General features: G+C 44.1%; 2 protein-coding genes across 7 annotated transcripts in view; both read right to left on the bottom strand.

The window, feature by feature from the left end:
• B3GALNT2 (beta-1,3-N-acetylgalactosaminyltransferase 2) overlaps positions 1-41,927 on the bottom strand; it is a 51,415-nt gene extending 9,488 nt beyond the window's left edge. The window contains exons 1-8 of one of the 4 annotated variants that reach the window (XM_082423134.1): positions 41,560-41,927; positions 29,973-30,120; positions 24,485-24,585; positions 20,375-20,568; positions 14,628-14,723; positions 4,709-4,819; positions 2,271-2,349; positions 1-4 (exon numbers count right to left, since the gene is read on the bottom strand). The exon at positions 1-4 is cut by the window's left edge and continues 341 nt beyond it. In XM_082423134.1, the coding sequence (XP_082279260.1) occupies positions 1-4; positions 2,271-2,349; positions 4,709-4,819; positions 14,628-14,723; positions 20,375-20,568; positions 24,485-24,585; positions 29,973-30,120; positions 41,560-41,671 (845 nt within the window). In that variant the 5' untranslated portion in view covers positions 41,672-41,927. The remainder of the gene's footprint in view (positions 5-2,270; positions 2,350-4,708; positions 4,820-14,627; positions 14,724-20,374; positions 20,569-24,484; positions 24,586-29,972; positions 30,121-41,559) is intronic. The other 3 variants (XM_082423133.1, XM_082423131.1, XM_082423132.1) reach the window with 3 other exon arrangements.
• A 29,002-nt stretch (positions 41,928-70,929) lies between these two features.
• On the bottom strand, positions 70,930-141,562 carry GNG4 (G protein subunit gamma 4). Of its 3 annotated transcripts, XM_082423161.1 has the most exons (5): positions 141,078-141,562; positions 140,846-140,928; positions 111,042-111,152; positions 104,610-104,718; positions 70,930-74,501 (listed from the first exon to the last, which is right to left on the bottom strand). In XM_082423161.1, exons 4-5 carry the CDS (start codon positions 104,706-104,708, stop codon positions 74,373-74,375), a joined length of 228 nt encoding a protein of 75 aa, XP_082279287.1. In that variant the 5' UTR covers positions 104,709-104,718; positions 111,042-111,152; positions 140,846-140,928; positions 141,078-141,562; the 3' UTR covers positions 70,930-74,372. The 3 variants fall into 3 exon arrangements, with proteins under 3 accessions (XP_082279287.1, XP_082279286.1, XP_082279288.1); XM_082423160.1 differs by lacking the exon at positions 140,846-140,928; XM_082423162.1 differs by lacking the exons at positions 140,846-140,928; positions 141,078-141,562 and adding an exon at positions 134,032-134,230.
• Positions 141,563-144,179: the final 2,617 nt, after the last annotated feature.

Here is a 144,179-nt window from a genome sequence, read left to right as displayed (position 1 = left end):
TCATCTGTAAAAGGAGGAGTTGGACTAAGTCTGTGGTTCTCAGGAATGCCTACTGAAATACAGGTTCCTAGGCCCCAAGCCTAAAGATCCAGCGGGTCTGGGGTAGAGCCCAGGAATCTGTATTTCTAACCTGTGACTTCCTGTAACTTTGATGCAGGTGGACCACAAACAACCCTTTGAAAAACACAGGCCTAAATGACCTCGGGTCCCTTTCAACTCTTACGCTCTCCTCTAACGTCCTTTCACTTTAAAGATAAGGATAAATATACACAATTTAACACTTGAACGAAAGTGAAAGTGTTATAAAATTGCAGCAATAGGAATGGATGATAACAAGATAAGAGCAGAAGTACAGGCTTTTTCATTAACAAATTGTACATGTTGGTTTATTCTGCATATATCTGAAAAATACGAGTATAAAGTAATAAAGTAATATATCTGTGTGTGTGTTGGGTTTTTTTTGGCTGTGTCGGGTCTTCCATTGCTGCGCGGGCTTTCTCTAGTTGTGGCGAGCAGGGGCTACTCTTCATTGCAGTGCGCAGGCTTCTAATTGCGGTGGCTTCTCTTGTTGCGGAGCACGGGCTCTAGGTGCGTGGGCTTCAATACCTGTGGCACGTGGGCTCAGAAGTTGTGGCGCACGGGCTCTAGAGTGCAGGCTCAGTAGTTGTGGCGCACAGGCTTAGTTGCTCTGCGGCATGTGGGATCTTCCCGGACCAGGGCTCGAACCTGTGTCCCCTGCACTGGCAGGCGGATTCTTAACCACTGCACCACCAGGGAAGTCCCTCTGTGTTTTAAATCTGATCATCTGTCTAGGTGCCATTTACAAGAATCATGTGGTTTACGGCCTCTCAGACTTTGGAGGCATCAAACCCATCTAGGGAGCTTATTAAAATACAGGTATCTGAGCTCCAATCCTGAAGATTTTTAACTCTGTAGGCTTGAGGTAGGGCCCAGCCAGAGATGCTAATGCCCAACAAAATTTGAGAATTTGTGTACCATGTGATTCTTCTGAACAGCACGTAGATCCTCAGATTTTAAAAAATTATAGTCACATTTTCAGATATATCCAGTACATGAGAAGAAAAATCTATTATTTTAATTCCTTTAGCCTAACACTTGAGTTATTATTTCTCTCTTGTTTGAAAGGAATTTTCCTCACCCAAACCTTAATCCTTTAGCCTCAGTGAGAGAAAACTTAAGACAAACAGTTGTTTAGGGTACAGTAGTTGCTCCCTGTAGAACAGTTTAGTGCCAGAAGTCTCAAGGGCCCCTCAAGTTTTTAAAGACTCTTGATGGTACATACATGAATTAACTGGCAAAAGAAAGGAAGTCGCTAGACATGAAGTCAGATGGTGTGTAACACCTGTACCCGGCCCCCCAGTGTGAGCTGTTTTATGAAACTGGCCTGACCTCCCAATCCGAGTCCTCCCCCGGGCTGAGCCATTAGCCTCTGTGAGCTAATAAGTCCATACCTTCCCTAGCAGAGTGGTCTCACAGTTTGATGAAAAATCTCTGGACTAAAATTAAGGATCTGTAAATTTTAAATCTCTATTTTTAATGGCAGGTTTGTGGGTAAAACCTATGTACCTATTCCAGCCTACCCTTAGGGGTGATGTAAGAACAGAAATGCTTCTATGAGGAAACACTGTATAAATGAAGATGCGAGAAATTGAAAAAAGCCACAGCCCATTCACATCTTCAAACTACCTGTAGTGGCCTCAAACAGAGGGGTCTGCCCCATCCTCAACCCTGCACTATTAAGGGAGACCCCTGAAGACCTGCCTCTCAGAATACGGCCTCTGCTCTCCCCAAGTCACTGTGTGCCTTCAGGGAAGCTGTGTCCTAATTCTTTTATAGGAATCCATGATCTGCAGAGCTTTGAGAAGCCAGATGATGCACTACTGGGCACCTTTGCTCCGTAAGTGATGATCAGGACAAGTGACCAAGAGCAACCGCATCAACAATAGCTTTGCTTAGAGATCACTGATACAGGAATTCACTGATGTGGATATTTTCAGGAGCATCACTCAAGAAGACAAACACAGCCACTTCTTTTTGGGGTGATGGAGAGGGTTGCAGAACTCGGAATATACTGAAAGCCATTGAATCAAATACTTTAAAAGGGTAAAGTATATGGTATGTGAATTATGTAGCAATAGAGCTACTATCTTTAATGACCAAAAAAAAAAAAATTACCTTTGATGTCAAAAGTATGAAGATGAGGTAGGCGAGATTCAGTATGTTTTTCAACTTTTAACCAGTTGACTTACCCTGAATAGTATAAAGAAAGCCACCTGCAACTCCCTCCACACCTTCCATGAATTCATGAGGCAAGGCACCCTCCCCAGCCTGAAAGAAACCAGAATAGAAGTGCTTGGTGTTTTATTACTAAGAATACATTTCTTATATTTGAAAACTGATTTGGCACAATTCATAATGGGACGCCACAGCACATAAATCCATCTAAGATGCTGGTGCACTAGACTTAACGCTATCAGGATGACATCAGCATTCTAGTTTTGAGGTCTAATTCCAATGTCCAAGATCAGGTACACACAGTAATCTACGGATTAGTGTTCACAATTCCAGCCTACATAGAATCACGTATTCTTGAACTTGCTACCAACACTATTACCAAGACCAATTTTATTTTACATCCGAACTCCACCACTTAAAAAAAATTATAACCACGTCTGATTTCGTGGAAATTGAAAATGCCCGTGAGTGCAAATACACCCGAGCACATTTCAAAGTGACAGCTGCCACGCAGAGACAAGCCCTCTAAGCAAACAGTTCAGCCCGAGCCATACTGACGACTGATGTTGCTGAAGGTGCCCACTGCACCAACAGCCAACGACAGTCCCCTCTGCCACTAAGGTGTGGAGCATCTTTGGTTATTACGAGATTTACCTCTTCTACCTCACAGGTTACCCCAGGCCCTTACTCAAAGTGAGGGCCTCACCTCTGTGTGTTCCACCCCAACTTAACACCCTACCAGCGATCCAGCTGCTGCGGGCTGGATGGGACTGTCACAGCCACGCCTCAGCATGTTTACAGCGTTTCTTCTTGATGGGTGGTCAAGAGGGCTTACTGCCTGGCTAGTCCTCTTTGAACAGATCCTTCTAGCAGAGCTGTCCCTGTACAAAGCAATGTTTTAATAAGGCCAGTAGAGAGTGTCCTGCAGTGATGGTGGGAAAATCGCCATTCAATTCAGAATATGGTGTGTAGCTGAATGTGGAGGAAATCTCTAAAGGTGAGCGCTACAGATTCCAACCTTGTACGTCTACAAAAGATTGCACACTCTTTTTTTTAAATTGTACAATCTATACTGTTTTGGCTTGTTTAGTACTTAACAGTACTTTATGTTTATTAACTTCTGTCTAAAAGGTCACAGCTTGGCTTTTATTTTGTCTTTAAAATTTTTCTGACATGTTTACTTGCTGGCAAGGCAGCAAGACTTAGGAAAACTTCCAGCTCTACACGGGTTTCTTAGAATAGGCTACTAAGTTATCTGACTTTTTTTTAGGTTAGCTGAGTGTTTAAGCCATCAATGCCCTCCACAACCATATTCACCCCCAGAGCAGATCACTTGAGTCTTTACATTTAAATCTAGCCCTCAATTCAGAAGTAAACTGATTTCCTTTTGTGCAACCAACTGAGCAGTACAGAATTCTGGCACGTTTTGGATATTTTTAAGTTTCATACACAGAAAAGGAGGCAAGATATTAAAAGCACTTGCTTTGAAAATAAGGAAAGAAAAAAAACTATAAATCCGTAAAACGCTGTATCTTAAATAAAGGACTTTTCAGAATCAAGGATGAAATCTGATACATGGCCTACAAGGCTAAGGTTGTAATTACACATGAATTTGTGGGTCTATCTGTCTAGTGTCTATTCCCCTCACTGGACTATAAATTCCACTGTGGGCCAGTAATGGGCCTATTTTGCCCATGACTGTGCCTGGCTCACAACTGTGCAGTAAATGGTTTCTGAAAGTGTAACAACAAACCACATGATTTTCATTTCAAATTCAGGGATTAATTTACGTGAATAAGGTTAATATTTAATGGAATGTACTAAGCTTGTGACCTTAAATGCCAAGTGCTTTCCTAATCATTAGATCAGAGCATCAAGGAGAACAATTCTGACATCAGCACATATACCACTTATTTACTTAAAGTTCACCATTTTAAGTTTGCCTACACCTTCTTTTTCATCCTACACTTACTTTGAGAAATTTATTGTCAAACTTTCAAATTTTAAGAAAATTTGGTAAATGAAAAAAGTCACAAATCCCAACAACATAAATGAAAGTGAATACTCAACCTTACTTTCTAATACTTTTATCTATAGTATTGTAACTGACATCTTACTATCAAAGTGAGATAGTGAATATTCTGAATACTATAGAGTAAGTGAACTTAAAAGAACGTTAACTTAAAAACTATGAAGAAATAAACATCTCACTTTCTAAAATGCACTAGACTTAAGGCAAAACTATATATTTACTAAAGTTGAAGTTACAAAATCATAGAACATTTGAGTTTTTCATCTTTACTATGGTGACTCAACATTTTCTAGTGTATATGTTCTAAAATAATAAGATTCATTGTTCCATGAGTTAATGTAAAAGTAAACTTAAAAACACTTTTACATATTAAAAAATGCTAAGGTGTGCTAAACAACCTTTAAAAAATGAATGACTTACTGTTATGACTCTGAGAACTCCTCCCCCATCATTGACTGTCACTTTGTGGAGATTTCTTGACACAAGGCCTTGGAGGTCTTGGCTCTCCCACACGATTGTACCTTCAAAGCTCTTTTGTGGAAAGATGAACAGTGAGTCGGTTTCTTTATTGCTGTCATTTAAGTTTTAAGTAAGTTTCTAGAGAAGAGTTTATTTCTTCTAAGACACATTGGTTAAAACTTTTACTGCCCACTAAGACACCAATGCTAACATTTTGGTGTATATCTTAGAGCACATCTAAAACAACAGTTACAAAGACCTTATAGACAGTTTTACATGCTGCTGTCATTTCCCATTGCATCAAAGGCATTTCCTTATGCGACTGCCGCTGTTACAACTGCTCTTTTTCAAGTACTTGTAGCAATACTGCTGAGTGAATGCATCCTGATTCACTCAGACATCTCCCTACCGTTGGACATCTGGATACTACCAAATAGCTACTAAAATAATGTGAGGCGTGTTTTGGTGTAAATGTTTATTTTTCCCCAATACTTTGTTTTTTATTTAAAATAAATTCCCAGAGGTGAAATTACTGGGACAGGAATACAGATACTTTATATGGATTTTGGTACACACTGCCAAACTGCTTTTCAAAAACAAATTCTAGGGCTTCCTTGGTGGCGCAGTGGTTAAGAATCCGCCTGCCAATGCAGGGGACACGGGTTCGAGCCCTGGTCCAGGAAGATCCCACATGCCGCAGAGCAACTAAGCCCGTGCGCCACAACTACTGAGCCTGCGCTCTAGAGCCCGTGAGCCACAACTACTGAGCCCATGTGCCACAACTACTGAAGCCCACGTGCCTAGAGCCCGTGCTCCGCGACAAGAGAAACCACCGCAAGGAGAAGCCCACACACCACAATGAAGAGTAGCCCCTGCTCGCCGCAACAAGAGAAAGCCCGTGCGCAGCAACAAAGACCCAGTGCAGCCAAAAATAAATAAATAAAATAAATTAATTAAATTAAAAAAAAATTCTACCTGTAGGGTCATTAGCAGTTTATGAGAATGCCAGTTGCATTGTCCTCTTCCCAGTATGGGATATTAGTAAAAGAAGTTAAGCTAATTTAGTAGATTTAAAGAAACGGTTCCTCATTTAATTGGTGTTTCTTTTGATTTCTAATGATGTTTATGAATTATAGTCTCTTCTGGGAATTGCCTTGTCATGCTTCTTTGCCATTTAGCTACTGAGTTTTATATTTTTCTTATTAATCTGTGTAAGCTTTTAATAAATTATCTTAATACTGTATATTTTATATACTAAGAATGTTCTTTCAGAATTTTTTTAAATTTAATTTTATTTATTTTTAACATCTTTATTGGAGTATAAGTGCTTTACAATGGTGTGTTAGTTTCTGCTTTATAACAAAGTGAATCAGCTACACATATACATATATCACCCTATCTCCTCCCTCTTGCGTCTCCCTCCCACCCTCCCTATCCCACCCTCTAGGTGGACACAAAGCACCGAGCTGATCTCCCTGTGCTATTGGCTGCTTCCCACTAGCTATCTATTTTACATTTGGTAGTATATATAAGTCCATGCCACTCTCTCACTTCGTCCCAGCTTACCCTTCCCCCTCCCTGTGTCCTCAAGTCCATTCTCTGTCTGCATCTTTATTCCTGTCCTGTCCCTAGGTCCTTCAAAACCTTTTTTTCTTTAGATTCCATATATATATGTTATCATACAGTATTTGTTTTTCTCTTTCTGACTTACTTCACTCTGTATGACAGATTCTAGGTCCATCCACCTCACTACAAATAACTCAATTTTGTTTCTTTTTATGGCTGATTAATATTCCATTATATATATGTGCCACATCTTCTTTATCCATTCACAAATAAATGGAAAGATATTCCATGATCATGGATTGGAAGAATTAAAACTTGTTAAAATGTCCATATTACACAAAGCAATCTACAGATTCAGTGCAATCCCTATCAAAATACCAATGGCATTTCTCACGGAAATAGAACAAACAATCCTAAAATTTGTATGGAATCATTAAAGATCCCAAATAGCCAAAGCAATCTAGAGAGAGAAGAACAAAGTGGGAAGCATCATGCTTCCTGATTTCAAACTATATTACAAAGCTATAGTAATCAAAACAATATGGTGTTGGCAAAAAAACACACACATAGATCAGTGGAACAGAAGCCCCGAAATAAACCCATGCATATGTGGTCAATTAATTCACAACAAAGGGGCCAAGAATATACAACAGGGAAAGGACAGTCTCTTCCACAAATGGTGTTGGGAAAACTGGACAGCCACGTGCTTAACATGAACGAAACTGGACCACTAAATTATGCCACACACAAAAATCAACTCAAACGTGTTAAAAAACTTGAACATAAGACCTGACACCAGGAAACTCCTGTAAGAAAACATAGGTGGTAAGATACTTGACATCCGTCTCGGGGTATGATATTTTGGATTTGATACCAAAAGCAAAGGCAACAAAAGCAAAACTAAACAAGTAGGACTACAGCAAACAAGGGAAACTATCAACAAAATGAAAAGGCAACCTACTAAAAGAGAGAATATATTTGCAAAATCATGTATCTGATAAAGAGTTAATATCCAAAATATATAAAGAACTCAAACAACTTAACAGCAAAAAGCCAAAGAAGCTGGTTTTAAAAAATGGGCAGAGTATCTGAATAGACATTTTCCTAAGGAAGACATACAGGTGGTGAACAGGTACATGAAAAGATGCTCAACATCACTAATCATAAGGGAAATGCAAATCAAAACCACAATGAGATACTGCCTCATATATGTTAGAAGAGCTAGTACTGAAAAGACAAGAAATAACAAGTGTTGGCGAGGATGTGTAGAAAAGGGAATTCTTGTGCACTGTTGATGAGAATGTAAACTGAGGCAGCCACTATAGAAAAAAGTTTGGAGGTTCCTCAAAAAATTAAAAACAGAACTAGCATATGATCCAGCAATTCCACTTCTGGGTACTCATCCAAAGGAAATGAAAACACTAACTCGAAGAGATATATGCATGCTCCCTGCAGCATTATTTACAATAGCCAAGACATGTAAGCAACCTAAGCGTCCATCAATGAATGAATGGATAAAGAAAATATGGTATCTATATACAATGGAATATTACTAGCCATTAAAAAGAATGAAATCTTGACATTTGTGACAACACGAATGAACCCCAAGGGCATTACACTAAGTGAAATAAGTCAGACAGAAAAAGACAAATACCATAAGGATCTCACTTATCTAAAATAAACAAAAAGAACTGAATTCATAGATACAGAGAACAGATGGGTGGTTGCTAGAGGTGGGTGGTGGGAGGTGGCTAAAACGAGTGAAGGTGATCGAAAGGTGCAAACTTCCACTTACAAAAAAATAAGTCTTGGGGATGTAATGTACAGCCTGGTGACTGTAGTTAATAATACTGTATTGTATATTTGAAAGTTGCTAAGAGAGTAGATTTTTCTTTTTTAATAAATTTATTTATATTTTTATTTTTGGCTACATTGGGTCTTCATTGCTGCACGCGGGTTTTCTCTAGTTGTGGTGAGAGGGGGGCTACTCTTCTTTGCGGTGTGCAGGCTTCTCATTGCAGTGGCTTCTCCTGTTGCGGAGCGGGCTTCAGTAGTTGTGGCACGTGGGCTTCAGTACTTGTGGCACGTGGGATCAGTAGTTGTGGCTCGTGGGCTCAGCTGCTCCGTGGCATGTGGGATCTTCCCGGACCAGGGCTCGAACCCGTGTCCCCTGCACTGGCAGGCGGATTCTTAACCACTGCGCCATCAGGGAAGCCCCTAAGAGAGTAGATCTTAAAAGTTCTCATCATAAGAAAGATTTGTAACTATGTCTGGTGATGGATATTAACTAGACTTGTGTTGATCATTTTGCAACAAATACATATATTGAATCATTTTATTGTATACCTGAAGCTAATATAATGTTGTATGTCAATTATATCTCAATTAAATAAATAAATAAATTTAAAGAGACTGCCCTCTGAGTTGAACTAATTAAATTCTTATAGTAAAAGAAACAATGGGGCTTCCCTGGTGGTGCAGTGGTTGAGAATCTGCCTGCCAACGCAGGGGACACGGGTTCGAGCCCTGGTCTGGGAAGATCCCACATGCCGCGGAACAACTAGGCCCGCGAGCCACAACTACTGAGCCTGCGCGTCTGGAGCCCGTGCTCCGCAACAAGAGAGGCCGCTATAGTGAGAGGCCCGCGCACCGCGATGAAGAGTGGCCCCTGCTTGCCGCAACTAGAGAAAGCCCTTGCACAGAAACGAAGACCCAACACAGCCAAAAATAAATAAATAAATAAATAATAAAAATAAAGGAATTCCTTTAAAAAAAAACAAAAACAAAAAACAATGTTTCCAATAACTGGGAAGAGCTCTAAGGTTGAAGCTTAATTAGTAAAACCAATCCCTTAAAACACTATAGGAAAGCTGGTCTAAGAGAGAATTTTGGCAACAAGTAGCAATGTCTAAGGGGAGACAGAATAATTGGAAGATATAAAGCACTCTGGTCACATCCTACCTGAATGAGACAGCTCTCAAAAACACCCACCTCCCACTGCTGTAATCAAATTCAATGCCCAAACCAAGTACAGTTCAGATTGTTTTTTAGGTGCCTTGAAATATCAGGAAGGAGGTTCCTAGCTATTGGCCGCAAGAATTCAAACCACTCTAATGAGCTAACACCCATCGAACATGAATCAATAGACATTCTGGTTTATACACTCCGCAAGGTCAGCATTAGGACCCGAAAGCTAAGTCCTAGACCCTTGACTGTGTGAGGCTGCTTTGGGTTAATCATGTGTCTTTCTCCTGGCAACAAGGACCTCTTCCCCTTGGGATACTTTACTTTCTTCTAAAACTTTAATAGTGATAAAGTTTGGAAGGACTGATACCAAATAAGTTTAGGAGAATTGATAGGACTTAGTGAGTGCTTGCATATGAGAATTGAGGATTAAAGCCCACGATTCTGGTTTGGGTGCCTGAGAAAAAGGAGATACTATGACCCAACACTGAAAATACAGGAGGAGATGAGAATGGGTGGGCTGGAGATGCTATCGCCATAGAACACCCAGGGGACATTCCAAGTGGAGGAGTTCAGTAGGTGGCTGAAGTGTGTATGGAGTTCATAAGAAATCTGGGCTGCAGTAAACAGGTGGTAATAGATGAAACTGTCTAGGAAGAATGAGTAAAATAAACAGAAGTTTGGGTTTCAGATCCTAATGATTAACGTTTAAGGGGAAAACAGAAGAGGAGATAATGAAGTTATGTACTGGGAAGAAGGACTGAGCCACATTAAGCTGAACCAGAAGAATGCATATCATATAAGCTAAGAGAAAACTGCAGTCAACTAGGGTCAGGACTCCAGGTAAGTGTCCCCTGGAGGTGGCAGTTAGGTCACTGGGAATCTTTGCAATTATAGTTCCAAAGGGACCACACCAAAGTAAAAGCTATAGTGACCGCAAAAAAGCTTCACTTTGAAACTACAAATCTGGCAAATATGATGACAAATCAAGTAATTCTCTGTCCAGTCCATTCAACTGACACTTGGCACCTGACTCTGCCCGGCACCCAACTCCATTTTGTTTGACTGGGTTGTGATATAACATCAACAATGTTGACTAAACTGAGTAATTACCAGAAAAACTCATTGGCCCAAAAAGTGATCCTGCTTTTTTATTCACTCAACTGATAACCAGTTGTTTTGCTTTGAGAGGAGGGAGGAGCTCTACCTTCTCCACCTCCCCGTACCTGCTCCATGTCACAGTTAAATTTCTATTCCCCACTTCTCTCACATGCCTACTTTCTACTCTCATACAAAGTAATCACAAAGCTAGGAATCTCTGCAGATGCGAAACAGCTTGTTTATGGCAAGTCCCTGCTAAAATCATAAAACCAAATTAAAAGGCAGGAAAGAACAGCACGGTATAGGTTGGAAAAATGAGCTCTCAGAAGTCCTCTCACCCATAACGTAAGTGAGCTATATGTGCGACCCATGCTGTCCATTCTCCTGTGTCCTATTTCTAACTCGTCATCCAAACCACCAGAGTTAGCTTACACATACACAGTACTTTCGTGCCTGTAACTGTTAACGATTTCTTGTGGATTGGAGAAATGACTACCTCTAAAGAATTTCAACTTTCATAAAAAATAAGTGTATAAATACCCATGATGCTAACAATACTGTCTCTAGTGACTCGGGTTGAATGAAAATAGTCTTTTTATTGAAATTAGTTTCAGGTTTCAGGTGCACTAAGAGAAATACGAAATTAGAGAAGTAAATATTTTAAAAGAAACACACAGCAGTCTCCATTTAAATTTGTGACCCCCAGTGAGATTTATGCTTTAGTGAGTCACACGACGAAAACAGTGCAAGAGCCCTGCCTAGCTGACAAGCCATACTGCTGACGTTACTCTAGCCGACTGTGAAGTGTGGAAGGAATACGATGATGAACAAATCAACCACTTCTCCCCCGCAGCTGGGATCCACGATCTGTTTTTCTTCGGGCATTCTCTGCTGATGATAGGCAGGCAAACCCATTCATCACTATCATTTTTTCTGTGCAAATAAGCCCAATTAGGCTTGAGGCAGCAAAAATGAGTATCTATATAAAATTAAACAGGTTTTCAACAAAAATAGGATTTTGTGTAAAAGGAAAGAATATGTTATCTTTAAAAGTTTATTTTTTCTTTTAATAAAAGCTAATATATATTTATTTCAGAACATTTAGAAAATAGATACACAGAAAGAAGAAAATAAAAATCATCCATAATCCTACTCCCCCAGATGCAGACACTATTAAATAACTGCGTGTTTATAAAAGGAAAAAAGGTTATTCAGATGTAATGAAAAACCAAAAGCCAGTTTAGCTGAAAGCGTCAAGGGAAATAAAGATCACAAGGCTTTTGCCAGTAGAAGTCTTAATAACTAAAACGGCCACTACCTGACTTGGCTAAGTCCTTCCCATCCTGAGTACCTACTGCCATACATACCATCCTGAACACTGGCAAGGAAGGCAGCTCCTTGCCCCAACCTCATTTTTATTCTGAAAAGCTTCAAACCTACAGAAGTTGAAATTACTACCCAAATCCCCTAGACTCACCAACCGTTAACATTTGGCCACATGTGCCTTTTTTTTTTTTTTTTTTTTAACTTTTTGGCCATGCCGCACAGCAGGTGGGGTCTTAGTTCCCCGACCAGGGATCAAACCTGCACCCCCTGCAGTGGCAGCGTGGCGCCTTAACCACTGGGCCGCCAGGGAAGTCCCTGGCCACATGTGCTTTATCTGTCTCTAGACACACATACTTTTCTGTTGTTCTTTGTTGTTGAATCACTTGAAAAATACATTTCACCTTGACTTCAGCATGTATCTCCTAAGGACAAGGACATTCTAAGGGAAAGTAATGGTTTTTTGTGTACTCATCAAAAACTGTAATTCTTTCTACGAGGCTGACCAAGACAATGGAGCAGGCCCCATAAGACTGTGATGAGCCTGAAGTTAATATCACAGCCTATCTTCTTTCTCCTTGCCCCACGCTGTGACTCCCTCCTCTTAGAGTTTCTCTACCTGCGCACCGCTGACATCTGGGGCCAGATAACTCTCTGCTGTGGGGACGTGTCCTGTACGATGTGGGATGTTCGGACATCCCTGGCCTCTGCCCACAAGATGCGGCGCTGCCCCACACCGGGCTGTCTCCAGACACTGCTAAGTGTGCCCTGGGGCCAAACGGCCCGGGGGAGAGACACCGCTTTTGAAGAACAGGAACCCCAAGTCCAGAGGAGGACCAGCAGTGAAGAGGCCAGCACACACTGATTCACCGAACGCTCACCGTGGGGCGGCATGTTCTAAACGCTCTCCATCTGGGAAACCATTTATGCCCTAGCGTAACCCTCTGAACTGCGTGCCTCTTACAAAGGAGGGAAGAGACGCAGTGAGGCGAAGGCGCTTGCTCCAGGTCACAGAGCCACCGAGAGGCAGCGCAGGGACTCAACTCACGCACAGGCGGCTGCTCAGGCACCTGCCCCCGAACGTGCCGCCCCACGCTGCCTTCCAGGCGCGGCAGCCTTTCCCTTCCTATTCGTGCCAACCCGCGTGAGCCGTCTGTGAAAATCAATCCTCCAGCAGGCTCCAGACCTCTCTGGAGAGCGCCTAACACAATGCTAGTGCTCCTGGTCCCCTCAGAACCCCACTCCTCGCCCCTGGGAGTCACAAAGTCTGAGTGACGTTCCGCCCATGCTGGTTCTCAGTAGAAAGGCAGGACTCTCATTGATGCCTTGCTTCAATCCTAAAGGAGCGGACCAATCAGTGCAGGAAATCTGCTTACAGCTGTGCCTGGGACACAGCAAGTTAAGCAGAACATCAGTGCTGGCTCTTCTAGCCTCACTTGGACATAAGCTGCTTTAAGGGCAGGGATCTGTGTACTATGTCTCAAACAGCCCCAGTGCTTGGCATATACTAAGTTCTCAATAAATATTTTCTGAGTCAATGAGTAAACAAACCAAAGAGTAGCTTCCTTCAAAAACTGAGATCCAACACTTGGCCAATACTACTTAGTTGAGCCACTACTTTTAATTAAGAGTAAGAGATACCTTTGATGGTACATACTTCATTTAACAAGGAAAAAAGTTCATATATGAAATTTTAAAAGGTCATATAGGTAGGCATTCTCATATAATGTTGATGATTATTCAAATTGATACAAACTGCTAAACTGTCCTCCAGAAAGAAATTATCTGCCTCAAAAATGTGTAGAAATTTGAACCAACAATTCATCCTAAGAAAATAACCAGTTATGGACACAAAACAGAGTGTAAGGATGTTCACTACAGTCTTCTTTATAACACTGAGAAACTGGAAAATTTTTTCCAGTATGTTTTAGTTTTGCTTTTCTGTAAAATGCTTTTAAACAGAGGTTCCCATAGGTGAAATAAAGGAGCTCCCTTTGACAGTCACAGAATTAACATGCAAAGTTTAACTACCTGTACTCATCTCCAAAGATCCACAGCACCTTATAAGATGTGTGACTTTGCTGTTGCATAAGTGTGAACAGCAACCCACACGCCTGGTGGTAGGAAGATGTTTCCCGCTTAGCCAGCAGGGCTGGTCAATCATCGAGCTTCCACATCTTAGTTCAGCGTTCATGTCACCAGGGGAACCTGTCAACCAGAGCTCATCTAAAGTGACCGCCAGAGGTGACCGGGAAACTGACCCCTACACTGTGGTTCCAAAGCATGCCGTTCAGAAATGTACTCAGACAAGACTGCAATAGCCTGGAAAGGCTGAGGTTGATGGAGGAACAAACTGTTCATGTCCAACTGTGTAATACACAGTGTAATACAACCACATTTGGGCTTAACTCCAGGGCTGATGAGGGCACCTGGCAGCTGGGGTGGTCTCTACCTAAGAGTTATGTTTTCAAACATCTTCCACTACTTGGAGAAGTTTTATTTATCTTGGAAATGTGACCGATCTCTTTGCCATTATCTTGTCTGCACTTCCCTCCACCTCCCTATTCCTTAGATAAGCAAACTATTTGATTTACTCAAATGGTACCTGTGCCTGGTCTTCCTATCAACCACATCTGTTACTATCCTTTGTCACTAGAGCACTCATGCAGTTCTCTACTCCACTAAATAAACCATGGTAACATGCAACGCTTTTCAAAGTGCGGTTTGGAACCTTTGGGGCATGATGCAGCTCTCTGGAGGGAGGAATGCAGAGTGCTACAGCTTAGTACATCCCCGCTGGTAGCCTCATCCACCACTCTGGAGGGCTGTCCTGGCAGGAGAATATGCAGAGTCTGCCTCTGGAAGCACATACTCAGGCCGACAGCAGCCTGCACTGGGACCAGAGTCTCTTTACTACAGCCTGTACCTCTGGTAAGATGAACTGCTCCACAGGCTTGTACCACAGCTTGTTCACCTGCACACCACAGCTCGGAGGACTGAAGCGAGCAATGAAGAGGGCCTCCTACAGATCGGGGGGAAAAAGACAAGAAGAAATACCCTATGTCAGACACGGCACATGCAGCAAGTTTTCAAGTTACATGTTGGTCAGCTAAATTCTCAGTGGCCCCGACCACAGTCACTAACATTGTTCTACTGTGGCTTAGGCATCATTTGGGTTTTCTAGTGCAATCATGGTTATTAAATAAAGCCACTGAAGATAACCAAAGTTGTCATGAAGTTCTAAAACACTAAATATAATCCAGATAACCTTAAAAAAAACAAAAAGACACCTTGAAATGAGGAGCATTAGGGGAAGTGTAAGGTGTTAAATTAAGCCAACTTATTAGGCTTAGCCCCAAAGGGTTAAGAATAAACTGGGGCTTCCCTGGTGGCGCAGTGGTTGAGAATCTGCCTGCCAATGCAGCAGACACGGGTTCGAGCCCTGGTCTGGGAAGATCCCACATGCCGCGGAGCAACTAGGCCCATGAGTCACAACTACTGAGCCTGCGCGTCTGGAACTTGTACTCCGCAACAAGAGAGGCCGCGACAGTGAGAGGCCCACGCACCGCGATGAGGAGTGGCCCCCGCTTGCCGCAACTAGAGAAAGCCCTCGCACAGAAACAGAAAGACCCAACGCAGCCAAAAATAAATAAATAAATAAATAAATAAACTGAAAGATCACAGATTTCTACATAGAACAAAGGTACTCAGGAATCCCCCTTCAAAAAGAACCTTTAGAAGAACAAACAAAAACAAAAAAGGGAACATAAAAGAGAACTGATTCTCATTATGTCTATTGTTTGCTTTGGGCCCTTCTTGTTTTGGGCAAGAACACTTCCTTGTTCTCACACCTATTCTAGACACCCATTTGCCACAGGGGACGCTTCTGTTAAAGCCACCAAGACCATGCAGAAGTTCAGAATGAAGGGGGTTAATGAATTAGCGTAGTTCTTTCATTAACATCAGCTCTTGGCAATGCCGTGGTAATATTTTTTTACATCGTGACTACCTGTGAACCCATTATGATCCACCTGAGATTAGGCCTTCCTTGAAGACAAAGATTAACCTCTCCTTGAGTAAAAATATGGCAACTAAAAGTTAAATCAACATGATCAAAATATTGTACATCTGAATCAAACTCTTGAGTGACAACTCAAACATTATGAATAGTTTAAAAAAAGACTATATATACTAAGAAAATTAATTATCAAAAAAAATTCAAGATTGATCCTAATTTCTAGATAAGGTTGACAGTGGAATTCAGAGTACTGCTATTCCAGTTACCCATTTGAGCTTCGATATCAATGAAACCTTTAACCACGATAATATATGAACTCCTATACTTGAGTAACATGACAAAGCTTTTCTCACTGGAATCATAATGGCTGGAATCATCACTAAGATTTGTTCCCTCTCTTATATTTATATTTATGTCATTAAGCACATTTACAAACTACATAAATTCTTTTTTTTTTTTTTTGTCTTTGCTACTTTTCAATGGGGTGGAGAGATCTCTTATTTATTTATTTATTTATTTATTTATTTATTTATTTATTTTTGGCTGTGTTGGGTCTTCGTTTCTGTGCGACGGCTTTCTCTAGTTGTGGCAAGCGGGGGCCACTCTTCATCGTGGTGCACGGGCCTCTCACTATCGCGGCCTCTCTTGTTGCGGAGCACAGGCTCCAGACGCGCAGGCTCAGTAGTTGTGGCTCACGGGCCTAGCTGCTCCGCGGCATGTGGGATCTTCCCAGACCAGGGCTCGAACTTGTGTCCCCTGCATTGGCAGGCAGATTCTCAACCACTGCGCCACCAGGGAAGCCCTACATAAATTCTTTAGAGGACAAAGGAATAGGATAAATTGCAAACAAGAAATTTAATCTTCATTGATATTTGTGTTTATTGGTGACTCTAACACTGTACCTGTTAGTAACAATCAACATTAACAATAATACAGGGGCACTTCCCTGTGGTCCAGTGGTTAAGAATCCAACTTGCAATGCAGGGGACGCCGGTTCAATCTCTGGTCGGGGAACTAAGATCCCATATGCCACAGGGCAACTAAGCCCACATGCCGCAACTACTGAGCCCGTGCACCACAAGTAGAGAGCCTGTTCACAACTACAGAGCCCACACACCCTGGAGCCCGCACACTGCAACTACTGAGCCCACAGGCTCTGGAACCAGCATGCCACAACAAAGAGCCCGCATGCCGCAACTAAGACCCTGTGTGCCGCAGCTAAGACCCGACGCAGCCAAGAAATAAATACAAAAACATTTTAAAAGATGCCTAAAAAAAATGAACAGAGTTCTGCTTCCAGTGATATCAGACCAATTCTCCTATAGATAACAATTATGAACAATAGACAAAACATTAAAAAAAAAGAAAGAGCTGAAGGCACTGGAATGCACACAAAGCAGGCAGAAACTGGAGGAAAAGCAATACCAAGGAGATGAGAAAGACACTGGGTATGCTTCCCCCACTTTTTTTTTTTTAATGGCTCTTTGTCTGAGGCATACCTCAGGGGGCAACTAAAATTCTGAAATAAAAACTGCAGTCTTTCTGTTTGCAAATCAGAAGGCAGGGTGGAAACAAACACATCAGCTAACAAGTGAGGAAGAAAACCCCAGAAAGGAAAGGGTCACAGAGAGAATCCTCAATTCTTCACGTAAATTCTGTCCTAATCTGTGGCTGACTCACGAAGTACATATTCAAAGCAGAATCCAAGCAGCCCATCTAAATCCAAAAGAATAGACTAGAGATTTCAGCTGCTGCTCACTACAAGGAAGACAGAGTTTAGAGTCTGTGCCCAGCTAATTTAACTGACTGCTAAAAGAAACAAACAAAAAGTCAATACTCCTCAAAGAATATAATAGGATCCAGAGATCCTATAATGAATTATTCACAATATCTAGGATATAATCCAAAGTTACTCGATGTAAGATAAAACAGGAAAATGTTACCATGTGCAAGAGAAACAATGATAATCAATGAGGACAGGCCAAGATGACTCCAATTTAGAATAGCAGACACAGGATTTTAAAACTCTTATTACAAGTTAAGGTCAAGCCCAGAGAAAATATGCTCAAAATGAATTTAGAAAAATAGTAAATTTTAGAGAAATATAAATTACAAAAGAGAATTAAATGGAAATTCTAGAACTAGAGAGTACAATATCTAAAAAAAAAATTCACTGGCTAGGCTTAACAGATTTGATATGACAGAAGACTCAATAAATTTGAATACTGATTAACAGAAATTATCAAATTTAAAAAACAGAGAGAAAAAACTGAAAAAAACAAAAAACAAAAAAAAAACCAGTTTTGTGATCTGCAGGACAATACCAAAAGGTCTAACATACATGTAACTGGAATCCCAGAATGAGTAGAGAGAAATAGTGCTGGGAAAAAATTTCTGAAGAAATAAGAGCTGAAAGTTTCCCAAATTTGGTAAAAGACATAAATTTATGGATTGAAAAACTTGACAAACCTTGAGCAGAACAAAGAAAAACCACACCAAGGTACAACACAGCCAAACTGCTTAAAACCAAATACATATAAAGAGAAAAATCTTAAAATCAGCCAGGAAAAAAACAAAACAAAACAAAACCCATATTACATACATCATACATGGGAACAATATGAAGGAAGGCTGACTTCTCACCAGAAAAAATGGAGGCCAGAAAACACTGGAATGACATCTTCAAAATATTGAAAAGAAAAAAAGTCAACCCAGAATTTCAATATCCAGAAAATATCCCACAAAAATAAAGGAGGGGAAGAATAAAGGCAAATTAAAAATATTTCTAAGCAAAATTACCAGTCAACCTGCACTATAAAAACTGGTAAAGGATTTGATTTGGGCTAAAGGAGACATTCAGGAGGAATGAAGAGCACCAGAAATGGTAAGTAAGTGGGCAAATATAAAAGGCTTTTTCCTCTAAATTACTTTAATACAGTTAGCTGTTTAAAGCAAAAATTGTAACACTGTGTTGTGGGATTTATAGCACATATAGATATAAGGCATATGACAACTAGAGCAAAGAAGACAGGGGATGGTAAATGGAATTTATAGTGGCAAGGTTCTTATATTTTACATGAAGGGGTACAACGTTAACTTAAAGAAGACTGAAAAGTTCAGGATATATATTGTAATTCTTGTGTCAACCAAGCTCCCACAAAATAGTAGTACAAATAGCTGTAGCTAAAAGAACAACAGAAAAATTAAAATGGAATTGTAAAAAATACTCTTTTAACCCGAAAGCAGGCAGGAAACGGAGGAAAAGAGAAACAAATAAAAAAAGTAGAACAGAAAACAAATAGCAAAATGAAAAACTGAAATCCAACCACTTTAATAAATGCATTAAATATAAATGGAATAACCCTCCATGTAAAAAGCAGAGACTCCCAGACTGGATTAAAAGGAAGACCCAACTACATGCCATGCACAAGAAACACAATTTCCAGCAATATATAAAGAATAATATGTTGTGATCAAGAGGAATAGGAAATTGATTTAACACTGCAAAGTTAATAAATGTAATTCATCACAGTAACAGAATAAAGGAGGAAAAACCTTGGAAACATTCCAGATGCCCATCAACAGAACACATAAACATCATATATTGTTGGAATACAACTTCGCAATTAAAAGAAGGAAAAGGAAAAATTCACTGATACACACAATGACATGGATGAGTTTCAAAACCATTATGCTGGGTGAAATAAGCCTTACCCAGGAGAGTGCTTAGTGTATGATTCTATTTATACATGAAATCCTACAACAGGCAAAACTAGTCCATGTAAAAAAAAAAAAAAGAAAATAGAACAGTGGTTGCCTCTAGGTAATGGGGTAGGGTAATAGGAGTTTGGATTACACAGGTTTACACAGTTTAAAAAACTGAATGCACCTTACACTGTGTAAATTTTTTTAAACCATAAACAAATATTAAAGTCTAGTTAATTATATGCACACTAAAATGTTTAGGGTTGAAGGCTACTGATGCCTGTAAGTTAATCTAAAATACATTTTTAAAAAAAGATAGATCAATGAATGACTATAGATGTCATAAAGCAAACACAGCAAAATATTGTAGAATTTAGGTGGCGGATATACGGCTGCTCATTGTATAATTCTTTCAAGATTTCTGCAGTTTAAAACCCAGGGACAGATCTTTCCAAATACAATTCCTTGCTACACTCCTTCAGATACACTCTGTGAACAAACTAGGTTTTCTCAAATATCAGAAACAGTAACTCTAGTTGTTTTAAACTTTTATTCCCTCTACACCCTTATTACAAAAAAGATTTAAAGCAGCTGTTAGCCTGTATTATGGTGATAGACTTTTAGGGTTGGAAGAAAGAGGCAATAAGACTTGCTTATATCTGTAAGCCCCAAACTTTAAATATTCGTTATTAACTTTTGAAATTCCTTAGGATTTAGGGGATTTTAGGCTGGAAATTTCTAATCTGGTCCAACTCCTCCTTTCCTAGGTATAACACATTTATTCATTGGAATTCTCTCCTCAAACTAGCACTGTAATACATTACACTATAATGTGTCTAATCAGTAAGGGAAGAAAGGTGGAAGTCTCCCAACCTACTCATTGCCATGAGGAAAAGCTGATGATTTTGAAAGAGAAAAGTGGCGAAAAGCACGTACGAAGCAGTGCATACCTCCTGTTCTGCTTGATAAAGCTTGACGGTGATGTTCCTCTGGAAACCCACATCATTGGCATCATAAAACACCCCGAGGCTGGTAATAACGATTGGATAGAGAACTCGGAAGCTCACGCTGACAATTCGGTCCTCAGAGAGCCCTGATGAAGTGTCTTCCAAAAGACTGAACGCCTCAATTTCCTGATTCAAAACTAAGGAAGTAATGAGAAAAGGAGTTTTACATAATCAAACGAAAACAACCTTTTATTTTACTAATATGAAGTGGGCTTGATAGCAAAATCTAGATAATTATGTTATATAATTCTTTCACAAATGGCAATAAATTTTTAAAGTGCTTCAGAAATATGGCTGCTTCCAGAAAAAAAAAACCTCATTTTGAAATTTAAGAATGAAGTTTTCAACCACATCTAAGTAAAATATTTAATTATAAGAACTACTTTAATAAACTTTTCTACACACGTGTGCGTCTGTATGTATAAACGCTACAGGGGAATATTAAATTTAAAGGCATCTATTAGGAAAGGTTGGATAAATGGGGATAATAAAAACAGTACTAATTGCAGTCATAAATAATGAGTAAATTTAGTCTTGCTCTGCAAATTCCAAAAATCCTACGTCTTGTTGAGCAAGTTTTGTGATGTCGGGCAATTATCACAGTATGAAAGTAACTGAAATCACTTCAAATAACACTGAAAAACTCTTTACAGCGCTATACAGTACTGATAAAAGATGATAAGCATATCACTTTCTCCTGACTTAAAAAAAAAAAGACAAGCACATCAAACACAGTAAGCATTTCTGACCACCTACTATGTGCCATCTCCCATCATATTTAATCTTTACAACTACTCTATGTGGTTGTGACATTATCTCCAGTTTACAGATTAAGAAAATGAGGCCCAGAGATGCATCTGATTAAGGTCACAGAAAGTGGCAGAGCCAGGAATCAAACCCAGGTTTATTGACTTCGAATTCAGTGCTTTTTCTATCCCCCCAGAGCTGTCTAATCAAAGCCAAACACAGTCCTTTTTGGAAAATTTTCTCAATTACCATAAATGAATCAGGATAGATTACATGAAGCAGCTAATATGGCTGAGAATATCAGTGTCACCTTGAGAAATAACATAACAACTTATTTTAAAAGATTATTCTATCAAAGTTCTTTATATTTTTTAGAGCTGTGGTTTTCCAACTTTACAGATCACACAACTCAATCAGTTAAAAACATTTGTACACATATTAATGTCATATTTATGTACAAAATATACACATATTAATGTCAGTTAATATATTCAATATTAATAAAGATTACATTTTATTTTCAGATAAAAAGAAATCCTGTTTTCTTCCCATACTCCAGCAGATCATTTGGAACCCTACTTTAGAGTTCCTAGAACGCTATTTTACACTTAGAAGATGCTCAATAACATGTGACTAAATGGAATTGATGGCTCCTTCCCAATTACACACATGAGCAGGAGGGAGAAAAGGAGGATACAGATTTTGTCATGGGCTGGGGCAAGCACTGGCCGGAGAGTCTAGACTCCAAATATAGTGAATAATAACAAAAGTTATTCTCTTTAATATACTCAGTAAATAGGATATCCAAAGTGAAGCATGTCCATTAAAGGCAGTAGGTTAAGCACATTATAACACAACTATTTTCTGTCTAAAACAAATGTACCTTGAACTTCAAGCTACCTGGACACAAGATAGCCTGCTGCTTTGATAATGCTATTAATCAAACTTCTATACATCCAAGAGTATCATGATGATTAATGTTCACGGCGACCTTAAGGTATTTAAATAAATCTAAATGCCATTTAAATTATCAAAGAGATAAAATTAGGTTCAATGGTAATTTAGTTATATCTATTTTTAAAAATTGGTAACCTAGGTATTATATATATGAAAATTTTCTATTAGTGAAAAACTCCACTCCTTTACTATTAATGAATAATAGCGCTTAAAATAGTAAAAGTCTGGTTAATCTAAAGGTAAGGTTTCTTAAAATTTGGTTTGGCTTGGTTTTGGATTTCAAACATAATTTGTTCTAGGCTACTCTTACATCATCAGTGATACAATATTTTATTAGGTTCATGGTCCCTTTGGGACCCCAGTGAAAGCTAAAGCACCCTCTCCCCAGAAAAAAACAATCATACACAAAATTTTGCTTACACTGTTAACAAATTCATAGACATCCTAAGTAAGAAACCTCTGCTTTACAATGCAGACCTGAAAATATGGTCAAATTTATTAAAAAAGCTGATTGCAACCCAATTTTATAAAAAGGCAGGTCCTTTAAAAATAACAATATTAAATACTGAACATGTCCCAGGAACTATTCTAAATATTTCTTATGTATCAATGTATTTCATCCTCAAGTCAGTCCCTATGAGGTAAGTACTTTTTACCCCCAGTTTACGGATGACGAAACTGAGGCACAGAGTAGTAAATAACTGTTCGAAGGTCATATAGCTAGAAAATGACGCAGCCTAGATTTAAAGCCAGGAGGCCTGACTCCAGAACCCACACTCTTAACCATTACACTACAGCTGTCTACAAAGGCAAGGTGCACATAATTATAGAGGTGTGACAAATCTTAAAACACCTGAAGTCATAATCAGTACATTTAAGATTTGGGAAAGTTTCATCTCCCTTAGAACCACAGCTGAACATAATGGGAAATGCTAATAAATAAAGATATACAGGTATAGAGTTATCAACTTTCTAAAATTGGTTCCCTGGTAACACGGAGGACCTAATTAGGATCACCTTTCTTCATCCTCATCAGAACTACCACAAAATTTTAACTGTAAGGAATAAAAAAATATTACTTGTGTTTTTAATTTTTTTTACTATTTGTTTCTTTTGCAGAAGCTTAGGCAATAATTCTTAGAGAAAGTTGAGTCACAATATTTGTATCAAGGCTATTATAACTCAGCAGGCTGGTGAAATCAGCAGTTTTCCTTAAGTTTATACTTCAGTAACTCAGGATTTGTCTATGCTTAAGGAATTTCCAGATGCGTTTGAATCATACTGAAAAATAAACTCTCCTGGATCCTAAAATTACATATCTATCTATGAAGAATCTTCACAGATGCCCAGAGTGGTTAGTCTGTCAGGAAGGATGAAAGCTACATTTTGAGGCAAGTTTGATTTTAGTCCGCTAAAAGCAGACCACGGTACTATTCAGCTCAACAACTCTTCCTCAACATCAAACCTGTGCAGTAATCCCCCCTCCCCCACCTGCCATCTGCGGTTTTCCTTTTCAGTTACCCACAGTTAACTGTGGTCCAAAAATATTAAATGGAAAATTCCAGAAATAATTCCTAAGTTTTGAACTGCATGCTGTCCTGAGCAGCATGATGAAATTTCATGCCATCCATCGCCGTCCTGCCTGGGATGTGACTCATCCCTTTGTCCAGCACGTCCCACCCGTGAGTCACTTAGTAGCCACCTCAGTTGTCAGATCGACCTTCGAGGCATCACAGTGCTTGTGTTCACGTCACCCTTATTTTACTTAAATAAGGCCCCAAAGCGCAAGAGTGGTGGTGCTGGCAATTCAGATATGCTAAAGAGAAGCCATGAAGTGCTTCCTTCAAGTGAACGGGTAAAAGTTCTCCACTTAATAAGGAGAAAAAAATCATATGCTGACATTGCTAAGATCTACCGCAAGAACAAATATTCTATCTGTGAAATTGTAAACAAGGAAAAAGAAATTTGTGCTAATTTTGCTGTCACACTTCAAACGGCCAAAGTTATGACTACATGCGGGAAAAGTGCTTAGTTAAATGGAAAAGGCATTAAATTTGTACAGTAAGATATTTTGAGAGAGAGAGACCATATTCACATAAATTTTAGTATAGTATGTTGTTGTAATTGTCTTATCTTATTATTACTTACTGTTATTAATCTCTTACTGTGCCTAATTTATAAATTAAACTTTATCATCGGTACGATTGAACAGGAAAAAACACGGTATACACAGGGCTTGGTTCTAGCAGGATTTCAGGCATCCACGGGGGGTCTTGGAATGTATCCCGCGTGGGTAAGGGAAGACCAGTGTATACAGCAGTCGTAAGGCTGAGGAAAAAGAAGACTTACCTGGATTCGTGATGTTGAGTAGTTTGCAGGAATAAGGATCTTCCCTGTCTTCCACAGGCACCTCACAGCCATGAGCACCTATTATGAACTTCACAAGCACACTGAGAGATGTGTTGGCATTAACATCAGTTACTGATCTTCACCTTGCACATGCACGTTTCCTCATGCCCATTGCAGAGCTTTTACTTTGAGACACAAGTATTTATTAGGATTAATACTAACTTAATTCTTCTAGTCTAGCAAAAAGGGGGAACAGGAAAACTAGGAGTCACTAACTACCAAGTGACTTATGTGTAAGCCCTCTACTGCAGGACTACATTAAAGCAAGCGTGAGTACGTTCGGCCTGGCCACCAGCGAATGCTCATGCCATTTAACAGCAAACTACGGTAAAGTCAACTTCTCATGCCCACACCTAAAAACACATCTATACCTGCAATCTCCTTCACTCGCTTTCTTCTATTTCACAGAGTGTTCCTTTTGCTTGAGTAGTCTTTCTATCCCAGAAGAGGACTTCTCCTCTTCTAGACCTTGCTTCACTAGCCACCTGTAACCCATGGCTCCTTCCCTACACATTATAAATACAATGAAGCCTGACATTAATTTCTACCCACCTACTATCCGTCCTTGTCCCCATCATTTCCTTTACAGTGAAGTCCTACAAAGGAACATCTAAAATTGCAGCCTCTGGTTTCTCATTTCCCACACATTTTATAAAACAGAAATTTTAGCTTCAGTACCCACCACTTCCACCGAGACGTCTACCACCAATACAACTAGCAATCTGCTGTTCAGTCAACAGACACTCTTCAACCCTTCCCTACTTGGCTTCTCTGGGGCTCGACAATGCAGGTCTCCTTAGAAAGCTCTCTTCTTTCTCCACGTGGCCCTGCTCAGTGGGTTCCCTGGCTCTTCCTGCCCAGCTCATCCATTAGAGTGGATATCACCCCAGGGCTTTGCCCTGGGATCGCTTCTCACTCGACTCACTCTTTCACTTGCTCTCCCTGGACAATTTCTATCCACAAGGCTTCAACCAGCCTGGGAATGATTCCTGAATTAGCATCTCTAGTTTAGACCCAACTTCTAAGGAAAAGATCCATGAATTCATCGTACGTCTTCACCTAGACGGCCCACAGACAGCTGTGTGCTACAGCCTGCTCCTACTGGGTCATGAGGGCCAATTGCAAAATTTTCAAGAATTTTGTGAGCTGGTTATTAAGCACAGCTTTTATTAAAAATTAAATTTATAAACTTACAATTAAATACATTATATTAAAAACAAAGGAAATACATGCTCAAATTCATCATTTCTTACTTATTTCTCTATCATCTCTGAGGTTATATGTATCCATTGTATCTGTATAGTGGGGATATTATAATGGTGCACCACTGCCTTTCTTCCCCAACTCTGTGTTCAGAGACATCACATTAGTTGCTTGAAACTGGCCACGGTGGAAACACTTACAGCATGGAAACTGGCAAGCACTACAAGTAAGGGTTTGATTTATTCTTCTGTTGATTGTCTAGACTTACAAGTGATGGAGAAAATGTTAGTATTGCAGATCAAACTTAAAAATGTGACATGTTTGTGGCCATTCCATTGTGAATAGTACAAAAAATTGAGGAAATACTCTTCCACTGTTCAAAACCTATCATCGGATTCAGCAAGGAAGTCACTTCATTGACTAAGAGTAGAGTTCTGTCACATACCTTAGTTGTCACTTTAGTCTTAATCTTTAAAGGAAATATTCATGTCAGAACTACACTCTCATCAACAGCAGCCACAGGTTGGTTATAGATACAGAAGTCTGGCAAACAATGATGCATTCTGAGAATCAATATGGAAGTTATAATAGAGAGCATCATTATATACCTATTATCTGTCAATTATGTGCTCCAGTCTTTATATCAATAAAATTTATAATAAACATATACATACATATAAGCATGCTTTTCTTCAGAGAGCCAGTGAATAAACATTTACCAGCACAGGTACCTGCAGATACCTCAAACTCAACAAATCACAACTAAGCTCCTTCCCTAAGAAACCTGCTCTTCTCATCTAGTATCAATACATTTTGTCTTGATTGATGATTTCATTATTCTCCAAGTTAGAAAGCTAGCAACCATCCTAGAGTCCTCGTCCTCGTTCTACATGCCAATTACCGTATTTCCTTAAAAGGTCACCACTTTAGACAAGGACTGCTAAGGGGCTGAGCTAAATAGGTCTCACCGGCCCCCTGAACTCTCAACACGTTGTTCTGCACAATCTGGTCACTGCCTACCTCTAACAGTTGTAACAGTTATAAGCCCTCCCTTCTTTCCTTTTTATATGATAATCTTGCTCTCTCTGCCTCTCTTTCCTTCCCTAAGTGCTCTCTCTCACACTCACCCACAAACACATATACTCCCTACCCCATAATCTCTGCACTCCAGCTACACAGAACTGTATGGAATTTCCCAAACACTCCAACCTATTTTGTATCTATTTAATTCACAGCACATATAACATTTTATTACACTATTACATCTATTTCCTTCTACTAAACTCCAAGCCCCCATAAAGACTCAGGCTATAGGTATTTATCTATGTATTCTACTATACATAGTATATACTACCTGTATACAGAGAATACTTAATAAATAATTGTGAAATTGACAACTTACAGCTTCACTACAAAGGCTTTTAATTAAATAGCGTCCTTGAAATATATGTGGAGTCTGCCTCCAGTGAAATGCAAGACCTGAAAGTAAGCCATAACCACAGAAATGCAAATGCTTTCTTTTACGAATGGCCAATTAAGGCAGAATACCTTTTATAAACAACTAGCATTTAGAATTAAAGTATAAACAGAAATGAATAAATGTGTTAAATTATTGCAGATATTTACCAAATTTGCTTTTTTAAGCTATCTTCAATAGTTTTACTAGATCCACAAAATTACTCTGCCCCAGGAAGAAGTTTCTGGCTAATATCTATTTTTATATAGGTATCCCATCATTTTTATAAAACAAATCAACAAGCTTCTAAATTTAAAGTAAGAATACTATGATAACAAATAAATTACTGGTGAATGCCTGAATGTTAATTCTACTCGTTATATTTAGCTCTGAGTCATTCCCTCAATAGTTTTTGAGTGTCTTACTCTGTGCCAAGTTAGGTTCAAGGTGCTGGAAATACATCAATGAAAAAAGCTGAAGCCCCTATGATCATAAAACATAGTCAAGTGGGGAAAGACAAACAATTTATAAATATACAACTAAATATAATAAACATGCTAGTTGGTGATATGTATTACAAAGAAAAATAAAGTCAAGTAAGGGAAGACAGAGTTGGAATAGTGCTATGATATCTCAACAGAGACCTGAAGAAAGTGAGGAAGTGAGCCATGAGGACATGCAGTGGAGGAATGGTACAGGCAGGGGGAACAGCAAGTGCAAAGGCCCTGAGGCAGGAGCACATTTAGGGTACTGAAGCCCAGTGAGGTGGCCAGGGCAGGGAAGTAGATGTAGATAAGGTCAAAGACCACAGTAAAGACCTGGGATTTCACTCTGAGCAAGAAGAGAAGTCAGTGGAGGAGTATGAACAGAAAATTGACATGATTTGACTAATTTTAAAAGGATCACTCTGGCTACTGTATGGAAAATAAAACACAGGAGATCAAAGGTGGAAGCAGGAAATTCAGATATGGAGGCTTCTGCAATAGTCTAGGTGAGGGGTAATGGGGTCTAGACCAGGACGGTGGTTCTGATAGTTGTGGTAAAGGCGTTGAGAAGTTGGATTCTGGATACAATGTAAGGTAGTGCCGAGAAGATATGCTAATGGATCCGATGTGGCATATGCGACAAAGAAGGATCAAGATAACACTGTACTGTAAATTGTAAAAACCTCATATTTTCCTGACGCCTCAATATCCCCACAAACAGGCTGGAGCATCCCGCCCAGATGACCAGGTCCACTCGGGTGACAAGGCTGGTCCCTGCCACAAGTTCCCCTTCTTGCCCTCCCCTGACAGTGACCTCGTGACATTCAAACCCAACAATGAAATCCCTCATGCCTTTTGCTTGTACACTCCACCCTGACCCCAAGTAAAGACACCTGCCCACGGGTCGTCACTCTCTCTTGGCTCCCCGCCTGCTTCGGTGAGCCCGCTCCTTGGACCCTCTTCCCATTTGGCCCCCCGTGTGGTGTGCCAGGCCTCCATCTCTAGGACCTGTGAGTATGACAGATCCTTTCACTTCCGATGCTTCTCCCAGTGTAATTCCCATTGCCGTGCTGGAGCGACCCTTACAGACCCCACAAGGGGGACTCACTCCTCCACTCACAGCTCAGACACCAAAGTTTTCATCTGAGCAACTGCAAGAGATGGGTCATTATTTTCTGAGATGGGAAAGGCTAGAGGAAGTGCAGGTTTTCAAGGTGGTTCTGATGGCAGTGATGACTCCGGGGCCTTTTTTTCACTTGCTGGGTAATAGGTTCTATTATCACTGCGATCCTGAACTAGAGAAACCTGTCTTGAAAAGGAATGAAAGCTGCTATGAGTAAGATAGGAAATCTATAAATGTTCACTACTGGTGACAAGAAAATTCACAATTGCGATTCCCTCGTATAGCTACTCAGTCACAAGCGTGCCAGCTGAATGCAATCCTGAGGGCCTTCTCTGCTTATCAGTGACTTTGCATAAGCAGAGAAGAATCGTCACATCACTAGAAGTCCAAACTTCCATGCTTCGCTTCCACTAGCCCCTCACTATATAATCTTCAGAGGCTGCTTTCCCTGAGAAGACTAAGACCTTGGGTTCCTAACCAACAACCGAGCCATCTAATGTCAACATGTGACGTGCTACCGAAGCTCAGGCCTGGAAGGGTGGTCGGGAAAAAGAGTATGGCAAACTGTACAAACCGCAGATCACACACAACCAAATGATACAGAATTGAAAAAAATTAAGTATATCTCTTCTGGCTTAAAATCTTTGTTAAATTTACTTTTTGGGCTCAACTATGTGGAGGAAAAGCAAAATGAAATAGTCATTTCTCTGAGGAAAAGAGGTCACATATCTGAATTAACATCTCTGACTCTCCAAGAAGAGATTTTTCAGAACACTTATTCAATACGTCATGCAAGGTGTGAACCCAAGAAACCTACCGTTGGGGCTTCCCTGGTGGCGCACTGGTTAAGAATCTGCCTGCCAATGCAGGGGACACGGATTCGAGCCCTGGTCCGGGAAGATCCCACACGCCGCGGAGCAACTAAGCCCGTGCGCCACAACTACTGAGCCTGCGTGCCACAACTACTGAGCCCATGCACTGCAACTACTGAAGCCTGCACACCTGGAGCCCGTGCTCCGCAACAAGAGAAGCCACTGCAATGAGAAGCCTGCGCACTGCAACAAAGAGTAGCCCCCGCTCGCCACAACTGGAGAAAGCCCACGTGCAGCAATGAAGACCCAATGCAGCCAAAAAACAAAAAAACAAAAAAAAGAAACGTACCGTTGACTTAGTGCTGGGTGTTGTACTAAATGCTTCAGCCAGGTGCTTCTTATCACATTGCGAAGTTCATGGTTATTGCGGGCTGACAGCACACCAACTACCACATCATAATGACTAGATTTCCACTGGGGAAGTAAGGCCAACCAATCTAGAAATAAGCAATAGTAAATTAGAAATGTCATTTCTCAATTACTGTTAAGTTCAATATGTAACATAAAAATGTTTATTACAAGATAATATAAATATATGTTCATATTTGCAGAAAATACAAATAAATACAAAGAATAAAAAACCTAAAGCACTCATAAAATTCACCATCCAGAGATAACCACTACTAACATTTTGGTGCAGAGTCTTTTTGCTTCCACACCTATGTATGTATTCGTGCTCACCCAAGTATATATGTAAATTCTTCAATACAAGTAAGATGTTTCTGATAAGAATCAGTTTGGAAGGTCAATGTGGCATAAACCATACAACAGTAGGCAGTAAGAGCCAATTATAAAATGCTGGCTTTTTATTTTAGTTATAAAAGTTATTTAACTCCTTGAGCCTCAGTTTCCTCAAGTAGAAATGGGTGTAATAATACTTCTCATAGAGTTGTAAAAATTAAATGATATAATGTGTATAAAGGTTCTGGTTTGGTAGCAGGCAAAGAGTGGGCATTCAATGGCAACTAACAACAACAACAAATGTGCTGTCAAAGGCGAAGTCCTACATGAATATTAGTTATTAAGTTTGGGAGATAAAGCTGAAGGACTACCATGCTGGAAAGAATCAGAACTCTTATTCATGCCAATAAATTCTACAGCCAGCAAACATTTATCACTTGAATAGTGCAAAGGATGAAGGAGGGAAAACGTTTCTAGTTAAAAAAAAAAAAAAAAATCAAGGGACAAGTCATTTTTTACTATCATATTTAATGGACAGGATTACATTTTTAAAATATGTCCTTAGAGGGAGTTCCCTGGTGGCCCAGTGGTTAGAATTCCAGGCTTTCACTGCTGTGGCCCCGGTTCAATCCCTGGTCAGGGAACCAAGATCCCACAAGACGCACACCACCCCCACCCCAAAAAACTGTCCTTAGAGAAAGACAGAGGGAAAGATACTTTGTCCCTGTTTTTCATCACCAGTTTCAAAGCTTGGGAGCTACAAGCTAATATATAGCTCTCATTAGGGATCCCATTTCATCTCTTTCTTCATGGTCGAAACTGATCCCACAATGTTTCCAAAAATAAATTTCTGCAGGCCAGAGAGCTTTACTGTATTAAATGAAATGTTTTTATATGCCATAGAATCCAGGTATTCAAAAGACAACAAAGACATGTTGATATTTCTTCAAGGGAGAATAATTTAAATGCTTATGTAAAATTGGCAACGACAACCTAGTCCCTCCCCCTACTTTTTCACAGAGAAATATTAGCGGTAAGTACACTTTATAGACAGGAGTGAGGAAAATGCAGTAACCAGACATATCTGACATTGATTCTACAGCCAACATGCTGCACAGTATCAGTAAGAAGTTTCTTAAATCCTCGTGCCTCAGTTTCCTAATCAGAGAAAGCTGATACAGAAAACAGTCTTTAGATACTCTATTTCATCTGTTTCAAAATGTCTTCTCAAAAGATTAAAAAGCTTTAAAAGATTAGAAGAGCAAAAATTATATGCATCCGAAATGCCTCATTTATCTGACTTCATGAGAAAACAAGGTTGCTGCACAAAAGTAAAATTTCAAAATAACTGAAACATCCCTTTAAATGCCAAACATCACTACCTTATTTTTGACAGGTAATCAAAATAAATCTTTTAGAGATGGATTACATGAAACATCATTTAACCTTTTCTTGATGACAAAATCTTCTTAAAATTTTTCTCAAATTTCTCTCTTTATCATTAATTCTAGTCGCAGCTTCAGTTCAAATTCTTACCTTTCACCTGGACCTACAAGGCTATCCTAATAGTTTCTCCCAGACTTCTCCATGAGATTTTTCTAAAAATAAATACATAAATAGACACGAAGATAACCATGTGGTATGCGAAAACCTCATGGATTATCGCTGAAAAGTACTTTAATCTTATTCCACCTCTCTCTGCCACTGCCAATCCTCTCTGCTTCTCATCCACATCTTAGCTGCTTCTACTGAACTGTGTTACTTTTTACATGCACTTCTCTTTTTCTTGCAGAAGAGAAGTACATGGCAGATTCTGGCCTTTTAGAGAACTTCTACCTCCAGAAATATTGAAAAATAGGTTTTTAAAGACTTGACCAAAAAACTGTTAGAACTGATAAACAAATTCAGTAAAGTTACAGGATCCATAAACAATATACAAAAATCAGCTGTATTTCTACACAGTAATAAACAATCAGAAAGAGAAATTAATAAAACTCCCAATTTCAATCACATCAAAAAGAATAAATACCTAGGAATAAATTTAACCAAGGAGGTAAAAGACCTGTACACTGAAAAGTATAAGACATTGATGAAATAAATCGAAGAATACAGAAACAAAAGATATTCCACGCTTGCTGATCAGAAGAATTAATATTGTTAAAATGTCCATACTAGCTAAAGCAATCTACAGATACAGTGCAATCTCTATCAAAATTCCAATGGCATTTTTCAGAAATAGAAAAAAAAAAAATCCTAAAATTTGTATGGAACCACAAAGACCTCGAAAAGCCAAAGCAATCTAGAGAAAGAAGAACAAAGCTGGAAACACCATGCTTCCTGGTTTCAAACCATATTATGAAGCTACAGTACTGGCATTAAAACAGACAAACAGATCAACGAAACAGAATAGAGAGCCCAGAAATAAACCCACGCGTATATGGTCAATCCATTTACAACAAAGGAGCCAAGAATGTACAGCGGGGAAAGGACAATCTCTTAAATAAATGACGTTGGGAAAACTGGACAGCCACGTGCAAAAGCATGAAACTGAACCACTAACTTACGCCATATACAAAAATCAACTGAAAATGGATTAAAAACTTGAATGTAAGACCTGACACCATAAAACTCCTATAAGAAAACATAGGCAGTAAGTTCCTTGACATTGGTCTTGGCAATAATTTTTTTAGATTTGACACTGAAAGCAAAGGCAACAAAAGCAAAAATAAGTAAGTGAGACTACATCAAACTAAAAAGCTTCTGCACAGCAAAGGAAACCATCAACAAAATGAAAAGGCAACCTGCCAAATAGGAGAAGATATTTACAAATCATATATCTGATTAATATCCAAGATATATAAAGAACTCATACAACCCAATACCAAAAAACAAAGAATCCCATTTAAAATTGGGCAGAGGATCTGAATAGACATTTTTCCAAAGAAGACATGCAGACTGCCATCAGGTACGTGAAAAGGTGCTCAAAATCACTAATCATCAGGGAAATGCAAATCAAAACCACTATGAAGCATCACCACACCTCTTAGAATGCCTATTATGAAAAAGATAAGAAATAACAAGTGTTGGCAAGAAGGTGGAGAAAAGGCAACCCTCATGCACTGTTGGTGTGAAAGTAAATAGATGCAGCCACTAAAAAATGAAAAACAGTATGGAGGTTCCTCAAAAAATTAAAAATAGAACTACCATATGATCCAGCAAAACCACTTCTGGGTATTTACCTGAAGGAAATGAAAACATTCACTAGAAAAGACATATGAATGGGGATGATATGCATGATAGTGAACATGGGGGTGTTTGCTGCAGCACTATTTACAACAGCCAAGACATGGCAGTAACCTAAGTGTCCACTGATGGATGAATGAATAAAGAAAATGTGTTCTTTATACACAATGGAATATTATTCAGCCATAAAAAAGAAGGAAATCTTGCCATTTGCAACCACATGGACAGACCCTGAGGGCATTACGCTAAGCGAAATAAGTCACACAAAGACAGGCTGATACCATATGAACTCATTCATATGTGGAATCTAAAACAAAACACCAAACTCATAAATACAGAGAACACAGTGGTGTTTGCCAGAGGCTGGGTCTAGAGGGTAGGCATAATGGGTAAAAGGGGTCAAAAGGTACAAACTTCCAGTTATAAAATAAATAAGTCATGCGGATGTAACGTACAGCATGGTGACAATAGTTAACAATATGGTATTGCAGGGAATTCCCTGGCGGTCCAGTGGTTAGGATTCTGGGCTTTCACTGCCGTGGCCCGAGTTCAATCCCTGTTTGGGGAACTGAGATCCCGCAAGCTGCAAGGCATGACCCCCCCGCCAAAAAAAAAACCAAACAACTGTATTGTATTTAAATGTTGCTAAAGAGAGTGGGTCTTAAAAGTTCTCATCACAGGAAAAAAAAATTTGTAACTGTGTGTGGTGACAGATGTTAACTATACATACTGTGGTGATCATTAGAGAATACATACGTGTATCAAATCATTATGCTGCACACCTGAAACTAATGTAATTTGTCAATTATATCTCAATTTTTAAAAATACTTGTTTCTTCTGCCACATACCATCAATGTAAATCAGTCCAACAGACCTGTGAGTAGTGTGTCACACAGTACAAAACTCAAAGTGGGGAGTTCCCTGGTGGTCTAGTGGTTAGGATTCGCCGCTTTCACTGCTGTGGCCCAGGTTCGATCCCTGGTTGGGGAACCGTGATCCCGCAAGCCACGTGGCACAGCCAAGATTAAACAAACCAACAAACAAACCAACAAACAAAAACTCCTCAAAGTGGATGCTGTGTAAGAATGCTGCCCAGCTTTCCAGTTCCCCTGCTACACTTTCATCATCCTCTGCTCAATGTTGCAAGTACAGGGTACCTAGTTTGATTCTGGTGTCTGAAAACAGGAAACAAAAACAACAACAAAAAAACTAAGAAGTGAATATGAGACAAAGAACAAAGATAATTTACAGAAAAAGAAATGCAAATAGCCAACAAACCTATAAAAAACGGTTCAACTTCACTAGAAGTTTGAATTACAACAATAATAAGACACCAGTTTTCTCCTACATTCAAACTGACAAATATTTTCTTAAATGATAATACCCAAATGACTGATGTTTTGATAGAGGTAGTTATTTCAAGGAAATGGCTACTCTCCTATGCTGCTAAAAGGAATGTAATTTGGTATAGTATTCTGCAGGAAATTTTGCCAATATACATCAAATACCTCAGAATTGTATAACTTTTGTCCTTGGCTAAGAATATAGGCTAAGGAAATAATCAGTGATGCACTAAAAGATCTCTATTCATCACAGTGTCGTTTCTTAATAGTGAAAAACTGCAAAATACATGAATGCACAAATGAGGCATCAGTTACATAAATTATGGTGTATCTATATGCTAGAATACTATACAGCCATTAAAATTGTTTTAAACATTTCATTAAATGCTGTTCTACATCTTATTAAGTAAGATAAGCAGGTTGTAAGAACTATGTACATACTATTTGGTTCCATTTATATAAAGTACAAAGCAGGCAAATCTCTGCCACTAAAGATCAGGATCATGGGTACCACTTCTGGCAGCGATAAGAAGGGAGCATAAAGGAAGCTTCTAAGGTGTTGGTAGTTTTTCTGTTTTTAATTTGGGTGCTGATTAGCTGGGTGATTCAGTTTGTGAAACTACATCAAGCTCACATTTACGTGCACTTTTCTGAATGTACATTATATATCAAAAAAAATTTTTTAATACTAAATAATTCCCCCGACCATGTTTTATATGTATTGATACATTCAAAAATTGGCCAGTATAGATCATTTTTCTTTCCTTTTTAAAAAATAATTTCAAAGCTTTTCTATAAAAAATTTTACTTTTATAAGAAAAAAATGTAAATCATGGAATGTGAACGATCTATAGGTGACAAACTCATTCATACTTTCCCAGTTTTCTCCTCTTGATTCATTCCTTCAAGTAACTGAGCACCTCCGATGTTCACTGCTTTAGATGGCAAATATATAGCAATAAACAAATCTTCATACTGTCAAGAATAATTAAAACCCCACACAAGCTCCCTGAAGGCAATGACCATTTCTCTTCTTTAATACGTGGTAGATCCTGAGAGTCTGGCAACCTGCTAGACTCTGCACTGAAAGTGGACATCCAAAAGTTTATTAAAGACTCCAAAACTGACTGCTCAAAATAAGCCCAAAGATTCTTAAAAATCAGACTAAAATTTCCATTCTCATGTGCATGTCTCACATGACACCAACCACAAACAGGCAGGAATCTTGAAAATGAAGAAAACATGCAAGTTCACCACATATCTACTGATAAGGACAATCACTATACACACTACCAGCGTGCTCTCACCAATTTCAGATCCCTCCCCAAACACCTCACCAGCAAGGACATCAGCCACCTCCACACTACCATTCCTCTCTAAAGTTCAGAGTGCTCACGAGGAATCAGGCACTGTTCTGGGTGTTTCATTAACTGAATCTTCACAATAACCCCGTGAGGTCATCATTTTATAAATAAGGAAACTGAAGCACAGAGACCAGATTAGCATATAGCGATCATTTTGGACGAGGCAGCCCTAGGCGAAACTGCAAAGCAAGCTCAATTTGTCTTTGACCTTCTGCTTGCCCCATGTCGGTTTCCATTTAACAAACTGCCAGCACCTTGAGAGCAGGGACTCAATACCTACTGCTCCAAGCATTTGTTGAATGGATCCGTTTCTTTCCTTTCTCTTTGGTTTCCTTCTTTCAAAATATCCTAGAAAGAGAAGCCTCTTTTGGCACATCATTCTTCTAAATTAACTATTAAATAATTCCTGCTAAGGCATAACCCCAAATCAATACGTTATCATTGAGATATCCTGTATCTTTATTCCCTAGCCCAAATGGCTGTCTCCACCTCCATTTTCCTCTCCTCACCCCCTAGCTGCGCCGGATTTCACAACAGGAGATCTGCTGGCTCTTCACCAGCTGTTCTCCCTGACTGGGTTTCACCTGTTCAAGGTGAGCTACTACATTAGAATACTACCACGTACTAACACAACTGACACACTTCATTCATGCATTCAGGTTCCTGCCCAACTATGACCTCTTTAGAGCGGCCTCCCCTGACCTCTCTACTGATTTATTTATAAATTTATTTATTTTTGGCTCCGTTGGGTCTTTGTTGCTGCGCGCGGGCTTTCTCCAGCTGCAGCGAGCGGGGGCTACTCTTCCGTTGCGGTGCACAGGCTTCTCATTGCGGTGGCTTCTCTTGTTGCGGAGCTCGGGCTCTAGGTGTGTGGGCTCAGTAGCTGTGGCTCGCGGGCTCTAGAGCGCAGGCTCAGTAGTTGTGGCGCACGGGCTTAGTTGCTCCGCGGCATGTGGGATCTTCCCGGACCAGGGCTCAAACCCGTGTGCCCTGGACTGGCAGGTGGATTCTTAACCACTGCGCCACCAGGGAAGCCCCTGACCTCTCTATTTAAAACAGCAGCACATCATTCTCTATCCTCTTACACTGCTTTATTTTTGTCACCACACTTATCACTCTCCCCTATGATATTTAATAATTATTTTCTTATGTTCTGCCTTCCCTTTTGAACTGTAAACTGCATGAGGGCAGGGACTTTATCTTGATTACTGCTGTAATCCCACACCTACAACAGGAGTTGGCACAGAGGAGGCTCTCAAACATTTGTAGAATCAACTGCAAGTCAGAGGGCCTTTTTTAACATTCAGGGGAGGTAAATCTCCCTTTCGAAAAATACTGCCACGACTTAATGAGACTGAAAACAGACAAAGAGGCAGGAGAGAAAAGAGAACAAAAACAAAATTTTAAATGTAAATTCAAGGGAAGAATACTTAACAAAGTCTTAGGTTTTCTCTCTCACTCTAGGCTTAAGGGATAAGGGCTAAAATGTAAAAATGCTCCAATTTTTTGGTTTGAACTGGTGACAACACAATGAGAAAAGAATTTGTAGGAAATTTTAGCAATCAAGATGCTTCTACTGTTTTTAGTTTTGAAAGTACCAAAAGTGCAAAACAAAAGTTAGGACTCTGCAAGGTTTCACTTAGATTAAATACTCTATTTAATTTATTATTTGACTAGATGCACAATATCCATCTAAAGTCAAAGTTAATTTACACAACTAGTACTGATCTCCTCACCGATAGCCCTGCCCTTTCCAAGGTCTACTTCCTAGTTTCCTTAATCTAGCCTGGTCTCACAGGACAGCAGATACGGTATCACTGTATCACTGAAACACTAACGGAGGGGGAAAAACTTATCTCAAAAAGAAGAAACATTTTTTTTACCAAGTTACTTTTAATACTTTTAGGTGAGCCCCACAGGAATAAAAAACACTGGGAAGAGGTAACCCCCTCACCTCCAGGAGTGGCCCAGGGGAAGACTGGCTACCTGAGGGGAAGGAAGCACAAAAGAGACCCCGTGCAGACTCAGGGAAAGGGAATGTCACTGGGGCTGGGAGCTGTGAGCACTACAGGAGAAAATGTGAGCATGGTGGGACTGGCTCCAGGCACACAGGCAAAGGGCAAAAGGGTTGGACATGAAGCCACAAAGCTTCCAGAACTAGAACAAATAATTTTAAAATGTGTATGGAAACACAAAAGACCCCAAATAGACAAAACAATCTTGAGAAAGAAGAACAGAGCTAGAGGAATCAGGCTCCCTGACTTTAGACTATACTACAAAGCTACAGTAATCGAAATGGTATGGTACTGGCACAAAAACAGACACATACGTCAATGGAACAGAACAGAGAGCCCAGAAATAAACCCACACACTTATGGTCCATTAATCTATGACAAAGGAAGCAAGAATAGACAATGGGGAAAAGACAGTCTCTTCAATAAGTGCTGCTGGGAAAACTGCACTGCTACATGTAAAAAAATAAAATTAGAACATTCTCTAACACCATATACAAAAATAAACTCAAAATGGAGTAAAGATGTAAATGTAAAACTGGATACTATAAAATTCCTTGAGGAAAAAATTGGCAGAACACTCTTTGACATAAATCGCAGCAATACGCTTTTGGATCCATCTCCTAAGATAAAGGAAATAAAAGCAGAATTAAACAAATGGGACCTAATTAAACTTAAAAGCTTTTGCACAGCAAAGGAAACCACCAATAGAAACAGGAAGACAACCTGCCAAATGGGAGATATTTGCAAATGATATGACTGATGAGTGATTAACATCCAACATATATAAACAGCTCATACAACTCAACATCAAAAAAACAAACAACCCGATTAAAAAATGGGCAGAAGAAATGAACAGACACTTTTCCAAAGAGGAAATGCAGATGACCAACAGGCACATGAAAAGATGCTCAACATCCCTAGTCATCAGGGAAATGCAAATCAAAACCACAATGAGACATCACCTCACACCTGTCAGAATGGCCATGATCAAAAAGAACACAAATACTGGGGAGGATGTGGAGAAAAGGGAACCCTTGTACGCTGTTGGTAAGAATGTAAACTGGTGCAGCCACTGTGGAAAACAGTACGGAGATTCCTCAAAAAACTACCATATGGCCCAGCAATTCCACTCCCAGGTATATAACCTAAAAAAACCCAAAAACACTAATTCCAAAAGATACATGCACCCTAATGTTCACAGCAGCATTATTTACAATTACCAAGATATGGAAACAACCTAAGTGTCCATCAACAGATGAATGGATAAAGAAGATGTGATATATATACACACGATGAAATACTACTCAGCCTTAAAAAAGAAAGAAGTTTTGCCATTTGCAGCAACATGGATGGATTTGGAGGGCATTATGGTAAGTGAAATAAGTCAGAGAAGGACAAATCCTGTATGATCTCACTTACACGTGGAATCTAAAAGATATAACAAACCAGCGAATATAACAAAAAAGCAGCAGGCTCACAGATGTAAAGAACAAATTAGTGGTTACCAGTGGAGGGCGGAGGGGCAATATAGGGGTGGAGGAGTGAGAGGGACAAACTACTGGGTGTAAGATAGGCTCAAGGATGTGTTGTACAACACAGGGAACAGAGCCAATATTTTGTAATAACTGTAAATGGAAAGTAACCTTTTAAAATTGTATAAAAACATAAAAAATAAATCTAAAAAAACTAAGAAATTGTCAGGGAGGCCTACTAAGTTTTCTGCTTGAACGTACGGTTTTCGCTTGTTTATGGACCCTAAAAGATATTTAGGTCATAAATATCCTAAGTATGCTCTACAAGTAAATTCCAGTAGAGCTCACTCATCAGACAGAAAAGAAACTTGTGAAATGCAAAACCCAACAGGTGTTACAGAGCACTATATATCTATAGCACTTTCCTCAGCTCCATTTACAAGACTCTAAAAAACAAAACAAACAAAAAAAATCCTAACCTGTTAAGTTAAATGTCCTGTAACACTGCACTTTCATTAAATCATTTAAATAGTATCTTAATTCCATTCAGGTCACACAAACAGCCTTTTCAAAGAACTTGTGGCTTCTCTAATAGAAAAGGATTTTAAGAGACGGTTACCAGAATAAAGAACTCCAATTATAACAGTGAGATTGCTTTGAGGATTGCCAAATTAGTTTCTGTACTTTCTACTTCTAAGTTAAGGCAGAGAGCCATCTCAGAATTGCAAATATTCAACTCTAATTCTTAAAAATATTGCATAAGAAAACAACTGTCTTGGGGAGAAGTGGTAAGAAAAAAACTCCCAACGTAGTTAAAAACCAAAAACGACTATTACCTCATCTTTAAAACAGCCTTCTAGGCTTCATTACACGTCCTAGGGCAAGCCCTTAAAAAAGAAGACAAGAAAAAAAGGGAAACCTGAAGACGTCTTAAGAGCGGTGGAATTCATTAACAACAACAGAAAACCCCCTGGGCTGTGGGCACAGCATTCTATTTCTCAGGCTGTGATGTGAACATGAACAAAGGTTTCTTTCCCACGAGAGAATAACTTTTAGAGCAAATGGGGAAGACCATTAAAGAACTTGATATTTTCGTGTATATTTCACTCGCAGGCGTTTGCAAACCAAGTTCCCAGGAACAACTCCACTCGCAGCCATGCCTCGATCTGTTCAACCGACTTACATCATAGTTTTCAAGGAACACAAAGTACAGTATACTCTCAAAGCAAAGTTATTCCTTAAAAGAAAAACCCAGCCACCTTTTAAAACACGCACAAACGTGATCCACGGCCCGAAGACCTCAAAAGTCTTGACCGAATAAGACCAACACCTGGGGAGGAAGAAAGCAACCTGGTAGTCCGACCCCGGGCGTGAGCAGCTGCCGCTTGCGGCTGAAGGACACGCGGGGCTTTGCTCCCCGGGCAGGCGGGCAGGCGCCGGGAGACTCGGGCCAGGCCTGGGGACAGCCGGAAGGCTTGCAGTCGCGGGCACCGGCTTTGTGGCCATTAAGAAACGCGGGGAGGTGAGAAGCGGCCGAGACGCGAAACGAGAAAAGCGCCCTCAAGTTTGCCAGATATTAACGCCTCGAGGATGAAAAGGGCCGTTTGTTTCATCGGCGGACCGTCGTGTCGGGCCTCCCCCCGCCCGGGACTCCCGGCGGAGCTCCGCGAAGGAAGCCGCCGGGAGGCTCGGAGCCGACCTCCCCCCAGCTCGCGGCCGCCCGGCCCGCCCCGCCCCGCCCGGCCCCAGGACCTCACCTGCCCGGCCGGCCCCCGAGGCGCGGGCGGGCGGCGGGGAGCGCAGCCGCAGCCAGAGGTGCAGCGCGGCCCCGAGCACACACGGGCACAGCAGCACCAGCCAGTTTCGCATTGGCCGCCCCCGCCTGCTCCACCTCGCACCCCCGCCGCGCTCCGGGCTCTCCCGCGTCCCCGGAGGGAACCTGCAAGAAGGGAGGCCGAGTGCCGGCGGCCGACTCCCGCGCTACGACTCCGGGGACGCCCACCCTCGCGCCCGACGCCGTCCAGGTTCCTCTCGGCTTCGGGCCCCGCGCCTCGGCTTCCTCAGACCACCAGCGGCAGCGGCTCAGCCGGGCGGAGCCCCGCCCCCTCCCCTTGGCCTCCCCCCCGGCCCCGCCCACCTTTTCTCTCGCTCGCCCCGCCCCCTTCCCTCGCGTCCCCTCCCGCTCTCGTCGGCCAGCCGGGAGCTGAAGTCCCGCTCTGGGATCAAGCAGGGAGTGCCCCAGTGATCCAGTGACTGGAAAACCACACTTCCCATAACCGCACGCACTCGCCTCCGTCACTCGGCGGTTGCGGAGGCAGAGCGCGAGGCCCCACACAGAGCATGCGCAACCTTTTTCGACGTCTACTGCCCCCCGGCGGCCGAAAGGAGGTAGTGCCGGGCGACCCCGCGCTTCAGGGCCGCCCCCACCCGGGAGGGAAACACAGCTGAGATGGAAGGTGCTGATTGCCCAAGATTGAAAGGGAGATCTAAGGGAAGGCTTTTTAAAATCACGCAGGAGCTTCCTTATGCCGAATGCTAGCCTTGTGTGGGAGATGGGCTCTTGCGGACGCCGGAGATCGGGGCGAGGCAGCCCAGTTGCCTTCAGCTGTGAATCATCGAGTATATTAGTTCTGGTGCAGTGTGTACCCGGCTCTTTGCCCGGTCCTGTCCTCTAGCAACTCAGGATGAGTAAGACCGCGCCCAGGGGATCAAGCTGTGGAGTACCACAGCGACGGTCCAATCGAGGGTAAAATTTCACGTGCCCGGGTGTCCAACCAGCGCTGGAAAGTTGCGAGTAGAACGAGGCGCACGCACACCTGCTACAGGACGTGAGCCGGGAGGGCCGAGAGGACGCGGGCTCCGAAGCACCTGTGGGCAGGACCCCTGCAGCGCTCCTTAAGGATAAAGTACTGCCCACTGGCCCGAGGACTTGAACCCTCGCACCCGCCTGTGGCCAAACGCACGAGTGCCCTGGTTGAGGCCGTGTGGGTGAAGGGGCGAGACGGTCAAGGTACCGATGTTAAGACGGAGGAGAGGAGGAAAATGAGCGCCTGGCTTGTGGTGTTCCGTTTATTTGCTTTTTAAGTTTTCCCAAATTGTGGAAACAGAAGTTAACTAGATTGTTGGGGAAAGTCTTGGTTGAAAGCCACAGAAAATCCACTTCAAACAGGCTTAAGGAAAAAAGGGTAATTGGTTCAAGTCACTGAACAGTCCAGGAGGAGACGTCTTAGGCACCGTCATAGTCCCCTCGAGTGGCAATTTAATTTCAGCAAAAATTAAAATTACTTTTTATTTGATTGTTTTGTAATATGGCCTGTATTATATTTAATTTTAAAATTTCTTATACTTGTATAAAAGCTGTAAGCCTAAAGAGTTTATACTGTTCAAGTAAAATAATAAAAATAATTTAATTAATATGGGGTCAGAAGTAATTTTTCCCCTTTAAAGGGATTTGTATATTCATTGGTTATCTATTGCTACCTAACAAATTACTCCCAAACTCTTAAAACGACAATAATCATTTATTATGTCTCACAATTTCTGTGGGCCAGGAATTGGAGAGCTAAATTTTTGTTCAGGGTCTCCCATAAAGTTGCAGGCAGATGTCAGCTGGGGCTGTAGTCATCTGAAGTCTTGACTGGTGCTGGAGAATCCACTTCCTAAGTGGCTCACTTCCGTGGCTGGCAAGTTGGTACTGCCTTTCCGCCTCTTTAAGTTCCTCTCTAAGTAGGTCTCTCCAGTGAGCTGCTTTATTATTTTAAAAAATATGTATTATTTATTTATTTTGGCTGCAGCATGTAGGTCTTAGTTGCAGCATGTGGGATCTTTAGTTGTGGCATTCGGGCTTCTTAGTTGCAGCATGCGAACTCTGCGATGCAGCATGCATGCAGGATCTAGTTCCCCGACCAGGGATCGAACCCGGGCCCCCTGCATTGGGAGCTCAGAGTCCTACCCACTGGACCACTAGGGAAGTCCCTCCAATGAGCTGCTTTAGAGTCCCCACACCATGGCGACTTGCTTCCCCAAGAGGTGGAGACCCAAGAGACCGGCGGAGATGGTGCAATGCCTTTTATGATGAATGCTTGGAAGACACACACTGTCACTTCTGCAGTCAACACAGACCAGCCCTGATTCACTGTGGGAGGGACCACAGAAGGTTGTGAATACCAGGAGGCAAGGGTGATTGGGGGTCATCTTAGAGGCGGCTGTCGGCTGTGGCAGTATGTTATGCCAATATGAGAAACAATACTGTTTGTAAACAGTTTTGGGAGTCTTCAGGGCCCCTACGTATTCTCCATGGCCCCTGAATACCCTGAAGACAATGAAGAACAATTTGTCATTCTTGTGGGAAACATGGAATTAGTAGGCTGTGATCTTTGTGGCTCCTGAGCAAATGTCCCCAAGATCCGTGTGCCCTTTTCCCAGAATGCTTACATATTGCAATAAGGAAGAAGAATACGTAATGTCTACATACTCCCTGTTAGAAGTTCTTCTTTGTTTAGAAACTATGCTAACCTGCTTTCTACATTTCAAGTAAAGAAATTGTCAAGAAAGTAATTATTGGTTGTCACTAAGGGTGTCCTGTTTTTTATCCTCAAGAAAAGTATTAAAATGCCTCTCTTGAAATCCTAAAATTTTCATTTTGTGATTAAAGGTTTATAATGAGTTAACCCCAAAAGAGGAATAATCCCCAATTTAGGCAGATCTATTAATTCATCAGATACTTATGGAGCTCCTATTATGTGCCAGGCATTTTTGTAGGTGCTTGGGATAAATTGATGAACAAAACAAAGGTCCTTGTCCTGTGATGGTGGCAGCAGGGGCAGACTACAGACTATAGATATAATAAATACATTTTACTGGCACGTGGAAGATGGTAATTGCTACAGAAAATACGAAAAGTAGAGCAGGGTACGGGAATTGGGAATGTGGGACTGACATGGGGCAGGTTGCAGTATTAAATAGCAGTATTTAAACAACTGTTCAGAATTACAAGGAGCACTAAAGGGAGGAATAAAGAAAACCATCCTAATATATTAACTAATCACAATGTTCCTTCCAATTACCAAGACGATTTAACCTATGAAGGAAACTTCACTGGCACCTGACAGGCCTTTTTAGCATCTTCATCTCTCACCACAGTGGGAGCTGCCTGTATCAACTGTTGATAGGATCATCAGTCATCATTCCACCTACTTGTTATCTCTTACCACCTGAAAAACGTTAGTGGGTAAAGATCGCAATCCGTATAATGGAAAGAATAAAAAATGTAAAACCCAGAGATAATGTAAACAGTCTGTGGAGTGAACAAGTTAACAGAGAATTAGAATTAGGGAGAGGCAAACCAAGGGTGGTTGGTCACTCTGATTGCCATTAAGTGTGAGAAGGGCTATGAGAAAGGAATCACAGAGAAGGATGGCAGCACAAAGGAGGAGTTATCTGACCCACCCCACGGAGTGGCTGCCGGATTGAAATAAAAGGGACCAGAGGGTGGGAAGGGCATTCAAGAGCATCCTAGGCAAAAATAAATAAATAATAAAGACAACCCCGAGACAGTGATGACATGGCAGTTAGGGAAATGCAAGCAGTCTGGTAGGACCTTAAGAAAGTTAGGACTGGGGAATGGTGAGGAGGTGATCATCATGTGCTATGCTAAGGAATTTAGATTTTATCCTGCAGGCTCTGAGGAGGATTTTTTTTTTTTTCTGACTACAAAAGTAATACATAATTATAAACAGGAATTTGGAAAATTCAGAAGAATATAAAGAAGAAATTAAGTCACACCAAATACCAATCAAATATTGCTTTTTTCCATTAAAAAATATTTGCAATCAGACTGTAAATACAAATTTATATCCATTTATTTTCACCTAACATAGAACATAAGCATTTTCGCATTTAATTAGTAGTCTTAGAAAATATAACTTAACTGTACAATCATTTGTTCACACTATAATTTCTTACCTGTTCTCCTCTTACTGGATGTATAGGTTGTTTCCATTTTTCTACTATAATAAATAATACTGGCACTTCTGTGCATAATACTTTACCCCCACTTCAGATGATTTCCTTTTTAAATATTATTCTAAGGCTCTTTGTACATACTGGCATTGTATCAATGTGTATGTCTGCCTTTAACAAGTACATTTCTATCTCATCCTACCTACCTTAGCATTTTAAAAAAATTCTTTTCTAATTCAAGGGGCGAAACGTTTTTTCATTAGTGAGATTAAATATTTTTATGTTTATTAGGTGCTTCTGTTTCTTCTTCTGTAAATTATCTGTGTATTTTCCCTCTTACCTATTTGTAAGAGCCCTTTATATATTAAGGATATTAATCCATTATATTTGTTGAAAATATTTTTCTCATTTTTCTTGTCTTTTAATTTTATGACTTTTTGGACATAAAACATTTAAAATTTTTATGAATTCAAATAATCAATATTTTCATTTTTCCCATATTTTAGGATATTTCTAACCATGAGATCTGATCAATACAGGCATACCTCAGAGATGTTGTGGTTTCTCTTCCAGACCACTGCAGCAAATCAAGTATCGCAATAAAGCGAGTCCTATGAATTTTCTGGTTTCCCAGTGCATATAAAAGTTATGTTTACACTATACTGTAGCCTGTTAAGTGTGCAATAGCGTTATCCCTAAAAAAACAATATTCATTCCTTAATTAAAAAATACTTCGTTGCTAAAAAATGCTAACCATCATCTGACAACTCAGGGTTTGGATAAATACCCAGAAGTGGCATTGCTGGATCATATGATAGTTCTATTTTTAATTTTTTGAGGAATCTCTATACTGTTTTCCATAGTGGCTGCATCAATTTACATTCTCACCAACAGTGCACAAGGGTTCCCTTTTCTCCACGTCCTCGCCAACACTTGTTACTCCTTGTCTTTTTGATGAAAGCCATTCTAACAGGTATGAGGTGACATCCCATTGTGGTTTTGATTTGCATTTCCCTTATGATTAGTGATGTTGATCGCCTTTCCATGTACCTGTTGGCCATCTATATGCCTTCTTTGGAAAAATGTCTATTCAGATCCTCTGCCCATTTTTTTAAAACAGGGTCCAATTCTTATTTGCCAACAGCGAAGGAAAAATTACCCTTGAATATCTCTTAAATAGCCAAAAAAGCATAGTATGTGTCATTTTGTGTATGCAAAAATCTGTGGATTATTTTCTCCTAATTCTTTGTCATTAATGTTTCCCTGCAGCTCTTCAATCATTCACTTTCTTCCCCAAGGAAACCATCTTGCTTAGTCACTTAAACAATAAAGTTCCCTTCTTTGGGCCAATAGTTAGGAAACCTTTAAAACCAATCACATTCTTTTCAAGGGTTTTAGGACTACTTGGCAGCCTTCGCCTAGGGCACACACTGTCCAAGTAATGTGTACTATTTAAATGATTACTTCTCTTTCTTTTTCAGCCAATAGTTGAATTCTTTTAAGTTAAGAATTAATTTAAATGATGTGGCAGATAATCTTTGCAGAAGACAGCCTTTTTTCCACCACCAGATGGAACTCTTTCAACATCTCAGTCTGAGGCATCTTGACTCTTGTATTTTGATTATCCTACTTGTTCAGGGCTTCTCCGAGAAGAATAGGAGAATAGATACTACCAAATTGTCTTACAAAATGGAGGCTGGTGTAAAGGGAACAGAATGAATAAGAAGGAGAAGAATAGGGGATGAGGTTAGAGATGTAGTCTCCAGCAAGAAGATGATATAAATCATGAAAAGGATTGTCACTTTCACCCTGAAATGGAGAGTACTAACTTGATGGCTTTGAGTGGAGGAGTAGCACGATCTGACTTATGTTTTAGCAGGTTCGCTCACATTGCTGTGTGGAGAATGGACTGGCTGACGGGGAGGGGTATCTACCAGGAGCAGGAGAGGAAGAAGAGGAGTGTCATCTGCACTCTGAGACAAGCTACGGAAGCAAGGGCCAACCAGAAGGTGGAAGAATGCATCCAGACGGGAACTAAATGGACCAGGTCTAGCTGAGGGGTGCAAAGGGTAGACTGAGGGGACGCAGTGGTGTACCACCCAGATCCCCCTCTCTGGACGGAGAGCGGACTTCCGATGACTCTCAGTTGTATCTCCTTTTGGGAACTGCTCTTAGCTGAAGGGTGCTGCCTTGCCCAAGGGTACAGCTCTCTCCCCTGAGGCAACCTGCGTCCAATGACGAGTTAAATAGGGGTGAAAAGATTCGGGGTAACTAAAGAACCATACCATGGCCTCTGTTGCAACTGCATCCCAGTTCAACTTCTTCCTCTGCCCAATCCTGCTTCCCTCACTGCCTTATACGTGTCTCCAAGAGCAGTTCCCAGTAAACCTCCTGCACACTACCTGAGTTTGAGTCTGTTTCCCGGGAAACCTGACCTAAGACCGTGATTCTGTTAAAACGTAAATAAGACCATCCCATTTCTCAACCTAAGATCTTGCAAAGGGTCACCAGTTCACTCTCAGGGAAACCAAAGTTCTCATAATGGACTACAGGTCCTCTAACCCCATCCCCTATCGCCCTCCACCTCATTGCCTTTGTTCCAGAGCCATACTGGCCTCTTTGCCATCCCCTGAATATGACAGGTACATTCCTGCCTCAGGACCTTTGCACTGTTTGCTCCTTTGGCTCTTTCTCCAGATATCTTCATGACTCACTCTTTCTACTCCTTCAAGTCAGCTAAATTGCTGCCTTCTCAAGGAACCCTTCCCCATCCTTTCCACTGAAAATTACAACCTCCCCCCACCACTCCTAACCTCCATTATTCTATTCTACATCACTATCACCCTCTAACATACTGTCCGATCTACTTACTTTTTTTTAATTGTCCCACATAGAGCAGGAGCTTTTCTCCCTCCATTTTGTTCACTGCCATATCCCAAAACATGGCACTTTGTAGGAGTTGCATAAATACTTCTGAATGAATGACTGAGTGAATGAATATAGAAATCCTTACCAAGTTAACTGTAGTAATCCATGGCGTGTGGTTACCCAGGGATAGTGTAGCAGGGACACAAGCTTATAGGTACAAGCAGAGGAAGAGGAAATTACAAAGGACACTGAGAGGAAGTCAGAATACAGGAGGAAAATGGAGAAAGTGTCACAGAAGACAAGGGTGAGGTGGGGAGGGAGGACAAGCGAATGTGAACAGTGCTGTCACTGTATGAAGCGAGGTAAACACTTATAGACTGAATGTGTCCCCCACATTCATATACTGAAATCTAACCCCCAACAGTGGTGGTATTTGGAGGTGGGGCTTTTGGGGGGTCGTAAGGCCATGAGGGTGGAGCCCTCATGATAAGATTAGTGCCCTTATAAGAAGAGGCCAGAGAGCTAGGTCATTCCCTTTTACCAGTTTCTACAACAAGAAGTTGGCAATCTGCAACCGGGAAGACGGTTCTCACCAGAGCCCAACCATGCTGGCACCCTGATCTCAGACTTCCAGCCTTCAGAACCATGAGAAATGAATTTCTGTTGTTTATAAGCCATCCCGTCTATGGTACTTTGTTATAGCAGCCCAAACTAACTAAGACAAAGACAGAAAGGTGTCTACTAGTTTGATGTTGCTAGGTAACTCGCAGTTTTAAGCTAGTTAGGGTACTGTGAGCTGAGGGAAGAATAATAAGTAATGAAGTGGAAATGGTATACGGATTACTTTTTCACGAAGCTTGGTTGTGAAGACAGGAAAGAGGAAGATCAGAGCTGGGAGGAGGGCTCAGAATGAAGAAGTGTATGTGCATTTAGGTGGGAGTCTAAGACTAACTTGAGTATTTTATATGATGTGTGGAAAGAGACAGTAATAGCCATATAATTTATCATCCACATCAGAGTTTTGAGAGAAAAAGGGGACAGAACAAGCGCTAAATTGGATAGATGCCAGGACACTGGGGAATTTCTGTAAATGTGGACATAGGGTCACCCCATCCAAAGCTCAGGTTCTCCCTCCAACTCCTTCCTCCTTGCACTTGGCAGGCGATTGCATTTTCTACCGGTAGGTGGCAGTAAAAAGCTTGCCTCTTTTTGCCTTTTTGTTTTTGTTTTTTTTTTGAAAAGGCAACTAAGTATTGATAAAGGTTAGTTTAGCCCCAGGCGTATGCTGAAAACAGATTTCAATTTAGATTTTACTTTGGGAAAATTCATTTTGTACCTTTTTATGAAAAGAAACATCTCTATCAGTTCTCAAAGAGGAAATAATATTTGAGCAATTATAAAATATGTTAGTTGTGTTGTATTTTCTGAGCCATTCTACCTTTAAAAGATGAACGTCTCTCTTCCTCCTAATACAGAATAACTTCTATCAATGTCAGCAGTTCAGTTTCAGTACGTGCATTGCTCTATGAACACACTTCGTATGTGTATACATAAATTTTTAGCCAAGTCCAATTTTGATAGATCTTGGGGGACCTTGCTATGGAGAGATTATAAATATTTTTAAATGATTACATATGATACCAAAATTCTTGTTGTCAAAGATAAGACTAGAAATGTCCAAAGAGAATAACTTTTAGAAGTTGAGAATGGTAAAGTGAAAGAGCACACATTATTCAGGCCATCCTGGCAGAATCTAATTATCAAAAGACTTAAAATTCAGAAAATTTTGTAAGAAAAAAAAAAAGAAAACAGAATTAGAATAATTCTTTGCAGGCCCATTAGACAAAGCTGAGTTCAAAACCCAGATTTGCATTTATGAATTATGTGACCTTGAGCAAGGAAAATACTTAACCTCTTTGTCTCAAATTCCTAATCTGTGAAATGAGACTCAGAGGGCATACTTCAGTGAGTTGTTTTGAACATTAAATAAGAAGACATATGGGTAAAGTCGATAAATGTTGTTTCCTGCTCTCCTCTAAACATGAATATGAAGACAGCTAGACTAAAATGAGGCTAATGCAAACTTAACCCTTGGAAAATATATCACAAAGTTAAGAAAATGAAATTAATTCTAACAGCTGCTTTAAAACAAGCAAACAAACAACAACAACAACAAAACCCCCAAAAGGACTGGACATACATTAATTCAGTATTTTTTCAACTCTACAACTTGATCCCAATTATTCAGGTACATCTTGACCCAGGGACAAGTTCCCCTACAAGGGAATTTGGGGACAAAAATTGCAACATTTGGACTAGGGCCAGAATTCAAACTTCGAGGGCTGAGTCTTCTGCCTTTTTTTAATTGAATGAGCTGCATTACTCTGTCACTTCCTCCATTTCCTCTTCAGCTTAATGGAAATGCTAAAAGCCATCCACAATATCAACCATAGCAAATTTCATGGCTGGTGGTCTCAGTCCTGGAGGATCTACCCCCGACCAATGCCCTGCTACATTACAGAGGTCACAGTTGTTGAGATGGAGCCTTCGGCCAGCCTGGAATTGGCAAAGCTAGAGTCACTAATGGCTTTGACAACAAACAAGAAGTGCCCGCTGTCTCTGTAAGACTCCCTAAAATGCCCTTATTCTAGGAAATTCTACTGGCTCACTTCATTCATCTCATGATGCAGACATTTTATCATCTGACATCATCACAAGCAGAAGAATGGTGAATACAGTACAGTAAGATATTGAAAGGGAGAGAGAGAGAGACCACATTCCCATAACTTCTATGACAGTATACTGGTATAACTGTTCTATTTCATATTTTCTATCTCTCTTACTGTGTCTAATTTATGAACTGAACTTTATCATAAGTATGTATGGATAGGAATAAACATAGTATATACAGGGTTTGGTACTAGCTGTGGTTTCAGGCTGCTGAAATTGGGGGTCTTGGAACATAATGCCCTGTGTATAAGGGGGGACTAGTGTACACATTTCTCAAATTACAAAATTCCAAAACTTAATACTCTTAGAGTGACTTGGGTTTATGCACACAGGAAGAGATTCATTTGTACTCTTCTCTGCACTGATCTTTTCACCTTGTTTCTCCTTGTTCATTTGGTACCTTGAGATATGTTAGGAATCCTGCTTTTAGGAGATCAAAGAAAAAGAAAAACAAGTTTTTCTCCCACACTTCTGTGTTTTGTTTAGGTTAAAAATCAACATTGTTTTTATATTTGCCCAAGATACACCATTAAAATTACTTCAAAGCTTTCTGACCAAAATTTTTACAGAGAAGCCTTGTGGTGAACTGCAGTGATAATTTTATAAGAAATGAATTTCAAATGCTAGCAGGGAGGATGGTACTACGTTTCCAAAATGACACTACATTAATTCAGCAAGCATATCTTAGAGCCATTCTGAGTCAGAGGACAGGATGATATTTTGATTTTAAAAGATAAAAGGGTAATTCCAGGGTTTCCCTGGTGGCACAGTGGTTAAGAAATCTGCCTGCCAACGCAGGGGACACGGGTTTGAGCCCTTGTCCGGGAAAATCCCACATGCCGCGGAGCAACTAAGCCTGTGTGCCACAACTACTGAGCCTGCATTCTAGAGCCCACGAGCCACAACTACTGAGCCCACGAGCCACAACTACTGAAGCCCGTGTGCCTAGAGCCCATGCTCCGCAACAAGAGAAGCCACTGCAATGAGAAGCCCGCGCACCACAACAAAGAGTAGCCCCGGCTCGCCGCAACTGGAGAAACCCTGCGCGCAGCAATGAAGGCCCAGTGCAGCCAAAAATAAATAAATAAATTTATTTTTAAAAATCTAAAAAAAAAAAAGAAAAATTAATTCCAAATAGCTAATTATGCATGGGGATCACTATTCGTATTGACATAAGTATTAGGGTGAGTTTCCTCTGTGACAGCGGTGCCAGATCCCATCTTACACAATGTTAAAACAGTTTTTCCTTCTGGTTTATACACAGTGAGGTGACTCTCTCCTTCCCCTGATGAATTCATGCTGGGGTACAAAACCTATAATTACCTGCCATGGAGACGACAATCGGATCCTCCAGTGACCTCATCTGATTTCTATAAAGGATTCGGCAGTGCAAGTGGTGTTTCTCATGAAGTCTGAAAACCTGGTTTGGAATCCTAATTCTGTCACTTGCTAAAATTATAACTTCGGATAAGTTACTTAATTTCTCTGAGCCTCAGTTGCCTTGTCTGTAGAACGTGAAAAAGAATGCCTACCTCATAGGACATTTGAAAAATTAAATATAATACTGTATGTGAAAACACTTGGCAGGTGCTTAGAAAATGTTAGTTTCCTTTCTTCTACGAGGCTAGAGGAACACAGAGGGTAGAGAGCTGTATTAGTTAGCAACGGCTGCATAAGAAACCACACCAAAGCTCAGTGTTCCCTCTTGTTCATGTACCTGCAAGTCAGCAGGGGTGACAGCTGCAGATTGTGAGTTGCTTGGGGTGGCTGTGCCTTGCTTGTCTTGCTCTGGGGCCCATGCTGAAGGGACAGCCACTACCTGTCCCTGTTATGGCAGAGTCAGAAGCACAGGAGGGTTGAGCAAAAACATGCGAGGTCTCTTTAAGGTCAAGGCTCAGAACTGGTGTGACGTCACTTCCTCCCACAGGCCACGCCCAGTCAGTGTGCGGTGAAATACATGCCACCTCCAGCAGGGGGAGCTGTGAAAGCCACGTGCTAAGGGCATGGATGCAGGGAGGGTGAGAATTGGGAAAAACAAGCAACCTCTTAGAGAAGCAAGAACAGCCCCCAGACCTCACGGGAAGGGGACTGGGCCAGTCAAGGTCAGGCTAGTAAAATGGCCTTGTACCCTCTGAGTGAAGGGATCAGGAAGGAGGTCCGTGCGGTCCAAAGGGACAAGGTGGCATGAAAGTGTCAGCCACTCCACATTTGCAAAGCTGTAAACAGTGGGACAGTGAGATTGACACAGTACAGAGGCCTCTGCAATGTCAGATGAGCTCCTTGGTCTAAAAATAGACAAATGATGATGATGAAAATCACTTCTCTGCTGTAACACCCATTTATCGAATGACATTCACAAAGAGGTTGATTGTGAATATCTGCTTCCTGAATTAATGGACACACACAGATTCTCTTCTTTTTGATCTGGCCTCAGGGAGGACATAAAGGCTTCCCTCTGACCCCTCATTTTACTCTCCAGGAGGACCTCTGATATGATTCAAGGAAAAACATGAGCTTCTGGAGGACACGTGCCAGGATGATTTTGGGGGTGGCGGAGTCTTGGGCGGGAGGAGGGAAAGGGCCACTGTTCTCCTCCTCAACTTGGGCTTCTCTTGAGCTACCCATGAGTTTGGAGGGACAAGGCTGGGCTGGGGTGTCTTTATTTTTTTTTAATATAACTTTTTAAAAAAATTATTTATTTATTTAGGCTGTGCCGGGTCTTAATTGCAGCATGCGGGATCTAGTCCCCCGACCAGGGATCGAACCCGGGCCCCCTGCACCGGGAGTGTGGAGTTTTACCCACTGGACCACCAGGGAAGTCCCTGGCCTAGGGTGTCTTCAGCTCAGGAGAGCTTGGGCCTCTGAAGGCAAACAGGATCATGGGGAAGCCCAAGAGAAAGGAGGATTGATGCCTAGGCCTGCCTCTGCCCACTCCTCCGTAAATGCTGAGCCAAGCATCTGCCGTGTAGCAAGCACTGAGTGGAAACGCTAGCAAGGCAAAGGCTAGTAGATAGATGGGCTAATAAACAATCACAAAATGTGATCAGCACTATAGAGAAAAGGAAACCCAGGTGCTGTTGGAATACACCAAGCTTGGGAAGGTTAAGGAAGGCTTCGGAGAGGAGGTGCGACTCCTAGGGTCGGTATGAGAGTTGAGTACAAGTTCTAGGCCATAAGAAAAGGTGAAATGTTTTAGGAGTTTTCAAGCACAGCCCATGCACATCAGAAATGAGAAAGTGATAGTACGTAAACTCTAACAGGGAAAGAGAACAGGGACTTACTTGTAATACCTCCTGTTTATATGCCTGGCCACTTCTCATAGGTTTAACTCCTTTTCAATCATTTAACAATTATTATGTGCCTGAATCCAGCAAAGTGTAAGACAGACATGGCTCCTGCCCTCAAGGAGCTCAGCCAGTCCAGGAAAGGACGATCAGTGTCACCACGGAGGAAGGACAAGGTGTTTGTGAGCCTCTAGCAAGGGGGCATGACCAGTGTAAAGCATGAGGAAAGACTGGCAGAGGAAGAAGGAGCAAGCTCGGTGAAGCAAGGGCAAGGGAAGAGCATCCCAGAAATATAGATGCTTAAAGCATTATATAGGAAAATTCAATTCTGCTGTATAGCAAATAAGAAAAGCAACTGGGATAGATAACAAGCAATTAGCTTGTGAGGCAGAGGCAGAAACTATAAAATGTTTTAAGGACTCAACTGTAAGACATGTTAAAGATAGAATAAATGAAGCACATGGGTGCTAAATATAGATAAAAAGGATGAAGCAACTGAGGGTGTCAGTGATACACTGAAGGATTGGGAGCACCAAAATAGATCTTACATATTCATAAGGCATGAGTCCTGCCACCTCTAGGTTGACGGTGATGCCATTCCTACATTGGCCATACCTGTTGTCACCTACCTTGCCTCATGTATGCTCTGCCCCCCAAATGCAGGTAAAAGGCCTGGAGGAGGATCAGGCTATTGGGGAGCTCCACTGGCTGGGTGTACTGTCCCGAGTCTCTCTGACAGGGAAGGTTATGTTGGCTCCAGGCACCTTTCACCTGCTGAATCCTCTCGTCCAACCCCTACTCTGGCCCTTGTAACCACATCATCAGCGAGGAAGGATGGTGTGGCAGAGGGAGAAACAAGACAACCAAATGTGGGGGGGACGTCCCTGGAGGTCCAGTGGTTAAGGTTTCGCCTTCCAATGCAAGGGGTTCAGGTTCGATCCCTGGCCGGGAAGCTAAGATCCCACATGCCTCGAGGCCAAAAAGACCAAAACATAAAACAGAAGCAATACTGTAACAAATTCAATAAAGACTTTAAAAATGGTTAAAAAAAAAAAAAAAAAAAAAGACAACCCAATGTGCAGAACACAGGGTTCCGGTGGTGTGCTCCTTCTGCCCTGCCTGCAACCCATTCTCAGGGTGCTAACCTACCCTCTTGTCTTTCCCCTTGCTTCTTCCTGTGTCTTTTAAGTGGATCTGATAACCCACGCAAGCTCCTTCACGTGGTATGTGAGGCCTTCCGTTCTGTGGCCTCTGGGAGGGTCTGCGTGGCGGTAAGCTGGAGGCCACCACTGCGTCAGAGTTATTTCCTGCATCACATCGTGCTTCGTGAGTTTCTTCCACAGATGAGCAGCCTGAGGGTGAAGGGCACCGAAAAGATTATCGTTGGGTTTATCCAGGGCTGGGATTCTGCCAGGTGGGCCCAAAGAAGGCAGGGTCAGGGAATCTAGGAAATCGGCAAGAGGGGGGTTGAAGTGATGGATCGCAGACTCTAATTTGATGAGGCAGAGAAATGAGGAAAAGAAAGGATTGTGTGACTGCGAGGAAGTAAGGGATCTGTGCGCCGGAGGCCTCCCCTCCGAGGGGATGAAGAAGAGGGATGAACGTGGCCGTGAGTGAGTGACAAGCCAGAAGGATGAGCTAGTGGAATGTGGGCCTTATGTTTATCATATAGACGTAAGGTAATCTGTGCCTTCTGTTTATTGTACGACCTTGAAGTGATGACGCATTTGCGGTTCAGAATCGCCTTAATGCCACGTCCATCATCCTGGCGCTTAGTTCTCAGCACTTCGTTCCATGTCTCTGCAATGGCTGGAAATCCATTGTGCGAAGACATCCTTCACTGTTTTGAATCCACCACCCCCTCCTTTGTGATTAATCCATCACACAGCTAACTCACAGCTTTTAGCATGGGTTTTCATATCTTTCTACTTCATTATACTACACATTTATAAATGTCTTGACATTCAAATTGCTTCAACATTTTACCAAAATGTCCTGTTATATATATATGGAGAGAGAGACAGAGAGAGGATGGATAACAAGGTCCTACTGTATAGCACAGGGAATTATACTCAATATCCTGTGATAAACCACGATGGAAAAGAATATTAAAAGAAAGAGTATTACATACGTAAAACTGAATCACTTTGTACAGCAGAAATTAATACAACATTGTAAATCAACTAGACTTCAATAAAGAAAATAAAAAAAAACATAAAATGTCCTGCTTTGATCCCCGAGCCACGGACCACCTGGCCTGAGAATCATAAACCAGAGACACCCTGACTCCTGAAACTATAACTAAGAAATGTCACAGAAATGTCACTAGATGGGCTTCCCTGGTGGCGCAGTGGTTAAGAATCCGCCTGCCAATGCAGGGGACATGGGTTTGAGCCCTGGTCTGGGAAGATCCCACGTGCCGCACAGCAACTAAGCCCGTGTGCCACAACTACTGGACCCATGTGTCACAACTACTGAAGCCCACGCGCCTAGAGCCCGTGCTCCGCAACAAGAGAAGCCACCGCAATGAGAAGCCCGCGCGCCTCAACAAAGAGTAGCCCCCGCTCGCCGCAACTAGAGAGAGCCCGCGCGCAGCAACGAAGACCCAACACAGCCAAAAATAATAAAAATTAATTAATTAATTAATTAATTAAAGGAATGTCACTAGATGATGATTAATCCCAGCCTTTTTGTTTTTCCCCTTTTAAAAAAACCCCTAACACAAAGACCAAGTTGGAGTGGCTCTGAGATTTGTCTCCCACTCCCCTGCTTGGTGCCCTGAAAACAAATCCTTACTTCGCCGCAAAAAAAAAAATTAAAATATCCTGTTTTAAAATTGAATTCAACAAGTAATTAAGGAGCTGCTGAGAGTCAGACACTGAGGCAGGCCCTGGGTCTAACGGTGAAAAGAGAAACACAATGCAGGGTGCTAAGGCAGCGCTCTTGGGGGTGGGGACCTTAAGTGGCATGCAAATACATACAGCAGATAAAGGCAGAGCCACTCTGATTCAGGACCACCTCCAAAGCAGCACATCTACCTGCACACGTTTGAAACCCTCTGTCCCAGGGGATGCTAACTTTGTCACAGGTAGAGCTGAAGCTTTGTTCCCTTCTCAGAGTTACCCAACATAGTAAATTTGGGGGATAGCCTCTGGCTCATGTTTTTACACTTTATGTCTCTGTGTGTGTCCATCAAAATATGTAATATTGTTTTGCTTTTCACATTTACCAAAACAGCATATTTTAATTATTGTTCTATAACTTGCTCGTTCTATTTTTAATACCTGTCTTATGTGATATGTGTGGACCTAATTTGTTCATTTTGGCTGCTGTTTACTATGAGATTGCATCATTGGATGACTATGTCACAGTTTATTTTGGCATTTTCCCACGGGATGGACATGTGTACAATATTTACAATCTGCTAGGCACAGTTCTAAGGGCTCTACAAATTCTCATTCATGTATCCTCATAGCAGGTACTATCATTACCATTCTTATTTTACAGATGAGGAAACTGAGACACAGAGAGGCTAAGTAACCCATTCAAGGTCACACAGCAGATAAGTGGTAGAACTAGGATTCAGACCCAGATTATCTGTCACATCAGGGTCTTCATCCTAACGGCTGAGCTGTGCTGCCTCTTTAAGGTGTTTCCCTATTAAAGTCTTATTGTACTTACTGTTATGCCTACTGTCTTATGCACATGAGCAGAGGTTCTTTCCTAGAACGGAGATTGCTGGGTCCAGATGAGATCTCTCCTCGTGATGAGTTTTTACAGCATTAACTAGACTGAGGAATAAAGCATCAGAGGAACAATTCTGAGGCTTTGACAGAATTCAGAGCAGTTAAATAGTTCTTCAATGTTTTATCCAGCTCTTAACTACAGGCTCTGTTCTGTCACTGTAATCATCCAAGAGGAGGTTAATAGACTACGAAAATATTTTGAGAGAAGACAGAGGGGCCCACGTCATATCAGTGGCCCACGTCAAATCTTCTGAATTCCTTCCTTCTCATCACAAATGCACTGTCACACAACTGTATGTTGCTGGGCGCTCTATCCAGGAATTGGACATTTCCTCTGTATAATTTCAGCTGGTAAATTTCACTTATTAGCCTGCTAAGCCACTTAGGGGATTCTGTATTACTCTATATATCACTCTATACATTGGCCTAAACCAACAACGTTCAACACATTTTTGCACTATTGCTACCGTAAGAACAGAATAGCTTTTGGTTTTATAAATGTCCAGTGCAACTGGTGTAAATCTTTGAGAATATTTGTGTAGGTACTATCTTCCCATTGTCGTCTTCTCATCCTGGAACAAACTATAGCACTCTCGTTTGAAAAGGACTGACACACGTGTTGCCGTAGTCACCAAAGGCACTCATTAAATTCAACAAATAAAGTTGTCTTATAGATGAGATGTCCCCAATGAGCTTAGACATCAAATGCAAATAGAATTGGGAGCTTTTTGTTAACCCTTTCTGAAGGCTTTTTGCTTTGGCTGAGTCTGAAATAGCAAACACACAGACCATAACATGCACCTCAGAAATGGTGAGGTCCATGCTTGCTCTCTCTCCCTCTTTGGTCCATTTCCGGGCCGCTTCAGGGGGTACATGGGAAAGAACTGATTTGTGCGTCTGATTCATGTACATCCTGCCTCCATGGGCTGGTGTTTGAAGGCTGGCTCTCAGCTCACCAGTAGAGTGGTCCTGAGACAGGCTGGAACCTAAAACCTGGGACCTGCGACCCTTCGCTGCAGTGCTTGCACCTGGACAAATGTCTCCTTGAGCAACAAAATACAAAGAAACTATAAGGGACTAAAAATAACTGCATGCATGCGCAGTTGGAGCAAATTTTGAAAAACAAGATACAAAAAGACCAAAAACCCACTGCCACTTCTGAGGAGCTGGGAGCAAAAGCAGGGAACTGGGTGTGATCCCTGCACACAGCACCACCAAGGGAGTGGGCAGGCCACCTAAGCCACCCCTCCAGCCCGAGCCCTGGACCTGCTCCCACCCTCACCCCGTATAAGGGACCAGACCGCCCCCCTCCGAGCACAAGCAAAGGCACCTGTTACTTGTTTTCACTCCCTTGTGCTGCAGCGCAAGTCCCAATAAGGCCTCGCCTGGATTCCTCGACTGGCCTCTTATCAATTTCTGTTGATTAAAGAGTCCAAGAACCCGGGTCGGTAACAATCCTAGTCCCTTAATCTCTGCAAATTGTCATTTCCTAATTTGTAAAATGGGGATAATACCACCATTTTATTGACTAACTAGGAAATTCATGTATCAATTCAACAATTACTGAGTTCCCAAAGTTCCTATTCTCAAGTTGCTCACAGTAAGGGAAATAAATGTGTGTACATGTAATGCTAGAGAGGAAATCTTAATTTCTTAGTAGGTTACAAGAGGTACAATCCTATTGGGTGGATACTTGGATATTCCCTTCCTGAAGGGAGGACCCCAGCACTTGTAGGTGAACTGGTGCCCACAGTATAATGTTCTGATTCTAATAGTAATCTTGACAGCTCACTCCACTGACAGATGCCTAGAGTCTTTATAAGAGGAGTCTTGACACCCTTGTCATTGCAGCACTATTCACAATTGCCAGGGGACAGAAGTAACCTCATGTCCACGGAGGGATGAATGGATAAACTGAGATATGTCCATATAATGGAATATTATCCAGCCTTAAAACAGAAGTAAAGGGCTTCCCTGGTGGCGCAGTGGTTAAGAATCCGCCTGCCAACGCAGGGGACACAGGTTCGAGCCCTGGTCCAGGAAGATCCCACATGCCGTGGACCAACTAAGCCCGTGCGCCACAGCTACTGAGCCTGCGCTCTAGAGCCCGCGAGCCACAACTACTGAAGCCCGTGCACCTAGAGCTCGTGCTCCACAATAAGAGAAGCCACCGCAATGAGAAGCCCGCGCACCGCAACGAAGAGTGGCCCCCACTCGCCGCAACTAGAGAAAGCCCGCATGCAGCAACGAAGACTCAACGCAGCCAAAAATAAAATAAATTTTTAAAAAAACAAACAAAAAAGAAGTAAATCCTGTCTTATACTACAACATGGATGAACTTCAAGGGCATAATGCTAAGTGAAATAATCCAGGCACAGTAGGACAATACTGTATGATTCCACTTCTGTGATGCATCGAAACTAATCAAAGTCATGGAAACAAAGCAAAATGGTGGTTACCAGGGGCTGGGGCCAGGGAAAAACGGGAGTACAGAATTTTAGTCTTGCAAGATGAAAAAGTTTTAGAGATCTGTTGTACAACAATGAGCATATAGCATACTGCAGTGAATACTTAAAAACTGTGAAGAGAGTAAATTTACATTTTTTAAAAAATTTATTTATTTATTTATATTTGGCTGCGTTGGGTCTTCGTTGCTGCACGTGGGCTTTCTCTAGTTGTGGTGCGCGGGCTTCGCATTGCGGTGGCTTCTCTTGTTGCAGAGCACGGGCTCTAGAGCACAGGCTCAGTAGTTGTGGCGCACGGGCTTAGTTGCTCCGCGGGGCATGTGGGATCTTCCCGGTCCAGGGTCCAACCCGTGTCCCCTGCATTGGCAGGCGGATTCTTAACCACTGCACCACCAGGGAAGCCCACGTTATGTGTTTTTTCACACACACACACACACACACACACACACACACAAAGGGAGTCTCGGCTCTAAAGTTCCCCATGTTGGGTACGACTAGTTCCTACCTTCCAGTTTCTCCCGCTTGTCTGCTTTCAAGGTCCTTTGGATCTTTTTTGGCATCTCCGCTGAGCCCCCTGAGACAACCCGCATTGTCCATCTTGCTCCAGGGTTTGTCTTTGATTTGCAAGAACTCGACTCCATCCGGAAACCACCTCGGCCTCTGAGGCCCGGAAGAAGCTCGCACGCCAGGCAGGTAGGAAATGGCATTACGGAGACCCTGCGCATGCGCATCCCCTACCAAGCATCCTGGCTGCAGCCCTCCTCCCGCACCCCTCCCCAAACATGGGAAACACCTGGAGAAGGTCCTAGGCACTTTGCTTCTTTCTCTCTCCACTTTCCATCCACCAGCTTCCTGCAGGTAAGAGTATTCTCAGCTCCTTGAGGACGTGTGAGCACAGGGCCACCTGGAGGGTCACGTGGTCCAGCATGGGTCCATGTGCCCGGCTCCGAGGTTACTCAGCTCCTGTGTTAACAAAGATCAACTTAGGAGGAGGATAGAGAAAATGGAGGTCAGGTCAGTGGGGGAATAATCACATGATTTTCAATCCTCTCCCCTTACTGCGGTGGCCGTGAGGGTCCAAAATGCAAATCCGAAAAACAACAAAAGTGCAAATCAGACCTTGTCACACCCCTTTCCCAAACTCTCTGTGGCTCTCTGTTGCTCTCCGCGAAAAGTTCACACTCCCTGCCTCGGTTTACCAGACCCCTCATCACCACCCTCTCTCAGGTCCCCGTTGGCCACTTCTAACTCCTCGTCCAGGGCTCCAAAACTGCCTGGAGCTCCCAGACCGCCCTCCCACCCCGGACTTTTGTTTCTGCGTTTGTCGGGTCCTCGGCCAGCTCTCTGTTCCTACAGCCTGGCTAATTCCTACTTATTTTTCAAGTCTTAGCAGAAATGGAGCATTGACCATGAAGCTAATGAAGCTGAAGCTTCAAGGTCTGTGCCAAGCCCTTGTACCTAATTTGTAAGCTGGTATTCCTTTTCTTAAAGTGGGTCTGCCGAGGTGTATAAGCCTTAGGCGTCACAAAACCTGAGTCTCTGTCTGTATCTCAGGGTATACAATCCCACCTTCCTAACTCCTTAAAATGGGGATCTTGATCTTGATCTCCTACATGAATCCATTGATCCCACCCCACCCCTCCCCCCACTCCCCTCCCCCATCACAGCCCTGCCCATGACAGCCTACAAACCATTTTGGCCTGAAACTCGTAGAGAAAAGGAATCTCACCTGTCTTTGCCGTTTGAGTGCCAAGCTGCAAAGTGCATAGTAGATAGTAAATAAAAATGTGGCGAATATAGGCATACCTCAGTTATTGTGTTTCGCGTTACTCCACTTTGCAGATATTGCCTTTTTTTTTGGTTTTTTTTTTTTTACAAATTGAAGGTTTATGGCAATCTTGCGTCGAGCAAGTCTATCCGTGCTATTTTTCCAACAGCATTATTTTTTTACTAAGGTATGTACACTTTTTTAAGACATAATGCTATTGCACACTTAATAGACTACAGTATAGTGTAAACATAACTCTTATTTGTACTGAGAAACCAAAATATTCGTGTGACTCGCTTTATTGCAGTGGTCTGGGACCCAACACACAATATCTCTGAGGTGTGCCTGTATATGCCCTTCATAAGCTGATTTGGGGAAACAATGCCTTTTATGCTTCCCAAGGTATTCCATAAAACCTCTGACAGGAATGAAGAGTGGGGGCCAGCAAGAAGAAAGCTCCAGAACATTGCCCTGGGAGGTGTCTGCTGAGCACTGGTGATTGTGTTCCATTTCTTAGAGGTTAAAAGAATTTGTGGCAACTCCACAAATAAAGGCAGCTTCATTGTCTGCCCCACCATCTAAGGATCTCTCTGGAATGGGGCATTTTTATGAAACAATAGAAACAAAAGATACAGCATCTCTTCACACTTAAGGGCTGTCCAATTTGTCAGTTTTTCTTCCTCTGAGAGGTCATTACATTATACAATCTACTTTTTCTTACTTAAGTCTCCAGTTAGAGCCGTTCGACACTTATTTACTCCTGATTGTGCCTGTGGCTCAGGTGCAGCTCTGGGGACAGTGGGGTCCTTTTCCTGTCTTCTTTTTACCCTTGTGAATTATTCTTTCTAAAAAAAGCTAACATAGTGGTTGAGAACATAGTCTGAAGTCAGACTTCCTGGGTTCAAATCACAGCTCTTCCATTTACTGATTGTGTCCTGTGAACTTGAGCAAGTGACTTGATTGGCTAATGACAGCCAATTGTTAAATTTTCAGGAACATTGCAAGCCTGTTGATGTCATGTTGGTAACTTGACATCAGCCTTGAGGGAAGTATTTACACCATGGAAATTGGCAAACGATGCAAATCGGTACCTGCCCCCTTCCCTAACCTGCTTATCGCCATTTACCAGCTCACCCCCGCTCAGTTTCCGCATCTGTAAAATAGGAGTAGTAACAGTGAATACATCATGGAGAATTCTGGGAGAGTTGAGTTAAATATGCTTACTTGTGCTGGCAAATACTCAATAATTGTGAGCTGCTCTGGGTGTTTCTCCCATTTTACATGGTCCAGAGCCTTTTTGCCATTACTTCAAACACTGTACCAGCCAGATCCAGCACATACATTGGTACATTTTTAAAAAATCACTTAGATTAATTAATGCCTTAAAACAACTAGCTCATAATTGATAGAAAATGTGTGGTCTAATGTTTATAAGGCACTGATGATTATAAAATTAGAATTTTTCTAAGTCTAGCATTGATTACTTTTGTTATATACATTTCCTTTGGCTAGCTGTTAGAATTTCTTCTTTGGAATTTCTATTCTTCTTCTCCCAATTAAAGCAAAGGCTCTAAAGATAGTTTATTACAGCATTTGGTAGTTCAGTAAACAAACGTGTTCTAAAAAATGGAAATAGCTGTGTTGAAGTAAAACATGTGCTGATAATTCACATTAATTATATACAAGTTAGTCAAGACTTTGGTGAGCAAATAAACTCTTGGTAATGTATTGCTGTTATCTGAGTGCTAAAAATATATATTATAAATATCTGACTGATCACTAATGAATTAATCACATATGTGTATTTAAATATAAATATTCTACTAGCAAAGCTTAAGTTCAATGTTTTCTTAAATGAGTCCTTCATTTATCCTCAGTAGATTTGGGGGAACTTATTTTCTCTTAGTTTTCATGATTAGTGGAATATGTTTATCTTAATTTAACTTTATCAGCATTTGCATTATAGGAAGAAAAGTGTTATTAACGCAGAGTCAATCATCACAAAATCATTATAGATTCTGCACCCAGGATACTTTGTATTGGAGAACTCTTCAACCAAGATGCTTAGAAGTTCATCTCTTCAAACAGTGCCCCTCTTCAGAAAAAAAAATATGGCCTGCTTGTATGATGTTTACAAAATGCCAGATGTCAACATGGAGAAAGATAACGGCATTTGGAGGACATGGAATCCTGTCTCCTTCTTTTTCAAGATACTCTGGTGTCAACGTTGCTTGCTTCTGGGAATCCTTTTTCTTGCAGCAGTAAACCTTTTCCAAGCCTTTCTCTGTTAGTGGAGTTGAGTCCGGCTTCGGCAATAAGCTTCAGGATAATTAATATAAATAGGTGTCTCCTTCTCCATAGGCAGGAAAGGACATTCTCAGAGGATGTTGGCTGCTCCCGGAAAAGTTTTTCTCCTACTTTTCCCTCCTCCTGCTTTTTCTGGTCCCCAGAGTTGGGCTTCCTGAGTCCCATACAGTCAGTTCCAATCTGTGCTCAAGTAGCCCTGCCCTCATGTGTAGACTTTTATCCCCATTCCGTCCTGATGAGGCTGACTTGGAAAACAGTACCTGTCACCTGGCTGAAATCTGTGACGTTCTTCTGAACATGTCCACCACCTCTTCTGCTCATGAGGCTTCTGCCCTGGGGTCCCCAGGCCTGAGTTCTCTTGCCTCTGGTGTGTCCCAGTTTGCAGGACTAGGCTTCTACTGTGGTCTCTACCCCAAATTCTTTTCTGGCAAATTTTAGTTCTCCAGACATTACATGAATCCGGATCTTACACTAACCAGACCCGTAACAACTGGGGCTTGGCCCTGTGATCTGCCCTGTGGCTTTTTCCCAGCTATCTGAAGGCATATGTGTTCCCTGCCCCCATGTCTCCTGTCCCCCGTGATGACTGACCACCTGCTGGGATTCTTCGGCATCACTTGCATCCTCTGACCCCTGTTCAGCTGCCCACTATTTTCATTTGAACCCTTGGGTATCGACTATCAATATTTCCCACTTACTCTAAAGGGCAGTATAGCAAAGTGGTTAAAGCATGTACTCTGGCACGAAACTTCCTGGGTTCCAGCTTTGCCTGTTCCTACTCAGGTGACAAGACAGTCACTCTACTTCTTTGTACCTCATTTTGCCATCTTTAAAATGGGCGTAATCATAGTACTCTAAGGATTGTTAAGAGGAGCTAGAAAGTGATACTTGCAAAGTGCTTAGAAGGTGGATTGGCACCTGGTAAGCTCTATATAAAAATTTGAAAATGGAAAAAATTTTTTAAATAAATAAAACATTTTGCAAGCCGAAAAATAAAAATTGAAAATGGTATTAGTTATGGGACTTCCCTGGCAATCCAGCGGTTAAGACTGCGTTCCAATGCAGGGGGTGCGGTTTTGATCCCTGGTCGAGGAACTAAGATACCACATGCCTTGGGGCCAAAAAACCAAAACATAAAACAGAAGCAATATTGTAGCAGATTCAATAAAGACTTTAAAAATGGTCCACATCAAAAAAAAAAATCTTAAAAAAAGAAAATGGTATTAGTTTGCTAGGGCTGCCATAATAAAGTACCACAGATTGGATGGCTTAAACAACAGACATTTATCTTCTCACAGTTCTGCAGGATAGAAGTCCAAGATCAAGGTGTTGGCAGGAATGGTTCCTTCTAAGGTGTCTCCGCTTGGCTCGCACGTCGCTGTCCCCTTGTGTCCTCACACGGTCCTCCCTGTGTGTGTGTCTGTGTCCTAATCTCTTCTTATAAGGACACCACTCATATTGTATCAGGTCCCACCCTAAAGACCTCATTTTGATTTGATTTACCTCGATAAAGACCCTGTCTTCAAATATAGTCACATTCTGAGTTACTGGGGGTTAGGACATCAACATATGAATTTTAGGGAGACACAATTCAGTCTGTAACAATAATTAAATAATTTGTGCTTGGACAATGACATGCCCCTGACTCTCCCTGGCATTCGAACCCCTGGTTTCTTTCTCCAGCCATCTCTCCTCCAGCATCCGGCTGGGACAGCAGGGGGACCTTCCTCACCAGCCCAGCCTGGCCTCCAAGAGCCCTTCCTCCATGCCCTGCGTGACCTGGCATCACAGAGCAGGATTCCAGCCTCTGCCATCTCAGTCCAGTGTGTATTCATTCAAAATTGTCAGAGGTAAAAACCAGGAGAAGATAACAGAGAAAAATCAGCTCACCACACAAAGACAGCACTACCTGGTCGTAGTTAGAAAGTTCTAGCCATCAGAGAGACCCTTAATGGTTTACTTCCTTGGGTGAATACTGTGGTCCCTCAGAGACCCTGAATGTTTTACCAAGCAAATATTTTGACCTCCTTCAGATGAATATTGTTATTGCCTTTTTAAATACCAGTTCTGAAGTTTGCAAACTTACAGCTATAGGCTTGAGCACCTGCTCCATTGGTCATTATCACAAGTTCCATCTTCCCTGTCTGCCATGAGGCCCCTTCTCCACAAGGCTGTTCCTGGAATGTGAGCCTCCTATGTTGTATTTATGCATAGAAAAGCCTGGAATTTTGATGTATCAAGGTACTGGAGTATGATGGGTACTCAGCTACTGGCTGGTAAGTTTTACCTTCTCTCTTTCCTTTGGTGCATCTTCGGAAATGACAAAGTCTTATTTTAAATACTGAAACTGGTCTTGTTTCCACAATAAATGACAAAGCCTTATTTTAAATTCTGAAGCCGGTTTTGTTTCCACAATAATAAAAGGTATATACTGTCAGTCCCTATTTATTGGGCATGTTATGTCCCAGGCAATGCTAAATACTTACATTATTCCATTGAATTCCTCTGAAATAGGTGTTGCTCGCTCATTTTACTAGATGAGGAAATGAAAGCTCAGAGCAGTGGCCGAGCTAGTTAGTGGCAGAGCCAGGATTTGAACCGGAGTTCCTCTGACTCCATGACCCAGGCTCCTTGCCACTCTGTTTTTGTGTGTGTGTGTGTGTGTGTGTGTGTGTGTGTGTGTGTTTGTTTTTTTTGTTTGTCTCCCAAATACCTCCTGGCTCAATCATTATTTGTTGACCAAGTGGGGCCTCTCCTTTCTTCTTGCATTTTCTTGTTCCCATGTAATTTTCACTGCAGCAAGATGTGCTGATGCCGATCTGTACTTCTGAGTATAAGAGACCAGGCAGGGCTAAGATGAAACAATAACTTATTTGATCAGAAAACAGGTTTTATACAAGTGGCATCAACTACAAGGCACTGACTTCATCAGGGGCAATGGTTTCTTATGTTCTGTCTGGGGATTGGTTTCTATGTAAAATTGAGTTAAATGAAGTTTAATTTACCTTAAAAACAAAAAGAGAGAATATAACAAATGTAAAAGCTCCAAGTAAATAAGAATTTTCCAAATGCTTTGGAAAGAAAAGTCAGAGAACTAGTACTTATGCACACACCTGACCATGGTAATAATAGGTCACTTTTGTCACAGAAACACTTCAATACCCCCTAACTCCAAACAATGGGCATTAGGCATGAACTAAGCTAATGTTCCCTTCATGCTTCACAGGACAATGTTTCTTTCCTCTTCAAGCTGTTCTTTCATCAGTTACCCAGGAGCTGCCCTCCCCTGGCCTGAATGACTACAATTAAACGAGCATTCAGCTGCACAGCGTGAAGGTGGGTTTATAGCATGCAGGTGCTTTATGGTTTTTAAATGGCCAGAAAGCATAATCATACTATGAAGTCAAGAGCATTCTCCCTGGCTTCCAAGTAGCTTTTTAAAAAAAAATATTGGGTGGGGGATATGAATACCTTTTGGCTCTTAGACTCTTTGATTTAACTACAGGCGCTATAGCGGTGGTAGGTCAGGAGGACTGATTGGGATTCAAATCCAGTCACTTAGTACTTGTCTGATCTTGGGCGAGTTACTTAATTTGAACTTAGCTTCTTCATTTACATTTGAGGAATATGCATCTCCAGAATCAGGATAATTAATCTTACAACACAATTGTTGTGAGGATTAGAACGTGAACTCCTTGGCTGAGTACATTTTTTTCTTTGCAATAAATGATCCACGTGTAAGTCCTCAACAAATAACCGTTTTCCTCGCTCCTTGCCTTAGTTACTATTTCAGTGTTTTCTGACAGCTCATCCGCACTGGTTTGCAGCTTATGAGAACCTCTAAGGAGAAGCGCTCAGGGTCACAAAGGGGACTGGTAGTGACTTGCACTCATTCATCGGGATAATACTTATCGGGTGCCCATCATGTGCCAGGTGATATGTTAGGTGCCGGGGATAAAACCTCTGCCCTCGTGGCGTTGACAGCATAGTCAGGGAGGCAGATGGGCACTGAGCGATCACTTGTACAAATGTAAAACTGCAGCAATGACAGATGGCTTCACAGCACAGGAAGGACCTATAAACAGATTTGACTTGGTCAGAGAGCTCAGGGAAGGCTTGCACCTCCGGAGTTGAGATCTGAAAAATAAGTCGACCTGGCCAAGAGAGGCATGAGGAACGTGCTAGGCCAAGGAAGCAGCAGATGCAAAGACCCTGTGGCAGCAGGGAACAGGGCCAGTGAGGCAGGCTTGAATAACGGCCAGTGTGGATGGAGCACAGGGTTTTGCGGGGAGTGAGGTGTGAAAGTGACTCTGGTGAGAAGTAGGGCCAGAGCTGGTGGGGCCTCGGAGGCCACTCTATGTCACTGGGGAAATCTCTTTTTTTCTTTAAATTTATTTTATTGAAGTATACTTGATTTGCAGTGTTGTGTTACTTTCTGCTGTACAGCAACGTGACTCAGTTATACATATATGTACCCTCTTTTTCATATTCTTTTCCACTATGGTTTATCATAGGCTACTAAAGTACAGTTCCCTGTGCTATCCAGTAGGACCTTGTTGTTTATCCATTTTAAAGGTTAAGTGGTCACGATAACTCCAGCATTTGGTTAACTACCAGGCACGGGCCTGAACATCTTACAAGTCAGTAACTTATTTACAGCTAATGCAGAATCAAGTGTAAAGGTTTTATTAGAAACTGGATGGGTTGTCAGGTTTTGACCAGTGGGAGTTACCACCAGCTCACCCACACGTACCTCCAGAAACACTGGGCAGACACCCAGCGTATCCTCCACCCTTGCTGCTCTGGCTGTGTGTCCCAGGGAGGGCGGAGGGGCGTGCCCCCGAGAGATGGAGCTGAAGCATGGGGTGGGGCGGAGAGTATCGCTTGGGCCCTCCATAAAAACTGGTGTCTTCTTGCCACCCTGAAGGGCTGAAGGAGATGGAGGTGTAGGTCAGTTCTGTCTAATCTATGACAACCATGTTCTTCTCAGGTCAAAACACTAGTTGTTTTGTGTTTTTGTTGTTTTGGCCTTGTTGCTCGTCTTGTGGGATCTTAGTTCCCTGACCAGGGATTGAACCAGAGCCACACCAGTGAGAGTGCCGAGTCCTAACCACTGGACCTCCAGGGAGTTCCCCAAACGCTAGTTGTTATCATTATTTTCATGTCAAATTGGAACAGTCATCAGAACAAAATTCCTTCTGACCTTTGGTTTGCTCCCGTCCCGCGGCTCCCTCGGAGGGAGGCTGCTTACAGTTCAGACTCGCTGTCGAGTTCCGTGGGCCTGGCGCTCAGAATCAAAGGTACGACCTGTGGAGTCATGTAGCAGGAGTCTCAGCATGAAGCCACTCCGTGATCACCCTGGGATTCAACGTTTCAGAGCTGCAAGAAGGAGAATGCTGAGGCCACCCGGGAGCTGAGAGCCGAGGAGACAGCCCTGGGGGACCTCGGACTCAATCAGAGGTTTGGAAGCGGGCCCAGTGCCCCCGTGGGTGGGAGCAGAGTTGAGGGAGCCATGTCTGCTTCAGTGTATTTGGGAGACCGGGTTGCATTCACAAGATGCATCACCACAAAGCCAGCTGGTGCCTGTAGCAGCTCCTTCCCCCAGAGGTGGTGTCTGATAATAGGTTTTTGTGGCCTGCCATCCCCTCCATTCATTCCAGTGGTCGGAAGGCAGGAGAGGCTCAGGGTAGGTCACCGGCCTCACTGACAGAGGCTGAGCCGAGTGGGAAATCCCAGGAGGATTCCTCAACTGTTCTCCCCAAAGACACAGATTCCACGCACGACACTCACATGCCCCATTCATAGGCAACCGTCTGCGTTGTGCTGAGAGCTATTCTCTGTCCAGAGAGCTGTGGATTACAAGTATTTCGTATTTCAGAATGTTGTTAAATACACTTAAATGCCTCACTATTGATGTTATACCTAAACAGGAGTAAAAAGTTGACCAAAGTGCCCAAAAAAAAAAAAAAAGGAAAAAAAATAACCGTAGGATTCCCCATTGCTAGGCACAAAACCAACTTTTTATTGAAGTACAACATCCATACAGAAAAGGGCACAAACCACAAGGGTACAGCTCGAAGAATTTTCAGACTAGATACGCCCAGGTGACCAGCAACCCGATCAAGGAACAGAAGGTCCGACAATCTCCCTTGTGCCCTTCTGGTTACCATTCCCCCAGGAGTAACTCATATCCCTACTTGCAACAGCAGAGGCGAACTTTGCCGGGTTTCACACTCGGTATAAACGGAACCATACAGTACGAACTTGCCTCCTCTCGTGAGACTTACGTGGTGCCGTGTGTGTGGCGGCAGGAGCAGCCCTTCTCCTTGCTGTGTAGGACTTCACTTTGCAAATATACCCTAATTTATCCAGTCAACATGGGCATTTGGGTACTTTCCAGTTCAGGGTTATTATGAACAGTGCTTCTGTGAACACTCTAGTACATTTCTTTTGGTGAATATACGTACACATTTCTGTTGGGTAGAGGAGTGGAGTTTTTAGGTCATATGATATGTACATTCAACCCAAGCTATTTCACAGAAGAATGAGGAATTTATTGGATGGAGCTTGGCGGCTCACAGAATTGACAGAAAGCTAGAAAGGAGACCTGGGAAGATGGGTGGGGGCCAAGAAACGAAGCAGAAACGGTCTGCTCGGGACTCTGCCATCCCTGGACATTACTACCAGTGGACATACCACCCCTGCAGCCTGCCAATCCTAGACACTTCCCCTGCTGGACCACTGCCACCCCTGGACCACCACAGCTCCCATGAAACGAATCTCAGCATCCCTTAATTTCTGTGTCACTTGCACCAGGCTCACAATCCCAAGCATGGGAGTCCAAGGAGTTCACCCTGGGTCACTGGCCGGTCTGGTGCTGGAAAAGGGGATGCACCTGAGAGACAGAGAAGACCTCCCCACTTCAGCATCCACTGTGCTGGGGGCACTGCATCCCTACATTTATACATAGGGGTGATTTCATGATTTCCCCCTTTAGGAAAGGGGTCAGGTGCTGGACAGCCAAGCTAGAAACACCGTATGACAACTGCCCGCTACAGGCAGCTTCATCAGCTCCCGGCGACTGCTGGGGGGGAGGGGCTCATCCACACGTTTGCGTGTCTCACAGCGCATGTCCACGAACGTGCCTTTAAGGGCAGCAATGAGTTCAGGGATACGTTAAAAGGGGCCAGCCACACAAAACGCCATAGGTTTGGAAGCAAAAGGCGTAGTAAAAGGAGAAAAAGCATCTCATGGAGGGATGCAAGGAAGAGAGGAGGAGAAGGAAAAAGAGGGAAAAAGTGGAGGCAGAATATGCAGGGATGTTGAAAGTGAAAACAAAGGGGAGAAAGTCTGGTGAAGACAAGGAGGAGTACATTATTTTCTTGACCTGATTTAGCCAGTTTCCGTGCTGTCCCACTTTCCCAGCTTCTCTGATGTGCTTTTACGGATTGTGCTTTGCTTTAGCAGGTTCATGATGTTGACGTGGACCACAGAATGAAGAGATCCCGGTCACAAACCAAAACAGAGGAGGATTGGAAGTCCTATTATCACAGACAGCATACAATTCTGCTACAGTCTGAGCACACAGCCTCCTAACAACAGTGTTATTATCAGGGAGCTTTCATGAAACAAAGAATGGGTTTCAACAGAAGCAGCAAAGAATAAAAATGTACTAAAACCATTTATGAGGGTAGCAAGTCATTAATTGATCTGAAAATGACATTTGCCTCTTTGTAGGCGGTTTTACATGATGCCTCCAACTGAACCATGGATTTCTGAAGTCATGCATTCTTCCCTATACTATAGCCTGGCATTTAGCACATTTGTTTTAAAATGATAATCAGAGCTTTCATCTATGTAGCACCTCCCTCTGTCCTAGACAGAAAGGCAGGAGGAGTAACTACCATTATCCCCAGTTTGCAGGTTCCAGGCACACAATGGCTTGCCCTACAGTGAAGCCACTGCCAGAGCCAGGAAGGGAGACAGTTTCCAAACAAATGGAACAGGACATACTTGGACAGAGTGCTCTCTGCCCCTGTGGTTTATTCCCTTCCTTCATCCGGGGTGGTAGGAGTTTGTTTGAGGTGGGGCTTGCAAGTCTGTCTCAGAAAAATCGAGAGCCGCCTAACCTTCCATGGCAGCAGGCCACGTTTCACCTTCCATAAGCTGCCAGAATACGGGCCCAACACGCCTGCTCCTGGCGAAGATGGGAAGAGAAGTGTGCTGCTGGGCGGACCCCAGCAACGGTGCTTTGTGGCATGTGGCTCAGGTTGTCTGCAGGTCTACCTACCTGCCTGCAAACAGGTAGGCCTGGAAGGCAGTGGAGCTCAGGGGCTCAGGTCCCAGTCTTCCGGCTCACCATCTATAACCTCGGGGAAAGTACATGGTCTTTTTGTGCCTCAGTTTCCCTCTCTTTAGAACAGACATACTCTCATGGCATTTATTTATTGTTGGAGGATTAAATAAGTGGATACGTGTAAATGCTCTGATCAGTGGATGAGCTACGTGGTGAGCTGCTGCCCCTCGCTCACTCCTCTGGGGCAGGGGCCACCCTGGTGAAACCCCACAGGACCCAGTGCTGTGCCCAGAACAGGCCCTTATTAATGCAGCCCATGCAGAGCAGGAGCCAGAACAGAAGGGAGCCGGATGAGGTGGCATTTGGAGAGAAGACATGTGCCCCTGGCCCGCCTGGCTGGCGCACATAAACAGAGGTAATGGTGTGACATTTACAGTTAAGCTCACTCCAATATCCACCCAACACCTACATTCGTAGAAGGACCACCTCCAAAGGGATCAATGACAATCAGTGGGAAACAGGGGTCTGGACCCTCCCTCAGGGGCTGGGCCACAAGGCCCCAGGATGACCCACGTTTAGAAAACCACCCGATGATGTGGGTTATTTCTTCTTTAAATAGGACGACAGAAAAGCAGGAAATAGAGAACTTCCAGAACTGCTTTCTCCAGGAAGAGAGATGGAAACTTTACCCATATACCTCAGTTGGTCAAAACGATCTAATTTGACACTGAATGATCACGAATGGGGGATTGTTTTCTCTTCTCAATAAATTATCCACTTCTCAGTAAATTATCCAATTCTCAATAAATTATCCACTGAAATGTATACACTTGACCTATGTAAACTTGGGAATTGATGTTAAAAAAATTTAAGCCCTTAAACCCATACTTATTTCTACTTGGCACATTTGTTATTTGGCTACAAAAATGCCTATTTCCTTTTCTAATAATGAAAATAACAAGAAAATGAAAAGAAAAAGTGAAATAGAATGCAGCGAAGAAAACCAATGAAAAGAGGAGACAGGCCTGGGCAATCCTGGTTGGGCGGGGGCGGGTGTGGGCAGAGCTCCCTAAAGCTATGAGCATGCGCGGTCTCTACGAGGGATTTTACGGACAGAAAAGGAGACGTTTTCATAGCAAACGGAGTCAGAGGATGGTACAAAAGAACTTCTTCTCTCGGAAGGGGTTTTCTGACGCAGGCACTGGAATGATGAGAGGGTCCTCCCGCACGTGAGCTTCACAGTACGCCAGGAGGTCCGCTGCTGCCTGGGAGACCTGGGGGGGGACACAGCACAGGTGCAGGGTTAGAGGCTGGTTCACGGTGGGTCCGAGGCAGAGGTGTCCATTTGGAGAGCGGACAAGCCCAAGGACAGGCTGTGTCGTGTGCACCACCACCGACAAGCCCATTCCGTGGCCTGGAGAGTAGACTTGTGCAAACCCAGAGGAGACAGGTTTTGAAACATGCTTCCAAGGAAATGTAATAGAGAAGAACAAACGTGACTCCATATTGGATCTATTCCTTTAGCTCTAATCCTTGTGCTCTGTTTCCTGTGCTTAGGCATGCTGGCTCTGCATCTTCTGTAAAAGAATGTTGCCTAGAGCCTGAAATATACAGGACAGCCTATTCTCAAAGCTCTGACCTTTAAAGGTAAAACACCTTTCCATTCATATAGAGATAAAAAGTTGCAGAACAGAGGACAACAGTTGTCTTGTTGGAGGTTTATAGGAACACCGTGACCTGACCTATGGGGACAGGTGCAAAAACAAAAGATTCCTACATCTAGAAGTCTGCAACTACCAGCCACACCCCCTGCCCCTTTAGTATAAAAGAAGCCTGAATTCTCACTCCGGGAAGATGGTTCTTTGGGACAGTAGTTCACCCTCTTCTTGGTCTGCTGGCTTTCTGAATAAAGTCACTCTTCCATGCCCCAACACCTTATCTCTCGATTTATTGGCCTGCTGTGCATCGGGCAGTATGAGCGTAGGCTAGGTAACACAAAGAGATGTCGCCTGGTGGTAGAGTAGATCCATACCGAGAGAGGAATGAGGAGCCAGCAGGAAGGTCCAGACAGCCTCGTCCTCCTGTCAACTGAGGGATAAGTGGAATCTCCAGGCCAGTAGCCTCACCATTACTCTGCAAAACCATTTCTATACGGATAAAGCCGAGTGCTGGCTCAAGCCAAGCCAGTGTGACTGTAGTTATTATTATTAGTGTCATTGTTTTATTGCAATCCACTCTCGTGACCAACACAGCCACTTATTCCTCCTCGACAGAACACAGATCATAAGCACATTATATAGAACGCACATATAAGCAGCACATGTTGAACTTGGAATGGCCACTCCCCTGAGGAGACAGTTGCTCCTGACCGGAACACCCTTTCCATTTTCCTTCCAGGCTTATCTGAAGCCTCCTGACACCTGGCAACTGTGGATCAAACTATCCCCCAGCTCAACTCCAGGAGTTCCAGGGGAGGAGTTGCTGGGAGAAGGCCAGGTACCGAGAAGGATTCGCTAAGAGAAAGCTCATTTTGCCCGTGGTCCGTGTCACGTGTCTGGCAAATGAGTGGTCTGTGAATTAACATCCTACCCATTAGCTTGTGCTTATTAGAGGCTACAGGCCAGGGTAAGTATATAGCAGGCAAAGTGAATCCTTTTTGTACATTCCATGTCTAAATCTTCTCCAGAATGAAAAAACACTCCACAAGTGAATGAAAGATGTTTGAAAGCCCCAGTACGTACAAGCCATACACCTTCCATCAGGCTTTAAAAACTGGCCCATCTTCCAAAATTTTACAGAAATTCTTCTTCTGATTTCCAGCCCAGACCTACCTATTTTAGCAGTGCCTGGAATCCTACAAATAATTCCAGTAGAGATATGTAATGAATTTTTCCTTTGAATGAAACAACTAAAAGTTGAGCCGATGAGTCAACCTGAATCCTGAGAAAGTCTACGTTTGTTGAGAGTGTGGAATGGAGCATCAGGCTTCCCTATTCATCTCCGCCCCCAAGATGGCTGTGTGACCTTGGGTAAGTAACTCAAACTCTCTGAGCTTTATTTGGTTTCTTCATTTGTAAGACTGGGTGAGTTAGAAATCTCCAACATCCTGTTTACTCTAAACAGTCTATAATTTGAGCTCTAGTAGCACCACAGCAATATTTTAGATCCTAAATAAATGGATGTTGGGTTGAATGAGAGTGAAGTTTGCGGTGATTTACAGGACACACATACAGGAATCTCCCAGGTGAGGCCACAAATATAGGCCTGCAGGGGGCCTATGAAGCCATCACAAGGCACTACAGCACACGATCAGGGAAGCTGACTCTGAAGCCCACAAAGCTGTGATGGACACACGAGAGAACCAGAATCACAGAGCAAGCACGTGGGCATGGAGCCGAGAGACGGAGCTCGGCACACAGCATGCTTACTTCCACCTTCTGACCCAAAGCCAAGGGCTCTCCCCTGACTGCCTTAGTCACGATCCCCTACTCTCCATTCCAGGCTTCTCCCAGGGCCCAGAGAGGCGTGGGGTCTTCTCCGTGGCCACCTTGTTAGGGTGACCATGGAAGTCATCCAGTGGCTTCTCTGGCAACCACTGCGAACTGGTCTACACTGCTGCCCAGGCCAGCACACGCAACAGGGCGGCAGTCTTGGGACCTTCTTCCCCTAAGAGCCACCTGTCCTCTTAGCTGTGACTTCAGTGAGCTCTTCCAGATGGTTCATTTCAGAATGTCTTGGCCTTCCCTGGTGGCGCAGTGGTTGGGAATCTGCCTGCCAATGCAGGGGACACGGGTTCGAGCCCTGGTCTGGGAAGATCCCGCATGCCGCGGAGCAACTAGGCCCGTGAGCCACAACTACTGAGCCTGCGCGTCTGGAGCCTGTGCTCCGCAACAAGAGGCTGCGACAGTGAGAGGCCCGCGCACCGCGATGAAGAGTGGTCCCCGCTCGCCACAACTAGAGAAAGCCCTCACACAGAAACGAAGACCCAACACAGCAAAGAATAAATAAATAAATAAATAAATAAATAAATAAATAAATAAATAAATAAATAAATAAAAGAATGTCTTAACATCCCCTCTCTAGTTTTCATTCTTCCCATCTATTTCATTTTTGGGGACATGCTTCCATTTGTTCTTAATTCTCTATAAACCTTATCATCTCATCTGGGAAGTATGTACTGAGTGTCCATCTTTTAGCTAATTGAGAGGGCACAGGGGAAAAAATAAGGCAGGATTTTTGTCCTCTGAAGATCTGAGAAGACTCAAAAATTATAAAGTCACTAGAATAATCAGTATGTGCTAAAACATCACAGGAGAATAGCTGCACACCACTGCAGGGCCATGAACAAGGGCAGGGAGACAGGGGTGTCTGAGTACCACTTCCACACAGGGGCAGTTACCTTGGTCAACCTGCCTCCTTTATCCAGAGGCTGGTCCCAGCCATCTGAACCCAGAAACACGATTTTCTGGCACGCCAAGAATGGCGCATCTCCTGTGGCAGATCCGTATTAAACAAGTTCAAGAGACAGCTGTTTAAAGCCACTAATAAAAACAATAGCTAACATTTACTGAGTGCTTATTATGTGCCAGGCCCTGTGCTAAATGCACCATCCTATGTATGACCTCATTTAATTCTTCTAAGTACTATTCTTAAAGCCACTTTACAGATAAGGAAACTGATGCATGAAAGTTAAGAAATTTGCCCAAGGTCATACAACTAGTAAGAGACAGGACCAGAATTTGAAGCTAAGCAGTCTGGCCACAGAAGCTAAATGCTGCAGCAGCTGCCTGATTAACTGCTCATGAAAACTTTAACTGTAAGGTGGCCTGGAAAGTTCTTGTCTGCTGGGCCAGCACACTCTCCTTGTAGACCAGCTACCTGGGAACTCATGTGACCAGTAGGAGAAGAGTCTTGCAACTAAAGTTTCTTAGGTCATTTGTTTAATCCAGGGACAGTCTTGCCAAGGAAACCCTAACAGGTGAGTGTCCTCAGCTGGGACTGGCTTTCTCTCCCCGTGCCCTGGGAAGTGACCGGATGGACGCTGCCAATGTCACTCTGAGACTACTCCCTCTAGGCTGTGACCTACATTACACGCCGTTAGAGAATTAAACAAGGATGTTATTACACTGAGTTGGCTCTAATTCCTCAGTAGCCTTCGTAAACTAACCAAAACCAAGAAGCCTGAGAACTTGAGAAAGTGAAACTTAAGACCGATCACAAACAGCCAGCTGGGTCTTCCCACCTAAAACAACCGCTTAAGCTATACCTAATAGCTGCTTTGCTTCAGCATCTTCTCTATAAACACCTTGCCCTATAGCTGTCGGTGGACCGCTAACTACCTTTGGTTTGGCGTTGCCGGATTCGACTCCACATATGCCTAAATAAACTCTTCAAAAATTTTAGTGCGCCTCAGTTTACCTATTAACAACACGATCCAGCTGGTCCGAAGTTGGCTTGCTAACAACCAATCCCAACATTACAGCTTCCTTCCCCTTGATCAGTTTACATGTTCATTTGCTTGTCAACACCCATCCATCGTGGGTGGATTTGACGAGTGTAATTTCCCGGGAGCAACCGCAAGGGGGCGCTGCATCGCCAACCATCAGGCCAGGACATGGGAGGAGAGGGTTCAAAAAAATGGGGCGTTGGGGGACGCCCGCGGAGGCGAGATGGGGCTGGGTCTCCTTCCGGTCTCACAGCTGTGTATGTGCTCCCCTCCCAGCCCCGTGTCTACGACACCCTGAAAACCATGTTGTTAATGTCTGGCCTCGCTAGCTCCAAGCAGGTCTAATTTAGGGATTTTTCTGTCACCTCCAAAGGTGACACTGCATTTGATGCCACAATTTTTCTTTCAAGAAAACAAGCTGTTCTTAGATTGCCTCCTTTCGTTGTTGTTGTTGTTATTTTAGGATCACAGATGTGTTTGCTTAGTTATAACTGCACGCCTCTGGACTGCAGAGTTCCATCCGTGCACCCGTACAACATGAATGAAATTGGAATCAAGTCAGTATTAGCGCCCAGTAATTGGCGCCCAGTTTAAGACCAAATGTGTGGGTCTGGGTTGGCTCCACGCAATATTAGCTTCCTAGATGCACTCAGATTATGGAGAACACTGTACAGTACGGTATACGAGCGAGTAAGTCATCTTACAACAAAAGGGAGTTTTCCACCTTTTTCCACCTTCGCTATCAGCTTTATTTCATGCAGTGTCTAAGGTCCCTTTATTCCTGTATAGCCAAAGTATCTTGGATAACCCCTGAAGTTTGCTGTAATGGGATCTGAAAAGATACATACATGTAATGAACACCTTTATAGGTTTTCTTTTTAATATTTATTTATATAGGTTTTTAAAAATTATTAAAAATTATTTATGTATTTATTTTTGAGTGCGTTGGGTCTTCGTTGCTGCACGCGGCCTTTCTCTAGTTGCGGCGAGCAGGGGCTACTCTTCATTGCGGCGCAGGCTTCTCCTTGCGGTGGCTTCTCCTGCTGCGCAGCATGGGCTCTAGGCTCACGGGCTTCAGTAGTTGTGGCTCGCGGGCCCTAGAGCGCAGGCTCAGTAGTTGTGGCTCACGGGGTTAGTTGCTCCACGGTATGTGGGATCTTCCCGGACCAGGGCTCGAACCCGTGTACCCTGCATTGGCAGGTGGATTCTTAACCACTGAGCCACCAGGGAAGTCCCGTAATGAACATCTTAATGAGCCTTCCACATGAAAGGTGACATCCTAACACACAGTTTAGTATCCAGGCATTAATTAACCTAAATCTACTCCTTAGATGGAAAGGGAGGGTTTCCTTAATCAGCCCTAGATTGATTTTTATGGTTGAAAGTTTCCTTCAGTGCATATAAAATATGGCTTGCAGACTTCACCATATCCCAGAAACATCTGCCATCTTTGAAACATAAAATAGACGATTCACTTTCAAAGGGAAAATTTTATTCTGGTTGGAAATGTGAAACTCCCTTACTGTTTATGCTTTCTCATCAAGCCTGAAGTCTGCTCTGCCTAAAGGCCTCTGTTATGAAATGCCCAGAGCATTTTTGCCTCCTCTCCTTAGTAGTGAACTCTGTTAAGAGTTACAAGATAACAGATGTTGAAAAGAATCAGCAGCCTGGGAACAACTGTGGAATTTTACCATTACATTTCAGAATAAAAGAGGTGATTGAAAGAGCCCAAGTTAGCACATAATCCCGTTAGTTGCACTATAATTACAAGCTTCAGTGATGGGGAGAAAATGTTGCAATTACTAAATCACATTCCTGGACAAGGCAGATGACATAATTACTATCCTGGCTGTGACACCCCCTGCATTTATCCTTTGCATCTAAAGTAGAGCGACTCACACCTATCTCTCAGCAAGCCTGGTCCATTTAACAATACTACTTGGAATCAATTACAATCATCCTTGATGGCTCTGCCTGTTCCTCCCTCCACCCCAAAAAAACAAAGCAGGATTACAGTCAAGAACACAGCCAGGTTGCAGCCCCCATTGTGCAATGGTATCTTTCACAAGGTCAAACTTGGTACACACTCCAACGAAGAAATCATACGCCGTTTATCCCTAGTAGAATCCTGAGGACATCACAGGTTTATGCCTCACCTCTAAGTCCTGAGCTAACACTACAGGGTGAATCCTTGTGAATTTTTCTTTCTTCTAATGCTGGAGAGTATTTGAGATCAACGTACCAGTTTTTAAGGGCATTCTCAAGATACTTCCAAATTATTATGCTATGGGCTGAATGTGTGTGTCCTCCCGCCACCCCCCAAATTCACATGTTGAAGCCTAAGTCTCCAATGTGATGATATTTGGAGGTGGGGCCTTTGGTAGGTAATTAGGTCATGAGGGTTGAACGCTCATGAATGGGATTGAGACAGGCCTGGGACCTGGGACCTTTTGCTGAATGGTTGCACCTGGACAAACGTCTCCCCAAGCAGCAGAGAAACTATAAGGGACTAAAAATAACTGTACAAAGTGCAGTTGGGGAAAATTATGGACTGAAAGAGGCAAAAAGACCAAAAACCCAACTGCCACTTCTGCAGAGCTGGGAGCAAAAAAAAGGGTGTCAGGAGCAAAAGCAGGGTCTGCACATGCCCTCTGCACACAAAGTCACCAAAGGGGTGGGCAGACCACCTAAGCCACCCCTCCAGCCCGACCCCTGGACCTGCCCCTACCCTCACCCCATATAAGGAACCAGCTCGTCCCACCTTGGGGAGCGAGCAAGCAAGGGAACCTATTACCTGTTCTCACCCTCACCCCCCCAGCTGCAGCAGGGCCCCCAATAGAGCCTTGCCTGAATTTCTTGTCTGGCCTCTGATCAATTTCTATTGATTAAGGAGGCCAAGAACCCTGGTAGGTAACAGGATTAGTGCCCTTATGAGAGACATGAGAGAGAATCTCTCTCTCTCTCTCCCTTCCATGTGAGGTCATAGCAAGAAGGTGGCCACCTGTAAGCCAGGAAGAGAGCCCTCACCAGAACCTGACCATGCTGGCACCCTGGTCTCAGAATTCCCAGCCTACAGAGCTGTGCAAAATGAATTTCTGCTGTTTAAGCTACCTAGTCTATGGTATTCTGTTATAGCAGACATTTGGCTTCCAGTGGTTCCCAGCAACTATTTTGTATTGACCCAGATCAATAAAGATAATTCTCAATCATTGGGTTCTAGGCCACAAATAGCATCTAGTTGGGAGTAAGGTTATTCCTAGAGGAAACCAGAGGGGTTGGGAGATACGTGTGAATAAATGAATAATATAACAGAGAGTCCCTCTCTGAATTCTAAAGTCAAATGTCCAGAATAGAGGATTAGCTGCTGTTTCCTATCACCAGCATAAAGGGTTTTTTCCACATCAAAAGTTGATTGCACATGAAGAGGTAATTCTAAGATGCTTGAAAGAGAGTTTTAATATCTCCAGGTTAATCTAAGTAAGAGCTTGTCATTACATGGTCTTCACCACCAGAACCGCAAAGCTCTCAGCTTGTTTAGAATGACTGACCCTGGACCTTGACTTAACCAAACACTTCCAACAGGTTGCTGTGTGTCCTGTATGACTCTGACCACCTCTGAGCTTTGACATATCTCAATTTCCCACAAAGGAAGCCATAATTCAGTCATTTTGCAAGTTCGCCAAAAGAGTAATTTATTTGGTGACAGAAACTAGTGAGTCACTCAAGAGGTTTCTGGGGCTGACGTAGGGGTGAAAGATGAACATAACAAGCGGGTTCTAGCTCTAGGGATTCTAGAAAGCAACAGCATGTCTTAGAGAGGAAGCACGGGGTTGTGAGTCAAAAAGCAATGTCCCTGACAGAGCTGCACTCAGCACTGCTGAGCTGTGTCATCCGGGCACTCAGTTTCCACTCCTGTAAACGGGAATAGCAATACCTGGTGGTTTGTGGCTAAATGATATAACAGATGCTATTATACATACAGTGTGTTATTGTTTCATTATTCACTTGGCTACTTTCTGGTAGGGTGGGAAGGGTGTTTCATCCATAGACATGAAGTCATTTCTCAGAAATGATGAGGGCAATTTGATGCCTGTGGTGCCTCCACCCAAAACGTCCTCTTGAAGTGGGATGCACTCTTCACGTTCTTTTTTTAGATAAATTTATTTATTTATTTTTGGCTGCATTGCATCTTCGTTGCTGCGCGCAGGCTTTTCTCTAGTTGCGTCGAGCCGGGGCTACTCTTCGTTGCTGCACACGGGCTTCTCATTGCAGTGGCTTCTCTTGTTGCGGAGCACGGGCTCTAGGCATGCGGGCTTCAGTAGCTGTGGCTCGCGGGCTCAGTAGTTGTGGCGCACGGGCTTAGTTGCTCCACGGCATGTGGGATCTTCCCGGACCAGGGCTCGAACCCGTGTCCCCTGCATTGGCAGGCGGATTCTTAACCACCGCGCCACCAGGGAAGTCCTTCACGTTCTTGTTCTACTCTCACATTCTACTCTCTGATTTAATTCAAAGATTCCTTTCCTTTTATCTGATACCTGTTCTAGAAGTGCTCATTCGTATCCCCCTTTTTTGATTTTATTTCTAAATTTGATCGTAGAAAGTTATCATCTGAATCACTGAATTTCTAAAGGTCTGGGTGAGGGTTGTAAATGCTTCTGGCAGAGGAAGGGAAAATGAACAAAAGGGTTAAACCTAAATTGTTAAACTAGCAGAAGCTGGAGTGAGAAAGGGTTGCTACAGAGTTCAGACGAGACCTATCGAAAAGGCAAAATCTATTAGCACTGCCTCTAGACTTTTGGCAGGTCATGTGACATAATTTATATTTATTTTCTTTTAGAAATGCCATTCTTTCCACCTTAATATCATCTATCATCTTAATTACATCCCTTTCCTGGATTTCGCCAGACCCTTTTAATCGTCCATCTATGACCTATCAGAACATGATGGTCTCCCCAATTTTGCCCTTTCTCACTTGTTCACAGGGAATACCATGATATTCGAGCCTCACTCTTCTTTTGTTTGAACAACTACTGACTTTGGCTTCAGAATTTTGTGCTTTGGCTTCAGAAACTTAATAGTGCATGTTTTATCTTCTGGAAAAATAAAACCATAAAAAACACATTTTGTTCTTTCCAAAGAATTCACAAACTGGCAGCACAGCCACAACTCTTAGGAAGTGCTAGAAAAACATAAGAATAATATGTGTTAAACACATATCTGTTAGAAGAATTATGAGGAAAGAGCCACGGTTCAAATACTAACGTGAGGGACTCCCCTGGTGGCGTAGTGGTTAAGAATCCACCTGCCAAAGCAGGGGACACGGGTTCGAGCCCTGGCCCGGGAAGATCCCACATGCTGCGGAGCAACTAAGCCCATGCGCCACAACTACTGAGCCTGCGCTCTAGAGCCCATGAGCCACAACTACTGAAGCCCACGTGCCTAGAGCCCGTGCTCTGCAACAAGAGAAGCCACCGCAATAAGCCCACACACCGCAACGAAGAGTAGCCCCCGCTCGCCGCAACTAGAGAAAGCCCGCGCGTAGCAACGAAGACCCAACGCAGCCAAAAATAAATAAATAAATAAATTTATTTTAAAAACAAACAAATGTGAAGCAAGAGTCACAACATTGATGCCCAAAGGGCTGTGTCGGCAAATTTCCAGACACTTACCATTTGGCTCCACCAAACAGCTCTGGGTTATCCAGGTTGTTGGAGAGAAACATTAGTACAAAGACAATCCCAAGCGAATTCACACTTAAATTCGGAATATCGTTTATGATTTCTATGCCATGTGTTTACTTGAAAATATGGTCAGATTTTGCATTTGGCTGTTAATACCTAAGGAATAGGGAGGAAGACAGAGATTGTACATGAAATGAATAATGCACGTGCAGATAACTGAACTTGTTTAACCTAATTGACAGTAGTAAAAAAACAAAAAACAAAAAAAAAACCACTCCTGGGTTTAAAATACAAGTGGCTTAGGCTGATGGTGCGGTGGTGAGATCCTGCGTGGAAAGAACAGGAGTCTCTGTTTCCGTTTCCTGCACTATGTGGTCACCTCACGTGGCACCCCCCCCCCCGCCCTCTTCAGAGGAGGGAGTAACTTAGTCCCCGGGGGGGTGGTGACACTTCGTTGCCTTTATTACAATAATAATCCTTATTTGTTTGTAAAATTACTCCAAACGTAGAAAGACGGAAATAAAAATCAACGGAAACCCTGCCATTGGAGGGAACATCTTGGTGAACATCTTTGCAGACATCTTGCTTTCCGTCTTTGTACATACAATCTCACAGGCTGTTCTGCAATATGCTTTTCACTCAGTACACACAGATGTACATCATTTAATGATGCTATAGTATAACACTGTCTATATATAACTTATGTGAAATAAAATTCATATTTTATGGCAAGACAAGAAAAGCTGAGACATAAAAAATTTTCTCTGCCATTTGGCCGCCTCTCTCCCCGCACTGTGCACTGTGTATGTGCATTATGCATCATGCAAACCTCCCCTTCTGCAGAAATACCTCGCAACCATCAAGTGCAACATTCTCCTAGCATCAACAAGACAACACCTTAAAAGATTACGTTCGGGCTTCCCTGGTGGTGCGGTGGTTGAGAATCTGCCTGCCAATGCAGGGGACACGGGTTCAAACCCTGGTCTGGGAAGATCCCACATGCCGCGGAGCAACAAAGCCCGTGAGCCACAACTACTGAGCCTGCGTGTCTGGAGCCTGTGCTCCGCAACAAGAGAGGCTGCGATAGTGAGAGGCCCGTGCACCGCGATGAAGAGTGGCCCCCGCTCGCCGCAACTAGAGAAAGCCCTTGCACAGAAACGAAGACCCAACACAGCTAAAAATAAATAAATAAATAAATAATTTAAAAAAAAATTACGTTCCTTCTTGATCTTGTAAGGGGTCACATGACCCACCACTTTGTACCTGCAGATCCGTATTATGCAAACTGTCAATAATCCACCATTTGATGTACAACCCTCTGTCTCAAAAAACTTATATAACTCTGCTTTGACTTGTAAAGGGTGGAACAGTTCTCAGAGCTTTCTGAGATGCTCTTCCCGGGTTATAATCTTCAATTTGGTTCCAATAAAAATTTCTATTTCTTTCTTAGATCGACTGATTAATTTTTCATTGACACTATTTAACCAATCCCTATTGATGGACAAAAATACAATTTTTTGACATTGTAACAGTGCTCTGATGAAATTCTTACTGTCCTTTATTATTTATGAGATTCTCCTTAGGGTAAATTCCTAGAAGTGAGAATGCTGGGTCAGAGTGTGAACAATAAATATTTTGACACATATTCCAAACTACCCTTTGGGAAGATGGTACCAGTTTCCACTCCAGCTATCAAAACAACTGCTCACTTCCTTTAACAGTTGATGGATGACACTGGATTTCAGCAAAAATGAAAAACATCAATAGCCTGCATCTCAGCTGTTGTTGTTGTTGTTTTTTCAAGTGGATCTCAGTGTTTTTCGGAGGCACAATTCTTGTATTATTTTTGAAGGTAAATGTCTCTTCATATATTTGACCCTTTACATCTCTCCTTTTTAAATTGCCTATTCATGCTGTTTGTGCATTTTTTTTAAGAAAAGGGGGATTTGTTTTATCTTATTGATTTTTCAGAGAAATTAAATTTAAAGAAATTAACCTCTGTTATTCAGGTAGCAAATATTTTTCTTAATTTGTTAATTGGGAGATTTTTACCATATAGAATTTTTTTACTTAATGAACTGTGGATTTTGTAACATGCTTGGCCTTCCCAAACTCACATTATAAAAATACTTGCTCCTATTTTCCTAGTATTTTCTTTTAAGAGTTCAATAAATATTTTAATTATTTATTGTTAAAGTATATTTATATATAGACTGTGTGTTGGGTTATAAAGTTGTGATGCTGATTTTTGGTTCCTAGTATTTTTATGGTTCTATTTGTTATATTTAAATCTCTGATTGAAGTTATGAACTGAAATGTGTTTCCCCAAACTCAGAGGGTGAAGCCATACCCCCGTAAAAATTAATAAAGGGAAGCCTCATTAAAATGGAGCGAGGCGGCCAGCAGGGGGAGCTCTCATGAAGTCATAAAGTACCACTCAAGTCGATTACTGGAAGCATTGTCAATTTCAAACCCCAACAGAAGAATCAGCAACAGGAAAAGACCCCTCAATTACAAGTCCCAACAGGACATCTCCTACAAGAAATTAACTACCCCAGCAAACTCGGCCAATGAGAAACTACTGTCACCCTGAACTCTCACTTTTCTCCAAAGGACTTCCATTCAAAACAACCCTCCCAGTGTCTTCCTTTTTCTCTATAAAATAACATTCCTCTCCTTTGTTTGTTGGACTTGCCTATAGTTTTTGCTGTAGCATGCTTGTCCTGAATTGCAAGTCTATTAAGTACTATTCCCAAATAAACCCATCTTTGCTGGTAAAATAGCTGACTTTTCTTTTTAAGGACAACACCCCCGACGTAACTGTATTCGGAAGGCCTTCACAGAGATACAGTCGGTCCTCTGTATTCATGGGTTCTGTGTCAGCAGATTCAACCAAACACGGATGGAAAATGTTCAAAAAAAAAAAAAAAAATCCAGAAAGTTCCAACAAGCAAAACTTGAATTTGCTGCACACCAGCAACTATTTACACAGCATTTATGTTGTATTTACAACTGTTTACATAGCATTTCCATTGTATTAAGTATTATAAGTAATCTAGAGATGATTTAAAGTATATGGGAGGATGTGTGTAGGTTATATGCAAATACTACACCATTTTATACACGGGACTTGAGCATCCTTGAATTTTGGTAACTGAGGAGGGTCCTGGAACCAGTCCCTTACTGGGGATACCAAGGGATGACTGTAATTCAGGCTAGCTGAGGTCATAAGGGTGGGACCCCAATCCAGTAGGATTGCGTGTGTTTATAAGAAGAGGAAGAGAATCTAGAAGGCTCTCTCTCGACATGAGCACAGAGGAAAGGCCGTGTGAGGACACAGTGTGAAGGCAGCTGTCTGCAACCAAAGGAGAGAGGCCTCACCAGACAACCCTGCCGGCACCTTAACCTTGGACTTGGAGCCTCCACAACTGTGAGAACACAAATTTCTATCGTTTAAGCCACACAGTCTGTGGTATTCTGTTATGGCAGCCCTAGCAGATGAATACAATCCATCTGATATTTATCTGGATAAAATTAGTGGTGTATGCAGCTTTGTTTTCCAAAGCGCAAGCCATTTCCAGCAACACTTATTAATACTCTGTTCTCTACTGCTTTGAGATGCCATCTGGATTGTATTTCAAATTCCCAATACACTTGGGTCTATTTAGGGACTTCCAATTCTTTTCCATTGATTTGTCTATTCCTAAAGGAGTATCATAAATCTTTAAGTACTATGATTTTATAATAAACTTTAATACCTAGTAGGAATATTCTACATATCTTCCTCCTCAAATATATACTTTTTTTTTAACTTCCTGGATACCCTCACATTTATTTATCTAATTGAAATTTACAATAATTTTAAGTTTGCTTTCTTCAAAAACAGTGATAGAATTACTCCCTTTTTTAAGCTGAATAATATTCTGCTGTGTGGATATACAGACATATCTTGTTTATTGTGCTTCACTTTATTGCATTTCATAGATATTGCATTTTTTTTAATAGAAGATTTATGACAACCACGCATTGTCAGATGATGGTTACCAATTTTTAGGAATAAAGTATTTTTAAATTAAGGTATGTGATATTTCTTTTAGACATAGTGATATTATTGCACACTTAATAGACTACAGTATAGCGTAACCATAACTTTTATATGCATTGGGAAACCAAAAAATTTGTGTGACTCACTTTGTTGCGATATTGGCTTTATTGCGGTGACCTGAATCAAACCCGCAGTGTCTCCAAGGTATGCCTGTATACAGTTTGTTTATCCATTAATCTGCTGATGGATACTTAAGTTGCCTCTGTCTTTTAGCGTTTCTGAATAATGCTGCTATGAACTGGGTGTACAAATCTCTCTCAAAGAGCTTGATTTCAGTTATTTGGGATGTACACTCAGAAGCGGAGTTGATAGATCCTGTAAGTAACTCATTAAAAAAAATTTTTTTGAGGAACTGCCATACTGCTTTTCACAGTGCCTGCACCATTTATATTCCTGGCAATAGAGCACAAAGGTTCCAATTTCTCCACATCCTCATCAACACTTGTTTTTTTCTGTTTCGGTGATAGTAGCCGTCCCGATGGGTGTGAGGTGATGAAAAAGGTTTTTAACACCAAATGCTGATATTTTAGTCCCATCTCTCCTGTGGTAGGGCTTGTTGCTACTGTCAGAACCCATAAAATGCAAGCGGGAGCCCAAAGATACAGCTGGAAGGACTCCACCAAAGGCTTACATGGAGGAGACTCTGAGGCTTAGTGGAAAAAGGCTTTGGTATCTTGAAGAAACAAATCAAGAATGACCAGACATCTGGGCATCCAGTAGCAGTGACCAGTGCAGTCAAAAGGGATACTGAGGCCGAGTGGACCTTAGCTGTTGCCTCACCAATGAACATGGGGCTTTTGATGTCCTGAAGAGCTCTTCACTGGGCTGGGCACAGGCTATTCAGAGGGCTCACCCTGCAAGTCCAGTTCCTTTAAGAGGCTGAGCTTTCAGTTGAAGGATCCTTGCCCAGATGTGTAGCGCAGATGACACTGAAGCGGTCCTAGCAGCTCAGCACAAAGTTAGAGACCTCACAAGGCAAGAGTGGACACCCGCCCCAAAGCAGGGCCTTAGTTTCATAGCCCTGATCAAAAAGCATGCCTGCAGGTGTTGTGTTGTTTCTTTGTGATGTCTGAGCCAGTGTAGTTGCAGATTTCCTGCCCCTTTTTGGTAGGAACGAAGCCTATGATACACGGATGGCCTCACCTGACCCTGATTCTCTGCTATTGATTTGGGCTCTTCTAAGCCAGTCCATCCTTCAGTGTGACCTGCTACGACCCAAGTAGTGTGTGCGATCCCAAGACAAGATGACACTCAGCCCCTACTCGAAGGAATTCCTGATCTAGTGGGAACTTCGCCAGAAACTTTCTTACAGTCCTAATAAATATCACCACATGTAAATGATCACAAAATATGCACATCTGTTATCTCCTTTAGTGAAATGCAACTGTACAGAATGAAATAATTTTGCTAAAGAAAAGAAGCATGTGTTTGCATTATATTTAACTTTCTGCCTAATTGAGAATATATTTATGTTCCTAGGACACATGTGACCACTTGGTTGGGTGGCAAATTCTTTGCAGCATTTTAGAATGTTTACAGAATTTTAGGCTGGCATCTTCTGAACTGAGGTGCAACGTTGTCCAGACTGATATTTCCACCCTTTGGTGGGGGGTGGCGGTGGGCAATGTAGTGCAATGATAATCAAGGATCTGGGTTGGTATCCTCAGTTCATCACATAACAACTGCGGGCCTCGGTTGTCCTGTCTGGGGTACCAGTAGTACCAACATTGGAGGTCTGGAGTGAGGATTCAAGCATCTGACACGTGTTAAGTCAGGTGCACTTGTCTTAAATGATCGCTTCCCCTGCCTGTATACTTGATGTGCTCTTTCTTTTGAGGTTAAGTAACCTCAGCTGTATATGCGTTTCATGGTTGATCATTTTCTATCGCATTCTTTCCTGGACTATGACGAGCTGTTTGGATCTGCAGGTTCAAATCTTCCTCTGTTTAATGAAACCTTTTTATTTTTATTTTTATTTATTTATTCATCTATTTATGGTTGTGTTGGGTCTTCGTTTCCGTGCGAGGGGGCCACTCTTCATCGCGGTGCACAGGCCTCTCACTATCGCGGCCTCTCTTGTTGCGGAGCACAGGCTCCAGACGCACAGGCTCAGTAGTCGTGGCGCACGGGCTTAGTTGTTCCACGGCATGTGGGATCTTCCCAGACCAGGGCTCGAGCCCGTGTTCCCTGCACCGGCAGGCAGATTCTCAACCACTGCGCCACCAGGGAAGCCCCAATGAAACCTTTTAATATTCTATCCTTAGGAGTATTTTCTATTCCATTTCTTCTCTCTGCTGGGAACATCAGTATCCAAATGTTGGAATGCTGTTGTCAGTCTTCATTTCTGTCATCTTCTCTCTAGCTGCTTTGATCTGACTCTTTGTCTTTTTCTTTTGCTTACTGTGCGAGTTTCTTAAGCCTGTCCTCCATGTCATTAATTTGGTTTTCTGTAGCATGTGTTATACTCTTTGCTCCTTCTTTTTATTTTATTTTTTTATTGAAGTATAGTTGATTTATAATGTTGTGTTAGTTTCAGGTGTACAGCAATGTAATTCAGTTATACATACATTTATATCTGTATTTTTCAGATTCTTTTCCCCCTTACAGGTTATTACAAAATATTGAGTATAGTTCCCTGTACTATACAGTAGGTCCTTGTTGGTTATCTATTTTATATATAGTAGTGTGTATCTGTTAATCCCAAACCCCTAATTTATCCCTCCCCTGCTCCTTTCCCCTTTGGTAACCATAAGTTTGTTTTCTATGTCTGTGGGCCTATTTCTGTTTTGTGTATAAGTTTATCTGTATCATTTTTTTAAGATTCCACAAATAAGCGATATCATAATTTGAAAAGATACATGTACCCCAATGTTCACTGCAGCACTGTTTACAATAGCCAAGACATGGAAGCAACCTAAATGTCCATCGACAGATGAATGGCTAAAGATGTGGCACATATATACAATGGAATACTACTCAGCCATAAAAAAGAATGAAATAATACCATTTGCAGCAAGATGGATGGACCTAGAGATTACCATACTAAGTGGAGTAAGCCAGACAAAGAAAGACTCTTTGCTCCTTCTAATGGTGTTCCCCACCCCCTCTCAAATTCTTTCCTTAGCTTTTCTACCTCCCTTTCAACTCATTATTTTATCTCTCCCTTGAGCTCTTGTTTCACAGATTCTATGTTTGCTTTACATTTTTTGGAGACTATAAAGCAGTCACCTAAAATGTTCTTTGGTTTTTTGGAAGAAGACGTCTTCCTAAGTGAGTGCTCCATTAGCCTTTCATACACTAGAGTCTGGTCCTTGATACCTTGGCAGAATATTTGCATAGGTCCAGTGTTTCTTTTTTTTTTTTCTTTTATACTTAGAGGGCAGTTCTAATCCAAGTCTGCTATTTGTGCAAGAACAGTATGGGGAGGTTCTCTTTGACCCCCTTCATTGTTTGCTGAAGCAATATTTGAATATTCTCTTTACAGTGTGGCTGGAACATCCTCACTCAGTGCTTTGAGTGGGTGATGAGACCGGAGGCAGTGGAAAGTCCTAGTTCAGGTAAGTTATTCTTTAGTGCTTTAAAGATGTTTAAAGATGTTTCATACTCTCCCCAGTTTGTCCAACCCCACGGTGGAAATCTTCGGTTTTTGGCCAATTCCCACTTTAGGGCAAGCAGACCACCTTTGTGAAAAGCCAGGTGGGTGGAATGCCAAGGCTCACAGACCAGTGTCTGTTTTTCCCCCCTAAACTGGCATATGATTAATGAATAGATATTTTCCAGGCAGAGGTGAAAGAAGTCTTCCAGATGAAGAGACTATCATGTGAAAAGGCAAAAGAGCATGTTACAGCAGGGCATATTTAAGAAATTGCTGGAGGAAGTGTGAGTGTAGACATGTGGAAGTGAGTACAAAGAGATGAGCCTGGAGGGGTATTAATAGTTCCTCGGACACCATGAGTGGGCCACTTGTAGGTCATGCTAAGGAGCTCCTATTTTATCCAGTTTTAAATAGAGGGATTCAAAGTCAGATTTTTATACTAGACTAATTTAGAGAAAGGGGAAGGACAGATCTGAAGGGGCAAGACTAGAGGCAGATCAACCACCTACAGCTTCTGCAGTTGGTCAGACAATAAATGTGACCATGAGGATGGAGGTGAGGGGAGAGATCTCAGAAATGTTCAGGGAGCTAAACTGGTAGGATATGGAAATATATTAGCTCTGTGGGATGAAAGAGAAGTTTCTGGTTTGAGAGACCAGGTAGATGGTGGTATAAAGAAATGAGGGAGAGAATACACAAAAAGAACAGGATGAAATAAAAAAAGGTCAGTTTTGGATGTGCTGATTTTAAGGCTTTGGGGGATTGACCAGTAAGCACCTAGATATACAGAATAAAAGTTCAGGGGGTTGGGCTGGAGACACATATATTAAAAAGTCACAGGAGCAGATGAGTTTACCCAAGAAGACCCTGAAGGTTTAAAAGCAAAGCGGGCTAGGGATAAAACTAGAGACCACTAGCGTGAATACGGCAGATAGAGATCCAGTAATGGAAACAGGGATGAGTGACCAGAAGTAGGAACAGAAATACTCTGAAGAGTCAGTATCTGCTCAGAAGTGGGAGAGCAGAATCAGTTACCACATTTCAGATCAAGAGGGGGAATTATGGGTTGTTAATTATGAACTGCTTTAAATTTTTAAAAAACTTTGAAAAAATTCTTATATCGATTCTTAAGTAAATGACATAACAGATTTTGATGGATTAGACAGTTAAATGTAAAAACTGAAATAATAAAGGAAATAGAAAAAAATATAGGTGAGTGTTGATCTAATTTCATCATGGAGAGGCTTATGTATAAAGCAAAGGAGTCCACAAGGAAATATTGATAGTTTCCATATTAAAATTTTTAAACACTGGTACATCAAAAATAATCAAAGACTAAATTAAAACACAAACAACAAACTGGGAAAACTATTTGTAATATATAATATACAAGAAACTCTTACTAATCAATACAAAAAAGATAAGTACAACAGAAAGTTGGGCCAGGGGTAGGAACAAGGCGATCAATGTGATACACCACATTAACAAAAGGAAAGACAAAAACCACATGATCATCTCAACAGACTCAGAAAAAGCATTTGATGAAATTCAACATCCACTCATGATAAAAACTTTCACCAAAGTGGGTACAGAGGGAACATATCTCGACATAATAAAAACCATTTATGACAAACCCACAACCAATGTAATACTCAACAGTAAAAAGCTGAAAGCCTTCCCATTAAATTCTCACTTCTATTCAACATAGTACTGGAAGTCCTAGCCACAGCAATCAGACAAGAAAAAGAAATTAAAGGTATCCACATTGGAAGGGAAGAGGTAAAGCTGCCACTATTTGCAGATGACATGATACTCTATATAGAGAACCTTAAAGTCTCCACACAAAATTATTAGAACTAATAAATGAATTCAGCAAGGTAGCATGATACAAGATCAATATTCAGAAATCTGCTGCATTTCTTTACACTAACAATGAAATATTAGAAAGAGAAAGTAAAAAACAGTCCCAATTAAAATCACACAAAAAAATACCTAGGAATAAACTTAAATTAGGAGGTGAAAGATCTGTATGCTGAAAACTATAAAACATTGATAAAGGAAATTGAAGTTGATTTAAAGAAATGGAAAGATACCCCATGCTCGTGGATTGGAAGAATTAATATTGTTAAAATGGCCATACTATCCAAAGCAATCTACAGATTTAATGCAATCCCTATCAAAATACCCAAGACATCTTTCACAGAATTAGAACAAATAATTCTAAAATTTATATGCAACCACAAAAGACCCAGAATTGCCAAAGCAATCCTCAGGAAAAAGAAGAAAGCTGGAGTCATAACCCTTCCAGACTTCAGAAACTACTACAAACCTACAGTAATCAAAACAGCATGGTACTGGTGCAAAAACATACAGACAGATTAATGGAACAGAATAGAGAGCTCAGAAATAAGCACACACACCTATGGTCAATTAATGTATGACAAAGGGGGCAAGAATATACAGTGGAGAAAAGAGTCTCTTCAACAAGTGGCGTTGGGAAAGTTGGACAGCTACATGTAAATCAATGAAATTAGAACACTCCCTCACACCATATACAAAAATAAACTCAAAATGGTTTAAAGACCTAAATATAAGACATGATACCATAAAACTCCTAGAAGAGAACATTCTTAGACATCTCCCAAGGCAAAAGAAATAAGAGCAAAAAATAAACAAATGCAACCTAATAAAATTTAAAAGCTTTCCCACAACAAAGGAAACCATCAACAAAACGAAAAGACAACCTACAGAATGGGAGAAAATATTTGCAAACAATGCAACCAACTAGGGGTTAATATCCAAAATATATAAAGGGCTCATACAACTCAATATGGAAAAAACGAACAATCCAATCAAAAAATGGGCAGAAGACCTAAATAGATATTTCTTCAAACAAGACATACAGATGGCCAGGAGGCACATGAAAAGATGCTCAACATTGCTAATTATCAGAGAAATGCAAGTCGAAACCACAATGAGGCATCACCTCACACCGGTCAGAATGGCCATCATCAAAAAGTTCACAAACAATAAATGCTAGAGAGAGTGTGGATAAATGGAAACCCTCCTACACTGTTGGTGGGAATGTAAATTGGTGCAGCCACTATGGAAAACAGTATGGAGGTTCCTTAAAAAACTAAAAATAGAGTTACCATATGATCTAGCAATCCCACTCCTAAGCATATATCCAGAAATGATGAAAACTCTGATCCGAAAAGATACATGCACCCCAATATTCATAGCAGCACTATTTACAATAGCCAAGACATGGAAACCCAAGTGCCCGTGAATAGATGATTGGTTTAAGAAGATGTGGTACAGGGCTTCCCTGGTGGCACAGTGTTTGAGAGTCTGCCTGCCAGTGCAGGGGACACGGGTTCGAGCCCTGGTCTGGGAAGATCCCACATGCCGCAGAGCAACAAAGCCCATGAGCCACAACTACTGAGCCTGCGCGTCTGGAGCCTGTGCTCCGCAACAAGAGAGGCCGCGACAGTGAGAGGCCAGCGCACCGCGATGAAGAGTGGCCCCCGCTCGCCGCAACTAGTGAAAGCCCGCGCACAGAAACGAAGACCCAACACAGCCAAAAATAAATAAATTAATTAATTAATTAAAAAAAGAAAAAAAAGAATTAGATTTATATTAAAAAAAAGGTGGTATATATATATATATATACACAATGGAATGTTATTCAGCCATTAAAAAGAATGAAATAATGTCATTTGCAGCAACACGGATGCACTTAGAGATTATCACACCTAGTAAGTCAGAGAGAGAAAGATAAATATTATATGATATCACTTATATGTGGAATCTAAACAATAACACGTATGACTCTACGTGCAAAACAGAAACAGACTCACAGACATAGAAAACAAACTTATGGTTACCAAAGGGTAAAGGGATAGGGAGGGATAAATTAGGAGTATGGGATTAACAAATACACACTACTGTACATAAAATAGATAAGCAACAAGGATTTACTGTATAGCACAGGGAACTATATTAGATATCTTGTAATAACCTATAATGGAAAATAATCTGAAATATATAAAAATATAATTATATATATTTAAATATATATATATAACTGAATCACTCTGCTGTACATCTGAAATTAACACAATATTATAACTCAATTATACTTCAATTAAAAAAAGGAAATTATACTGAAAAAATTGGAAAGAATGGAAATACCCAAGGATAGGAGACCAGTTAAATAACTGCACATCAGATGAAGATATTAAAATGACATTTTAGGAGAGTATTTACTAACCTGGATATATAATCACAATATACCGTTCAGTGAGAAGTCAGGTTGCAAAAAGTAATAAATTGATGAAATAAAATTTATATTTTAAGGCAGCACAAGACAAATTAAACATGAAATACTCTCTCTCTGTCCGTTTATGCCTCCTCCCTCCCTCCCTAATGTGCAGTGTGCATTTGCATTACACGTTTAAGCAAAGGTCCTCAAAGGTGGGAATGCTTGATCAACTGTAAAGATCAATTTTTTTCCCTTTCTTCTGAGGTTAGCAATGTAACTTCTTAAAAGAAGAGAGTTCTTTCCCAGGGCTGTAGGGGGTCATGGTGACTTGCTGCTCCCTACCTGTTTACCTGGACTATGTATCCTTGGTGAACTTTACATAAAATATCAGTATGTCATTTTGACGTATGATACTTTGTCTCGAAAATGTATGACTGTGCCTTTAACTTCTAACAGGTGAAACAGTTCTCAGAGCTTCTGAGAGTCTGTCTCCCTGGTTACAATCCTCAGTTTGGCTCAAATAAAATTCCCCTTTTTTCCTTCTTAACTTGGTTGTTAATTGAATTTTCATCAACAAAATGTATATTACAACCATAATTTTATAAAAAGAAAAATAGATAAACAGCTGGATGGAAAAACATGAAAATGTAGTGGTTATAGATTATTTAAATTTTCTTCTTCATACTTCTCTATATTTTCCAAAACTTCCTAAAATAAATGAGTATTTTTTTATTTTAAATTTTATATGTTTCTTTTTTAAAAAATTTTTATTGGAGTATAGTTGATTTACAACGTTATGTTAGTTTCAGGTGTACAGCAGCAAAGTGATTTGGTTAGACATATACATGTATCCACTCTTTTTTAGATTCTTCTCCCATATAAGCTATTACACAGTGTTGAGTAGAGTTCACTGTGCTATACAGTAGGTCCTTATTCATTATCTATTTTATATATAGTAGTACTATTTTTATAAACAGAAAAATTGCATTATTTTCAAGACAAGATTTAAAGCCCCCAGATAAAGATGCCTACTTTCTCACATTCTCACTTTAAGGTCTCCCTTTCTCTTTGAAGAGCCTTAAGTATGCTACACGCTTTGGGATATGTCTAGTTCACTCTCACATATTTATGGTTTGAAAAAAGGTTCTAAATGGAATAAGTAGAGAATATGTAACCTCTATCTTGAACACTCGTAAATTCAGTTTTTGTGTCCTTGTATTTCCTAACTAAAATATTTTTTGATCATGTATTCGCTTTTCTTTTAAGCGTCAAATGAGAAAATCTCCAAGACCAAAAGTAAGTAGGAATATTCCTTTCTCTAAAGCTATTCCCCTTTTCCACACTGTTTTCTCCAAATTTTTCACACCTTTTATGGAGAAGGATTGTGAACAGCTGTCATTATTTCTCATGATAGAATCTCTCTTCTTTTATGGCAGTTCCTTCTTTCAGCACTAGTTTCACTACTGCCACCATCTCTTTGGGTGACTTTATGCACATTTGTCATCTGCCATTCTTCTTTTCCTGCCCTCATTTTTTCAGCAGTCTATAGAAAGGAGGCTGACATAGAACAGGGCGATCTGTCTGTCAACAATCAGCAAATCAAGCTTGTGCTGTTTTTTTTTTTTTAATTTTTATTTTATATTGGAGTATAGTTGATCTACAATGTTGTGTTAGTTTCAGGTGCACCACAAAGTGATTCAGTCATACATATACATATATCTATTCCAGATTCTTTTCCCATTTAGGTTATTACAGAATATTGAGTTCCCTGTGCTATTCAGTAGGTCCTTGTTGATTATCTATTTTACATATAATAGTGTGTGTATGTTAATCCCAAACTCCTAATTTATCCCGCCCCCTGCCCCCCCCCCCCGGCAACTTTCCCCTCTGGTAACTATAAGTTTGTTTTCGAAGTCTGTGAGTCTGTTTCTGTTCATTTGTATCATTTTTTTAGATTCCACATATAAGTGATACCATATGATATTTGCCTTTGTCTGATTTACGTCGCTTAGTATCATCATCTCTAGGTCCATCCATGTTGCTGCAAATGGCATTATGTCATTCTTTTTTATGGCTGAGTAGTATTCCATTGTATATATGTACCACATCTTCTTTACCCATTCATCTGTAAGCCTGTGGTGACAAGATTAATTTCATCCCAAGGGCAGCGCTTTTTGGGGTTGTTAGCACACCCACAGCTGTTTAAGTTATCTACTGAAGGCAAGCGAGAGAGATGGGCCTAATGCTGCTTGGCAAGTCTGTCAGCTTCCTGGTCCCTGGCTGAGAGGTACCGGTTTGCTCAAGGTGTGCATCCATCCCCAGAGCCTAACAGGCCACAGCCCATGGGGTTGGCCCAGTGTCAAGAGAATCAGGGCACCCTGAGGGGTACCCAGTGGAGAGGAAGCTCCCAGAAGCCCTCCTGGGAGACTGGGACCTGGCCTGCTCAGGGCCTCTGTATCTCCCCCAGGGGACAACGCCTTTTCTGCAGCTGAAGTCTTCTCTTGGGCTGGACAGTCAGGCTCCAGAAACCACTTTCTCCACTTAAGAATCTTATACTTTGCTCAGCTCGTATCTGCCATAATTTCTCAACAAATTTTCCCTATCTGATGACCCATGTCATATATGTGCTTTCCCAAAAGAACTTTATATTGCTTGAACCTCTAAAGGGTGAGAGTAAGAATAAGGTTATGGGTGCCCTTTTCCAAGGGACCAAAACAGTTTCCAAGTCATCTTTTATGTGCTCGTTATTTATTTATTTATTCATTTATTCATTCATTCATTTTTGGCCGCGTTGGGTCTTCGTTGCTGCACGTGGGCTTTCTCTAGTTGTGGCGAGTGGGGGCTACTCTTCATTGCAGTGCGCGGGCTTCTCATTGCGGTGGCTTCTCTTGTTGCAGAACACGGGCTCTAGGCACATGGGCTTCAGTAGTTGTGGCACGTGGGCTCAGTAGTTGTGGCCTGCGGGCTCCAGAGCACAGGCTCAGTAGTTGTGGCGCATGGGCTTAGTTGCTCCACGGCATGTGGGATCTTCCTGGACCAGGGCTCGAACCCATGTCCCCTGCATTGGCAGGCGGATTCTTAACTACTGTGCCAGCAGGGAAGCCCCTGTACTCTTTATTTATTTTTTAGGATCCTGAGTACTATTTGCTAAGCTTTCTGCTTTTGGGGAGGCCATACAGGTTCTATGCTGAATCCTCCCTGTGCTTATGATGCATGGAACACATTTACATTTTTTTTTAAGCAGCTGATACAGGTTCGCAGAGAGGAACACCCAGCTTTGTTGGGAAATGCCCCGGTGAGCTTTGAGGTAGGATGGAGAAGAGTCACATGGATGCTGGGGGAGAGGGCTGAGTTGGGGAAGGCAGTCAACAAACATTGAAGGAATGAAGGTAGTATAAGCACCTTTTGACAGGAAAGAGCTCTCTACAGCGGCCCCCTTTGTCTTGTCACTAACCTTACACCAGGTGCCCCCCATGCTCTACTCATCTCCGGCCCTAGCACCCCTTTCACATCGTTTGACCACACAATACCTTGCCTCATCTGTTGGTTCTTTCCATAGATCAAAGAAGTCGAAATGAAGAATAAGTAATTAACGGATGACCAGATCTCTTCCTTAGCTTCCCCTTCAGTAATCTCGACAACAAACTGTGTGAACAAGACAGCATCTAAAGAAAGATCACGAGGAATCAACAAGCCTGCACGCACGCCTGCACGCAGTGGGAGACGGCGAGGACTCGGACCCCCTATCTCAGTGGTTCACTGAGATTATTATTTCCCTTTAAAACCTTTCACGGCTGAGCAGAATCTTTGGAGGTGGTTTTGGGGGGACACTAAATCCACTGTGTCCCCAGACGGCCGGCATTCTGATTAAAAGCAACTTTCCTTTCTACCAACGTTTGTCTCTCTCTCTCTCTCTCCAGTAGTGATTTAGGAGCGGCAAGCAGCTGGACCCGATTTGGTAACAGTAAGGAGAGGCAAGAAGGATGCTGAGGGTGTGTGTGGGGAGGGTCTCTTAACACAGCGGTATGTATGGGTTTGAGGGCTGGCTGTGGGCTATATGGTGAAGCCTCTCTTCTACGTCCTGCAAAATCTGGAACAAAGTCTATGTTGACACTAGTGCTTTTATGCAGATGATGCTTGCGGGGGACAGACAGGAAGACAGTGGATATTTCTACATTTTTCCTCCATGACCTGCCCAAACCTCTCTGAGTTCACACGAATACTTTTTCTTATATTTGCAACCCAAACAACTGCTTAATGCGGTAGTTTTTCCCTTCTCTCCCCTTAACAGACCTCTCCTTTATTCCCCTGAGCTGCAAACGCCATCGTTTCCATCCCTCCTTCCCCATGAGATGCTCTTCCAAGCAGAGCAAACTACGAAGCCCGGAGGTGGGCTCTGCAGTCGGCGACACACCGTACAAGCCATGGGGCTCCTCTCTGGTTTCATGCCCGATACGTGTCCTGCCCAGGCTGTCCTCTGGGTCCCCCTCTGTCATGCTTCCACCTGGGAGCCGGCTCTGTGGGACCTGTCACTGCAATTATTTCTTCCACGGGGCCTCCAGCTGTTTCCCCTTGTTCTTCCCTCTCTCCGGGCCCCATGGAAGGCACGGCACACTCGCTTTTTCTACATCCTCACCATGCAGTCAGCCTGTCCTTTTGCCCCTTCATCTGGACCTGGCGTTCCCCTCACTGTTTGTATGAGGTCAGTGAATTCTAGGTACTGCTCCTCTCCTCCTTCCAGCTTCCTCGGTCATTTACCCCCAGGCTCCCTTTTTCCTTCTTCCCCTCCTGCAGTAAACTCTCACCCACCCTAGAAAGGCCACTTCTTCTCCCTGGTGACACTGTTCCTATTTCCACCCTCCTCAAGGTCCTTATCAAGGTCAGTCTGGAGTATCCTTGATGGAGTCTCTTTCTTTCCACATTCTGTTTTAATTGTCTGGCTAATTGATATCAATACACACTTTTTTTTTTTTTTTTCCGCCAAAGAGTTGCATCAAGTAGATTTTTCCCCAAAGCCATCCTGTCCCCTGAAGCAAGGGGCGTCTAGTGATTAAAATCAAGTATGAGGGACTCCCAGTGGCGGTCCAGTGGTTACGACTTTGCCTTCCAATGCAGGGGGTGAGAATTCGATCCCTGGCCGGGGAGCTAATAGGATCCCACATGCCTTGCAGCCAAAAAACCAAAACATAAAACAGAAGCCATACTGTAACAACTTCAATAAAGACTTTAAAAATGGTCCACATCAAAAAAAAAATCTTAAAAACAGTAATATCAAATAAAGTGTGAGCTTAACACCCATGAGGATGGCTATTATTTTTAAAAAAAGGAAAATAAGTACTGGCAAGGACGTGGAGTAACTGGAACTCTTGTGCATTGCTTGGGGGGTGGGGAGGATGTAAAAAGGTATGGCTACCATGGAAACCGGTATGGTGGTTCCTCAAAAAAGTTGAACACAGAATTACCATATGATCCAGCAATGCCACTTCTGGGCATATACCCCAAAGAACTGAAAGCAGGGACCCAAACACGGGCACACTCACGTTCACAGCAGCGCTCTTCACAATAGCCAAAAGGTGGAAACAATCCAAATGTCCATCAACAGATGAATGGGTAAATAAAACGTGGTACATGCACATAATGAAATACTATTCAGCCTTACAAAGGAATGAAATCCTGACACATGCTACACTGGACAAACCCTGAAGGCATATGCCAAGTGAAATAAGCCATACACAAAATTCAGACAAATACTGCAGGATTCCATGTACATCAATGAGGTACCTCGAATAGTCAAATTCATAGAGACAGAAAGTAGAAGAGAGGTTGCTGGGGCTAGGGAAGGGGGGGACGGGGAGTTAGAGCTTACTGGGTAGAGTTTCTGTTTTGGGGGGATAAGGAGAAAGCTCTGGAAATGGATCGCTGCACAATACCGTGGATGTACGCAATGCTAGTTAACTGTACACTTAAAAGTGGCTAAACTGGTAAATTACATGTTGCATGTATCTTACCACAATTTCAAACAAACAAAAAAAAAGTTCAAGGTTGTGTGAGCAAAACCCAAGCCAAAAAACCACACGTGACCGTGAAGCTACGGCCGGCATGCAGTTCCTCAGGGCCACCTCTGTCCTCAGGCAGCCCTGGATCATCTCTGCTGTGACGACACTATGCCAGCTCTGAACCAAATCTGACACGGCTGTCACTGGCCCTGGAATTACCACAGAGGCCGCAGATCCCCCTGGGCAGCTTCTCCCGGGATCAAGGAGCCGCATTTCCATAACCCAATCACCGCAAGAACGGGACTGCCCATCCCTTGAAGCCACCTGAGTAACGAACTAGACTCTGAGTTGCCTTATGATCTCTCCCGCCTCTTTTGGAGACTGTGCATGTGCCTTTAGTGACTCCTGAAGGGCCCTTCCTCATGGGGACATGTGGTCCCCACCATGACTCCTGGGTGGTGATGGTCACAGGTGAGATCTGTTATCACCGAGTGTATCTTCCTCGCCAAAGTAAAACTCCCCAGCAAGGTGACTGTCCTATTGCCAAAACTGGTACCCACCATCTTTCCAGTCCTCAGGCCATGGACTTGACAGTTGGGGTCTAGCTTCTCTCTTCCTGGCGGCTCCCACACTTACCCTCTAAGTTCTGCTGAGTTTCTTGCGCGCTGGCCTCTCCATCCTGCCTCCGCTCTCTTCCCCTCAAGGCCTCTCCCAGGTACCTCTACAGCTTCCGCTGCCCTCGGCCTCTGACAACTTTATCGACTGTTGTTGGTCATCCCGTATGTAGCCTCGGCGCACACCCAGTCGTTTTCATGAACTGTACCTGTGCACACAGCATCCCCCAGCTGCCCTCCCAGCACAACGACCAGCTCTTCCGTCAAGTGCAAGAGCTCGCGATGAGCCACGGTCAGCTCACACTAGCCTTCCCTTCTCCCCCGTGTCACCTCACAACCCGCTCCCAGCTCACGACTCCCGGGAGTCCTCTCTGAGCAACATGACGGGAACATTCCATTCGTGTTTATATCCCAGGACTGCACTGAGGCCAGAGCAGGTGCTCAGGCATCGTTGTCCAAAGAGCGAATCCCACCGCATTCTCGTCCTCTCAGCAAGGTCTGTTCTATCCTTGAACCAGTAGCCTGCTGACTGTCTGCAGTGTTCATCCTTAGACCCATTTCTACACCACTGGGGCTCCCCCTCTTTAAGAACTGTTTCTTTTCTTGCTTCCTCTTCTAGCCTAGGGATCAAGGACTGAGGTCTAATTTGTAGTTGGTATCAGTACGTGCACATATAGCCGGTCCACTTAGACCGATGCATATCATCCTGCATCCCCTTCTCGCGTGGTATATACACTGTGTCGCTTACTGCGCTTGCTTACTGCCGCCTTGGACAGCTCGTACCTGGAGGTCCCCAGGGAAGGGGGATAACTATCTTGATGGAAGCAGGAGCTGGTGTTATCTGGCCACAGCTCTCGGGGGTGGGAGCCTGGGGAAGGGACTGCTCGCTCTGCCAACAGAAGGCTTTAGGAGTCCCCCAGTGCCCCATGGATTCTGTCTTATTTGAATCCCAGTGCCTGGGTGAGAGCCCTGTGTTGGGTCCCAGAAGGCCACAGACACATTGGACTCGTGTTTCCTGCTGTCAGATTCCCGATGGGCCTCCAGGTGTACTACAGTCAATGAACCATACTAAGTGGCATCTCAGAGCCCCTTGCTCCGCCTGGCTTCCTGCTCGCTTCAAAGTGGCACCTGGAGAAGAGCTGGCTTCATCTCACGTCAGCTCCCCCAGCGTGCAGACAACTACACTCCTCTGAGAAATGAACATGGTGGGAGGCGGCTGGCACCTTTCTTCCCTTCCCTCCCCAAAGGAGCGTATGACAAACGCCGTGCATATGGTTCGATGCTGCACTCCCGACAGCGCCCCTGTCAAAATACCCGATGTTGTTGAACCTCAAGGTCCCTGGATCAGGCAGGAAAACTATGACGGATCTCACGGTTCAACTCTCTCTCGCTTACTGGCATGACAACAGAGCTAAAGAGAGCTGAGATGAATATGGGTCTATTTTTGGCGACTCCTCACGGAATTCACACACACTGTGTATTCTGCGTCCCTTGGATGCTCAGGCACGCTCAGAACTCCGCAGCAAACGCTCGTGTGTCAATGTTACAGCCGCCAGTGTTGGCTGGATGCTGTATGGGGCAACGCACTTGCTCTCGTGAGGTTGCCTTGAGCACGGGGTGGGGGGGCACTGTTCAGAGCTGAGCGCTGGTCAGGGGGCCAGGCCGGCTTGTGCGAGCTTACCTTCACTCTGTCCATGCACGCCTCCATCTTCAGCTGCTCCACAGCCTTCCTGGCTTGGGAGATGCTGGCAGTGCTGTTATTGGACATGACTTCTTTCATCCTGCTGCCCCTGAAACAACCAAAAGTTAAGGGGTTGAAAGAGCTGCTTTTCCAAACGTCAGGCAGAAGCCCCCTCAGCTTTCTCGCCTCCTACCCGCTGCCGCTTCTCTTCCCAGGCCAGGGAGCCATGGGGGCAGACCCTCCTGGGAGAAGAGGAAGGCGGGCTTCATCCGAGTGATGGGAGCAAGCCGTCAGGCTCCTGTTTGTCAGACTTTCTCAGCCCCAGCGAGAGGAAGCAGAAGATAACAGATGCTCCCAGAGTCACCTTACCACCCCCACGGCCGTAAGTGATACCTTGATATTTGTACAGTGCTTTGTTAGTAATAAATCATTTTCATACACATTTGTTCACTCACTCCTCTAGCAGCCCTGAAAGTTGGCAAAATAGACTGAGTTTTGTTTTACAAGAAAGTGCAAAACTCACGAGAAACGAAGCCAAGAGTCAAAGGTCCCACAGCCAAAATCTGTGGACCCAGAACGCAAACGCAAAGCGTTGAAGCCCAGCTGAGGGTTCTTTCCACTGTCTCACATGGTGTCCTCCAGCCGGCTACACTGCAAAGTGCAAGTTTCCCCCTGAATGAGCTTGCTTTATTATTCTTTTCTTTTAATTAATTAATTTATTTGGCCACGCCATGCAGCATGTTGGATCTTAGTTCCCTGACCAGGGATCCAACCCACGCCCCCTGCAGTGGAAGCAGGGAGTCTTAACCACTGGACCGCCAGGGAAGTCCCGTTTTATTATTCATTTTAATTTGCTGTCATTCCAAAACGTTTACAGACTTTATGTTGGGAGTTCATTTTTAAACAAGAACATATACACACACATACACACCTATCCCAAGCATAGATTTGTTTTTCTAGAAGGGGGAAGAAATTCTTCCTGACCCAACATGTCATTCTGCCAGAAGCCCCCTGTGCTGCTAACTGCTCCGCAGCAAAGCACATGCCGTAGGTTACCGTCACCGCATCTAACGAGAAAGTGCCCAGAGGAGGTCTACTAGGGCTAGCCCGAGAGCCGGGGGTTTTCAGCAGCTCACAGCGAGGCGGCAGGAGGCTAGGCCGGCCCCGTGGTGGGCAGGCCACACTCTGGCTTTTCTCATTCACACTGACTCTCTGGCCCAGGTGAGGCCGGATGGCAACTTCATCTGTCCACAGGCAATGTTCGAAAAATAAAACTTTCTTCTTCTAAGACAGAGCAGTCACCAAAACCAGAGTGTAACAGGTGTGTGTTCCTACCTTGGCTGGGAACTTTTATTTCCCAGGAAGGGAAGGAGAAGCATGAGTAGTTGAGGATTCTGAAACCGGGGGGGGGGTCAGCCTCCCACCCCCGCACTCTACCAAGATGCGCGTGCAATTCTGCACGTGTGTTCAGGGCTGTGGCCCTGTGTGCCCATGTGCCTGATGCGCATGCCCTCTGCCAGCCTGTGTGCACGGGGCGGTCCCTCTGTGCACGTGTGTGTGTACGTGTCCCTGTGTCCACACAATAGGAGGGAGAAGATGCAGGCTATTTCCCAAGCCTCCTCAGCCTGACCGACAAGTGAAAAAAGACCCTGAGATCACTGTCCTCAGATTCGGGTCGTCCAGCCCCGTTCCTGAATCCACCCCTCGCTTCCCTCATCACTGACTTGGGGGCTTCAGGAGTCGGGGAAGTGGAGGGGTGGCAGGGACCAGGGCGGCCTCGTGAGAGGAAGCTGAGCGGGGTCAGCAGGAGTGAAAAAAGGAAGAAGGGGGGGAAGGGCAGGGGGGGAGGGGGCTCTGAACTGCATGTGGGTGTGTGAGTGTGTGGGTGTGTGTTTGTGTGAGTGTGCATAAGTGAGGGTGGGTGTTAGTGTGTGTGTGAAAGTGTGTGTGAGTGAGGGTGGGTGTGTGGGTGTGTGAAGAGTGTGTGAGGGTGGGTGTCAGTGTGTGACTGTGTGTGGATGGGTGCGAGCGTGTGTGTGTAAGTGAGGGTGGGTGTGAGTGTGTGTGTGGGTGTGAGGGTGGGTGTGTGACAGAGTGTGTGTGAGTGAGGGTGGGTGTTAGTGCGTGTGTGAGTGAGGGTGGGTGTGAGCATATAGAAAACCGTTACAGGCAGAACCGGATCCCCGTCTGACCCCCTGGAACCGCCCTCTCCCTCCCCGCCCCCCGGGACCAGCCCTGACCCGCCTCCGCCGCTTTCTCATCCTTCCCCGGGTCACAGAGAAAGGGCACATTTTCACCCCTCTCCTCAACACGGAGCGAGAAGTCTGGCCAAATGCTTAATATCGGACAAGGAGCCTTTTCCGTTTCATGTCCGAGAGATAAAATAAGCAGGTGGGGTGGGCCCAGCACCTGGCGCCGCGCCTCTTCTCCCTCCTGCGTCCCCTCCGTGGGCCCCTCCGCCTCCCCGCTCTCCCCACCGGGTCCCCCTCCAGACCGCGTCCGCCCACAGCCAGGAGGGCTCCACTCCCGGGCCCCGGTGTCCCCCTTCCTCCTCCTCAGCCTCAAAGCCCCGGGGCCTCCACAGTGTCCGCCAGACCACAGCCTCTCCCGGCCCCGTTCAGTCCCACCGCTGGCCTCGATGACACAGCCCCGCACCGCCATCACTCCCCCAAGGCTTGCCTTCTGCCCTCTGTCCCCAAAACCCAGCACTTTCAATCTAACTCCTTCCCCTCCCAGCCCCCTCGGAAGGGCTGCTGGAGAAACGCCCCCAAAAGCTGGGGACTGGTGCCCACAGACATGAGAGGCCAGCCTGAGCGCGTCCTCAAGGCAGCCTGGCGACCTCAGCCTGTGCCCATCACCCCTCCCTCTGCCCTCCTGACCACTTCAATCTCCATCACCTCCTCACCACCTCTGTCCTCTCGCCCTTGGAAGGCGACCTCAGCGTCCACGGAATAGAGGAAAAGCCGTTCGGGCAGAACCTCCCTGACTGCAGCTCCACCTCTCACGGTTGCTCGGCGTCCACACGCATCCTGCCCTCCATCCGTGCCTCTGCATCAGGACCCGCTGCGGGCCCTCCCCATGGCTGCCCCCTTCCCTGCTGCCCCTCCCCATGGCTGCCCCCTTCCCTGCTGCCCCTCCCCATGGCTGCCCCCTTCCCTGCTGCCCCTCCCCATGGCTGCCCCCGTCCCTGCTGCCCCTGAGAGCTTCCCACCTTCTGCTCCAGGGGCCCATGACGCCACACGCCCGTTTCCCACCTCCCTTGCAGAAGGACCAGAGCGCACGAGCCCGTCCTGATCAAGGCGACATGTGGGGAAATCTGCAGGGCACTTGTAGGAAAGGTTTTTCTTCCTAGTCAAGGCCCGCCAGGAGAAGCCCCAGTCTTCGGCTGGCTTCACTGAGAGTTGCCATAGTGACGTTGGGGAACGGACCCAGGGCAAAGGCAGGAGACTCATGGAGAAACAGATCCAGAGCCCTGAGACGCATGGGTCCCGGACACTCTACTTCGGGCCCCTGATACTGACAGAATATATTCCTCACGGTCTAGGCCACATTTCTTGGGTCATCTGTCATTTGCAGCTGAAAGCATCTCCTTACCCAAACCTGATACCTCACCTGTGGTGGACCTCTCCCCTCCTTGGGGCTCTGCCCTGCCACTCACCCCTCTTTCTCCTGTAACATCAGTGTCTCTGGGTGCCTTCTTTCTCAGCACATAAAAATACGTTTTATGTCTTTTTCATCATCTCAAAACAAACAACAACACAACATAAAACCCTCCCTTCCCCCCCATTTCCACTCTTGCTCAGGAAGGAGGTGGAGAGGTAACTACGGATGCACATAGAAGGGCCCCCTAAGTAACTAAACGTGGAGATGCTAAAAGTAAGGATGCAAAGCACTGTCCCCAGTACAGGGATGACAAGCCTGCCCACGTCACCCCCCTGCTCTGCTGCCCCTGGGCTCGCTGACCCCATTTATAGGATGTCACTCTTGTTCCCGTCAGTGACTTACAAACCACTTCACACGTGCATGTTTCTGTTTTCTCCAAGTGGCCGGTAAGGTTTCTCAAGCATGCATACCCAGAACCCAGACTGTGGCGCCGCAGACCAGAACCTGTATTTCACAACCTCCCGAGGTGATTCTGGCACGTCCCAGAGGTGGAGAACCACGGCTGGCTGTAAATCGCTTCCACTCCGTTGTTCCTGTATGTCCATCAGATCACCTTGGAAGGTGTTCGTGTACCTTCAGGACTCTTTAATCAGTCCTTTACAAATTTTAATGGGCATATGAATCCCTGGGGATCTGGATAAAATGCAGATTTTTTGATTAAATGAGTTGGGGTTTGGTCCAAGATTTTGCATTTCTAACAAGCCCCCAGTTGCTGCTGGTCCGGGGACCACACTTTGAGTAGCAAGGCTCTGAATCACCAGATGTTAATGTTGGAAGGGACCTCAGAGGTCCAGGTCCTACCCCTTTATTTTTCGAATTTTTGAGGAGGTTAAAGAACTTAATTTTGCAGAGATCTTTAATGGAAGTGGAAGGAAGCATTTCCCTGATGCTGCCCGGGCTGGTCACCCCTCCTCAGCCTGGCGGGGCCTTCAGGGCACTAAGAGGCCTTTAGCCATGCACTTGGGCTAGCCTGCTCTCCCAGGACACACTCACCCCTCGAGTGATCCTAACCCAGCCTAACTTGGGCATGCAATGGCAGGGAGGATTCCCCCACCCGCTGTGGTAGGCAAGATAACCCAGGGACATAGTCGGCCGTGGAGAAGGAAATGGCTTTTGTCAAATGGAGCTAAAGGCAACTGAGCCTTTTAAAGATATGACCCCATGGGAAGGTCTCTGAGGGCCTCCCTCCCCTACCTGGTCAGGCACCTCTTAGGTTCCACATCTCTGCCCTTTCAAGACTGTAACTGAGAAGGACCCTATGGGGCCTTCCCGGGACAGACCCCTCCCCCATATCCTCCACTTTAGCTCCTCTCTGAAGCACCTAGATAACAGTATCTGATACACATTTTCTGAGTTGTTTTGTAGATCCTAAAACCCCCACCAAATGGAAGAGATTAACTACCTGACGACCATGAGCATGAAGCCCCCAGACCTACTGGGGCCTGAGGTTTGATAATGTGACACCGTCCTGTGACCTCACCGTCAGTCAATCAGAGAATTGTGCATGAGCTGATCACATACGCTGGGACTCCCCTCTCTCACGCAGCCTTTAAAATGCTTTCCTGAAACCCATCAGGGAGTTCGGGTGTTTTGAGCACTAGCTGCCCTGGACTCCTTGGTTGACGCCCTGCAAAAAACGCTGCACTTTCCTTCACCACCACCCGGTGTCAGCAGATTGGCTTTACTGTGGGCGGGAGAGTGGACCTAAGTGTGGTTTGGTAACAGGACTACCCAGACACCGTACCTCTGCGTGAACAGATGGATGTCTCTCTCCATATACGTATGTGTGCATGTACACCCCCCTTGACCCAAGAAGAAACGTGGAGGTAGGGAAGAATGGAGATGGAATGAAGCTGAACATGAATACTGGCTACCAGTGGACCACTAACTTGACCCTTGGCTTTTTAGAAGACAAGGCAGAAGGAAGGGAAAACGAGCCAACTACTCAGGAGACTGGCTCTGTCACCTCGGTGGTCAGACATCTTTCTCCTCGGGCACACAGGATACACTCACACAGACGGCTTTCCCAGGGAGCTTCTGACGGGCTGCATCCTGTGGTGTGTAACCGGGTAAACTCAGAGTCGGGGGTGGGGCAGCGCAAGGTGGTTCAATCCCCGGTGCTGCCGATCTGACCTGACTCGGGATACAGTGTTTAGAATTTTCGGATGAGTGGACGTCATCGTGCCTTTTCAGCCATCCCCCCTAACATGACTTCTCTCCACAAGCCCTTGATATGTGTCGGTTGGCAAGAGTGCTGCAGTCTGTCTCTCTGGGAAATGCCTGAAAAACAGCTGTTGCCAGTGAGCACAGCCCTCTAGGCCTAAAGGGACCAAGCAGCTTAGACTGCAAGGTGGGCTGGGTGGGAGTGCTGGTTGACCCTCACCCCCTGTGTCACAGCGAGGTGCTGAACAAGGGTGCTTGCCTGAGTGGCATCTCTGTTCCTAGTGGGGATAGCACACAGCGTGATTCCCCAGCCAAGGCCAGCAACCCAGGGAGATGGCTTGGTTCTCCTCCTGATGCCCCCCCAGGAGGGGGCGCATCCACTAGCAGGAGGGATAATGTGAGGAGGGGGTAAACCAGGCTTCACGAGGGCCCTACATCTGCGACGATGACAACTGCTATTAGAAGAAAGTGATGGCGTGAGGACCCGGCCACCCATCAAGGAGCCTGCCAGCCCAGCCTCACCCCAGGCGCACACGCGCACTGCTGGCAGAGACACCTGCTCTCCAGACAGACCCTGCTCTTGGACAGGGTACGTCACCTCCTCACCTGCTGAGAGACGGCACAGAGGCAGGCCTGGGCAGGGGACGGGCTGGCGGCAGCGGCAGCTGACAGTCGTCAGATGAGAGGCTGAGTCAGGGCTCCCGCTTTGAGGCTCACCTGGAAGCACAACCAGAGATGGGTCACCAGGTGCGGCAGAAGCCAGGCGTCTCCCAGACAGCCCCAGCTCCCTCCGTGCCCTGCCCTCGAGCTCAGCAGCTGTCTCTCCTGTATCAGACCGCAGGGGAGACGGTGAGCTAGAGGCAGAAAGAGAAGGCCCCGATCTGACAAAGGGCACAGGGGAACATCTGGAGGCCACAGGCCACCTGGGGCCTCCCGTACCTGCACGCTGCCCTCCCCCACCCCCGCTCGCCCTCCGCACTCCAGCCAGACCTCTGCCAAACAGGAACAGATGTTTTCTTTCTTCTTATGAAAAGCTATGTCCATTGTAGAAAAATGTGAGTACAGAGAAAATTACAGCAAAGAAAATAAAGACAGATTATAATGCATTTTTTTAAAATTTATTTTATTTATTTATTTTTGGCTGCGTTGGGTCTTCGCTGCTGCGAGTGGGCTTTCTCTAGTTGCAGCGAGCGGGGGCTGCTCTTCGTTGTGGTGCATGGGCTTCTCATTGTGGTGGCTTCCCTTGTTGCGGAGCACGTGCTCTAGGCGCCCGGGCTTCAGGAGTTGTGGCTCACGGGCTCTGGAGCGCAGGCTCAGTAGCTGTGGCACACGGGCTTAGTTGCTCCATGGCATGTGGGATCTTCCCAGACCAGGGCTCGAACCCGTGTCCCCTGCATCGGCAGGCGGATTCTTAACCACTGCGCCACCAGGGAAGCCCTATAATGCATTTTGCCAGAGACAATTTTGGTTAACATGATGATGCTTATTATTCTCACGCATACTAGGAAATAACCTGATTCCAACCAGAGGACATTTAGAAGAGATGATTTGATTAGATGGCTTTAAAGCAGGGGACTCCCCATGGAGAGACAATTAGCGCCGCCGACTCTCTCCCCCAGAAAGGCTGACTCTGGGACAATGGGCTGCCTCCCCCGGGGCTCCCAGCATCCTGCCCTAGCGCATCCATCTCCCAGGATCCCAGGGAACTTGGACCAAAAACAAAGGCCAGACAGGAATGGACCGACAGTGCTGTTTACTCCCCCAGCTAGAGGGGCATCCAAATGCGCTTTGGTTTGAGGTCGTTTGGGCCCGTTGTACAGCTTCACAAGCACCCACGCCTGCTGTTCCCAAAGTGACTGTTTCTTCCTGTCACAGTGATTTGTTGCATCTGGATGCTTCCCATCCCCCCAGATCGTTAGACTTTTATGGAGTTTTATTCTCATCTCCTTCCCTGTTTTGTTTTCTCATCCTCTGCTAGTAGAAAACCCTTTTTGGACTATAATTTGAAAAGATACACGCACCCCAATGTTCACTGCAGCACTATTTACAATAGCCAAGACATGGAAACGATCTAAATGTCCATCGACAGATGAACGGATAAAGAAATGTGGTAGGACTTCCCTGGCCGTCCAGTGGTTAAGACTCTGAGCTTCCAATGCAGGGGGTGCATGTCTGATCCCTGGTTGGGGAGCTAAGATCCCACATGCTGCACAGCGTGGCCAAAAAAACAAAACAAAACAAAAAAGATGTGGTACATATACAATGGAATACTTCTCAGCCACAAAAAAGAATGAAAAAATACCATGTGCAGCAACATGGATGGACCTAGAGATTACCATACCAAGTGTAAGTCAGAAAGAGAAAGACAAATCCGATGAGATCACTTACACGTGGTATTTAAAATATGACACAAATGAACTTTTCTATGAAGCAGAAACAGACTCACAGACATACAGAACAGACTTGTGGTTGCAAGGAGGGTGTTGGGGGAGGGATGGATTGGGAGTTTGGGATTAGCAGATACAAACTATTACATATAGGATGGATAAACAACAAGGTCCTACTGTATAGCACAGGGAACTATGTTCAATATTCTGTGATAAACCATAATGGAAAAGAATATATATAAGTAAATCACTTTTCTGTATAGCAGAAATTAACACAACATTGTAAATCAACTATACTTCAATAAAATAAATTTTAAAAAAAGAAAACCCTTTTTGGCCTATTCCCTTGTTTTTCACTTTCATATTAATGCTCTCAAAAACCCACTTCATTCTCTGTTTTCAAGTATCTGGTTTTCCAAGTGGCATGGGATCTTGACTGCCGGTTGGTCTTAGCCAACTGAGGGGGCCCAGTGGGGTCCTAACTGGAGAAGCCAAGGGGGGTCCAGCAGGTCCTCCACCAGGAGTCTCCATGCATTAATTTCAATTTTATATTAACTGAAACAGCCTGTTTGTGGCCTATCAAACCTACACTGCACATCTGCTTTAAAGAAAAGGGCACATTGACCAGAAGTAAAGAATGCCCATGTTAAAAATAAAGATTAAATGCCTCCCTTCCTGGGACACCAATGCTGGGACTCCTTCGATGATAAGACCGCCTTCCCAGGTGCCAAGGCCATGCTGACTCACTGTGTATGTGCTGGTCTGTTTTTTCTGAAAGCTTGAAGGAATGTATCCCCGACTTGTTTAATGTTCTTTGTTCTGACAAGATGTAAAACTGTGCTGAAAACCATGCTTCTCTGGAGCAGTTCCTCAGAATTATCTGAGATGCTGTCTTCCGGGCTATAGTCTTCAGTTTGGATCCAATCAAACTCTTTTCTATTCCTACTATAGATTGTTTATTGATTATTTTCATCGACACGGCCAACGAACTAGACTTGCCCCAGCATCCCTTGCAGGTAGGTGGGGCCTTGTGAGTCTTCTCACCAGTGGAAACTGGGTGGAAATGCAGAGCGCCACTTCCTGCCTGGGCCTGAACAAACTGTGTGTGTATGCCTCCACACTCATTCCCCACCCCATAATCTGGACCGTGGACGTGTCTGCGATCAGCCAGGGCAGGCAAGCACAGGGCCTCGGGCACTGGTTCCCCAAGCGCCGTCCCTGGGCCAGCAGCACCAGCATCACCTGGGAGCTTGCCGGGAATGCAAATTCTCAAGCCCCACTTGGACCTGCTGAGTAAAGACGCTGGGAGTGGGAGGTGGTTCAACCAGCCCTTCACGGGGTTGGGATGCCCAGGAGAGACTAAGAACTACGGTCCCGGGGCAGGACAGAGAAACAAAGTGTAAGGAGCCTGTATCTCTGAAACGCACTTACAGCTGAGCTGCCCTGTCCACCTGCGCTGCTTGCCTCTGGGCTCGGAGGTGATGGAGAGAAATATTTCTGTGCATTTTACGTCACTGTCTTTCTGGGGCTCTCTGTCACAGCAGCTGTGCATCTCCCTAACCAATACAGTGTTGCAACAGAGGTCTGTAGACTGCGAGGGAAACACTGTGGCCTTGAAAATATTTTTAAGTCCTGAGACAAAAGTACTAACTTAATGCTGAGAACTATAAAACATTAATAAAGGAAATTGAAGTTGATTCAAAGAAATGGAAAGATATCCCATGCTCTTGGATAGGAAGAATTCATGTTGCTAAAATGGCCGTACTACCCAGAGCAATCTACAGACTTAATGTGATCCCTATTAAATTACCCATGACATTTTTTTCACAGAACTAGAACAAATAATCCTAAAATTTATATGGAACCATAAAAGACCCAGAATTGCCAAAGTAATACTGAGGAAAAAGAACAAAGCAGGATGGGACTTCCCTGGCAGTCCCGTGGTTAAGACTCAGCACTTCCAATGCAGGGGGCAGGAGGCATAACCCTCCCAGACTTCAGACAATACTACAAAGCTACAGTAATCAAAACAGCATGGTACTGGCACAAAAACAGATATATGGATCAATGGAACAGAATACAGAGATCAGAAATGAACTTACACACTTACAGTCAATTAATCTTTAACAAAGGAGGCAAGAATATACAGCGGGGAAAAGACAGTCTCTTCAGCAAGTGGTGTTGGAAAAGTTGGACAGCTGCATATAAATCAATGAAGTTAGAACACACCCTCACACCACGCACAGAAATAAACTCAAAATGGCTTAAAAACTTAAATATGAGACATGATACCATAAAATTCCTAGAAGAGAACATAGGTAAAACATTCTCTGACATAAATCATACCAATGTTTTCTTAGGTCAGTCTCCCAAGGCAACAGAAATAAAAGCAAAAATAAACAAATGGGACCTAATCAAACTTACAAGCTTTTGCACAGCAAAGGAAACCATAAACAAAATGTAAAGACAACCTACAGAATGAGAGAAAATATTTGCAAATGATGCAACTGACAAGGGCTTAATTTCCAAAATACACAAACAGCTCATACAACTCAATAACAAAAAAGCCAAACAACCTAATCGAAAAATGGGCAGAAGACCTAAATAGACATTTCTCTAAAGAAGACATACAGATGGCCAGTAGGCATATGAAAAGATGCTCATAGTCACTAATTATTAGAGAAATGCAAATCAAAACTACAATGAGGTACTACCTCATACCAGTCACAATGGCCATCATTAAAAAGTCTACAAATGATAAATGTTGGAGAGGGTGTGGAGAAAAGAGAACCCTCTTGCACTGTTGGTGGGAATGTAAATTGGTGCAGCCACTGTGGAAAACAGTATGGAGGTTCCTCAAAAAACTAAAAATAGAGTTGCCATATGATCCAGCAATCCCACTCCTGGGAAGATATCCAGACAAAACTACAATTCAAAAAGATACATGCACCCCTATGTTCATAGCAGCACTATTCACAATAGCCAAGACATGGAAACAACCTAAATGTCCATCAACAGATAAACAGATAAAGAAGATGTGGTACATATATAGAATGGAATATTACTCGGCCATAAAAAAGAATGACATAACACCATTTGCAACAACATGGATGAACCTAGAGATTATCATACTAAGCGAAGTAAGTCAGAAAGAGAAAGACAAATACCATATGATATCACTTATATGTGGAATCTAAAATATGACACAAATGAACTTATCTACAAAACAGAAACAGACTCACAGACGTAGAGAACAGACTTGTGGTTGTCAAGGGGGAGGGGGGAGGGAAGGATTGGGAGTTTGGGATTAGCAGATACAAACTGTTATATATAGAATGGATAAAGAACAAGGTCCTACTGTATAACACAGGGAATTATATTCAATATCCTGTGATAAACCATAATGGAAAATAATATGAAAAAAATATATATCTGTATAACTGAATCACCTTTCTGTACAGTGGAAATTAACACAACCTTGTAAATCAACTATACTTTGACAAAAATTTCTTTTAAAAAGTACTAACTTAAATTCTATTTGGAAAACCCAATACAATACAATCCTTGCATCAATTATAGCAAGGATTCCACGTTGGGAAGCTGTGTTCACGTTTGGGTTTAACATTTCTGGGCACAGACTGGTGGGGTGGGCCTGTTGAGCCCCACGTGTCCCCAGGAAAAAATCACCTCACTGGAGAGAGAGCCCAACAATAACCCTGAATTAATAGCCATGCCTTGGGCTGGAGCCACAATTTCTGGTCCTGTCTTCACGTAGATTTCCTCTCTGGTCCAATCCCCATAGGTGAAAGGAGCTACATGTAGAACTTTGTCACCCTGAAATCCCACAAGTGACACTGCTTCTGGCAGGAAAACTGGGGACAGGTTCTCCTGGCATTCAGAGTGGTCATCTAGGGTCCCTCTTCCCCAGCTTTAGGAGAAATGGTTTGGAATTGTCACAAAGATTTCACACACTGAGTTCACATTTTGGAGTGTCCCCCTCCACCCCACCCAGTAATGCAGGTCACATTCGCTTCGAAACAAAGGCTCTAAAAGGGAGGGAGACACTAATTCACCCAAAGAGTCATAACTGCAGCAGCAGCAAAGGGTGCAGACTTCCTCTATGTACAGATGGAAGCACAAAGTGGTGTTTTAACCTCACTTGACAAACTTTGCTCTTTCTCAGTCATCCTGGGATGGAGTTGAAAGTCCCAACCCGAGGGGAGTGGCAGAGAATCATGTGCTGTCACACATACAGACCACTCTGGCTCCGTGTCTGTGGTGGGAACATGGTCCCCTTGGTCCCCTGGTCAGGGGCACGGCCATCCCCACTCCTGTTTCAGCCACTTTGCAAATTAAATACAGTGATAGTCAAGCTTGATGCATTTTATGATCTGAGCCTCCATTATTCAGTTTACATCTTGATTGCCTGATAGCATCTGCCTGATCTAATAACACCTAATCACACTGCTGCTAAGCAGGTACAGGGGTAAGAAGCATTCAGCATGGCATGTACTGGAGTGGACTTGAGAGACAAAGGATCCTTAGGAAGAGCACACTGAGTCTGAACAATGCTGGAGCCTGCTGGTCGTCAGTCACCCAGTGACTGCCCTTATCTGGTCCCTACTAAGGTCCCTAGTAAGTTCAAGAAAATTAGAGAACGTTGGCAGACCAGCTGTGATATTAAAGGGCATTTGACAGGCTGGCGCAGAATAAACAAGAGATCCATCTTCCCTGTGATCCTCCACCCCAGACACTCCCTAAGTATTTCTTAGGCATTGCAAATGGAGTCCGAAGTCTTAATCGAGAGGAACAAGCATTAAAAAACCTAATAGTGCTCTGCTGCTTTTACGTCAGCCCTCACAGAGTATGAAGCCAACTTTTTTCTGCCTGCTGGGTTACATATTCAAGTTAGTCACGCTGGACCATGATGCTGAAGGAAGCTGAGTTGATGCAGAAGAGTTGGTGTCACAGCCAGAGGTCTGAAGATGCTACACTGCTGGCTTTGAAGATGGGAGGGGGCCATGCCTCAAGGAATGCGTGCAGCCTCTAGAGGCTGGAAAAGGCAAGAAAATGGGTTTTCGCTTAGAGCCTCCTGGCAGGGCTGGTTTCTTCTGAAGACTCTCTCCTTGGCCTGCAGATGGCTGCCTTCTTGCTGTGTTCTCGGATGGTCTTCCCTCTGTGTGTGACAGTGCCCTAATTTCTTCTTTTTATAAAAACGCCACATGACCCGATTAATTACCTCTTTAAAGGTCTATCTCCAAATAAAGTCATTCTGAATTTGGTGGGAGACACAATTCAGCCCATAACATTCCACCCCCTGGATCCCCCAAAATTGATGTCCTTCTTACATGAAAGATAAATTCACCCCATCTCAACAGGCCAAAAGTCTTAATCTATTCCAGCATCAACTTGAAGTCCAAAATCTCATCTAAATATCATCTACATCAGGTATGGCTAAGACTTATGATTCATCTGGAGGCAAAAATTCATCTCCAGCTGTGAACCTGTGAAACCAGACAAGTTATCTGCTTCCAAAATACCACAGTGACAGGCACAGGATAGACATTCCCACTCTAAAAGGGAGAAATCAGAAAGAAGAGCGGGGTTATGGGGCCCAGGCAAGTCCTTTGAAAGAGAGCGTGGTATACGTCAGACTACGTCAAATCTCATTTTGACATGACATTATTTCAACAGAAAAGCTACTTTTGCAAAGTGGGAAGTGACTGACAGAAAAGGTGATACTTTTGAGTTTTCCATGTAATTTTTGATTGAGAAAAGGATAACTGCTGTCGTATGTCCGCTCCTAGCATTATTCAAGAACGAATTTTCTATTAGCATTCTTAGGGCAAACCATTAATTTTCACATTCCTGGAGAATTCATCTTTTTTAAAAAAATAAGATGATTTTGTGACAAAGCATCCGGATTTTACTTTACATTGTGTGGGCATGCGCGCACGTGTGTGTGTCAATTATTTCTCAGATTTTTACTTCCCATGAGATTTTAGGAGTAAAACAGATCACATAAGATTTCTTTGTTGTCTTTGGCTCCATCACAGTTTTCCTCTCACCTTTAGCAACCTGTTATTTGTCTTGGTCAAGGGTGCTATTTACAAACAGGCTCCTGAACACCAGAAGAGGAGGACTGTTAGTAAATTGCAGCTCTTGGGAAAAATCTGTAAAACATTGCTGACTTTCTTGAACCTGGGGAAGAACTGATCTTGAAAAGTAGCTCCCAGGAGGGGTTTGGACAAATGTATAATGACATGTATCCACCATCACAGTATCATATAGAATAGTCTCACTGCCCTAAAAATCGTCTGAGGATTCGTCCAAACCCATAGAACGTACACCACCAAGAATAAACCCAAATGTCAACTGTGGGCTCTGGGTGACGATGATGTGTCCATGTATGTTCATCGCTTGTAACAACTGTGCCTCATTTGCGGAGGATGCTGGTTAGTGGGGAGGCTGTATGTATGTCGGGGGACATGGGAATTCTGTACCTTGCGCTCAATTCTGCTGTGAACCTAAAACTGCTCTAAAAAAATAGTCTATTAAAAAAATTCCTCAGTGCTCTACCTAATCCCTGGCAACCACTTATCTTTTTACTGTCTCCATAACTCTGCCTTTTTCAGAATGTCATATAGTTGGAATCCTACAGTATATGAACTTTTCACATTGGCTGCTTTTATTTAGTAAAATGCATTTAAGATTCCTCCGCGTCTTACAGATGGCCAACAGGCACACGAAAAGATGCTCAAGATTGCTAATTACTAGAGAAATGCAAATCAAAACTACAATGAAGTACCACCTCACATCGGTCAAAATGGCCATCATTAAAGTCTACAAATAACAAATGCTGGAGAGGGTGTGGAGAAAAGGGAACCCTCCTACACTGCTGGTGGGAACGTAAACTGGTGCAGCCACTGTGAAAAACAGTATGGAGTTTCCCCAAAAAACTAAAAATAGAGTTGCCATATGACACAGCAATCCCACTCCTGAGCATATACCCAGACAAAACTGTAATTCGAAAAGATACATGCATCCCTATGTTCATAGCAGCACTATTTACAATAGCCAAAACATGGAAAAATCTAAGTGTCCATCAACAGATGAATGGATAAAGAAGATGTGATACATATAAACAATGGAATATTACTCAGCCACAAAAAAAGAATGAAATAATGCCATTTGCAGCAACATGGATGCAACTAGTGATTATCATAGTAAGCGAAGTTAAGTCAGAAAGAGGAAGACAAATATTGATACCATATGATATCACTTATACGTGGAATCTAAAATATGACACAGATGAACCTATCTACAAAACAGAGTCAGACTCACAGACACAGCAGACTTGTTGCCAAGGAGGGGAGAGGGTAGGGAAGGGATGGATTGGGAGTTTGCGATTAGCAGATGCAAACTATTATATTATATATAGGATGGATAAACAACAAGGTCCTCCTGTATAGCACAGGGAACTATATTCAATATCCTATGATAAACCATAATAGAAAAGAATATGAAAAAGAATGTGTGTGTGTATATATATACATAAAAAACGGAATCACTTTGCTGTAGAGCAGAAATTAACACAACATTGTAAATCAACTATACTTGAATAAAATAAGTTAAAAAAAGATTCTTCCATGTCTTTTCATGGCTTGATAGTTCATTTCTTTTTAGTGCTGAATAATATACCATTGTACGGATGTACCCCAGTTTATCCATTTACCTACTGAAGGACATCTTGGTTGCTTCCAAGTTTTGGGAGTTATGAATAAAGCTGTTATAAACATTAGTGTGCAGGGTTTTGTGTGGTTATAGGTTTTTAACTTCTTTGGGTAAATTCCAAGGAGCACTATTGCTAGATTGTATGGTAAGAGTAAGTTTAGTTTGGTCTGAAACTGCTGAACCGTCTTCCCAAGTGTCTCTTCATTTTGCACTCCCACCAGCAGTGATGAGAGTTCCTGTTGTTCCACATCCTCAGCAGCATTTGGTGTTTTCAGTGTTTTGGATTTTGGCCATTCCAAGAGGCGTGTGTATCTCGTTGTTTTAATTTGCATTTCCCTGATGACATATGTTGGGGAGCATCTTCTCACGTGCTTATTTGTCATCTGTGTATCTTTTTTTGGTGAGATGCCTGTTCAGAACTCTTACCCATTTTTAATAGGGTTGTTTGTTTCCTTATTGTTGAGTTTTAAAAGTTCTTCATGTATTTTGGATACCAGTCCTTTATCAGATATATTTTGCAAATGTTTTCTCCCAGTCTGTGGCTTGTCTTCTCATTCTTTTGACCTTCCCACCCTTTCCAATGCTTGTGTGCAGGGCCTGGACTATCAGGAGACTAGTAAGGCAGCCCAGAGTGCAGAATTTAAGGAGGCACTCCATCTCAGGATCCTGCAAGAGTGACACTGCACTTATACAACCCTGAGATCCAGGGTCTCCTTAAATTTTCACTGCAAGCCTTCTATGTGTTAATATCCTTAGGGAGGAAAGCTAGACCACCCATAGTAGAGTGAAGCCTGAAAGAAAACCCAAATCTCTTACCTTCAAACACGTGTAATTGGAAGGCATTTTGAGACATTAATCTACACCTGCCCTTTCACGGAGGGATGGGTGTGGTAGGTTAAAAAGCAGACACAGCTGCTGAAAGTCCTTCTGGCTTTTGCTTCCAAAAGCCTACGCCTCGGAGGTGGGCAATAAAGAACTCAGCACGCAGGGGGGGAAATGTCTTGGCCAGAAGCAGAAGGAAGAGTGGAGTTGCCCCCGGGACCAGGGCTGCTGGGTGGCAGGGGGGCTGCAAAGCCTTCTTAGGGGGAGCATGAAGGGCTGGTAAGACCCCAGCACAGAGTGGCCACCTGATGCCCTGCGGCAGAGAGGGTCACGGGCAGCCCTGAGGAGTGTGGGACACAAGACCACCAAAAGCCACCGGTCCCAAGGGCTCATCCCAGCTACCGTGTCTCATTGGTCACCCGGTGGACAGATGCCTTGAGGACCAGAGAGGCACCTCTCCCAACACCCTGGCTCTACATAAATTCTGGGGGAGCCCTGAGGCAACCCCAGGGTCCAGGCTGGGACAAAAGTTCCTTGCTGGCTATGGGACACACACTTCAGAGGAAGCTGAGTTCTAGGAAAATTAGAAGAACCACCTTTTCCCCCTACAGCTGAGTTTGTGGATTGAGAGTCACCCCAGCCCCCTTCACCCTGACTCCTGCCACTAGACGGGGGCCCCAGTTAATGACGGCTCCCCCACTGCAAGCCCAGCCTCCCCTTCCGCTGTTTCCCTTCACTTTTGTGTTCTGCATCCTCAGCCTCCTTTGATTCCGGGGCTTCCGCACGAGCCCGACCTGGTTAAGGGCGCCTGGCCTCAGCACCTCATCCAGCTCTCCGTAGCTCATGAGCCATTTATTACCAGGCTGCCTCTTTGAAGGCTTATTTCCTTGGAATCTTTGTGCCAGATCCTCCAGCGGCCAGAGGTCCCTCGAGGTAATGACTCCATGGAATGTACAGAACCCAGCAGGACCAGAGGCTACAGTGCAATCCCTTTTTAAATGGAACCGGCACTTACTTTATCGAGAGGTGATGAAGTCAAACACCTGCTTGGTTTTTCAAGCCGGGAGTTAATCAGAAACCAGGTGAGGCAGATGTCGATGTGAGGCAAGAAAAAGCAGAGGCCCAGATAAAGCCAATACGTTTATATATATATACATATATATATATATATGTGTATATATATATATATATTTTTTAATCTTACTTATTTCTTTATTTTTGGCTGCATTGGGTCTTTGTTGCTGCACGCGGGCTTTCTCTAGTTGCGGCGAGCGGGGGCTACTCTTCGTTGCGGCGCGCGGGCTTCTCATTGCAGTGGCTTCTCTTGTTGCGGAGCATAGACTCTAGGCACGTGGCCTTCAGTAGTTGTGGCACATGCGCTCAGTAGTTGTGGCTCGCGGGCTCTAGAGCGCAGGCTCAGTAGTTGTGGCGCACAGGCTTAGTTGCTCTGCGGCCTGTGGGATCTTCCCCGACCAGGGATCGAACCCATGTACCCTGCACTGGCAGGCAGATTCTCAACCACTGCGCCACCAGGGAAGCCCACATTTATTTTTTTAACCACATTTAACGTCACGGCTGTGTCGAGTCTTCCGGACTGTCAAATACAAGAGACTTCAAAAAAAATTGGTACCAAACTTCCTCCATATAATATTCAAAATTAAATAATTCCAATCCAACCTTAGAGTTGGCTGGCTGAGTTTAGTCTCAGGTGCCTAGAAATTTTCCAGTCATGCTTTTGCGTCCGGTGTTTTATTTATTCACCATCCCAACTCCTCCTGTTACAAGGTGCTTCTACCCATCTTTAAGGTACTATTCAGATGCTACCACCCTCTCAAAAAATGCTCCTTGAGCTGCCTTGTCATCTCGGCCCCTGGGGCCAAGCTCTCCCCTCTGTTACTGTGACACTTCTAGCCTTCCACATTAGTCAGTGTAATCTTGTATTCAAATAATTTCTTCCTTTCTAGACTGCCAGCTTTTCTGAGGGCAGGGAGTGTGTTAGGTTCATTTTTATACCCTCAGGACACCGAGCAAAGGGATTACCACAGAGTAGCTATTTACTTAATTGAATCGAATGCAAAACCAAAAACCAACCAAACTAAAATACCAAGCGTCAGCTCTTTTCTCTGAGTCAATACCATGGGAGCTGAAATGATGGTGGCCTAGGTTGAAATAACATCAGCTGCAAAGGTTCCAGGTCTCGATAATTCTTTTGAAGGGTAGATTTGTTTCCAAATGGAATGAGCCTATTTTTTTTTCCTAATTATGTGCTCATTACAAAAATATCCAAACTCCACAGGAAAATATAAAGTTAAAATCACCTGTAAGTTAATTAAGTTATTTCAGTAAGATAATTAAGATTTTTGTTTACATTCTTTGACTTAATTCCATGAAAAACATGCATATATTTGCTCCAGTATTATGACTCCTTTAAAAAACAATATTTAGGGAACTCCCTGGCAGTCCAGTGGTTGGGACTCTGCACTTCCACTGCTGAGGGCGCGGGTTCAACCCCTGGTCGGGGAACTAAGATCCCACAAGCCGCAGGGCAAGGCCAAAAAAAAAAAAAAAATCAATATTTGGTGGAGGAATTTCAGACTGTTAGAAGGCGAGAGTGCAATGAGATAATGGGAGTATTTGTTTAGCTTCTTTAAGATCGTGGCAACCACATCTGCAAAAATCCATGGAATCATTAAGGACAGAATGAATCCCAAAGCTCTGTGTTGGAGCAGGTTTCAGTGCCCCTGCAACAGCCTGGCCAAATGACCAGCCTGGCCCCAGCACGCTCCCAACAAGGCCTGTGGACAAAAGGACGCTGAGATGCTTTTCACAGGGGTGGTGACCGCCGGCAGTGGTGGCTTGTTCACAGGTCGTGGAGAACTTGCCGATGGTTCCCCAGCCCCGGCATCCGAGCCAGCTCATTCCCGTTGATTCTGTGAACTTGCCCATAACTTTACAATAAATCTTCCTTTAGCTTAAGGCTCCAGAGATGCTTTCTGTTGTCTGGAACAGACCCGGAGTTTTCTTAAACTAGGACTGGGTGCTCGACAGCTGCATTAGGGACCCATCTCCACTCGTCCACCTATCTGTATGGACGTCAGTCTGGCCGCTGGTTCCTGGGTTCTGTCCCCAGGTTGCCAGGGCGTGGTTGTGATCTGCTCTCCTCGCGGCTGTGTGACCAGGAGACGGTCCCTGGGCAGCTAAGGCCCACTGTGCATGGAAGCAGCCAAAAACTAAATACGCACTATGCTTTACATAAATATCTGCTATGATCTAATAATCTGTTCATTATTTTTTCCCCTATGCTCCTGAGCAAAGAGTTGGGTAGATTTCCCACCTGCTTTTTACTATGGAATATTCCAGACATATAATACAATTTAGAGAATCATACAACGGACACCCTGGACTATTTCCCACCCAGCCTATGAAATAAATAAAAAATATACGGTCAAAATTCCCTGGGTACTTCTCCCTAATTGTGTGCCCACTCTTCTGAATTTGGTTTTTTATTCCTACACATGTCTTTATAGTTTTAAAAAATATATGTATGTGTTTCTAAACAATACAATTATTTTCCTATTTAAAAATATTTATGTATCCTCCTGAACTATTTTTCTGAGATTTATCCAGTTTACTGCCATATATATATACACATATACATGTATACACACATATATATGTATATATACATATATATGTATACTTACCCTCTCTTTACCCTTCCTCCTGTAGATGTAGAGCTGGTGATTTACAATATTTTGTTATTTTTGTACCATATTGTACAAATATTGTAATATTTGTACCATAATGTCATAAATATATCTCTTGAGAGAGACTTTCTCTAGGGTACATACCAGGAAGAAACTTGGTATAGATTATATACATTCTTCATGTTCACTCTTCTCTTTCTTTTTATTTTTTTATTTTTATTAAAAAAAATTTTTTTTGGCCGCGTGGCACAGCACGTGGGATCTTAGTTCCCCGACGAGGGATTGAACCCATGCCCCCTGCAGTGGAAGCATGGAGTCTTAACCACTGGACTGCCAGGGAATTCCCTCTTCCCTTTCTTTTTAAATAGGACGACAATAACGTACTATCAAATATATTATCAATCTAATATACTATCAAAAATAGTAAGATATTGGAAGCCTCCACATGTTGTAACTTCACATACACCAACCACAAGCTCATGAAAGAGGCTGTTACTCTTTACTCAAGACATTTAAGAATTCTATGACGCTGTTTCAGAAGGATCCTCGAATCATCAGCATCTTCAAGCTGTCAGAAACACACCTTCAAAGTATCCTAAGTACTTAGCTTTGCTGCTGAGGAAGGCAGCCTATGGTCAGTCAAGACCGGCAGAGACCCCTGCAGTGCAATCACACAGCGGCAGCCCCGTCAAGGCAGAGCAGCCAAAGCCGGGTGTTTTGTTCATCCTTGTAATTCGAGCAAGAGCCAGGGGTTTGTAAATTGACGGCAGTTCAAGGCCTCTGGCAGGTCTGCGTGCCATAGACAAGGGCTGTGTGATGGCCACACTGTGGGGTGTGGGCGTAGCTCAGAACCACCTAGGAAGCGTGGCCCAGGACCCTAGGGGAGAGGAACTCTGAAACAGTGTCACAGCCGCTTATCCGCTGCTCTGCCCACTGGAAGCCTCTAGGAACCCACAGCCCTGGGGGGACAGAGGCTCACGCACCCAGGAAGCGCTGCTGGGCTCTCAAGTGGCTTCTGACTTATGACTGTTGACACATCCGGCGTAATTTACTTTTTTCTAATTCTTCTAAGAGTGGGGATGTGTGGATGAATTCTCAGCTAACCCCAAGAAGGCACTTTACTGACAAGAAAACTTCCTTCTTGTGAACACATCATGGAAGAACTTAAAATAAACCCTGAGAGGGCGCAGAAGACCACATGAAGAGGATAGGCAGGCTGTGTTGATGAACAGCGTCTTGTGCAGGGGCGGGGCCGAGTTCATACGCTTTGCATCTTGGTGTGAACACCTGGGCTGCAGAACAAGCTGCCAGAACCAAATCAGAGAATTCCCCCTTCAAGGGAAGTAGTTAGAATGCTCTCGATGCTTATTCCGGAGAAGAAGCTTAAACAATCAGAAAAAGAGTGTTTTTTCAGACAGGAAGGGTAGCCTATCCTATTCTCATCCTGCTATTTGTGACTTGTATGACTTCAAGCAAGTTTCTGTCTCTCTGCATTTGTCTTCCCCTTTGTAAGATGATACTCTTACCCCCAAAAGATGAGGATCAAGTAAGATGCCTCAGGTGGGAACAAAGCCCATAGGACAACTCAGCACATTCATAGAATATCAGACCTTGTCTAGTTAGATTTTTTTGAGATTAGGTTAACAACTTAATGGCTTGATCTTGGAAAAAAAAAAAAAAGAAAGAAAAACACAGTAATGTAGTTTTCCTTCTAGAGGAGAAGAATCTGTAAGACCAAATGACGACTCAAAGGCAGTTGTCCTTAAAAGAAGAAGAAGAACTGACGTTGAAGGCTGCTACCCACTAACATGGCTGATCCTTTGTTACGCGAATTAACGGGATTTCTCCAAGGTGGTTATTCATACTTTGCAGACAGAAAGATTTGTGTGGCTCAAGTGAACTATGCATGGAGGAACATATGTTAGCAGCAGTGGAGGAAAAAAACAAACAAAAAAACCCAAAACAGGACTCATTAAATAAGCCTAAAAATAATCTGGGTTTTTTCCAAGAAAAAGGATGCAGAGTCTGACACCAGTTTTTCGTTAACGTGTCAACAGCCCACTGATGATCCCAGGAAAGTAGTTGTTCACGGTGAATTGCCCCTAAGTAGGAGAGGTGGCCGTGGTGATAGGTGGAGCTGGGGCTGGAAGCAAGCAGGGATATATTCCACCTCTTCCTGGCAGCCAAAGAAGCCACAGCCCACAGGAGATGCTGGGCTGCTCTGACCTGTGCCAGCACCCCTACGGAGAAAAAGCTCCTCCTGTACCATACGGCTGGACCATGCTGGGAAAGCTCTGAGCCATCTCTGAGCAAGACAGTTTGCCAGGGAGGCTGGCTCTGGCTGTTTCTCCTTTTAACCAGCAGTCAACTAGCTGTTGTGAAGAGGCACCAGAGATGGGACAAGTCGAATGAGAAAAGGCTATAAAATGCAAGAAAAAGGTACACGTGGTCCGGCTCAAACCCAAAGTCTCTATAAGTAAATAGAGAAGGATGCAAAGACCAGTATCCAAGTCTGAGAAGCAGATAAAATGAAGCTCTGGTCCAAGAAGAGGATCACCTCGGGGTGGAAGGAGACTCCAAACCTGAGAGGGCTGCCGGGGACGGAGCTGTCCTCTGATGGCACAGTTAAGTCTCACCGGCCACTAACTAGTCTCCACTTTACCAGGGACGGTGAGTGACCAACAGCCAGTCTCAGAATGGCCCTCTACACCTACACAGGGAAGACCCACCCCCTGGAAAGTCTCCGCTCAATGCCCTGTGGAAGGAGTACGGCTGCTTACAGAGGCTTCCTGCTCTGAAGCCAGCGAGCAATGTGGAAGAAGTCGACAGCAACTACATTTCTGGTATATTCAGAGAACTTACCATAACATGACATTGTTCATAAACCACAGAGTATTAGAAATGGAAGGGATTTCGCAGACCATGGTTCCAATGGTTTCAAGCATAAGGTCCCTTCTAAAATAATAATAATAAAAATGCAGCTTCCCTTATGGCTGTACTTTTGATATCTACTGACTCAGAAGATATAAAATGATCTAAAGAAATCAGCAGTACACTTAAATTCATTTTTGTCTTAATTGATCCCAGAGGCGTCTATGTACACTTGCAAATTAGCTTTATGCAAAAGCACAGCACCCTGCATTCAGTCTACACAGGGTTCCTGGTGCAGACCTGGATTCAGAGACCTCTTGCAGTAATTCTGGGTACCGCCTTGAGGAAGCTGAAGGCTGGCAGAGGGCAAGTAACCTAACCTCCTTAACTTCCTTTAACCAGACAGTTAGTGGCTGAGCATCCGGCATCACCACACAGCCCAGGTAGCAAGCCAGGGACCTTTTCTCTCACCTCCATCTGGGGGACACTGAGGGTCCTTCCTTTCCCTGAACAGGTGAGTCCAGACTTCGGTGTAGAGAGAGAATATCCTGCCGCTCTGGTCTGTGCTTTTTCTCCGGGCTTCCCTGTACCTAGCCCTTCTCAGCCGGCCAGGGGTATCTGTGTTGCCTCCAGGGGAACCAGGATTGTTAAAGCAGAAAGGGAAAGACAGAGGTATCCTGCTTTTCACTTCCAAAGTGAGTTCTGAGAGCCCTCCTCAGGAAGAAGTTTTGGGTGCCAAACTCTTGATTTGTATGAAGGGGTCTCTCATCAATGGGAGGCCCCCAAAGGCACCTAGAAAGAGAACAGAGAAAGGCCAGGACTGACTTGTCCCTGGGACCCCTGTGTTGGCAGAGGGGCGGTGAGCAGGACAGGACCACCGAGGGGCCTGGGGGGCCCATGTGTAAGGAGAGCAGTGAGCACTGAGAAGCAGACCTGAGGCCTTTGTCCTCGTCCCACTGGGAGCCCAGGCCTGCAGCAACCTGCATGTCTCCGTGGGTCCTTATCAGGACTCCCACCTGTGCCCTGAGATACTAGTGAGTCTCAACTAAACTACCCCACGTGACACTCTCATGGCAAAGGCCCAGGGATCTGATGCATCCCCTCCAGCAGGGCGGGGCCCCAGAAACACCGAGAGGGGTTGGTGTGGATACCCCAGCATCTTACTCCTACAATTGAAAGGGGCACATCTGACCTGGAATCTGGCATCCTATTTCCTTGTAAGGATGTTTTGGGTCAATTTTTTTTCCTTTAAGAGGCAAAAGAATACAATAGAGAAAGTGTGGAGGCCCAGAGCTTCCATCCCGGCCACACTGAACTTTTTTTTTTTTTAGTTTGGCTGCGCCGCACAGCTTGTGGGATCTTAGTTCCCTGACCAGGTATTGAACCTGCGCCCTCAGCAGTGAAAGTGCGGAGTGCTAACCACTGGACTGCCAGGGAATTCCCCACATTGAACTTCTCTGAGCCTTAGTTTCCTCATTGAAACATGGGGATAAACATCCCCCCAGCATTTCTGAGAAGATCAAGTGGACAGGGGACATGAATGCTTTCAGTAAATTCCGAAATGTTACCTATTGCTCCTTTGGAAATCTAAGCCCAGCCTGTAAAATACCTGGAGTATAAGTGAAGCAGATGTATCTGGAGTTGTGGTTTCAAGTAATGCTTACTGTGCTTAATATTAAAAAAAACAAAAACCTATAACCCTGCCTTAAAATTCCTCTCACCACTTATTTCAGTCAAAGATAGAGGGATAGGGGATGCTTTATATGAGAGAGAAAACGAGTCAGAATAAATGAATAAAGGAACTACGAGGTAGGAACAGATGTTTGAAGATAGGAGAATTTTAAATGCATAAGGATGCTGTGCTTAACCCGAGTCTCTCCTTAACCACTCAGCCAAGGAGGAGTGTAAAAACCATCAGATAGCGGAGAAAAGCGATCTCCTGCCAACCTCCAGGGGCCATGATGCTCTTTAACCTCTGCCAGGCAGGAGAGAAATGAAAGCGAACAAGTAACCGCAGGATCTGAGGCCAGACAGATGAATTTTGGATCCTGGATTTACTTCTTACTTGCTATGCAATTTTGGGCGGGTTACTTAACCTCTTGGTTTCTTCAGTGGCAAGATGGCAAAAGTAATGGCTGTATTCGTTTCCTATCGCTGCTGCAATGAATTTCCACAAACTCATGGCTTAAAGCAACACAAATTCATGATTTTATAGTGCTGGAGTTTGGCACTCCACAGCCTCAGGAGGGCTGCGGGGGAGGCTGTGGGGGAGAATGTTCCTATAAGCAGCTCTTTTGTCCCTTTCCTGTTTGTCCATTTCTGTTCCCCTCGAACCTTATAGAAATGAGATCACTCGGTAACATTTAACCTGCCTCCTGAGTTCTGCCCTACTGAACATACACAACGCCTTACCTAACCTGTTGATTCCTTTCCTGGATTAAAAGGCGTGAGAATGAAGAATTAAGTAGTTAAAGAATGACTGACTCAGTACCCCCAGCTTCCCCCTTAGCAAATGTGCAAGTGAACCAGGCAGGTAAGACAGCATCCAAAGGAAGATCAGGAGAAGTCAGCAGTCTGCGAGCAATGGAAAAATGATGAGGGGACTTCCCTGGTGGTGCAGTGGATAAGAATCCGCCTGCCACTGCAGGGGACACGGGTTAGAGCCCTCGTCCGGGAAGATCCCACGTGCTGCAGAGCAACTAAGCCCGTGTGCCACAACTACTGAGCCTGCGCTCTAGAGCCTGTGAGCCATGACTACTGAGCCCACGTGCTGCAACTACTGAAGCCCGCGTGCCTAGAGTCCGTGCTCCGCAACGAGAAGCCACCACAAGGAGAAGCCCGTGCACCACAACGAAGAGTAGCCCCCACTCGCCGCAACTACAGAAAGCCTGCACACAGCAACGAAGACCCAACACAGCCAAATATAAATAAAATTAAACCTAAAAAAAAAAAAAGACGAAGAATCTGACCTCCTACCTTAATGATTAACTGAGATTGCTTCCCCTTTTCAAGAATTGTCATGATGAGCAGAATCTTCGGAGTTGGTCTCGGACACGAGTCCACCTTCTCCCCAGATCGCTGGCTTTTCTGATTAAAACAACTTCCCTTTTCTCCAACGCTTGCCTCTCGATTATTGGTTTTTGAGTGGTGAGCAGCTGAACTGAGTTTGGTAACATTTCCTGGCCTTTTCCAGCTTCCAGAGGCCACCTCCATTCCCTGCTTGTGGCCTTCCTCTACCTTCAAAGCCAGCACCATGACACCTTCAATCTCTCAAACACTCCTACCCTCCTCTTATAAAGATACTTGTGATTACATTGGGCCCACCAAATAATCCACGCTGATTCCCCCACCTCAAGATTCTTACTCATATCTGCAAAATCACTTCTACCCTTAAGCTAACAGATTCATAGGTTCTAGGTATTTGAGTGTGGCCATCTTTGGGGGAGGGATTATTTTTCCTAACACAACAGTTATCAAGGAACAAATACGTAGTATAATAGAAGGCACTTAGAGTCTGCCATGTATAATAGTAAGCACTCAATAAATGTTTGCTACTATTATTACTATTATTTGCTCAAGCAGAAACCCTCAGCCTGGAAAGGCTCCACCACTCACTGGCTCTGCCCCAACCCTTTCACCTGGCCAAATCCTGAGACCCTTCTGGAAGCCTTCCGTGACCCAGGCTAGATTTGTGATCGGAGGGACCTGTTCTTAGTTCCCTGTGGTGTTATAATCATCCGCCTGTCTCACTAGATCACAAATTCCTCAAGAGCTGGGATGCCTTCTCCTCACCTCTGCGTCCCGACCCCCGGCACATGGCACGCAGCAGCCTTCACACGTCTCATCAACAACCAAGGGTCCCTCCTGACTCCACAGCAAACAAGGGTGCGACCTGCGGGGTGCTCCAGACCACGGGGTGCTGCTCCCTGCGGGAGGGGAGCTGTGGAGGGAATGTCTGTGTCCCAAGGTCATCGTGCTCCGCGCAGAGGCAGTTATTCAGGGAGAGTAGCTGGTTTCCCCATGGAGGAGGCTCTCGCACGAAATGCAGGGACGACAGATGCATGCGTTCATCCTGGAAGGGAGACCTGGGCTCCAGCACGCGTGGCAGCCGGGTGGCGTTTGCCGGGAGTCACGTCTCAGGGCTGCAGGTGGGCGGGAGGGACCAGCATGGGAAACAGGCTCCACGACGCTTGGGCAGGTTGGGGGTGATCAGACACGAGGAAGAAAGACCCACAGAAATCACCTGGTTCCGTGGTTTGTAAAACTCAAGACACAGTCCCAGGCTCTAGCCCAGACCTGCTGAATCAGAATGTCCAGGGGTGAGGCAAGAAAGCAGTATTTCTGAAAACTACCCAAAGCAATTCCGTTACGCAGCCAGGTTTGGAAACCACGGATGGATCTACCCTGAATTTTACAGACAGACTGTGCTACAAATAAATGGCTCCCTAAACAGGTGTTAAAATGGAGGAACAGCCAGTGAAGCTCATCATTAAGCAAACGTACTGTGAATGAGGCAGGCCAGGCATCCAGAACATACGAAACCCTTCTTACAGAGCTGTGTCCCCTAACCCATCCAGGCGCACAGAAGAGTGGACCTGCGGGTGGTCTCTCTACTCTAGCGAGCCCCCAGATCTTGCAGACGTGCAGGTCTCTGATCCAGCCTCTCAGGGCACCCTCTGGAGGGCTCTGGGATGGGTAAACTCCCCGGTACCAGGCTCTATCTGGAGCCTGGTACATCAGGAGCTGCTTGGCCCACTGGTCGTCCCTGGATGGGTGGGGTGTCCACCAAACAGGCTGTTCTGGAGTGAGAGACATCTCTGTGCTGCGTGTTATTTTGCTGAGAGTCTCTGCCTCTGCCCCGAGCTGTACTCCTGGGGATGAAGAATGTCACCTGCCGTATCAGTAAACAATGGATGTTGCGACCGTCAAACCAGCAGCCACTGCAGTCACCCTCAGCTGTGCACCCTGAAGGGTTTCAGGATGGAGAAAAGCAGGATACTGACCCTAGAGAGTTACGGCGCATATCAAAGGAATGATTTCAATGAGCCCAGACTCTTGCATCTGTCCACACAAAGAAACGTGCTAAATTCATTAAGTTGAGATGCCTAGTTTTCTTTAATTCACAGTAATCTTTTGATGTTCCAACTACCTGGTTTTTGTTGCAGAAACTCCTGTAGAGCCTTGGTCCTCCCTTACCTTTCCAGAGCAGTTCCTCAGAGCCATCTGAGAGGCTGTGTCTTGGGCTTAAGCCCTCAGTAAATCCATCGAATACAACTCTCAACTCTCACGTTGTGCATTTTTTTTCACCCAACACTACCAAACGCTCCTTTTGGGAAATGCAGCTTCCTTGTACGGTGGGAGTGTGCGAGGAGGGGAACGAAGCCCTGTTCCGTCAAGGAAGGCCGCTGAGCATCAATGACCCGTGGGTCCACCACGTTTCCAGCTGCTTCCATTTTCACTGGCACCACACAGATCAGGTAAGTTCATTTACCTCCTCACCTTCATCTTGGATCAACATAGTAATCCTTCCATGAGCAGCCCATTTTAAATTCATAACACCCTTCCCTGGCATTCTCTATCTCCCTTTCTCGTTTTATTTTTCTCCCAAGCACTGATTATACTGTTAAATGCTTATTTATTTGCTTCTTTAAATTACTTTCGATTTTCTGACTTATTATTATGGTGTGATGTCTCTACTATGACATATACAAGGGCAGGGATTTTTTTTGTTTCCCCGTCCACTGCCTGCCTTTTCCACTGCTGTATCCCTCCCATGTAGAAGGTGCAGTGAGGAAAAACAGCAGGATAGAGTGAGGACTGTTTAAAAAAAAAAAAAAGGAAGAAAGAAAGAGAGCAAACCCCACCACGGGGCGTGTTTCACAGCTAACACCTAACAACCAGAGGGAGCCCGAGCTAGCCTGGGGCCCTGGGCCAATCTGTGGGTGGTTTAGGTGAGTTGCCATGGTTACTGTGAAGCTGGGCCAGGGCCCAGAGCTCCTGCCTCGGGCCACCAGACCTTGGGGGTGGGTAGAGGGGGACCAGGAGGTTCGGGAAAAACAGAACACAGAGACTCACCCTTGGACAGAGACACGTTCTCACGGAAGGCTAAGAAACAGTAATCCCCGACGTCAGCGACTGGCGAGAGATGGTGTGAGCAGCATCGGATCAAGTGCGTAACGTTAGGGGGACAAAGGAATCATAAACAAGAAGCAGAGCTGCAACTGCTTGAACGCAGAAAGAATGAGTCATCCAGGGAAGCGGGGTGGCGGCGGTTTGCTGTTGCTTCGCAGAGACCGGCGGGCTGAGCAGCCTCAGGGACTGCTAGGCAGGGGGCCCCTTTTAAGGGACCTCAAAACAGGAGAACTTGCAGTAGAAAGAGTATGCATTCTACAGAATCATTTCTGTTTTGCCCCAAACATCATATCTGATCTCTCTGAAGCCTCCCTACTTGGTTTCCCTCGGACCACCCCCCCCACAAGTGGGCAGTGTCACCCGCCCCCTGGCTTCACCTGGGTACCCGCAGCTCTGGCTCTGTCTCCAGGCAGATTTCTGCTCACCTGGAGGCACCTGCCAGCTCCCCCTGCCCTCCACCTCCCGCTCTCTCCTCTGACTCACCCCGCGCAGCAGGCACAGGGCGCCGAGGCTGGGACCTGCTAAATCCTGCATCTGCTAAACACCTGCCCTGGATCCCCATGCCTCCTACAAAAGACTCTTCCACATGCCACTCATGCGCCTTCCTAACCGGGCTCCCATCTGCCTCTTCCACTCTCCTCACTGCACTTTCGTAACTCTCAGCCTTCACACAGGCTGGTCACTCTTGCTTAGAGAGCCCTTTCTCGTTTGTCTGGATTCAAAAATGGGACTCAGCTTTCCAGGGCCTGCTGCAGACCCGAGCTTGCTGAACGTGGTTTGCAGCAGGAACGCACAGGGAAAGCAGAGAAAGGCTGACCACCCTGGGAAGGCTGGTCACGGTGAGGATTGGCAGAACTCCGTGGTGACAAATCCCATGACAAAGAAAACGCGCCTGGGTCCAGGCCAACGATCGACTTATTTCAGACGCTATTTACTAAAACAGATTCTAGCACGAGGAGAGGGTTTGGAGAGAAACTGGGGAGTTCAGAGGACTTTGACCCATTAGAGTATGTGGTGGGCGGGGGGTGTCAGGGCTGGTCCCCTCCCACCCCGCCCCGTGCAGGACACACTGTGCTTTTCTCTAACCTCCTCTTAGCAGTTCTGAGGACATGGAGGCATGGCAGAGTGGTGGTAGTGGTCACACTCCCTACAATGTGGACAGACGGACGGAGCACAGAAAGGTCTGTGGGAAACAGCCAGAAGAAGACACGATTCTACAAGACCGACCGAGTGGAGCTGAAACACCAAACCCCGCCTGCAAGGGAGATGAGGCAAAGCCACTCAGAGACAGGGACGGGGTAGTGGGGTCACCCGGGTACCCAAAGATCTAAGTCAGCAGAAGACTCCGGTGACCCTGTCCCTGTTAGTTAAAATTCAGCTGAAGAAGAGAATACGGGATGCCGATGAAGGCCGATTTATGTATCTACGCCTCACCTTGCTCCAGAAAGAATTTGGTGACTGCTATCACCGTCAGCTTCCCTGTGTTACTTCCCTTGAGGTTCAACGCTTTGGAAATCTCCACTCAAGTTCCATCATCCCTTCCTGGCCACAGAGCCCTTAAAACTTGAGAAGCTTGACTGTGTCTCTACATCCCTGCAACATCTGCTTCCCCCATATATACCATCAAACACACACTTACACACTTAAGTAATCTGTCTCCTTAGCCAAGATGCGACCCTCCCTTGTCCATGTGGTCCCACAGGTGTCAGGGGCTAAATAAGCATCTACAGACCAGTTGAAGACCCTGGGTTGTAAGTGAAGTCAACTGGGGCACAGAGAAAACAGATTTTTCCCAAGATTGAGGAACAGAGACTAAAAGCAAAGAAGGATTACTCACACTGGTTTAACAGGCCACCAGTTTTGGGCTCTCGACTTTGCCGGAAATTCTGAAGGGGATCAGAATATACCACCCCAAAATATGCCACCTTGGCATAAGGATTATTTTGAGTTGAAGGCAATTAGAAAACAGCAGACACAGGAGGAATTCTCTGGCCTCCCCCTTTCTACCTAAAAGCAGGATGTAAATTTCCCTTTGTGAAGGTGTTTTCCCCTCCCATCACCCAGCAGGAGAAAAACCACCAGTATCACTGGAGGAAGACACCACCCAGATGGGCCTGCACAAATAAACCTACACAAATAAAATAACCCTTATCTGCCATTAGTTTTCGCCACATACTTACCTTCCCAAAATTTACCACCCCTGGAAGCTCAAAGCCCTTTTTCTTTGTCTTGTCACTTTCCCACAACTCATGTCCCTTTGTTAAAATGGTACATACGTTCTCAAGCCTAACCGATTCTTTGGGTTTGCTCTTCTTTCCTGTGAAGGTCCTGTGCACGTGCATAATAAACCTTTTCCCATTAATCTGGCTCTTTTCTCTTGTTATTCTTGCCTGTCCTCAGTTTAATTCCCAGGCCCCAGGCACAGAACACAAGAAGGTAGAGGAGAAGTTTTTTTCCTCTCCTACAGTTGCCATAAAGGGTATGCACAGCAGGTACTCCAGAGCAACAGGACAGATGCCTGCCCAAATTAGGCTCGAAAAACACGCCGGAGGAGGATTCCAATTCTTGGATACGCCTGGACCCTCACTGTGATAGTGGGTCCCACAGATAAAAAGGGGGTCCCTCCAGGATGTGAGGGTCCTGACACCACCGTCTGCCATCCCTGTCCTTGCCTCTCCAACAGCGTCCAGAAGCTGAGCCACAGAGTCCGAGGGGCCATCGTGGAAAATCACCTACTTGTAACAGACTGTCCTCAGCAATCCCCTACCTTGCTCTGCTTTCTACCCCCTCTCAGTATTCCCTTGCTCTTTCCTTCCTGTTTTCTAATTCCGTTTCTCCTACTTGGACCTTTATACTCGTGTACTGTTTTGGCAAAAATCTCTCAGTTTTACATATTTGTGTGATAAAACACGGGAAGAAGTAATTACAGTTGAATTCGGGTGGTGGGGCTGTGGGGGCACATGAATTTTTCACGGTAACCCCTTTTGCTGCAGTTGTAAAGGTGTTCTAATAAGAATTTTGGAAACAATTTTAAATGTTTTCCTTCTTCCTATTGCTATCGTCCTACCCCTCTTCCTTTGGTGGCGACCTTGGGCAGGGGGTGGCAGAGAAGGCCCCAGAGCGGCAAGTTACACAGGAGCACCAGGAGGAAGCACAGGGACGAATGAGAAAAGCAGAAAGCGCAGCTCGCGCCAGTTACTGGGTGGAGGGCCATTGCTCCGCGTCGTGCATGCGTTTGATGGGGCAGAGAGGGTGACCTGGGCCCCAGAGGGATGTTTAAAGCATTTCTTCTATCTTCTGTCTCCTCTATCTACTTCCTCAGCCTCACAGCAGATGTCCCACTAGAGAGTCAACCCAGCTGCCCAGGGAGAAATGGTTTGAGAACTCTAAGAAGTGAGAGGAACACATCTTCTTCTTTGGGAAGGGAGCACAAGTGCAGTCCCTGGGGGTGGGTCTCTTCCACGCAGCTCAGTCGCTCGCCTCCCGTTGGTATGTGCGTTTCCTTGGTTAGTTAAGAAAGTCACCACCCACCGCAAGTACCCTGCCAGAATACCCCTGGATAAAAAGGACACTACAGACACTGCTGGTTTTTTTTGTTTTGCTGAAGAGAAAGCTTCCAGGTACGCTGGGAGGATTAAATGGGCTCATCCACGAGGGGCATCCAGCTGAAGCCTGGTCCTCCCTCCACCCCGCTGCTCCCTCTGCTGTCTGGTCCTCCTAGGCTGGGCCACTGGTGACTCACTTGCAGATACCTGAGAACCTCAGGGCTTCAGGGACAGAGTAGCTTCTCCACACCCAGGGCCCCTTCCAGAAGCACCATATCCTCAACACACCCCGCACTCCCCCATCTGCACAGGACCTGACTTTTTAAAAAATTAATTAATTAATTAATTTACATTTTATTTTTGGCTGCGTTGGGTCTTTGTTGCTGCGTACGGTCTTTCTCTAGTTGCGGCGAGCAGGGGCTACTCTTCATTGTGGTGCGCAGGCTTCTCACTGCGGTGGCTTCTCTTGTTGCGGAGCACGGGCTCTAGGCGCGTGGGCTCAGTAGTTCTGGCTTGCCGGCTCTAGAGCGCAGGCTCAGTAGTTGTGGCGCACGGGCTTAGTTGCTCCGCAGCATGTGGGATCTTCCCAGACCAGGGCTCGAACCTGTGTCCCTGCATTGGCAGGCATATTCTTAACCACTGAGTCACCAGGGAAGTCCCAGGTCCTGCCATTTTGTTTGCCAAGTTCCACCATAAAAACTGATTGCACACCAGCTGCCATTTGACCTAACAAAAGCTCCTTGACAATTAAAGTGATTTGGAATGCTCCAGCTAGCTTGTTGAATGGAGCTCTTTTTAAGTTCCCATTGTTTTCTCTGCAGTAATTTTTCTTCTTCTTGCCTCTACTTCCTTCCCTAAATGGAAATTTCATTTGCATGTTTTCACTTCTGATCATTTTTTAAAAGATATTTGGTTTATTCTTCACGTGGCTTCAACCAGCTAGTTAAAACCTTTCAGTAGTATTACATTAATTTCTATACTATAATTGATCTCCCTGTTTTTCTTTTCTGACACTCATTCAGCTTCTCCGATTTTCAATTAAAATTCCTTTGCTGGCTACTGTTGAAAGGATATTTTGGTAGTATTTTTGGTGCATGAAAGAAGTTAAATTTCAGTTTCTGGCTTAAGAAAACTGATGAACAATTTCTCTACCTGAATAATACTCCTCTGGAAGCCTGAATATGTCTAGAGTGAAAAAAAAAAAAAACCAGGAATAATCTGCAAGATTAGATAATATTGAGAGTAAATTCTCATAAAGGTGTTCTGAGAACAAATCAGGTAATATCTTAAAGAAACTGTTTCAAAATTCCATGAAGAAAAAAGTTCAATCTACTAACATGCATTGCATTATTAGGCATTCTCCCTTCTTCAACTAGAACAAAAAATCAGACAAGGTAAGAAAAATATGACAGTGATATGTGGCTATAAATAAATGAGAAGGATTCGTCTAGTAGACTTCAGTCTTTTCTCAGCCATTTGGCTGCTTTTCTCAGTAAGGAGTAGCTATGTGGTGAGTCAGTGTGTGCGTGTGTGAGAGAGACGACATTATTCACAATCACCCGTAAGTTCAGCCCCATCCTCCTGAGGCAGCTGCCAGGCACTAGCTTCCCGGGGAACCAGGGGACAAGAGGACAGTGTCCAGTTCCCACCTGACGTTCCACCATTTCGAAGAACATACTGAGATTTGGAGGGCTTCAGAGACTGTCATTTTGGCTTTAAAAACTGTAAGATGAATACAGGAAAAGCTTTTTCCTCGTTTCTCCACCATCAACTTGCACGAGAAACGGCAAAGGCGATTGCCCGGCCAATCACTGCACTACTGGGAATGACCCTTTTGCACTGCTTTTTTTCTCAGCTGCCCAAACATCTTCTAGAGGCTTCCTCTGAACAATTTTCTGTTAAGGAGGCTGAAGGATAAGAGCCATGTGTGGGCGGAGGAGAAAAGAGGAAGCCCATTGTCCTAAATAGTCATTTCAGCCTAATAACCCCATGGTGCGGCTACTCATTAACTAGCAAAGCATCACAATACACCTTACATTAATGCCTACTAGTTATCCCCGGCTATATCCATGTCTCATCACGACTGATAATGCAGCCAACCCCACACTTCAAAAATAATTCACAGTTTACAGTGTACCGTGTCTTGTTTCTCAGGATTGAAAAAGGCTTTCCGTTTATCACCTCGGCTGTTCCCACAGTAGGGAACGGGGCCAGATCAGATGGCGGGTGCCTCCTTCCCCCCCAGCATGCAGAAACCAGGTAAAGGATTTCCCCAAAGGATCAAGAAGCCAGCCAAAGGGCCCGGGTCCCCTCCCTGCCTCTTTGAGGCACTTGCCACTGAATTTTCCTGTCGCACCATGAGAAGGAAGCACCACAGTGAGAACTCCTGAGCAGATGAAGAGACTCACACGGTTTAATGGGAAACACCAGCGCAGCCCAGCCGGCCCTGCGCCAGCCTTTTACAGTCCTGGGAGGCAGCAGAGAGAGAAGAAAACAGGCGCCGGTGGGGAGCTGGGAAGAGGGTGGGAGAACCCGTGTCCAGGATCCACTTTATCACTTGATCAAACTTTACCATTTCTGCATTTCCTAACACCCTAGCTCAAGATACACAGAAATAAGTCCTCCTTGTTTTTAAATTAAGAAGTCTTCTCCAGTCACACCTCTGTCCACCGCCCCATCCCATCCTCTTGTCTTTATTTCTAAGGTAATTAAAAAAATTAAACCAAAGCTCCCCCAATGCCGTTGGGTGCGCGCGCTGCGAGCGCAGCCCATTTCAGCACCAGACTCGGGGACAGACGCCATAAGGGAGGGACAAACCGTCGCCCCTCCGTCCACTGTCGCCGCCCGAACTGTTCCCGAGGCAGGTGTCCCGGGTGCTGGGGAATCAAGAGGGCTTCTTCAGGCCCAAAGCATTTCTCCAAATAAAATGACCAACTAGCCACTCCATCCCTCCCATTACGGCGCTCCTCAACGGGGGACGCCCCTGCCGAGACAAGAACAAACGGCCGTGACCTACATACGAAAAAGGAGTCCCCAGAAGCCTCCCCCGCCTCGAGCCGGAGAGATCGGGCGACCCCGACCCCCAGGAGACCCCTCAGACGTTCCGAGCTGTCTGTCCAAACCTGCACTCGGGTTTCCCAAGGGCTCGGCGGAGGGTCCTGGCTTCGAGGGGCCCCCGCACGCGCCGGCGCCGGGCCGCCGATGATGCGCACCTGTGCGGGCGCCGCGCAGGCCGGGTTCGCCGCGGGCGGCCAAGATGATCACAGGTATTCGTTTCGCGAGCTTCCGCTGACAGCTGCAGGAAAACGCAGGCACCAGAACCGTCTCTCCAGTTCCAGAGACCGTCCCGCCCGAGTTTCCCTTTTGTCTCTGGCTCGCCCCGAGCTCGCCGGAGCAAGGACTGTGCCTCTCGTTCCCCACCGACACGCCCCAGCCGGCACTTACCCGGGCCGAGGGCGCCGCTCACGCGCGGGCTTTGTCTCCGGAGCGGTGCTCGCGGGGGGTGGCCAGACCGAACGGCATCGCCCCTCAATCCGGGCGCAAGGCTTGGGGGCGGGGGGGGCTCCGGCTCCGGCTCGGCGCTCCGGCTCCCGCGCCTGGACGCGGACGGGCTCACGGTGGAAACGCGCGCCTCGCGCCGCGCGCCGCCCCCGGGGTCTCCGCGCCGCGTCACCAGCCCCGCCCCGCCCCGCTCCGCCCCGTGCCTCCAGGCCCGGGCAGGGGAAAGACCACGTGAGGCCGAGCGCGGGGTGCTGGTGGGCGAGCCCGTGCCCCGCTGGCGAGTGCGGTCACCCAGCTGCCGAGTACTTTGTTTGCTCGGCACCCCCCGTGCCGGGCTCCAGGCGTGCGTCCGGGTCCGGCGGGTGCAGAGCGCGTGTCGGCGACCCCCGCCTTCTCGCGTCCACTCTGGTCGCGCCCACTCCGCAGCAGGGTCTCGCCGGGCGCCCGGGAGGGGCCGGGAAATCCCGCCCGCCGCCGTCGACGTCACTGGTGCGTCACCGGGGCTCCCGCACCGGGGCTCCGCGCACTCCCAGCGCCCCTAGTCTCCCATCTCCGACCCCGCGCCTGGCCCCGCGACCCCCGCCCGTCCCAGTTCTCCGCCTGGGACGCGCATCGCCCAGGGGCTGGAGGAGGGGAGATGGGGGACGCTGGGGTGTTGGGGCCGTGGTCCTCGCGGGGTTCGGGGACCTCGGCCTCTGGCATCTTCTTCCTTGCCAGCGTGTTAGCTCCGTGGATCAACCCGGCTAGGCGCAGCCGGTTGCCATCCATCACCAAAGAATACACAGTATACCCCACCCCACCCCCAAGGGGGGCAGTGAAAGGAGAATACCCGTAAAGATTCACAGGGCATTGTCTCCATTTACCCGGACGTTGCTAAGTAACTGGAAATGTAGGGATGGCCACGCCAGCCCAAGGCGTTGGGAGTGGGAACGAGCCGCGAGCTCTCCTCCCTGGCTGCGACCGGGAAGGCGGGAGCACATTCCTAGTATTCGTGGAGGGCAGAAGCTGTTTCCACGGGGAAATCCTTGGCGACTCCTCGTTCCTTCTGAACTGTAAGCGTTTTGCGATCGAGATACTAAAAAGCTCTCGGTTATTATAATCCTTTTCCTTTAGGGAAAAACAGCTTAAGCGCCGTCCATGTTACAACTCCTGGTAAAATAATACAAAACCTTTGGAATAGGGAAGCTACGTTACACTTACAGCAGTGTTAGCAATATTGGTAGGAAAAGGAGGCCAATGTTAATGCCTTTATAGGAACAGCAGAAAATCGTGGTTGACAATGAGGAAATATTTCTTGAAAACCTGCGTTCGCCGTCCTCATCCACCATCAGCAGCCATTCCTTGTTGGAGGAATAGCTTGTTTCTTAGAGGATCACTTGTTTCTTGGATCTCTGATCCCCGTTGCTTTGACATTTGCCCCAGACAAATGTTCACCTTCCGAGACTCCAAGTGTCTGATAAGAGTGCAAATGTGGAGCTCAGAAAGCCTCACCTGGGGCTAGCAAACATCTCACACAGGTTTTTGTCACAGCTTGGAAGTGCCCATTGAAAGACACAGAGTTAAACTATGGTAAAGTGACTCAGCCAGTAAATACCCACTACACTGACCTTTTTTTTAAAAGTGAGAAAGAGGGCTTCCCTGGTGGCGCAGTGGTTCTGCCTGCTAATGCAGGGGACACGGGTTCGAGCCCTGGTCTGGGAAGATCCCACATGCCGCGGAGCAACTAGGCCCATGAGCCACAACTACTCAGCCTGCGCGTCTGGAGCTTGTGCTCCACAACAAGAGAGGCCGCGATAGTGAGAGGCCCGCACACCGCGATGAAGAGTGGCCCCCACTTGCCACAACTAGAGAAAGCCCTTGCACAGAAACGAAGACCCAACACAGCCAAAAATAAATAAATAATAAAAATAAGTACATTAAAAAAAAAAAAAGTGAGAAAGATATGTGAGAACTGCATTTAAAATTCAACAAATCCAAAATTGGACTCATTATTTCCACTCCCACATCTGTTTCCCCTGTACTTCCTGACTCAGAGGCACGACTCCCCAGTTGGTTGGCTAAGGCAGAATCAGTGTCATTCTTATCCCAACTCCCATCTCAATCAATCCCAATCAGGCAATTGTAAGGGAAATCAGTTTCCACCCTTTCAGATTCCTCACTCACTTATTTTATCTTTCTAATTTATTACAATACCCCTTAAAGTAGAAGTATGTCCATTTTAAAGAGAAAGAAGAGGGTCAGTTTGAGCCCGTGGCTCCAGAGTGAATCCCTAGACCAGCAGCATCAGCTGGGAACTTGCTAGAAATGCACATTCTCAGGACCCATCCCAGACCTACTGAATCAGAAACTCTGGGGCTGGGGCCCAGCAATTGGTGTTTTAAGCCCTGTAGGTGATTCTGATCCTGTCTATCTCTGTCCATCACCCAAGACTGCTGTGTTGACGAAAATTCAATTAGCAATCAAACTAACGAGAAAAAAAGGGAATTTTATTCGAGCCAAACTGAGGATTATAACCCAGGAGACACACTCTCAGAAAGCTCTGAGAACTGTTCCACCTGTTAGAAGTCGGAGGCGCAGTCATACACATTTTCGAGACAAAAGATTGTATATCAAAATGACATATTGATATTTTACATAAAGTTCCCCAAGGATAACGCAGTCCAGGTAAGCCCATACAAAGCAGCAAGTCACCATGACCCCCTAGCATTGGGAAAGAAGGCTATTCTTTTACATTGATAAAATTAGAAGAAAGAGGGGGAGAAAAATGACCTGTGGCCCAGCAGGCACTCTCATCTCTGAGAAAGTCTGGTTAACGTGTAACAAAAATGCACACTGCACATTAGGGAGGGAGGAAGGAGGCATAAAGGGACAGAACGAGACAATTTTGTGTTTACATTTTCTTGTCCTGCCTTAAAATTTAAATTTTATTTCATTAGCAGCAATCACCTGACACCGGCTCCAGACCCTGGACATCCATTTTCCTTCCTTTGCCCCCCGTTTTGATAGCTTTGTCTGATACCGATATAGCCTCTGCAGATTTCTTAG

The sequence above is a fragment of the Balaenoptera physalus genome (assembly GCF_965194825.1).
Source record: "Balaenoptera physalus genome assembly, chromosome: 14".
Classification (NCBI taxonomy): domain Eukaryota; kingdom Metazoa; phylum Chordata; class Mammalia; order Artiodactyla; family Balaenopteridae; genus Balaenoptera; species Balaenoptera physalus.
The sequence above is the reverse complement of the archived record's forward strand: the minus strand, read 5'-3'. Positions and strand labels throughout refer to the sequence as shown.

What these genes read in the sequence shown, in the direction of transcription:
- GNG4 (XM_082423161.1), bottom strand. Translation starts at nt 104,708, where the DNA reads ATGAAAGAAGTCATGTCCAATAACAGCACTGCCAGCATCTCCCAAGCC. An exon ending in CGTGCATGGACAGAGTGAAG is followed by an intron (nt 74,502 to 104,609) that starts GTAAGCTCGCAC and finishes GTCCCCCCCCAG; the next exon opens with GTCTCCCAGGCAGCAGCGGA.